Source organism: Amblyomma mixtum, chromosome 9 (genome assembly GCF_055824585.1).
Source record: "Amblyomma mixtum isolate Tamu chromosome 9, ASM5582458v1, whole genome shotgun sequence".
Taxonomy (NCBI): Eukaryota; Metazoa; Arthropoda; class Arachnida; order Ixodida; family Ixodidae; genus Amblyomma; species Amblyomma mixtum.
In genome coordinates, this window is record NC_143020.1 from 64,047,566 (window position 1) to 64,162,309 (window position 114,744).

General features: G+C 44.8%; 3 protein-coding genes, 2 long non-coding RNA genes and 1 pseudogene across 8 annotated transcripts; 5 read left to right on the forward strand and 1 right to left on the reverse strand.

Annotated features, from left to right (window-relative positions):
* Positions 1-22,465: 22,465 nt before the first annotated feature.
* On the forward strand, positions 22,466-88,879 carry LOC149329374 (uncharacterized). 3 transcript variants are annotated; one of them, XM_089560224.1, is made up of 6 exons: positions 22,466-22,623; positions 23,709-24,536; positions 24,643-24,781; positions 24,846-25,052; positions 85,522-85,575; positions 86,907-88,879. In XM_089560224.1, the coding sequence occupies exons 2-6, from the start codon at positions 23,733-23,735 to the stop codon at positions 87,626-87,628; spliced, it is 1,926 nt and encodes a 641-aa protein (XP_089416350.1). In that variant the 5' UTR covers positions 22,466-22,623; positions 23,709-23,732; the 3' UTR covers positions 87,629-88,879. The 3 variants fall into 3 exon arrangements, with proteins under 3 accessions (XP_089416350.1, XP_089416351.1, XP_089416352.1); XM_089560225.1 differs by lacking the exons at positions 85,522-85,575; positions 86,907-88,879 and adding exons at positions 33,493-33,546; positions 38,971-39,626; XM_089560226.1 differs by lacking the exons at positions 85,522-85,575; positions 86,907-88,879 and adding an exon at positions 38,971-39,626.
* LOC149329375 (uncharacterized) lies at positions 25,617-30,949 on the forward strand (annotated as a pseudogene).
* Positions 30,241-38,286, reverse strand: LOC149329376 (uncharacterized). Of its 2 annotated transcripts, XM_089560228.1 has the most exons (6): positions 34,041-38,286; positions 32,010-32,077; positions 31,731-31,935; positions 31,081-31,214; positions 30,859-30,923; positions 30,241-30,792 (listed from the first exon to the last, which is right to left on the reverse strand). In XM_089560228.1, exons 1-4 carry the CDS (start codon positions 34,147-34,149, stop codon positions 31,117-31,119), a joined length of 480 nt encoding a protein of 159 aa, XP_089416354.1. In that variant the 5' UTR covers positions 34,150-38,286; the 3' UTR covers positions 30,241-30,792; positions 30,859-30,923; positions 31,081-31,116. The 2 variants fall into 2 exon arrangements, with proteins under 2 accessions (XP_089416354.1, XP_089416353.1); XM_089560227.1 differs by lacking the exons at positions 30,241-30,792; positions 30,859-30,923; positions 31,081-31,214; positions 31,731-31,935 and having other exon boundaries at positions 32,033-32,077.
* LOC149329377 (uncharacterized) lies at positions 47,393-50,531 on the forward strand. Its single transcript, XR_016285565.1, has 2 exons — positions 47,393-47,688; positions 48,262-50,531. It is a non-coding gene; the product is annotated as an uncharacterized LOC149329377 (long non-coding RNA).
* LOC149329378 (uncharacterized) lies at positions 53,932-55,942 on the forward strand. The gene has a single exon (XM_089560231.1). The coding sequence runs from the start codon at positions 54,039-54,041 to the stop codon at positions 54,693-54,695; it is 657 nt and encodes a 218-aa protein (XP_089416357.1). The 5' UTR covers positions 53,932-54,038; the 3' UTR covers positions 54,696-55,942.
* Positions 88,880-101,735: 12,856 nt separating the features above from the next.
* LOC149329379 (uncharacterized) lies at positions 101,736-112,459 on the forward strand. Its single transcript, XR_016285564.1, has 3 exons — positions 101,736-109,462; positions 109,752-109,805; positions 112,403-112,459. It is a non-coding gene; the product is annotated as an uncharacterized LOC149329379 (long non-coding RNA).
* The last annotated feature ends 2,285 nt before the right edge of the window (positions 112,460-114,744 follow it).

Consider the following 114,744-nt stretch of genomic DNA (forward strand, 5'->3'; position numbering starts at 1 on the left):
TTCATGATAACACGCTGCACGGGTCATGGCTGCTGAAACAAAAAATACTGTGAATAGTGCCTTTGAAAAACATCTTAATCTTATAGTGTATTTTAAAGTTCGTAATTTAGGTCCATTGTGTGAAATTTCTTAGTTCCCATTAGTATCTTATTGAAGTTTCCATTACAAAATGTACATTCTGTGGATTGAAAGGTCGCACTACAATTTATACCGGCTGCTGCAGTCAATTTTCAATGCAGGCGAAATTCTAGAGGCCCAATGTCAGTACATGTTATGAAACACCAGGTGGTCAAAATTTCCAGAGCCCTTTAATACGCCGTCCCTCATAGCCCGAGTCTTTTGGGGACATTAAACCCTCATAAGCTAATCTAAACTAGCTACAAAGCCAAGTGTGTACACACACTGCCCTCTCCTTGATTGCATAAAAAGCAAATCAGGTGCTTCTGAGTTGTGCTAGCTCACGATTTCATGACATCCGAAAGGGCTCGTGAGGAGCGTCATTAAGGTGATGGTCCTCACTTACAGGGATCCCATTTGTTGTTTTAAATTGCTTGGACAAGTGAGGAATCGCTTCTGACTCTGCACAATGAACCAGTGGCTATTTTTCAGCCTACACACCACAACTTTGAGATGCTTCGTCATGATAGGTGATGCTGAGTGAGTGCTCACACGCATACCACTGCATCCCTTACACAGCAGGACCACAGGAGAGGGATCTCGCTGCTAGCCTCGAACCACCATGGTAGTTGGATGTGAGATATACTGCGGTGTAATAGTGCACAATGCTGGCACCTTAGTTTCGTTACCTGGTGTGCAACACCATGTTGTGGGACATGTTTTACCGTTGGTGCGAAGTCGACAACCAGGTGAGACATGAGAGCAGGCACAGTTTTGGAGTGGATGTGCATTGTTGTATGTTAACGTGACAGCAGTGTGACGAGGTGTACTCGTGCGTCAGAGTTCGTTGTTCGGCTGCACGGGCAGAAGCTGGCATTGCTCCGTCTAGTGCACTTCTGTGCAGTTCAGAGCTGTGTTGTTGCAGTGAATCATGGATCTGCTCACATGGACTGGAAGGCTTTGTGTTGGTTGATCGGGGCAATGCTGACAGACACAGAAAAGATAGTCATTGTTTTATATTACAGGTGTGGAAAAAGCACAATATCTGAGCAGATACAATGAATCAAGAAATCACTAAAGCAATAAATGTTAAGAACACACTACAAAGGTATTGTCTTTGAGTTATTTTTCATGCGGGCTGGTCACATTTTGACACTGGGAGGCTTGGACCTCCATTGCAGTTCTGTTGGTGTACCTTCTCACGTATCACATGTGATGAGAATAAGATCGCCTACCACCACTTTCGAGCAATAACAGCGCATAAGCCTGCAGTTTTTGTTTTATCCATAATGTGATGCATGCCTAACGCCCACAGCCACAGCACTCATCTCGTCGCCTTCGCAGCTCTTCTAGCATGAGCTCCGCAATCTCTTCGTGAATTAATACGCGAGAAAGCCCACTTGCTCACTTTCGCATGGGGTTTCAATCGGACGGGTGGGGGTGGGGGGGTGGGGGGGAGAGGAGGTGTCACTGGCAGTGCAAGCGATAGTGTAAAAATTCCACCTATTGCATTGCGCATTGTAGTCCATGCACATCTGATGTGCCTTCAGTGAAATAAGTAATGCTGATGATAGAAGGGTCATTGCTGCTAGCCCAAGAAATCACCTAGACATGTAGATTCTGTTTCTGAGCTTAACTGCTAGTCTGGCGATGTCAACTGGCTTGTCAAGGGTCACATCTTTTTTTTATACATATATGAGCAGTGTCACCCTTCCGATGCAAACTTGTGTTCCCCTCGTTTAAGTCCACTTTTTTCTTTCGGCACGCTGAAGCTGCTCGTCACATGCTGTTTGTTGTTTGGCAATGTACCTGCTCTTAACCTGTCACTGCATCACTGGCCGTGTTTGCTTACTTGTTTGAGGGCGGGGACGGCATTTCTTGCGTCGACATGCAGATAACTCAGCCAATTCTTCTGGTCTCTTGAAATACGAGTTATGAAGAATTTACTACCCGTCATGCTATTAATTAGTGGCCACTTATGTGTCAGTTTATGCATTTCAGTTTGTCACTCGTTTTCATGACTAACCGCAGTGGTGGCCTCGTCGTTTGAGCATCCACCTCGCATGTGGGAGGTGCAGAGTTCGATTGTCAGTGCCCCCGGGTACGCTGTCGTACAAAAATGTGCCTGCGATGTTGAATGGTAAGTGCTCTATGTGCGTGAGGCCTATAAAGCAGAGAAAAGGCTTCGAAAGGGAAACTCAAGACGCCATGCTTTATACTTTACTGAACAACAAACAAAAAGCGTACTACACCTACACCAAGATAACGCTACAGAAAACACCGCAGTCCTACCACACTAATGGTCTGGTCGTCATGCGTAAACCACAGAGTCACACTCATACAGGCTTGCTACCAAATGCGGGTGGTTAGCGTGCTATCTCGGAGACGGAGTACAGACAAAAACCCAGGTGGTACCTTGTTTCAAGAGCTGCCACTGTTTCTAGAGAGTAGTGTTGAAGAGGAACAGGTGAAGAGAGTCGGTGCGGCCACGTCACCTTAGCTGGATGTTGGCGCTGGAGCGTCCTCGTACCGGTGACGAGGTCTGGGAGGAAACAACAGACGCTGGCTGGGTCATCGTTCCTGAGGCATTGGCACAGCGCTTGTGTTACAAAGACTGGGTCAGCGTCATGATCCACGGGACTGGGCATCAGCCGGTGAGGACCATTCCTGGTCAGTAGGCTCACGATCGAACACCTCTTGCAGCAGCTGACGGCCTTGTGCTAACGTCCGCACCTATGAAGTTCCTCCTCCTGTCCATGTCACTACCCCTCCTTTTATACATTCACTTCATTTTCTTCTTCTTCGGCCTCGTATTCAGTTTCGTCGTCATCGTCTTCGCCGTCTCTTTCATAAATACCACTGCACTCTCTTTTCTTCCCTCTACTCTTTCCCTCAAGTTCCACATGCCAGTTAACGTGCCTTACCTTAAGCACAGTGTTTCACTCATCCCTCTTTCGCCTGGCAGTCTGCAAAAGTGCCTAGCAGTCTGCTAGATTTAGCTATCTCGCAAACTAATTCAAAGATGAATGCGTAAGTTTATTAGACCGTTGGCAGTTTTTTGTGTGTTTACTGCTGGCAATTGTGTTCCTGCACTGTGCCATGCGCTCTTCCAAACATATCCTATTGTAAATTTAAAAGAGAACAAAAACTGCCCAGCAACGCTCAGTTTCTTTTATAGAACGATGATCGGTATCATGAATAACGTATACTTGGAATGTTTCTTTGATGCATTGCTGCAATGCATCAGGGCCAAAATAACTGGTACATTGTAACAAACTCCTATTTATCACATATGCAGCTGATGTTGGCATCTACGGACTTCTGTATGCTGGATTGAAAAATTTCTGTATGCAAGATCATGAGCAAACATTACTTGCGAGGTAGCAAATTATGGCCTATGTTCGTTCAGAAATAATCATTCATTGGTGCTTGCCTGCAGTTTCTGTATTTAAGGAGAAACTCTTGTTGGCTGCGAGTACAGTTTTTGCAGATGCGAGCCAAGCATCTGATTCGACAGGCTGCCTCACCTGCCAGATGAAGAGGCAACCGAAATTCTTACTTGGTGGCTGGGAGAGTTTCATGTCTCTTTTGAAGGTTACTGTTAGGATTTTTGTTGTGTTTTAGTTGGGGGAGTGGTGGCTGTTTGGCTTTAATTTTAGCAAGAAAACTAAATGGCATCTTTGAAAAACTGCACAACTTGCCCACCTGCCGAGCCAAGCAATCACTTGCTTCTGCAGCTGGCAGTGGGGTGCAGTCCATTGCTTTGTCTGCTCAGACAGCCTTTCTAGGCTAAACTGTGCTCGAAGGGGGCACCAAATTTTCATCACTCGCAGAAAATCTAGATTAGTGCCCATATTCTGAATTTCTTTTTATAGAATGCAGGCCATAATGCTATCTTCTACGTACTTGACATTACCACACTATAACGCATTTTTAGAAAAAATAAACAGCGAATGAACATATATTACAAGAATATTTAGGAAACGAAAATGTGAGGAACACACAGCATTTTATGCCAATGGTTCAGAATCGGCATGCTGCTTTGGAAGTGCCGTGGTACAAAACAATTGGGAAAGAACAGTGCGGCTATCTCAGAATGCACCCATCTTTGCTGGAGAGTGTTATGCACAGCCTGTTGCTGTAGAGAAAATAGTAAACGATAACATTAAGAGCAGCATCGTTGCCATTGATTCTCTGGGCATACTCACCTCACTCCACTATGCACATGCAGTTAGACTACCAATTGGAGGCATCACACACTAGATAACAAGGGCCATAACACATGGACGTGACAAAATTTTTCTGGGTTTCTAGCGACGTCAGAATCAGTGGCAATGAGAAAGTAGGTCAATGACCTGCACATGCTCGGCACAAAGAAATCAAGAGTGAAAATTCCCTACAAATGGTACTGTATAAGCTCTATATATACTCTATATGCTTTCAACCATCATCGTTGAAATCGTTAGCCTGTGTAACATTTGTATGGCCCAAACTACAGTATGCATGAGCTATATTTAGACTCTAATCAAAATAATCTAGTGCACTAGAAGCAATTCAAAGCCTTACCACTAGGTTCATCTTCACTGCTTATTGTATCATAAAAGTGTCACCAAACAAAATGCAATGCTCATCTCACAAATTTACCTAACCGACGTCACATGGCAAGGCTGTGTCTCACTGACATCCACCTGAACACAGCCATGCGGCTACAAAGAAAAGCTATACAGCTTTCTCAGAAACTTCTTAGTTAAAGAGAAAATTCGTCCTGGTCTGGGTTTCGAACTTGGACCAGTGCTACACACACACACACAGAGGGAGAGAGAGAGAAAAAATAGGTTTGAAGATGCTTCAAGTAAGTCCTGAGGTAAAATAAGAACCATTTCATTTTCACTGAGCTGTGTGGCACTTTGATCAAGCAGAGGAAGAGAGCAAGGAATACAACTTCAATGTTGGACTTGAGTCATATGATATGGTTTCTCAGGCATCATAACCAAATAAAAGTAGAAATAATTTCCTTATTATCAAGTTTTATATCTATATATAGAATGATGCTCTCTTGGGTATGCGCTGGGGCGAGGGCTAAACCGCGTCTTCTGCCATTTCAGAGGATTTCGTTTATATTGTTGCTGAGACAATGTATTCGCCATTCTCGTTCACAGCCACAATTGCAAAGACATTCTTATGTTTGTATTCTGCCACATCTCCATAAAGTGTTCCAGCGCACTGTCCGTATTTTATTAACTAGGCTTTGGCTCGGGCTTGTCTTCTACTCTCATGGTGTTTGGGGTGCATGTTTTTGGGGAGTGGTTTGATTAGTTGGGCCATCCTATAGTCATGGGGCAAGTCTACTTTAGTGTCTTTATTCATAGGTTGAAAGTTAATATCAAGCCTGGTAAGAATACTCCTCCCAGTTCTATAATTGGCTAATCTCACATTTTGAGCCATTAAATGGGCTTCTTTCAGTTCATTGTAGGTGTTCTGTATTCATAACCTCATAAGCCGTTTAGTTGAGGCATTTGCTGGGAGTCCTAATGCAGCTTTGTAGGCCTGCCGTATCATGATATCCAATTTGTCCTTTTCTGCTTTCGCAAATTTGAGATAAGATGTCACACAGGGTATCCTGCTTAGCACAACAGCCTGCACTAGTCGGCATAAATCTCTTTCACTCACCCCTTGTCTTCGATCAGCTATGCGGTGGATTAATCGTGCCGTCGCTTCTATCGTGCGTTTTAGCTTAGTGAGTGTGTCATTATTCTTTCCATTTGTTTGTAAATACAACTCCAGTGTTCTGACGGTTTGTACCTATTTGACGGATCGTCCATTGACATAGTAATTTTTTTGCGGGGGGTAAGTCGTAGTTCTCCTACCTCTTCATTTATTAAATGATGTATCACCTGCTGGGAAACCCTGATATGACTGCAACCCCTTTTATGTTTGTTTGTATGTTTGTTCTTTTTATTGTTATGCATGTTCCCATCATCGCCGTTAGAAACCAATATGCCCCCCCTTATGTAATGCCTTCGGGCCTTTAAGGGATCAATAAATGAAATGAAATGTTGTATCACGAGGAGTTCAGATTTTTTCTCTGAACAAGTGAGGCCGAACTGCCATGCGTATGCCTCAATGATGTCCATTGCTTCTTGGAGTGTGTCTTCTATGTAGCCTTCGCATCCTTTGGTTACCCAAAGCGAGATGTCATCTGCACTGCATAGAACGTGTGATGTAGGTCTGCGATTTGGGCCAATTTGGGGGGAATTTTGATGAGGGAGAGGTTAAAAAAGAAAGGGGACAGGACAGAGCCCTGTGGTGTTCCTTTGCTTCCAAGTGTGATTGGGGCAGACTCTATTGTTCTCACCATTATCACTGTTGTTTTGTTAGTGAGGAAGGATCGGATTCCAGTTGTATGTCCTTTCTCTGGGGTCGATTTCTGACAAGTTTGTCGATATGGCTTTGCAGGTGATGTTGTAGAAAGCTTTTATAAAGTCTAAACCCAACATTTCTTTCGTTCCCGTTCCCTCGTCAGCTTCAATTATGTCCTTGTTAAGCTGCAAGAGTATGTCCTGGGTAGATAGTTGGGTCCTGAATCCTAATATTGCTTCAGGTAGGAGGTTCATGTCCTCCGCATAGTTTTGGATCCTGTTGAGGATGACATGCTCCATTAGTTTGCCTAGGCATAATATTAATGAAGTTGGGCGTAGATTCTCAGTGCTGAATTTCTCACCCGCTTTAGAAATAAAAGGGATTTTCACGTTTCCACTCTTGTAATATGTACCTGCATGCCAGTATTTGTTCATAAGGTCTATAACTGCTGCGATCGACGTTGTGTCTAAATTCCTGAGAGTCTTATTTGTTACTTTGTGTGGTCCTGCCGCAAATTTTGTCCGTCCGCGTCTTTAAGATCTGTGTCTGCATTTGGATTAGGAGTCCCCGGTAGTCTGGTTGTATGGTACCCTCATCTGTGTTTAGAGAGTGTTCTGCTAGCTCTTTGATTATGTCTTCAGTTGTACCCTCATATTTATGTATGAGTCTGTACATTTGACTTTGTTGCACGGTACGTGTTTGTTCTTGGTCAAGCAGGTGTCTTAGAAGATGCCATATGTCTTCTTTTTTGCGAGCTGTCCATTGATGCTTTCACATATTCGGTTCCATTGTTGTGTTTGGAGTAAATGTATGTTCCTCAATTCGCATCTCGATTCCAGCGATCTTTTTGCGGGGTCGCTTGTTGTGTTTTTGCCCCTTACAGAGTTTGTGCGGGCCTTTTTGTGCCTGCCACAGGTGTAAAAGTTTTGAGTCTGCATATCCGCTTTCTCAACTGGCACCACATCTCTAATGGAGCTGTCATCCTTATTCAGGCAGATAACCCATGCAGTCAAGGTTAGAGATATCTCCTTTGGAGCTATTTTGTTGCGAAGTTCCCTGAACATGTCCCAATCCGTGGTTCATAATTCTTTAGCTTTGTTTTTGAGTTTTCTCGTGGGGAAGGTGATGCTATGGAGGAAGTAATCGCTACCAAGATTTTTCCCGGTGTTACCCACTTTACGTCCTTGACGTTTTAAGAGAGGGATAAGTCAGGAGATGTGTCTACACATACACTGTTACCCATGCGCGTGTGGTCGCTCGGGTTGTTTAGCGTTGTGAGCCCCTAGTGATTGGATGATTTGCAACAGCAGGTTCCCTTTCGGGGTTGCTTTGGTATCCCAGGTGGAAATTTGCAAGTGGGACCACTTAAAGTGGGTCATTGGACAGGGACCACTTGGCAAATGGGACCACTTGAGCAAATTGGACCACTTGAGCAAACGGAACCATTAAAAAAAATTAGAAATTTTAAGTAGAACCATGAAATTCGATATTTCAGATGATTCCAACTGGGTTTTGAAATTGGTTCCAATTGTGCCTTTGCATATTATTAAGGAGCAAAAGGAAAACTGATTTGTGAGGACTGCAGGGCGGCGTTGAGCTTGGTGCCAACATTTTCACAGGAGAATTGAAACTGAGAATCGCATATACTGTCATGGAAATCAAGACACATACACAAGCATACATCGCACAGAAGAAAGACATACTATAGTCAGACATTAATAACACTGCCTTGTGTGTACACATCCCCGGAACACTTTTTCCTTCTATATATATATATATATACCCTCCTTGTGAGACTCTCATACTGGGGCCAGTGGCGCTTGCCAATTGAGCGCAGTTATTTCATATAATTTTGACCACAGTGATTAAGCAAATGAAGAATACAATTCAGTAGGTTAAGCTGCTGACCTCTCTATTTAAGAATCTCTTATAGTTCGGCCTTGTTTGTTTAATATGCAAATGTTCACATGGATCATGGTTGCACTTGATGCCCAGCTGTGGCCACTTTCAGTCTGGTGGTCGCACTTTGAAAACCACTTGCTTTTGAATGGCACCACTTGAAAGCAAATGAGACCATTTGTGAAAACCACTTGCTTTCAAATGGTGCCACTTGAAAGCAAGTGGGACCATTCGCAAAACCACCTGCTTTCATGTGGGACCGCTTGAATGCAAATGGGACCATTTGTAAAACCACTTGCTTTGAAGTCGTACCACTTGAATACAAGTAGGTCCATCTCAAATCCCACTTCATATTTTCACCTGGGATATCCCCAGGCTGACTGTTGAGAGTTGAAGTCTCCCATAATTATTAGTTAAGCTCTAGCAGCCAGCTTTATTGTGTTTATCAACAACTGTGGGAGTCCGGTGCCTTTGCTTCTGGGCGGATGAAAAGATTGGTGTCCCCTTTTTGCCTTGGTACTATCTCAAGTAGGGTGTGGTCTTCTCCCGATTCGTTTATAAAATGTTGAATCGCGGTGATATTTCTATGCACGAGCGTGGCTGTGAAGAAGCCGGCTACGTTACTAGTGTAATAATAGGGTGACAGTACCCTGGAAGTGTAGCCCAGCCGCTAGCTTCTTGCAATCACGTCTGGGGTTGTAACAGACGGTGTTTGTGGGATATGGAGCTGCAAGTGGGCCCGATTATGGTGGAAACCGCTGCAGTTTCATTCCCAAATTTCAAATTTTTGGCATAGGGCCATTCTGATATAAAATTAAAGCATTGCGCTAAAGTACGTATTACAAATGTGTCTGTGATGCAAATTATGCAGTGTTGACAATATATATTAAAACTGAGCAGTTCGAACTGTCATTGCAAAAATTGCAGCTAACAGTTATGCATTTACATTTGTTAGTGCTTGGCTAGGCATGACACTCGTGGAAATCTCGATTAGCGGCATGCTTATGCAGTGTTGACAATATATATAAAAACTGAGCAGTTATATTGCAACAGTTCCAACTGGTTTGGTTTCTGGGGTTTAACTTCCCAAAGCGACTAAGGCTATGAGAGACGCCGTAGTGGAGGGCTCCGGAAATTTCGACCACCTGGGGTTCTTTAATGTGCACTGACATACTGCACAGTACACGGACCTCGAATTTCTCCTCCAAAGAAATTCAGCCGCCGCGGCCGGGATCGAACCCGCGTCTTCCGGGCCAGCAGCCGAGCACCATAGCCACTGAGCCACCGCGGCGGCCTAACAGTTCCAACTGTCGTTGCAAAAATTGCAGCTAACAGTTTAAGCACATTCATTTACATTTGTTAGTGCTTGGCTAGGCATGACACTCGCGCAAATCTTCATTAGCGGCATGCGAATTTGTCGGCTTGCTATCCGTGTGAACCTGTGCACGAAATAAAATACTGCGATTGTGACTCAGTGCCCTGATGTTATTTTTTTTATAAGCGAACCATATGCGACCGACTTTTACGGATTTAAAAGTACAGAACGCACTATCACGCATATCGCAGAATACAAAGGCACTCATTGTAGCTGCGTGTGTTGTTCTCGCTTCGGCGAGCGCGGCTTCGGCCGCTTATCTGTTTTTTGAGCAGCGTCCGCTCTGGCCGACGCAGTTGTTGCTGCGACGCGCGTCTTTCCTTTCCTCTCTCTCCTTCCTCTGATCTTTTAACTCTCCTCTATCTGCACGTGGCAGCGGTGGTGGCTTGACTCGAGCCAGTAGCAGGCCCGTGCAATTTCCTTTTCATCCTTCTCTCAGTCACAACAACAACAGCGTCTGTCGTGATCCACACAACATGATACGATGAATGAGCCGGTAGGTCGGAAAACGGGACACAAACTGCTCCGTTTAAAGAAAGAACAGCGCGAAGAAACATGTACATACGAGAAAACGACACACACTCGTGTGTGTGTCATTTCTTCGTATGTCCGTGTTTCTTCGATCGCGCTGTTCTTTATTTAAAAGCATTATCAACTAGCCCGGAACCTTGCTCTTCTAAACTGCTCTGGCGGGATAGAAACGTTGACGCCTTGCTCCATTCCGTGTTTTCTCCCAGCTGTAAAAACGTCGACTGGAAGCGTAAAAACCACTGCAACAGAAGAATCCTACAAAAATAAAGAGATGCACATTCTGCGACCGAACAAATATCAATTTCGCCAGAAAGAGCCACAGAACCATTTTTTAGTTAGCGCGAAGGAGTTGCGTTAGAATCGGGGGTTAATTCAGCACTAATCCTTGACTCCTGCTGTTGTTATCTGCTGTCGTAACGCTTTCTGCATCTGTGAAAAAACAAAACGTGCTAGAATCCCCTCAGAAGGCATATTGCGGCCCGCTAACCAAAAAGCTTGCAGTAACGTGAAAAAATAAAAAAATACACGTCTCGAGCAAATATGTGTCTGAGTTAGCGTACTATGACCATCATGCATACACCGAAGTCATTACAAAGCAAACATTTGTATCGCAGGAAAATTTCTCAGAATGATAAAATAAACAACATGCATACATCTGCGGCTGTCTGCGAACTGGCACGGGTCATGCGTCCACTCGAAATTTCGTGCTGGTAAGCAGCTTTGTTTCTGAGAATGCGCATTGTAAAACCTGCTCAAGGCAGTAATTTCAACGAAAACGCTTGTGTAATCGGTCGTTTGTTTAGACGACAAAATAATCCGATAATTTTGTGGCAAGAATTAATTGCACAGCAGAGAGCTATTTAATTGCTTGTGCTGCTCAAAGCAGAGAAGCGAGGTTGTGAGAACACATTTGTGCTCATTCGAGCAAAATTCCGCTCTGTTAATACGAACAAAAAGAAATTGGTCAAAATTCATGTCATTCATGTTTATGTCATTCGGAGTATCAGGAGAGACCGCCAACAGTTTGAAGTAACCCTATAAAACGTATTAAAAGCGATAAAATGCGAGAATCAGCCTTCCCAACGGCCCTGTTACGTGCACTGGATAATGAACGAATTTCCAACATGGCGCCTCGCTTCTCCCTGCCTGCCGGACTATCGCCAACGGAAATCGCCTCTATTTTGGGCCACTTCCACCAATACCAACGAACGGTGCCCTCCGCCCTCTGTTGATTAATAAGATGCCTCGTACATGATATTGCCGTAACGTCTGGGATTCAGTCATCCACAGATGGCTAATTTAGCGCGTCACTTTATCTAAATATTGCTCGCTTTTTTTTTTTTTGTCATGCCGCGTCCGCCATGTTTGAAAATTCGACCAACGGCTGCCTCGTCGGCATGGAGGTAAAAAAACACAAGCGTTTGCGGGACGGCAGGCTGGAAACGCTGATTGGTCAAAAAAATATGACGTCATACGCGTGACGTCATATGTCACGTGATATTTAATGACGTCATGTCCGGTTGGGGACAGGCATGTTTTCCCTAGATTTTCCCCCGCCACCGCTCGTCAGCGGACGGGGCTGCTCGCGAGGAGCCGAGAGGCGAGGAGGCAGCGTGCACTGCAGCGTTGCCTCCTCGGCGTGTCCCCGTCATGTCTTTCGACCCGCCGCGGTGGCTCAGTGGCTATGGCGCTCGGCCGCTGATCCGAAAGACGCGGGTTCGATCCCGGTCGGGGTGGTCGAATTTCGATGGAGGCTAAATTCTAGAGGCCCGTGTACTGTGCGATGTCAGTGCACGTTAACTCTTTCGCTACCGCAGAAAAATGGACGATTTGGAGTGTACGGAAAGAAAAATTTTTTTCACAAGAACTAATACACCCAGCACATATTGCAATGCATGAAATTGTAGCTTATTAGTTACACTTCTGAGTGAAACAAACAGAAGAGTTGTGTGTGCGAAAGTAAATGAACATTTATTTGTGAAATTTGCTAAAAACACAAAAAAAGTATATAGCAAAAACAAAAATTACCGGCTGCACTAAGCCAGAACTTGATTGGAGGAAAACTGGAATATACAAACTGTTGCACATGTTTATAGCTGTCATTATTCACAGTTTCAGCTATGAGAAAAATTTGCTGCACTTTCCATGGCCTGTCAAGTCAGGGGTCCCGTCTGTGGTGCCACTGTGAACAGCAATCAGGGGTGAAGATGTGAAGCAGAGGTAGACTGACAGGTGCTTCACATAAGGTTTTATCTTTGTTCCTCCCTTGTTCTCTGATAGCCGAGCTTGCAGTTTCTTCTTTTTTTTTAATTTTTTTCGGTTGGTGTTGAATGGATTCTATGGGAGGATTGGGGGCGTGGACTTCATTTCCCTCATCATACCCGAAGATTTCTTGAATGAGCTGCTCCCTGATAGCCATCTGATAAAATTTGGCATTTTAGGCAAGCTCTAAAACATCAGAATCAATGAAATAAGTTTTAGCGATGTGGTTCGAAAGCCAGGACACTTTCCAAGTCTTGCCAATAGATGCTGCCGCCACTGAATCATCCGGGTCCGTTACGTGCAAAAAAACAAACAAAAAAAGCGAAAAACCAATTTTGAGAAATGATTTTTGATGGCAGAGGGCCAGAATAGATTATTCTGGTATTTCAGTAGAAATAAAGTCGCGGCAGGTCAACAATTCCATTGTATATGATGATTCCAATGAACATCAGCATCTCCAACAGATTCACGTCTTCCCATGAGCCGTCATGCCGAACTTGCCGAAAATCTTCCTCCATGCCTACTTATTAGTGTTTCCGCACACAGTCTTCATCATTTCCGCCGTGAAGAGCATCAAAAAAAAGTCGAGAAGTCGAGCTAATCTCCGAGCGCCGCTCCACCGCGATGTGCCGATATGGACACCTAGCTGTCGTCTTGGTTGAAAAACGCGACGCGACCTTGAGCATTTGGCAAACTGCCTTCGCCATACGTTGTCAAGACCCTGAAGCACAAAAATAAACCATTCCCATCAATTACAAACCGTATGAACCGCAAAAAACCCACAGCGAACGAAAACAGAACTTGCATGCAAGTATGCGCTGACGTTCCAGGCTCCCGAGGCGAAGTCTCGCTGTTGAAACCGAAATCCAACGTTTGTACATTGTTGCCCGACTAATAACCACTGCTTTCGTCGCAAAAAACGAAACCGAAACCGGCCGACGTACTCGGTGTCAGCTTTTGTTTTCGAGGAGCGCGCGGCGACGCGGACGCCATTTTCTCCGGCTGACGCCGCTGCGGCCGTTCAAAGTTTTATTTTTCACGGCGCCCCCTCGTGTCAAAACCCTGAAACCAAGGCTGCCATCGAAAGAGCAGTTGTAGAGCTTGCTAGCTAGATGGCGGAGCACGTTCACGACTCTCCAAAATGAGCTTTTTTGCGCGGGCGATTTGAATCGATCATATGCGATCGATGGCCTATGGCGCGGTAGCGAAAGAGTTAAAGAACCCCAGGTGGTCGAAATTTCCGAACCCCTTTCACTACGGCGTCCCTCATAGCCTGACTCGTTTTGCGACGTTAAAACCCCAATAAACCATAAACCCATGTTCTTCAGTGCGCGCGCGAGATTAAAAAGCGCACCTGTCGCGCTGCGCTGTCACACTGCATGCCTGCTTCCGTGCATTTCTTGCGGACTCCTTTCAGTCATACTTAGCTATACTTTGACCAAAAGGCTTCTTAAACAGTTATTTCAAGTTTTATTGCTATGTATAAAGAATATCTTTGTAGCAGGTGCGTGAGCCCGAACAAAAGAAAACTGTTTTTATTCCCCTTCAGTATTCCTGCTTATCGAGACTTGAGTATTTATATGTTGCAGTACATCTTTTTTCAGGCATCACAACTGATGTTTCGATGTGTTTGGTAATTGACTTCATTGTAGCTTCATACTTGCACCATTTAAACTCTGCACATAGCTCTTTTTTCACAAAAGGAAATGTGATTAGGTTTCTGAATAGAGCTGTGCACGGGTCGCAATTTCGAACCCGCGCCCGGCCCGGGACTTAACCTACCGACAGGAAGCCCGGCCCGACACTGAAGGACCCTGAGCACGCTCGTGCTCGGCCCGACCTGCAAAGCGGCGACGACACAAAAAGAGAATTTCAGGAAAATGAGTTTATTTCAATGACATTCAAATTTTGACCTCACATTCCAGATCACAGTTTGGGATTATACACAAGACACAACGCATAAAGGTATAGATTTATCACTCTAAATATGCAAGTTGTTCATTGATGATGGCTTGATCGAAACAAGAGCGGCGCTCTTTCATTACGAATCCTGCGGCGCTGAAATTTTTCTCGCTGCTTGAATTGGTGGCCGCAACGGCTAATACTTCCATAGCAAGAGAAACGCTTGAAGTATGAAGGGGAATGACAGACGTGGTGTCGTAAGCCATGGATGGCGTGCCACAACAGGAAGACTTTTTGACTTGTTAGAATAAGCGACAGGGCGGCGCTATACTGCGAATGCCGATGTGGCCGCGACGTCCCTGCTTGTACTATTCACGGGAAGGCACGGTGCTGTGTTCACTTTGCTGACAAGCGATTACGGCGAAACGCAGCACTGCGCCAGAATAGTACAAGCTGAGCCGTAGTGGAGGCGCCAGTGACATTCTTCTAATGCTTTTCATGTGGTGCCCCCCCCCCCCCCCCTCCTTCGCTCTCGCCCGCGACTATTGTCCGTCTCCCCGGCCGGAACCTGCCGGGTAGGCGGACAAGAGAGAAGGCTGCCGGCTCTGCGGTGCGCTGCGAGTGGCGAGTGGAAGAATTTAACCTTTTCCCGATGTGCTGCTGCAGCGCTACTCCGTGACCCCGCGACTTCGCGTGCGCCGTACGCAGCCCTGCCTCCGCTTCCCAGAACCATCCTTTCTTCTTACAAGGCGCCCAAAACTGGTTGCTTTGCCCCAACGTTGGTACTTGCTAGAACGAAAAATGCGTTTCTAGCCCCAGCTAGCTTTTTTTTTTTTTTTAGCGTTTGTACTATCTTCCCGTCCTTGTACATGCCCTCCTGGATGGTCTAGACACAAATCACTTCCTGCTGTGCATGCAAGACGCCCAGCGCACCACAGCCATATTCGCACTTCCACATATATGATACATGCTTTGCCCAACTTAGAGCCTTGGGCGTTTGGTTGTGAGTAACACCGTATGGCGCGTAATGCATTCCCATCAGGCAGAATTAAAATATGAGAAAATTCATCGCAAGATATATTTCCTTGTATTCTCCAAGTAAATTACTTCTATACTAACTCCTCCCTTCTGAAGTGACCAAAAGATAAACCAACTCAGCGTGTAAAAAAGGTGAATGCAAAAATACACTACTTTTGTGCAAAATTCACAGGAAGTGCACTTAAATTGCCACAAGTGCATGGCCAATTAAGGAAAAAAAAAACAAGGGCAAAGGACGGAGACGCACAACAGGAACACAGGACGACGCTGTGTTCTGTGTTCCTGTATTCTGTGTTCCGAGTTCTGTGTCCCCGTCTTTTGCGCTGGTTTTCTTTCTACAATCGTGAACCAATTAACTCGCCCAGCTCTCCACTCTACTGGACCAATAAGGCATCAAGCTTCACAGTGCATTAGTGTTATATCTTACGCTACATATTTTCGAATTGTTTTTGCTCGGCATACACGTCTTTCATTTGCTTAGGAAGAAAGCAGCGCAGTCAAGAAAGTTACTCCCTCCTGACAGCGAAAATTAAAAAAATGCGGTTTTTTCAGCGCCAGTATAAAATCTTTGCATGCTGACGGCATGTTGAAATTTTCGTTAATGCACCGTAATAATTATCTCATGAAGCCCCAGCTCTTGTGGTCCAGGACGAAGAGTACGATGATTTATGGCAATATTTGAGGTGCATTTATGAGCCAAGTTCTTAATGCTCTAACGTTCTCCTAAGCAAATAAAACTGAAAATTGTGATAATTTTGATAATGCTTTATGGAGCTAACACTACCAGGACGTGGTAAATAAACAAAAAATAAATTCTTTGATAAAGGCCTGTACGCTGCACTTGTGCTGCTCATTTATTTCATGCTGTCCATTTTCTCAGTGCAGTGTCTTCTTTGATATGCATATTTCTGGCTCATTACATACTTTGCTTCGGTTCACAATTCTTCTTTTAGCTATATTTCATCCACTTTCCTGCCATAATCTCTATTCAAACGTAATTTGTGTAATTTTGCTTTGTCCGGGCTCCTGCAATGTTCTTTTTATTTTTATTTTATTTAGAACATACTGCAGGCCTACAGTAGGCCCAAGCAGGAGGGGCGAATACATAATATATGCAAAAAAGAACAGGTTTAGCAAAATTGAAAAATGTTAAATACAAGTTGTAACACAAAATACAGCAATAAATACAAGGCTCAGATGCAAAAGTATATATGAATGATGTGAAGACCTGTTTCAAGCTGTTGCACTATAATTCAGTCTAACCTCCTCGATCACGATCACCTAAGCCTTTCCTTATCTGTTGCCATACTTTTTTATGGAAACACTTAAAAACAAAGCACCATGATCTATTTCAGTATTGTTTTATTTGCCGATCTAATTTTTTCGAAGATAACATGGGATACCAACTCCCCTTTAATGTCCCCGTTCTCGTCTCGAAGTCGCGAATTTTTAGATGTGCGCTCAGTATTCTCGTTAGTGCATTTGTGCTCACAAGGGACTATAACAGCCAACGCGGCTAATACGCTAGATTTAATCCTGACAAATCGATCTGACATAGTCTCACCTATTACATACCTGCCAGGCATCAGCGACCACTTGCTAATGCACTATGACATTAATCTAGCCACTCCGAACACTAACAAAAAGAAAAAAAATAATAATACGAGACTACAATGGAGCAAATTTTCAGGCGATAAATAATGAACTATTTTTTTTATCGATGCTTTCCCATAGCTTTGGTGTCCGCAGCATTCAAACCAACTGGAGCATGTTCACAGCTATAATCACCCAACTCACAGAACAATACACTCCTGAACGCACTGCTACCACCCACTCAATAGCTCCCTAGTGTAATAATCACATTAAACGTTTATCTAACAAAAAGAAAGCCTCTACCGCATCGCAAAGTTCTCGCCAACTAGTGAGCGATCGGACTTCGTATTCAGCGGCTTCCAACATGTATGTTCAGGCGCTCAAAAGCGCTAAAAGCACTTCCACTCACATGTAACCACCAATGTCAAAAATTCTGGCGGGTCATTAATCCTTCCACCGACGATAGTTTTGCGTTATCTGACCCGTTAGGCGACCTCATCCCTTCCGACGTTCGCGTCACGATTCTTAACCCCGTAATCACTGACAACTTTACACCCATATCTGATGTATACATATGCCTACAACTCACCACTTCAACTATGTTTTCATGCCACCTATAACTGTTGCTCCTACTGGTGTGAATAAGCTTATTGATGGACTCAGTGTTCATTCCGCTCCGGGTTATGACTGCGTTACTTAAAAAGCACTGCAGCTTATTCGCCCATTATACTAACCAAACTTTTCCAGCATTGACCAGTCAACGCTGCTACTGAGTGGAAGATCGGAAAGGTGGTTACAGTCTACAAATCCGGCAGCAAAGCATCCCCTATTAATTATCGTCCCATATCCCTTACCAATACTTGACCCAAAATGTTCAAACATATAATATTCACCAACCTTGTTAACTTCCTTTCATTGAACAACTTTTTATGTCAGCGCAACATTGTTTTCGAAAACTTTACTCTTGCGAAACACAGTTAATATAGTTTACACATGCATTGCACTGTATTCTAGACCTATCATCACTAACTGGCTGTATATTTCTGAATTTTTCAAAGGCTTTCGACGATGTATGTCACAACCTTTTGGCTCACAAACTAAAACATCTTAATATTGACTGTAACTTATTGAAATGGATTGAATGTCTACTTAATCGCTCACAATTAGTTATTGCTTACGGTTATAACACCTGTTTTACAGAGGTGTCTTCCGGAGTTCCACAAGGTTCAGTTCTTGGACCCTAGCTACTGTTCCTGATCTAACATTAATGATCCCCGCTCTCTTATGGATTCTCATATTCACCTATTCGCTGATGTTTGCGTCATTTTTAGAGAAATAACCAACACTAACAACCTTACATTACTTCAGTCAGTGGCGGTCACAGAGAGTGGTTTTAGGGGGAGCGGAGAGACTGCTGTATATAAAAAAAGAAAAAATAGAAACAACGATTTTTCATTTTATTTGCACAAAAATTTTTTTGCGCTTTGTTATTGAAAAATAAATGGCGAAAGGTATAGACGTTATACCATTACTCAATCTTTGAATGTTAACGCTTACGCGAGCAATATTCATTTCGATACCAGGCGAAACGAGTCGACGTCTGAGATAATTGCCACGACATGTCCACTAAGGTCAAAGCACCTGCCCGGACATTTCACCAGTGGGGTTAGCGGCCTTCATTTATCAGTTCTGGGAAGTGGCTTAATTTGTTCTGCCCTCAGTCCCCAAGGCGGCTGGTCGGCGCTCCTTGTCAAGCCAGAAAGGGATGGTCCCCTCGCTTGCGTCGCTGTGTCCCTGGTGGGATAAAGACATGAATGGGTGGCTCCCCCCCCCCCTCCCGCCGACGAGGTTGTTGGCCACCGCAACCGCAGGTAAATGGCACCGCCGTCGCCGCCGCGCCGGCGGCATGGCAAGACAACGGTGGCGGGAACTTGATTACTTTTGTATTTTGTAAATAGTGTACAAAGCTCTCCCCTGTCCTTTCTTGCTGTCGCTCCCCTCTATACTTCTCCTTACTATCCTCTCCCTTTCCCTGTCGTTTCCGCCGGCTGCAGCTCGGGTGCTTAAGATATTAGATAGCAATTGCCGCAGCCGGCAACACTCTTTTGCTTCCTTTTTTTTAAAAAAATAAACCACTACCACCAAGGCAGGAACACGATACCTATCAACGTGTAGAACGTGGAATTGTGTGAAATAAGACAGCCGCTAACAAGGTGAACGTACAAAGCAGGGGACTACTTGACGAGACCGCCACTGACTTCAGTGCGAAGAATGGTGAATGCAGCTATATATGAACAAATGCAAAGTCATGCGTGTATCTAGAAAAACTTCCGTCCCACCTCACTACTACATCGATAACATTTCGTTGGAATCAGCCTCATCATATAAGTGCATCGGCGTCCACATTACTTATTATCTTAACTGGTCTCTTCATACCGAGAACATAATTGAAAATGCTAATCGCATGCTTTGCTACTTACGTCGCAACTTCTTTAACGTTCCTTCCAATTTGAAACTACTGCTTTATCAAACACTAATACGATAAAGACTCGAGCATGCAACACGTGTATGGCACCCTGCTCATGACTTCATTAATGATCTTAAGCTGGTGCAAAATAACTCTGTGCGTTTAATCCTTGTTAACTACAACCGCACAGCTATGAAGTCTAATATCTGCCTCCCATAACTGACATCGCGTAGAAAAGTGTTTCGTATCACCCTGTTCCACAAGCTGTACCATCATCCCGCTCTTCGTGATCACCTCATCCCCCGTACAATTTCTGTATCCCGCCGCATTGATCATGATCACAAAGTTGGAAGTATGTCATGCAACAGAAAATGCTGCTCGCAGTCATTCCTGCCGCGAACCTCATGCGACTGGAACCACCTTACCGCAGAAGTTGCCGGCACTGAAAATTACGAGCAGTTCCGCGTAGCACTAGCTAACATTGTATATTCAGGCGCTGTTTAATGTTCATGTAATCAACTGTATTTTTCTCTCAGTTTTAGCATATTTACCATTCCCCCTGTGTAATGCCACTAGCCCGTTGTGCTCTAAGCGGTGCGGGCCGGGCTCTATTATTTTACTTTCCTTTTAGACAAGCCCACCCTAACATCTGTGTAATGCCACTGGCCTTGAGGGGTAAATAAATAAATAAACAGAGTAATATGCAAGCCTCTCACACAACATTCACTAATATTTCTTTCTTTCTGTAATAACAATTTGTAGACAGCCTAAAGGCTCATAATTCACTGACGTGAAGGTTCATTTTTCAGTCACAGTTCCATACTGTAGAGCGCAGGATAGCGCTTGTGCTGCATAGTTATTCTTCTGTGTGTGTCATTGTAGGCGCTATTGTTTGTTTTCTCAAGTACTATGCACCGTGTATCCCAAACTGAAGTTCTTCTAAATCTTCTTTGATATTAGCAGTTGCAAATTCAAGCCTTCTGCAGGATTTGAAGGAGGCCCAAGGAGACGAGGACTAATTTTATGCATATGCAAATGTAAACAGCTAATCTATCTGTACTATTGTAACTTGCATTCTTTTTTGCTTTATGTGCTGTTCTTATATTTCGTGCCATAATGCTGAATGTCGTGATTTTTGTATGTATTATAGTGTAAATTGATACTGTATGTCTGCTGTCAGTGTTTTCTTTTTCTTTACTGTAATGCGCGATTGTAATGTTTATCTCTTATATTGTTTGGTGTACTTTCCATGTTCTTTTAAAGTACCAACTTGTTTTTCCTACGTTCAAAACTGTCATCTAATGGTCCCCTGGGCCTTGTCAAGCTGTGTGCACAGCTTTTAGCCCAGGGTGACCAGCGAGATTTTTCTGGTAAATAAAGTGCATTGACTGATTTATTAATTCATTGATATGCAACTTACAAATGATTGGAAATGAGGGGAACATGTGCACAGGGCGGAAAGCGCGTGGTCTGCCAGGAAACACTGAGGTGGCCCCGAGAAGGGCCTTTAGTAAGGACGACATCCGTTTTGTGCCTCTTCACTAAGCAGCGACGACACGGCGTGCGCAGTCCTCGTTTTGCACGAGCTGTCGAAGCAATCCTTGGTAAAAAAAAAAAACACGAGGGAACAAAGTCGTGCTGTGTATGCAGATGCGATCGCCTCGTGGTTCCATTCACGGCGAACAACCATCCGGCAAGCCTGGCTCTTTCGACGGATTCAGGAAACGACTGAAAAGAACAAAAGTAAGGAGCGAAGAAAGGTGCACTGCTTACAGGTTAGAACACAAAAACAAAGCTAGGCGCTGCACTCGGTTAACCCATTCAACGAGGCGTGGCGTGAGCTTTAAATCCGATTTCGACAAGGCGTGAGAAGTCGCTAAAGAAGCAAAGGCACACTGCACTGAATGAATGATATAGATAGACTAAGCGCAAGTCATAACTTCTCTAAAGCCACACTGCACTCGTTTAACCCTGCAACGAGGCCTAGCGCGGGTTCTGATGTCTGGCGCCGATTTCGACAAAGAGAGGGAACACGGCCGCGAGATTGATGCCCGCAATCTTCCAGGAAGCAATGAAGCGGCCCTGAAAAGGGCCGTTTGGAGCAGCTCTTCAACGTCAACCTACAGCGGCGTGGCGGCGAGCAGTAGGCCCAGCGTCCGCGGCGAACAATGACATCGGCTTCCGAGAAGCATATCCAGGGAACGACGCTGCAAAAAAAAAAAAAGTTTCGTTACAAGCACCGCAATTTGGTGAGTCCTCAATGCACGAGAAAACTTGCGACAATGTAGTTCAGTCCTTACCTCAGGGTTGAGAATGCGCACCCCCGACAAGCGCGTCAGCGTAGCTGTCAAACGGCGGTCCTCAAAGCGCGCCTGATGCGGATCCTTGTAGTGCCGCGGCAAAAACTTTAAATACGAGCACGACACTAGCCACGTGCTCCTGGGGAAACGGCGAAAGCCGCAAGCAAAAACTGCACAGAAATTTCAGCTGGCTGTCGCCGCCGAGCGCACCACGCACGAACGCCATAGCTGCACACGCCTCGAAACGAGCGCGCCGAGGATCACGAAACGAATGCGGCATGCCCGCTCACCACGCACGCGCGGCGCGGCGGGTGCACCTAGCGATTCCCCAGGCGCTCTAGGGAGAGGTCGAGAAAGGCGCGTTGACGCCACGTCCGGTTGAGAACGAGGGCGAAGTCAAAAAACGTCACGGAGAAGCGCATCCCATCGACCAATCAGCGTTTCCAGCCTGCCGTCCCGCAAACGCTTCTAAAAAAACTCCTCCATGCTCGTCGGCCATTTTCCCTTGCTTCTCGCTCATCCGTTCTTCCGTTCTTCCTCCCTCCGCATCTCAGCGCCCGGCGCTGCGTCGACGTTGTGCGCTGCCATTGGTTGACAAAGCGCGGGAAACGAACGGCGGCTTTCTATTGGCGCTTGGCCGCACAGCGGGAGACCCCGTGGCTTCGTTTTCGTCAGTGCGGGACGATGTTCGTTGCGGCTGTCAGTGAGAGACGAGGACGCGAGTAGGACTGCCGTGCCTGCGGTGAGCCGCTGCAACGTGAATGACTAGTCCTGTATAGGTATGTATACTACTGTGTGACAGTACTTACATTGGAGAGGCCCGTTAACTTAGGACTGGTGTAATACGTTAATACGAGGGAGATTTAGGAATTCTGACAAATATTGGCTTGTGGCTGACCTCTGAATGTTCAGTGCTAGTCCGATATTTTTCTTTGTTAACGACGAGATTTCGAGTTGTCACTTGTTTGCATGTGGCTGATTTCTTAATGTTCAAGCAGTGCTCGTTTGGTTTTTTTCTTTGTTAACGACTTCAGTAGCTACATAGGCTGTGTAGGAGAGGTCTCAGGTTGCGTTGTGGTACTCTGTTGAGTGATTGTATGCGCACGACGTGGGTCGCTTGCTCTCGCCGCGCGTAGTCGCGTGCTGCGTTTTTTTTCTCCCCCATCCATGCTCAACGGCCTGATTTTCCGAGTCAGAACGAATAAACACAGCTTTGTGAACGAGCACTTTTTTGTGATGTGATACGCTTGAGCCATCTGACGAGAAAAAGCAATATCAACTTTGTTTCTCCGTGGCCTCCGTGATCGGCTCCGGCGGCGCGCCGCTGCTCTTTGCTCTATAGCGGGGGCCACGGTCCCACCGCTCCGTCCCAGCCTGTCGTATGAGACTCCACACAATGCAATTACGTAACGTCCTCTCGCTCGCATTTGTGTTTTTTTTTTTACTTTTATTTTTCCTAACTGCGGGCCCGAGAGGAAAGGCGGAAGGAGTGGTGAAAAGTCGTCCGCTTCTACGCAGCGCGTTTGAACTTGTTTACGTCAGTCTTGTTTACAAAATTGTCAGTGCAATGTTTCCAATGCTGCTACAGCCTTGCTGCGTCCGGAGCAAAATGCGTGCCCGCGCGCCTGTACAGACGCGTGTTCCGGAGCCGCTATTAATCGTTCTTGGCCGCCTAGACGCAGGCGCCTCGGGCGCGACCGCGAGCGCTGCTTTGTTTTAGAAGTTTCAATGATGGGCGAAATACGAAACTGAAAGAAAGCAAGCAAGTGCGCACTTATGCAGCCATTTTTTCTTCAACATGTTGGATTCTGTTTACTTCCAATGCGTTCGCGAATTTGCAGTGACTTTTTTTTTTTTTTTGCAGCCGCGGCGACGACCACGAACCGAGATGGGGTCTCAACAGTTCTGCCTCAAGTGGAACCACCACCAGTCGAACATGCTGGCCGTGTTCGAGCAGCTGTTATCAAACGAAGCGTTGGTGGATGTGACCCTAGCGTGCGAGGGTTTATCTCTGAAAGCTCACAAGATTGTCCTGTCCGCTTGCAGCCCTTTCTTTCAAACGCTGTTCGTCGAGAACCCCAGCAAGCACCCCATTGTGATAATGAAGGACATGCGCTACATGGACGTGAAAGCTATTGTCGAGTTCATGTACCGCGGCGAGGTCAACGTATCGCAAGACCAGCTGAGCGCGTTACTCAACACCGCGGAAACGTTGAAGGTGAAAGGTCTTGCCGAATTCACCGGTGAGAACAAGCAAGGCGCGCTCGTGAGTGTAGACGGTGCGGACGCTAAACCTGTGGGCACTCCTCGTGCCGAATCTCCGCCGCTAAGTAGTAAACGTAAGAGAAGCCGACCGCGGCGGCGGTCATCCAGCGACTCCGAAGATGCGCCGCCGGCAACGCGCATCAAGGAGAGTCCCGAAATTATTGAGGACGGTAGTTTGTCTAGCGACGGCGTGCCCGCCCCTCCGGCCGAGTCTCCTTCGAGTCGGACTTCTTCCACTGTGGCCGAGCCTTCTGCGGCCGAGCCTTCAGGCGCACTTCTCGGTTCCAGCGCCAAGGCCACAAACTCTCTGACCACCTCGCAGCATACTCAGCGGGACTCGGTTGGTGACGACCTGGGGGAGGGCGACGATGCAGACTTTGAGGTGGAGCCTTCGAACCTTGTGGAACAGTCTATGTCGACGGAGAACGTAGGTGCTCCCTTGCTGTTGTGCTCCTTTTAAGAGTCTGTGCGGTGGACTCCGTAAAGTTCCGTGTTTTTATTTCTAGTGCTTATGGTTGCTTGCCCTTTCGTAGGAGGAACCTGTGTTCGCGGACGTCGCCTCATCATCGCAAGCACTCGGGAACGAGTCACGGCACACAGGGTCCACATCAGCAGACAACTCGGCACTTGTTCCTGTTCAAGCCTCATTGCCTTCAGACATCTCGAGTCAAGGTAAGTTGTAATACGTGTGTGTTCAGCCATGAAGCCTAAGCCACCTTTGCTTTTCTGTTTTCAGTGGATATCAAGCCGTCGCCTTCTAGTTTAATACCCTATGTCGAGCAGGCGATATCGCCTGTCGTTGCCGCCCCTCCTGCCGCTGCGTCGTCCGGGGACGCCGCATCTGGCGCCATGGTGATGTACACGGACACTTCTGGTGTTCCTGCCATCGCCGGCCCGTCCAATTATCATCCGGACAAGCAGCAGCAGTCAACGCCGTCTCATGGTACGTTACCCCGTCCTCTCTCCTATCCCCTTCTCTTGCCCCACGACAGCCCTAGCCCCCGTCGTGCTCGGGGTTCAGCTTCGGCTGCAACGCTGGGTTAGTGCCGGTGCTACGGTTGTATCGGGCTCTATTCCAACGCTGGTCTCTGGTTCTGGCATTCAGGCATGTTACATGGAGATTTGGTCTCCACCTGAGGCCACCGTTCAATGCGTTCATGGTTAACTTGTCAGGGTTATGTAAGCTGTGCTGTATTCTCTGTATCGCCCTGCTTTGTACAATCGACTAAGTAAAATCGTCTTCCCTCGCTGCCTCGACCCCGGAGGCTTCTCAGAAGGCGCCCAGTCATTTGTCCCGTTTCTTGTGTCATTTTTATCTTCGGCGCTTTCGCGGTGCGAGTTTCCAAGTGGATTGGGGATGTTTTGGACCTTCGGAAGGTCTTCAGACCACCTCGTCCTGCCTGGCCACTGCGAGGATGACATCCAGCCTGCAGTCATCACGCGCTTTTTTTCGCGTCTCGTGCCATTGCGGTTTTTCGTTCCGACTTGCTGCAAGCTTCTACCAGCAATGGAGTCTCAGCTCTGGATGGTAAGTCACTTCTTAGCCCCGTCCCGCTCTTTCCCCTCCCTTTGACGTAACTTGTCAGGGCCTTAGGGGTTTCGCTTTGCGTTGTCACTGTAGTGATGCTTTGTATCTGTGTACCGCAAGGAAGTAAATTGCTGGTTTGGTTCTGGTGTCGGGTTCTTCTTTCTCGACATTGACACGGGGCGACAAGTGTTCAAAAAAAAAAAAACGGTTTGCGAGGATGGGCGATTGGAAGTATGCAAGTGTGGGGTTGTGTGTGGTGTGAGAATGGGTGACTGAGGAAGTATGAAAGTGGGTGTAAGGAGAGGTGCGAGAATGGGTGAGTGAAAGTTGTGCTGTTACACCGAATATTGTACACAATTTGCTCGTCGCGATACGTATTGCTACACTGGGCAACGGGTACGGAACCAAATTAAATGGCAGCTTCGCTAGTCATTGCGAGTTCCAACTTTGTTGCAGTGATTAGATAAAGCTGTCCGTGAGGCTGGTACGTGCTCGAAGGGGTTCGCCTGGGTGGGTTCGCTGTGCGTGCGTTCTTCGCAGGTGCCTCCTCCTCCTGGACTCCAACCGGACAAAGGTGAACCTGGTTATGATCGGATCTGCCTTCGCGAAATAGAAGTATCGAATAAAGATCTATTTCAATAGACTTGTCTAGTTGCTGTGCTTTGCTTTTGGAGGACTGCCAGTGTTCTGGTAAAGTCCCGAATATCGTGGAATTTGCATTGGGGGCGCGGTGGCCACGAGTACGGACCTGCGGCTTGTGGTATGGAAGAAGTAGGCTGGCAGCAACTGCTACGCTGGTAATGGCTGTCGAGGTGTAGGCATTCTGGGGCGCTCTTTCGTTCAAATTCGACTCTGGCTCGTGGAAACTACAAAGGAGTGCGCAATGAGGCGGTGAAAGCTACGCCAGTGGTTAGACTAATGCGGTGAGCGAATAGTTGCGCATCTATCCTAGGTGAGGAGTCCTATCGCTGGCCAGCATGGGGGGACGTCGGTGATATGCGGGAATGCAGGAGCTTTGAAACGCGGCGGAAGTTTCCCGTCGTCTCTGAGCAGCCGGTCTCGGTGCAGTCAGCATGGCGTCTCAGTCTGACGGCACCGAATCTCGCGCAAAAAAAAAAGGTGGTACCGTTTATTGCTGCGTCTATGGTTGCCACAATAGCTACAGAAATGTGGGAAAGCTCCCGAAAGTGAAGTTCTATGGCTGTCCATGGAAACACTACGAGAAAGCGACGGGAGCGCTGGATCAAAGCAGTACTACGAGCAAGGTAAACAAGTGCCCATTTCATATTTTTGACTGCTTTGGCCAACGTTACTACCGACTGTTGCGCAAATCGGAGAAAATCGTGAAGAAAAATTCTCTCGGCTTAACCGCGCGTTTGTTCGGGCTCAAAGGTTGCATTTAGTGGTCAGTTTTGTTTTATACTACATTTATGTGGGGTACTTGCCTGATTCGGGCAGAATTATTTGGAAATCCCCATCGTCTGTGGCGACGGAGAACCAAAATCGAAAGACTTTGCAGCAATGGTACGCGTGGCGCCATCTCGCAGCCATTGGAGAAACGAGCTCTCCACTTAGCACAGCTGGGTTTCGCCGGTGGGTGCGAGATGGCGCTACGGGTACCATTGCTGTAGGGTGCCTCGATGCCAGCACCCTACATTGCTGCGATGTCTTTCAGTTTTGGATCGTCGTCGCCACATACGATGGGGATTTCCAAAAAATTCTGACTGAATCAGGCAAGTACCCCACCTAAACGTAGTATAAAACAAAACTGACCACCAAATGCAACCTCTGTGCGAAATTTGATCCCAAACAAACGCGCGGTTAAGCCGAGAGAATTTTTTTTCGATTTTCTCTGATTTACGCAACACGCGATAGAATAAGCTTGTTTTGGCTTACTCCAGTGTTACAGTTGCAAGTAATACTGCGTTTTTTTTCTTTATTAGTGCGGACGGAGGTCAGTGGCATCTCATTAAGGGCCATACACGCATATGTAGCGAGAGAAGTTCTGTTGCCCACCATCCAGCCTACATCCCAACAATATTCCCGTCCTGCTACCGAAAAGACGATGGCGTTGGGCAACGAAGCTAGGGAGATACGAGCGGCAAGTTCTGATACGATACAGTGCTTTACATCGATGACGCGCTCCGAACAAACCCAAATCAAGTTGCGCAGTTTTCGGTTCTTTGGAACAATCATGCGTTCTTTGTCTTTGGTTTCAACGGCGCGTATCAGCGGGTGCGGCACAGACATCTGCCGATTCAGCCACTGTACCAGGCGTTCCGTGTCTCAGTGGTCAGGCCCTTGGTGCCGATGAGGGGCAATGTGAAGCGCCAGAAGAAATTGCGTTACATTTGCGTCCATGGTAAACCCTTCACATTTAGAATAACCTTAAATAATAACGCGCGCTGTACGTAGGGTGTTCTTATGCGCGGTGGCGTAATTCTACAGTATGCATTTTTAACGATCCTAAACTACTGGGGAAACGCACTGCTAAGAGGGGGATACAATAAAATTGCGCATTAGTCGTTCTAGTTTTCATTTCGGCTTCTACTTTACCTCCCTCCATGAATGAAAAGTAACTTGCGTGTGCAGTTTGCTGACCCTGGCTCTTCTGAGTGAACAGACTTGTTTAGCTTTGAAAAAGAAAATAGACAGGCACAGCTGGTGCGTCCTAAATAGTGCAGCTGTGCGCAACCATGGCAGTCCTGTCAGTAATGTTAACTTCCCCTGAGAGTATCTTAATGTGCTTGGTGTTATGCATATGTGTCCTCAACAGCACTCATATTCTGTTCTAACTAGTCATGGTAATTTCTTCATACAGCTTCACAACAAAATTATTTGTGCTGAATAACAAAAGGGTGCCTGTACATGTGTAATACCCGTGCCACACGGACAGATTTAATGCCATTAAGTGCTTACTGCCTTAAGTTTTAATGGCATTAGCCTTACTGCCATTCGCGACCTACTGAGTTCGCCACAACTCATTTGCCCGTGCATTGTGTACTCTCGTTCCCATTCCACACGCAGAAAAGCATGCAGCTTTGTTAGTAACAACTTCCTAACCAGTCAGAAATGGTTAATTCTTAAGTTTCAGTCAGATGAGGCGTCTATACCGCATTTTCGATGCGAAGAGCGCCATTTTAACCAGCCTTATTGACAGGTACTCTCGACTTGTGTTGTGACATGCGAGTTTATAGCTACTTTTCCGACTTGTAAAGCAGGAACAGCCGAATTTTCAGGAAAATCGTTTTTACATTGCATTTGAACAACATTCCCGATATATTGTGCTCATTAGGAATGTTTATATTTAGATGTAACCTTTGACTACCTTGCAAGCGTTATCGTCATCGTCACTTTCGATAATGGCATTAAATGTGGACGTGTAGCACAAACTCCGAAAATAATGGCATTAACAAACTTAAGGCCTTAAGCATTTACTGCCATTTGTGCAGCAGTGGCCGGAGGCCACTGCTGCATTTTTCTCTCGGTGACATCAAACAGTTCAGCCTCTGCACAAGTGTCACACACAAGCGCAACAAGCGTTGCTGTGCAGGCAGTTGCACCCACAAGGTCCACAACCACTGGAACAGATGAGAGAAGCTGTGTCTTTCTTGGCTATGATTCGCTGAATGAGAGACAAGATTCATTCAGAGAATTGTGCGGCGTCAGCACGAACGTCTTTGCATTGCTGACGTTTGCCCTTTCACCCATAGTCGTAAGGCGAATTGATGTGCCGACTCCTCAGAAACTTGTTATTTTTCTTATGAAACTTAAACTAGGAATCTCATTTGCTAGCCTTGCCGTTCTTTTTGGGCTTCACCGGACAGCAGTAAGCCGCATATTTTATTTTGTTTTAAGTAATTTGCTGGCTGCACTGAATGAATGGATTCCAGAGCCGTCGCTTGCCACCGTGCAGCGTGCAGGCATCCATGCCAGCATGTTTTCGGAAACACTATCCTCGCTGCCGTTACATAATAGACTGCACCGAGAGAAGAACTGAAGAGCCACCTACTGTTGAGCAAAGGAGGGCACTTTTTTCACACTACAAGGGCGGTTACACTTTGAAGTTCTTACTAGGAATTGTTCCTAATGGTGTCGTCACTTTTGTGTTGAAGGCCTACGGTGGTCGTGCATCGGACACACACATCACGCTCGTGTCTGGGTTCCTTGACAGGATTGAGCCAGGTGACATAGTGCTCGCTGACAAGGGCTTTCCAGGCATTAGAGCGCCCGCTGCAGAGCAGGAAGGCGTTGTTTTGCCCCCTTTTTCAAAAGGGAATGTACAGTTTACACATGAGGAACTCCAGGAGACATACAACATCGCCCAGGTGCGTATACACGTAGAAAGAGTCATTCAGCTTGTGAAGATGTTCAACATCCTGAACACAAGGATACCCATTGAACTGATTCCTCACATGAGTGATATTATGCGAATGTGGTGCATTTTGGCCAACCTGCAGCCACCAATCTTTGGTGCCCAAAAGCCTGACCATGTACAGGAGCGCTGAAATCTTAGCATAGCCAGTTCAGCAAAAACGAGCCCAAACAAGTGTTCAAATTCATATTTCCAGAACCTCATGTGAGACGGGGAACCAATTTTATTGACTTCCATGAACTGTATAAAATGCATGTTTGCAGTGCAATAAACCTTGTTCTTACTGTCAACATGGCCACTTTTTATTGCTCTCATTCTCAAAAACCCAGTACTTCAAAGACATACAGCACGAAATTAGGTGGACAGTGCGTTAAACCTGAACATTTCGCGACAGATTTGCCAGCCGTTACAATATACTTGAAATAGTACCCTTCTAGCTTAGGGATGTACTCGGAGAGGAATTTTTCATCCCTCTCGACAGTTATGCTGACGCTCTGCTTTTCTGAATATACAAAAAACAGCGCCTCATCAATATTTAAAACGTACAATATTACCATCACCTGCGTGAAATATGGGTGGCTTTTTCTTAAGAGTCAATTTTCCATTTACATAGTGAATATACTTAACATAGCTAACTTCCTGATCAGCATCGATAAGCTTTGAATCTTTAAGAGAAAAGGGGCGTTTAAACTCAACTACACGAGTTGTTCTGCCGGCTACAAAGATGCCATCAGGGCTGCAGCACAGCCAGTGTTGTTCTGGATGAATAACTAGTCCAACCTGCAAGAAAAAATATGGCAAGAAATAAGGAACATGACAGTCTTCCCGAACACACTGTATCATTACCTCATGAATTGGAACTCGCAGCAGCACTGAGAGCTCCTTCCTTGCCGCATCTTCTGTATTCTTGCCTGCAGAATGAGAGGTCACATTCATATTGGGCACCTTCGTAATGTGCACTGAATGATACACTTTATGGGACTGGCCTTTTTTTAACGAGTGAGGGCACTACAAGTTTGCTCATTCATATTTGCATGTTCTGTTTGAACGGGCTGTACTGCTGCTTACCGTAGGTTGTGGCAGCAGTTGAAAAGGCCCTTGGTGTCACCACTGCATCTGCAAGAGCTTCGAACTCTGCCTCTCTTGTCTTAATTCTGTGAGCAGTGGAGCTTGTGATCCGAAGATTCCTCTCTTGATGCCACCTGGTATCAAGAACATGCCATTACTGACAGGAAGAAAGTTAAGCGACATATGCAGACAAATAACAAACCTTTTTACTCTTCCTTGGCTCCTGGTCGTCTGTTCGATTTCGACTATTTCACTAATACTTTTTTGCACAAACTTTTCATAAAATGCTTTCTCCCTGTTTGACAGTGCAGACAACAGGTCACATCTTTTAATTCTGAGCGGCAGCGTACTCAGGATTTCCATTACGCCATGCGTGGCGCGCTCGTTTTTCACAATTGCTTTTACGAGCTCAGAAGCTGTCTGACTGGCTACCTGACCAACTGCACTGGGCCGCACAGCCTCGCATTCTTTGAATGTATCACCCTCATTGCCTTGTAGCAGATCTGTGAAGGCGCACCTAACGCCCGGAAATAGAAGGTGAACATCGGATGGGGACAGTGCCTTAAGCACTGGTACAGGCAAGGGGCGACCTGGGCGGACAATTGGAATAGGTTATACAAAGAACCTTGTCACACAATTCTTCTTCTTACCTGGGAAAAGTTCCTTAATTTGCTTTTTCGTGTCCAGGGTTGGACGCGCTGAAGGTTTGCGCCACGCGCAAGGCAGGTCTGTGCAGGACGTGTGCACGGAATTGTTCACGAACACAGCTAGTGCCGCCGCATGCTTGCACCATCCTCGGCATCCCGCCTTACACGTGCAGCTGGTTTCAACGATTTCCCTTGGGTTCGCAGACAACTGCACAAACACGATACACATTTTCACACGCATGCAAAGAATAAATATAACGCTGTTTCATGAAATGCGCTTACCGTCAATCGCACGTCGTAGTCCACACTCTTCATTTGCGCGATGCATTTTCCGACGATGTCGGAGGGTCCTGTCGCGCAGGAAACAGATTTTATTTCATGATGGTGGTATGTGCTTTGATTTGTCTTTGAGCTGGAAATTGTTTTATTATAATGCGAAGTCATTTAAAAATATTGGCTTATGTTTTTGTCAAGCTGTGTGCTCTTTTGCTATACACTATTGCACAATGCAGCACCAGTTTTACCAGATTTACTGAGCCGCAGTGTTGCTTTTTTAGTTTTGCCTGACTGGTTCCTTTGCATCAAAAGAACGTCCGTACAACGAGTGTAGTGTTGCTGTGATTTCTGCTCAAAGTAATGCAACAACTGATGACAAGTCACACCTTTACTCTCTCGCTGCATTCACTCTCCCTGCAATAGTGGCCTAGTCATTGGAGCGTGCATCTCGCATGTACGTTGTGCAGGGCTGGATTCTCTGTGCCACTGGGGACCCACCTGTGGTACGTTACGCAACCTTTCTCCCTGGCTTTTGCTGGATGGAATGCCTGGAAATGGGTGTTGGACCTACCCCCTTTGCGTTGACGAAGGCGCCTTATACCACTATGCTCTTTGACCAAAGCAGCTCTTGCGTCATAAAAATTCATCATTGTCATCACCGTCTTTTCCTCATTGGTTCTGATGAGCTCGCCTCATCATCATGTTTGCAGGGAAAGACTTCTTCCATGCAATCCATGGTGTTAGAAAAGTTGGTCACCTTAAACCTTTTTCAGAGCAGCGTATTGTGAAACTCGGTCACAATAGCTTCTTCCTTTTTCCAAAAACTCCCTTGCTTCTTGTCCCAATATTGGAGATGCGGGTACTACACGAGTAAATATGGTGTGCTTTAACTGCTCTTAGCACAATAGTGTGCAGTTTCGGATGTGCTTCTACTCGGTTAATTGCACTCTTGGAGACGGTTTTGGCAGAACATCATGTTGGGCATATTGGCAACACTCATTGGCAGTTTAACCCGAGTGTTTTCACCTGTAGTTATGCTTTGGAAGTTCTTTTCCTGTGTGCAGTACAACGACCATAGAAGGCTTAATAAACAAATGTCGGCGGTATCAATATTTTGGTTCATTAAGCATGAATGACACTCGTTAGTTCTTAAGCCTGTGTAGGCAGACTTGTGCTGTTCTTCCTTTGAAGCGAGAAATTATGCAAGTTCATTCTTCAATGCAATGGCTATTGGCACGATTCCAATAGGTCTATGAATTTGTAGGCAGTCGTCAGTTTTTTGTGAGCATAAGTAGAAGAATTAAAATTCGGGAATATATCCTTTGGAACTCACTACTTTTCAGGCTTGCCATACTGAATTTGCACAAGCTTGAAAAGCTGTTTTATGAGATTGTATTAAATTTTCACCATGTCATGCACATAACACCACATGAGCTGTTGCATGTATAATCTAGTGTCTTAATAGATGTAATATGGTTTTGACATGCAGGCTTGCGCTCCAGGGACCGCAAACATGGGGGACCTTCATCGCAGAACTCGTCAGGTTAGAATCTGCAGTTTGTCTCCATGTACGCTTTCCTGAAGGCAGTTTTTCAAAAAAGCAGCATGAAGGATACGGTAGCTGCAGTTTACAGAACTCTGCTAAGTGATGATATTTGCCTTCGATATTATAAAAAGTTCATTTCTTTGAAATATGAACTTTTGACCGAGCAGTCACCCTTGTGAGTTCTGTTCTGTGATGCAAAAACTTATACAAGGTTTGATGCCTCCTCAGGCTATTAGCCTTTAGCCTTGGCCCTCTCTTGGACATTGCCTGAGCAGCAAATAAAGGGGAAAAAATGGCGTTGTCCTGTGTGCTAAGCATAGCTCACTGCCATTCGTGTAGTGATTAAGCCCACATGGGTGGACTTAGGACAATGTCAGTCGTGTGACCCTCCCTAGTTAGTTACCTTAACTAACAAGAGAGGGTGCCTGCGTCACAGCGACATGAGTGCCACGGATTGCGTGACTGCTGCGCACAGGCGGGAGAGCACTCACTCTTGGGCTGGGCAGTTTGTCGTGTACGGTCGCTTCGACGCGGCGCTCCACTCTGCACCAGTGCAGGGAGGCTTTGTGGTGGGAACATTCTCCCACCAGCTCGTCCCATCTTGTTTCGGTGTTTCCCCCTTGCCCTGTGTGAGGATCTGTGTGAAGATTGCAGGTCTTATTTTCAACAAACACCAAAGTACAAACAATAAACGAGGCGGCTTTTAACGGAAAGGAAACCAATTACAATATGAGCGAGAAGAAAGTTTGTTTGTTTGTTTGTTTGTTTATGGGGTTTATCGTCCCAAAGCGACTAAGGCTATGAGAGACGCCGTAGTGAAGGGCTCCGGAAATTTCGACCACCTGGGGTTCTTTAACGTGCACTGACATCGCACAGTACACGGGCCTCGAATTTCTCCTCCAAAGAAATTCAACCGCCGCGGCCGGGATCGAACCCGCGTCTTTTGGGTCAGCAGCCGAGCACCATAGCCACTGAGCCACCGCAGCGGCAAGAGCGAGAAGAAAGGAAAGGAACATGAGAACAACGCAACAACACACGGAAAAAAAAAAAAAAAAAAACACACACGGTGGAACAGAACAAAGTGCTTACGGACAATACAGGGAAAAGAAAATCAAAGAGGAAAGTTCACACTACTTGTCTTATTTGAGCAAGGAGCGGAGAGGACTGGCTGGGTGAAGGGCAGTCAAGGAGTCTCTTGGCGTTCCGATGTTGATGCGACGCTACCGCAGCGTCAGCGTTCGTGGGCTCCCGGCACGGTTTCCAGGTCTGGTATCCCGGAAAAAGGTCACGTAGGCGCCCGAAGCGGCCTATGTAGAGCAGCTGACGGATGGACGGAGAAGAGTAGCGCCTGGGCCTGGTGGATGAGGCTCTCGACGATGGATGTCCAGGTCTGGTGGCCCGGACGTCTGCGGCTAAGGCCCAAGCCCGGAACTCGGGGAGCCAGCAGAACTCGTCCACGTCCGTCGCCCACCGCGCTCTTCTCTTCCCTCCCACGTAATCCTCTTCGACCTGCCCCGCGTTCCCCTCCGCACGCGCTCCTCGTGCTTTGTCTTCGCCTCACGAACGCCGCTGGGTGGCGCTATCTCCTTACAGAAGGCCCCCTCTTCGGAAGTTTTTTCCAAGGGAAAGAACTCGACTTCAGGAGAGCGACACCAGACGCGTTCGACGATCGCAACACAGAACACCGCACCACAGCGCGCACACTACACACCACACACAATACGACGGTCGTCAATGTTCGAAGCGTTCACAGACCTTCGCACACACAGCACAGAGAGCACATGGAAAGTCAACGTAAAGCGTCCATAGAGGGCGAAGAAACACGGAAAGCATAAAAAGTAGATAGCCGACACTCAAAAACAAACATGAACAAACAAAAACAATTCCAACAAGAACAGGTGTGGGCTACATTCTTCCGTATTCCATTGTTCACATCAAACCACTTCACCGTCGCGAGAACTTTTCCGGCTAGTACTTCCGTTTTCCTTTGTGAAACCGTTTTCTCCACACCGACCTCGGTTTCCACCATGATTTTACATGTTCCCGTCCTATGATGTTATTCACTCTGTTCTCCCTTGCCTTCGACACAGTCTGCTGACACATGTCACACGATCTGACATAACTCTTAATGTCAGCCTGTACACCGGGCCAGTAAAACTCACTGAGCACCCTAGCTATTGTTTGCCGTATTCCATGATGGCCGGATAATACACTCTTATGTGCCAACTTAAGAACTTGCGTGCGTAAGCCCTTCGGTACCACCGCTTGCTCAACGACCTGGCCGGGACACACTTGGTATGTCCGGAAGAGAACACCGTCATCAGTATCAAAGGAGTGGGCGGTCTGTCCCTTGCCATGAAATATTTGCCCCAACTTCCTGCGACACACCTCTAAGGTCGGGTCTTCTTCCTGTTTGAGGCGAAACTCCGGCCGTGACAAGTGGAGTGTGTTCAGAGTGAGACTTTTACTACTCTCTGAAACCTTTGCTGTCACCATAAGGGAAGGAACATCGACCGCACCCGTCATGGCAAGGGAAACTGCCTGATCAGTGAGAACTGGCGGGTCAACCGGGAATGGAGGTTTAGCCCCGGGGACATTGCCTATTATAATGTCGTATAAGGGTGTAGACAAGCAGCGCGCGATGGCCTTACCCGAGAAGTATGGAGAAGAAATCACCACCTCCGCTTCCGGAACTTCTACACGGGTCCCATTGGCCAAGAATAATGTAGCCTTTTTCCCTGTTAGTGCCGCTGGCGGTACAAGAGACTCACGCACAACAATACCGGTGCTGCCCGTATCCCGTAATACTGAACCATGCTGGCCGAACACCTCACCGTGCGCCACGGGCATAGCAGTTTCCACCGGGTTGGAAGGACAGACCATCTCCCCCAACTGGCCCTCTACGCGCGTTACCACTGCAGTGCTATCGGGATGTGAATATCGAGGTGTCATGCAACAGGCGGACTCCTCACGGTCTCCTGGCCTCTTAGCTTTGCACGACTGGGCATCATGTCCTACCTCGCGGCACCAGGTGCAATACAATTGCTTCGGCTTCGTCCGACAATCCGACGCCTTGTGCCCAGTCTTGTCACAAAGAAAACACCGAAGGCGAGACTGTGGACCTGAAATCTCGTCTTTGGCTTTAACTATCGTGTGCTCACCCTCCTCTTTAAAGAACAACAAGTTATTTTGCCGCCGTGCCTCGAGAAAATGATCGGCAGCCTCCGCCAGCTTAGAAACTGTCTTGCCCTCCCGCTCACGTAAGAAAAGGGCTAAACGAGAATGACAGTTGTTCAGAAATTGTTCGCTCACGACCATCTCGCGAACCACCTCAAAAGTGCGGCCTTCACCCCGCATCTCGACCCAACGGTCAAAGAAGCTAAACAACCTGGCAGCATATTGCGAGGCCGTTTCTCCATCCTGGGGCTTGCTCTGGCGAAACTTCTCTCGGTACCCTTCCGCGGTGAACCTAAACCTCTGAAGCAAGGCAAGCTTCGCTTTGTCATAATCCACGGAATCCTCAGGCGAGAGCCGACCGAAGACCCTAAGTGCTTCGCCGCCAAGGCACAAGCTCAACGCCGTTGCCCACTTTTCTTTTGGCCAACCCTGCCCCGTGGCCACATGCTCAAATCTCTTTAAGTAGGCATCGAGGTCATCCCGCGCTTCATTGAACTGTGGTATGAGGCTGTGCGGGTTAATGGAGCTGGTCGATGAGACGCTACGCTCTCCACGGTCACTCGGAGGATTTGCGCCACCCTCCATGAGCCTTATTTGTAGCTGCAAGTTCCGCGCCTCTAACTCCAATTTCTGTTTTCTCCGTCTCTAAATTCCGTGCCTCTAAATCCAATTTCTGCTTCGCAGCTTCACGCTCCGCCTCTAAATTCCGTGCCTCTAATTCCAATTTCTGCTTAGCAGCTTCACGCTCCGCCTCTAAATTCCGTGCCTCTAATTCCAATTTCTGCTTAGCAGCTTCACGCTCCGCGGCTCTCTCTTCCCGTGCCTTACGAAGCTCGTCCTCCACCCACGCTCGTAACTCCGCGCCGCACAAGCCCATGCGCTCGCCTAAAGCAACCAAATCTGAAGCGCTCATATTGTTCCTAAATTAACACAACAGGCAAATGAATAAAAACCGACCTTGTCCTGTCGTAGTGGACGCCAAATTTGTGAGGATCTGTGTGAAGATTGCAGGTCTTATTTTCAACAAACACCAAAGTACAAACAATAAACGAGGCGGCTTTTAACGGAAAGGAAACCAATTACAATATGAGCGAGAAGAAAGGAAAGGAACATGAGAACAACGCAACAACACACGGAAAAAAAAACACACGGTGGAACAGAACAAAGTGCTTACGGACAATACAGGGAAAAGAAAATCAAAGAGGAAAGTTCACACTACTTGTCTTATTTGAGCAACGAGCGGAGGGGACTGGCTGGGGGAAGGGCAGTCAAGGAGTCTCTTGGCGTTCCGATGTTGATGCGACGCTACCGCAGCGTCAGCGTTCGTGGGCTCCCGGCACGGTTTCCAGGTCTGGTATCCCGGAAAAAGGTCACGTAGGCGCCCGAAGCGGCCTATGTAGAGCAGCTGACGGATGGACGGAGAAGAGTAGCGCCTGGGCCTGGTGGATGAGGCTCTCGACGATGGATGTCCAGGTCTGGTGGCCCGGACGTCTGCGGCTAAGGCCCAAGCCCGGAACTCGGGGAGCCAGCAGAACTCGTCCACGTCCATCGCCCACCGCGCTCTTCTCTTCCCTCCCACGTAATCCTCTTCGACCTGCCCCGCGTTCCCCTCCGCACGCGCTCCTCGTGCTTTGTCTTCGCCTCACGAACGCCGCTGGGTGGCGCTATCTCCTTACACCCTGGCATTAGCAAACATTTGCTTGTAACTGTGTTGCTCAGTTGGACGTCCATGATTCCTTAGCGTATCTGGCTAGCCGGCATTATTGTTGTAGCATTGAATGCCTGTTTATTTCAGCCACAGTGTCGTTCCTTTGTTTCCCCAGAACAAGGCCCGCCGTGTTCGGCGTGCGCTCTGTAGCGTACGCTATCGCGGAATGGGATCTGGCGGTTTTGACCTGTGTCTGCAGCCGCGATTAAGAAGGGAGAACGTATTTTCACTCCTTATTAAAAGCCCCATACGTCGTGCCAGTAATGCCAATGCCAGGGCCAATGGCGGTGACTGGCATTGATCATATTTCTTGCCGGCTAAGTGTTTTGTTCACCTGCGTGCAGATTTCACTATAGGGATATCTTGTTTCAGTCCTGAATTCTTCGTAAGGCCAATCTGTTAAATAAAACTTTTTATAAACACCTACACCTGTTCGTGGGTGTGTCCTCTGCATTCATTTTTTATCCCTGACTCGTAGGGAACTGTGGATTTTAGGTTCTTGCATTTTGTTGAAAGTACTTTGTCCTAAAATGCAGGTTCAGTGTTCACGGAGACTGGACGTGACGGATCTCCTGTGCAAGACTCAACCAGTCAAAGGCAACCTGTGAGCCACTGCATGGAATCTACTCCTTCTGGCATGGGGAACCATCGGAGTAAAGCTGCAAGAAATAAGCTGCACAAATGCACCCACTGCAGCAAGGCATTCAAAAGAAGAGACCATCTAGTGCAGCATCTCCGAGTCCATACCGGCGACCGCCCATACCATTGTGACCATTGTGGTGACAGCTTTGCACAACTGGTCACCCTAAAGAGACACCAGCGCATCCACACAGGGGAGCGTCCTTATCGCTGTGACCATTGTGGCAACAGCTTTGCACTTGAGGTCACCCTAAAGAAACACCAGCGCACTCACACAGGTGAGTGGCCTTTCCGTTGTGACCACTGTGGTAGCAGCTTTGCAGAGAGCAGTTACCTGGTGACACACATCCGTACCCACACAGGTGAAAAGCCGTATCAGTGCCAGCTGTGCCCCATGGCCTTTGTAGTACATTCAAATCTTGCAAGGCATGTTAGATCCCATAAGGGCGAAAAGCCCTACCAATGTGACTTATGCAAAAAGAGATTTGCAAAGAGACATAATTTGAACCACCACAAGAGCGCTATTCACAAAAAATAGCAGTGGTCCATGATGCCCCTGGTATGAGTGTTTTGCCATTATTTTGTATGCAAGCTAATGAGATTCTAGCGAAAGGTGTTGGTAGCTAATCTGCATATTTAACTCCATTTGTAAGTTTTGTTCACTTAACCGAGCTTTGAGAAAACATTTGTTCCCTTAGGCAACACAGAGACAGTCACTCAGTCTTTCCTGAACACTGAGCGTGAGCCTGCTATGCTCGTAAACTTCTGTGAATGGAAATAAGCTTGTGGTCACACGTGGATGGCATCATTTCTTGTTGGAGAGTGACTTTCAAAAACATTGTGCCCAATATTCTTCACTAGCGCTAGTTGTCACCCTGCCGCAGCAGAAAAATTTCGGGGAGTAAAAGTGCACAAAACAACTCCTTTTATCTTTAAGCCTGGGTGGGCTAATTTTTGTGACAGTCAATATAAATTCACTCATTTATATCTCTGAACCTTGAAATGTATGTGTGAGAATAGCGAAAAACTTGTTCTTGTGTAAATCTTTGTTTATTCCATCAGTGTTTATGGCAGGAATGAGTGCGGACAAGTAGGTGTGCAGCCTCAAAATTATTTGTCTTGCGTTATTTTGGTGGTTTGAAGAGTTCTCTGTTGTTTGGAATGAGAACTAAGAAAAGTGTTCACTAACATGTGCTTTACCATTTCTCAGAGGACTGTTGGCACTAAATATAAATGGCGTATTTGAGGATCATTGTGTCTGCGTCATCAGTGGCTGCTTCTTTCTTGTGTTGGCGTGACTTGAAAAAGCCTTCTTTACTTACATGAAATGTTCTTGATAATACACTGCTAGGGTCATGGCTGCTGAAAAAAAATATTGTGATTAGTGCCTACGGAAAACACTGTAATGCTGTAGTGTATTGTAAGCTCGTAATTTGGGTCGGTTGTGTGAAATTGCTTAGTGCACATGAGTATTTTATTACAGATGCTGTTGCAAAATGTGGAATGCATTCTGGCTGTTTGTAAACTCACTTGGTTGACATATTGTGCATTGAAATTCAATTGCAGTGCAATTCTTCAAAAGAAAATCAAAATTGGTTTTTGAGGAAAGAACATGGTGCAGTAATTATCTCACATATGATGTTGGACACCAGAACTATATGTTGGTGGACATCGGAACCACGCCCTAAGGGAAGGGAGGGAGGGAGTGAAAGAAGAAAAAGAGAAAGAGGTGCTGTAGTGGAGGTCTCCAGAGTAATTTCGACCACCTGGGGATCTTTAACGTGCACTGACATCCCACAGCACATGAGTGCCTTTTTCGTTCCACCTCCATTGAAACATGGCCGCCCCAGTTGGGTTCGAACCTGGGTACTCTGGCTCAATAGCCGAGCGCCCTAACCACTAAGCCACCGCAGTGGGCTGTTCAAAAAGCTGCTGTTCCCCCTCCCCCCCTTTTTTTTCCGGATGCAAGGCACAATGATGTTTGTGGATGCTCGAAGTATAATGGTAAAAAAAATGGGAACAGCATCTTCAAAAAGCTGCTGTTCCCTTTTTTTGACCATTATACTTCGAGCATCTATACAGACATCGTGTGCCTTACATTCAGCAAAGAATATCTGTCCACACTTTCTTCAGCTGTCAGTGCTATTACCCAGAACAAGGCTATTCTCTGATGGTATTGCATTACAAGTGGCACAACAACGTGTGGTAGTTCACTTTTATTCATTGTATATGTTCAGAAATATCAGAGAGTCTTCTCTGGACACTAGTCTTGAAATCCAACCCCATCGAATACATTGTCTTACTGCAATAAAAAGAAATCATTTCTGTTCGTTATCATTAAGGAAATCACTGCACGTGATGAGAAATGCTATTTTAAAGTCTATGTCAAATGTCTAAAGATTTCTCACACGTAACAGGTTGTGAATCTGCTTAGTATTCTACATTGTAGGACAGCCTGAAATTTGGTGTTGAGAAAAATACTTCTGCCAATAAAGGGATGATTCTGATTTGGGATTGAAATAAGCTTTTTATATTCAAAATATTTTAATGTTTTTCAATATCTGTAGTTTTGGCATATTCAAGTTCAGCTGTGTACTCGAAGAATGTTTACCTTGTTTATCCAAAATTGCTTACAAAGCATGTCAAAGTTACAAAGCCACTGCTGCGGTGGCTCAGTGGTTATGGTGCTTGGCTGCTGACCCAAAAGACGCTTTCATCCTGTCCGCGGCGGTCAACTTTTGATGGAAATAAAATTCTAGAGGCCCGCGTACTGTTCTGGAGCCGTTTAATACGCCGTCCGTCACAGCCTAAGTCGCTTTGGGACGTTAAACCCGCATAAACTAGTTGCAAAGCCAACTCTGTATGTACAGCGCCCTCTCTTTGATTGTATAAAAAGCAACTCAGGTGCTTGTGATTTATGCTGGCTCATGATTTCATGACAAGAGAAAGGGCTCGTAAGCAGGGTCATTAAGGTCTTTGTTCTCACTTACAGGGACTCCATTTGTTGTTTTAAAATTACACTCACAAAAGAGGCATCGCTTCTGACTGCACAATGCATGAGCCATTTTTTTTCAGCGTACACACCACAACTTTGAAATGCTTCATCACCAGAGGTGACGTTAAGTGAGTGCTCACACGCATACCACCGCATCCTTTACACAGGAGAACCACAGGAGAGGGTTCTTCCTTTCAACCTTGAACCATCACGGTAGTTGCATGTGAAATATACTGCGGTGTAATAGCACACTGTGCTGGCACCCTAGTTTCGCCAGCAGGTGTGCAACACTATGTTGTGGGACAGGTTTGACCATCGGTGCGAAGTTAACAAGTAGATGAGATATGAGTAGAGATATGACAGTTTTGTAGTGGATGTGCTTTGTTGTATGTTAACGTGATGGCAGTGTGACGAGGTGCAGTCATGTGTCACAGTTCGTTGTTCGGCTCCATGGGCAGATGCTGGCTTTGTTCTGTCTAGTGCACTTCTGTGCAGTTCAGAACGGTATTGTTGCAGTGAATTGTGGAACTGCTGACATGGTCTGGAAGGCTTTCCGTTGGTTGATCGTGGCAATGCTGACAGACACAGGAAATACAGTCATTTTTTTATTATAAGTCCTCTTATGGGCCTATAGCAGTAGTAGTGCCAACGATAGAGGGGTCCTTGTTGCTAGGCTAAGGAATGGCCTAGACATCTAGATTCAGATTCTGAGCTTAACATCTAGCCCATGGCGATGCCAACTGGACGTCAGCTGGCTTCCAATGGGCACATAAACTCCCTTAGACATGCTGTGGATGTCCATGGGACGTCCAAGGGAGTTTTAGTGCTATTGGGTTGTCTTGTGTCATATTTTTTTTATAAGCAGTCTCTCCATTTTGATGCCAACATGTGTTCCTGTCAGTTCCGTCCGCTTTGTTCTTCCGGCACACCAAAGTTGCTTACTGAGTGTCTATGTTTATTGGGTTGTCATGGGTCATATCTATATATATATATATATATATATATATATATATATATATATAGAAAGGGTGTTAAAAGTTAGCCTTTAATAATTTTTTTTTAAAATGCAAAATCCGTATGCTAATGCCGCTTTTACTCCTTTGTAATGGGGCCAGGTGGCCCCATATATATATATACATATACATGAGCAGTCTCACCGTTCCAATGCAAACAAGTGTTCCCCTCGTTTATGTCGAGTTTGTTCTTCCGGCACCAAAGCTGCTCGTCATGTGCTGTTGGCTGTTTGGGTAATGGAGCTTCATCGTGAGCTCTCCCTGCATTTTTGACAGTTTTTATATTTTTTTAGGGGGGTGTATGGCAGTTGATGCATCGATCTTCGGATAATTCATGCATTTCTTCTGGTCCCTTGAAATACGCAATATTAAGGTCTTACTACCCTTCATGCTACTAATTAGTGGCCACTTATGTGCCAGTTCATGGATTTCTATTTGTCACTCATTTTGCATGACCAACCCCAGCGGTGGCCTTGTCGTTTGAGCATCTGCCTCAAATACGAGTGGTGCGGGGTTCGATCCCCAGTGCCGCCGGGTACACACCAGTGTTATAATGGGTACAAGCTTTCCCCTGCCTGGTGCTCGGCTTCTCTAGGGTGAAATGCTTGGGAAATGGGTCTTTGACCTCACTTTGAGTAGAAAGAAAAACATCGTGCCGTGGTGCTCTTTGGCCACAGATGCCCTCGCGTCATAAAAATTATTCATTGTCATCATCATATTGCGTGACCACATCTCAGGTTGTATACTGTTATGCTGACTAGTCAAGAAGTACACGCTTCTGTGCAAATCGTTTTTTTTGCTCGGTGCTGTTTCAATATAACTTTGTTTACTTGGGTTCCAAAGTCCATGCATTGTTTTGAAAATAATAAAGGCATTCAACAGATGTGAGAAAAAGTTTTTATGCAGAAAAATTTGTGCTTTGAAACGACTGAACGTTGAATGCATGAGAAGGAGTGCATACTCAGATGGTTAAGGTGAGGAGCACATGTGTAATATCTTGGATCAAATTTAAAGATGAATGATATGTACTGTAAGTAGCTCAAGCAAGCCTCCTAGGAATGCACATAAGTAACAACAGTTTGAAACTGAACGAGAGGTTTCCTTCAAGGAATTCTTACCGCAGCCAATGGGATCTAAACAGCTCATTCCGGGCATTTGTTTCCGGATTCTTGGTATATACCCTGAACTGAGCACACCAGCAGCGTAGTTGTGAAGATCAATATTGGGTGATTCACAAGAACTAAGTGCTGATTGCAGACACCTGCACTAGGAACTTTGTTTAATTCAAATGCACTTGGCAGCAGTTATACTGTCCTCTGAAATCACCTGGGTATCACTGGTCAGGCTACTCAGTTAAACACAGCTTCAAGCATCTAGTGCATGTTGCTGCAGTTGTGTACTTTAAGCTGTACTAATGTCTGACTCATATTCATACATAAATTTTAATTTCTTGAATGAAGTATTTGCTTGTTAAAAACGTGGCAGACAACTCAAAATACAGTCAATGTTAGCAGACCTTGAAATGAGTGGTATGCATTTCCAGGCATGAGGTAAGGAAAGAAACCTTCTCAAATACCAATGATGCACTTCTAGCCTATAAATACTTCCTTTTATCACAGGATATTCCTAGCACATCTGTAACTTGCTCTGAAAAATGTAGCTGCCCAAAATGAGAAAAGTGCCCAGCAGTCTGCTAGATTTAGATATCTTGCAACCTAATTCAAAGATGAATGCGTAAGTTTATCAGACCGCTGGCTGTTTTTTGTGTGTTTACGGCTGGTAATTGTGCTCTTCCATTGTGCCGTGCGATCTTCCGAATGCATCCTATTGTAAAATAAAAAAAGAATGAATACTGCGCAGCTGCACTGAGTTTTTGTAATAAAACGGTGGTCAATGCAATGAATGACGCTTGCTTGGAATGTGTCTGTAAAGAATTTACGGGGGTCCCAACAGAGCACCAGAACAAGAGGTCCAGCGTGGCTGGATTCTCAAACCGAATAGCTCGTGCCGTCTTTGCGCGCCGATTGCACGCTGTTCAACGTAATTTTTTTCTTTCACCTGCTGGGAACGCCCATCTTAGCGCCTCCGCTTTACAGCATCGCTATGTGCTACATGTCTTTAACAAATTACTGCAATGCATCGGAGCCAAGATAACTGGTGCATTGCAACAAACTCCTATTTAACACATATGCAGCAGACGTCGCTGTCTACAGAGACTTCTATATGCTGGATTGAAAAGTTCCTGTATGGAAGGTGCTGATGTAATCTTAGGCAAACATTGCTCACAAGGTCGGAAATTATGGTCTATGATCTTTGAGAAATAATCACCAATGGTGCTTACCTGCAGTTTCTGGAATTAAGAAGAAACTGCTGTTGTTTGCGAGTAAAGTTTTTGCAGGTGCGAGCCAAGCTTTTGATCCAACAGGATGCCTCACCTGCCAGGCAAAGAAGCAACCGAAATTCTCACTTGGTGGCTGGGCGAGTTGCGTGTCTGTTTTGAAGGTTTACTGTTAGGATTTTTGTCATCTTTTAGTTGGAGGAGTGGTGGCTCTTCCTTTGGCTTTAATTTTAGCAAGAAACGAAATGGCATCTTCGAGGAACCACACAACTTGCCCACCTGCCGAGCCAAGCAATCGCTTGCTTCTCCGACTGGCAGTGGGGCACAGGCCATTGCTTTGGCTGCCTTTCTGGATACTGTACGTGTGTGCGGCACGATTTTTTCATCAGTTATAAAAATCCAGCCTGGTGCCGATGTTTTAAATTGCTTCTTAAAGAATGAAGACCATAATGCGATCTTTTACATACTTCACATTACCACACATTAGCACATTTTGAGAAAAATAATCAGCGAATGAACATATCAAGTTTTCAGGTTGAAAGCTGTCGAAGTTTGTTTTGAAAGTTGATCAGTCAAGAAAACTGTGTAAAAGATGTACTGAATCCAATTAAATGTGAAGCCTGGAAGAAAATACTATCAGCTAGATGAACCTGTGCTCACTGCAAAAAGGATGCAGACTGCCAATAGCCCATTGTGGAAGAATTTAAATGCCTAGATTACAGTACAAATCAATGATAATTAAATCTACATGTTCAGAACAATGCTTGCAAAGTTTCAAATCAGGTCACTTATTGAGCAGAACAGAATTCTTGGTATTGCACTCGTTCTGTATATATACGCGGATGAAATGACATGAATGCCTGACAAGCAGTCATTGATTGAAGTCATTTTATGTTGTCTTTGCATATGGGACGCACACACACCACACTGTTTTATTCTTTCAAAAGAAAAGACATCAACATGCGAGTAGTGCGGAGAAGTGGTCACCATAAATCATATTTTATATTCATGCCCAAAGCTGCACAAAGTGAGGGAAATTCCAGATAAAAACTGAAGTGCCTGGATGTTGGGGAAGAGAACAGGGAGCTCGCAGGACAGGGTAATACCTCCTCTACTCCACGACGAATGCACCGATATCCATTACAACTGCCGAAGGAAAACGTTAGCACCTGCAATCGCAACGAAGCACACAAGGATCTTGCAGCGTCACCTGATCGCGTTTTCTGAAAACAAGCCTATACAGGAGCTGTATTTTAAAACTCTACGCATGATCAGGTCCTTGCAACAAAGGCCCTGGTCATGCAAAGAGTTCAGGGTACGCGTGACATGCGTTGCGCGTGGCGGCATCGAGCTGGATGTACAGCGCATTCAGCAAATAAAAAACCGGCCTCAACGAGTCGTTGGAGCGTAGCTTCAATACAGTGGAGAAGTATCACCACTTATGGTTCCTTTTCGCGCAGTACGCAGTGGCGACTAGCAAACCATCGCGTATACAAGTTGAGCCACGGATACAAAATTTGGATGTAAAATTCAAGCATTGCGCTAAATATGCGATATCGAAACCAAGAGTGTCGAAACTCGGTTTTGCTTTCGGTCACGCTTACAGTGTAGTCACGCTTGAACATCATAACTGACAGCCAATGTTCAATTATATCTTGTGCACACATCAAACTTTTCTGCGTCATTATTATTATTTAATTCTGATTCTTTACATGTTCCTAAATTGCTTTCTTTTATATTTATTTTAGACGTGCCCTGCCATCGCGAACTTTTGCCGTTTTTTAAGCGAGGCTTGTTTAATCTCCTTTTTATAACTTTCTTTTCCTTTTCATTATGCCTAATGGCAAACAACTCGAATAAAAAAAAAACCATGCAGGAAACACGTATGATGGCGCAAGCTGCATCGCGGGCGGCATCAATTATCGCACACAATTCGTGTGTTGTCGGTTTGGCCCAGTTCCCTAATCTGTTGCTTTGCGTGTCCGGTTTTGTGTGTTGTCAGTCCGTGAGAAGAAGAAGCTTTGCAGAAGGAAATCTGTGGGCCTACAGACAGAGAAAGGATAACTCCGTGCGACCCGGTGAACATCACTTTTTGCAGCGTGCGCTTGTGAAGACGTGGTCCGTCTTTGTGCGCGCGTGCCAAATGTCATCGCGCAATCACGTAAAATTCGGGCTTATTAACGCCTTTACCAGTAACATGAAAGCTGCAGAGGTGTATAACCGCAATAACAGACAAATCTACTTCAATGAAAGCTGCCGGAGTTATTAGGTGAGTGTCTTCAGCCGTGGCCTTCTCACTGACTCGGCCGTCAGTGAGCTTTCCACGCCTTATTTTTCTTGTAGCAGGCTTTAGCAAAGACAGCACGTCCGTGGAGATCGCGCCGTTCGCATTTCTTCTCGGATGTCTGCGTTCTTCAGTGTTCCTAATCGCATAGCAAATGCAACAATTTGTTATCTTGCTGTCTAAAGCTTTGCGGTAAAAAGGGTGATGATTTATGAATTCTGTGGCGTTATGTGTGAAAACCGTTCATGGTGCGTTATGGTGACTTGTGGAGGCTGGTGAACCATATCCCGGTGGCGGTACCTGTAACCAGCCGTTTACGCCGAAACTGGTACAAACAGCTTCATGGCATATCACCAGTCTTTCCTGCAAGTATAAAATCTCTTTTCCGCGTCCTAATATAGCCGCTTCACAGGAATGAAAAAATGCATGGCACCCTACAGTTCCACTAAATGGTCTACATTAAAAAGCAGGACTACATCCCATAGCAGTATTGAACAATGCTGGTGTCGTTCTTTTGTGTGTCTGCCGGGCCTTTTTTGTATGTTCTCAGTTTTTCAGATATTGGCGGACCACCCGTAGCCAGGAGAAGAAGATTCCAGCGGAACTGCTGCCAGCCTATGCCAATCCATAGTTTGATGCTCCTATCCTGTAAAATATGTATTGAAGGACGTGTCTTTGTACCACGCACGAAGAGATGTCCCCTAGATAAATAGATAACTGTTGGCATCCCCTTTGTATCAGGCCTGTGGCGATCGTGTCACCTCGCCTAGAAAGTTAAAGTGGTTCTTTGTTTTTTTACTTGCTTTTCCTTTTCCTAAGCTTTAATTAATCTTGATACATTTATTTTTTTCCCATTGAAGGCTATTATTTTATTCTGTGCTGTATTTCTTCGATTTCTGTGATGTGTCGTGCAATTCTTTCATTCTGATGTTTCTTGGAGTCTGATGGCACATTTCCCATTGTGTGTTTCTGTAAGAGTTCCTTGCAAGTTACGCACTAGTTTTTCCAGGCTCATAAATTGTCCTGCCTTTCTTAGTTGTGATAATGCCTCTACTTCTAGCCATCGTTTTATTTATTTCATATCTGCTTTTTTGTCTGTTTTTTGGCATAATATTTTTGCTAGGAAGTTTCAGGTGAAGAGATTACACAAAAAAAAAAAGATTACATAACAGTCATAGCTGCATTGCGGTTGGCTATTCAGCTTGAAATTGCAACTGAAACATTCTTTTTCTGGTTGGTTGTAACTTATGAATGTTACCATATTTTTATGCTTAATCCTGCCTTCAAGAGGTCAGTAGAGGACATCTCATCCGCATCTACGTAGAGTGTTGGCACATGTCACGACAGCGACCATTACTCAACAGCCAGAAACGAAGTCATGTGGCATCAGGAGTGAAAATCTTTCTGTGGCAAAGCAGAGGATCGCATTATAAGCTGGCAGTCTGTCGATGCAATGTAAGAAAACCCCAATGTTGGATGCACTGCATCCCTGACGTCCCTTCAGCCACATATGTGGCCAGATATCTTGACCAGTTTCTCATCTTCTTATCTCCTGACTGCTCAGTAATCTGGTCATACTTTTCGGGCGCGCATATGTTTGCATATAGAGGTCCGAATTAAGGCTCACGGACGTATGTTTTTGATCTGACGCTGTTTGGGTTAAGTTTATACCAAAAGTGAACAGCTTATCTGCGTGTCACAAATGTTGTGCTGATTGCAAATCTTTCTACTAATATGAACTCTCAGCAGCATGGAGGGACTGGAACAAAGCTACCGGCTCATTACTGCACCTGCACAAACTAGCAATGGGGATGGGACAAAATACTGTCTTCCTTGCTTCCGCAGAATCCCCTTCTTCAGTCGGCCGCAGACGTCGCCAGCCAGCCTCGCCCTCAGGTGTCCTTGGTCGCGGCAGTTAATCATTCCTGCTCTCCACTGTTATTAAACAAGGAGGCAAAAAAATCAAAGCGGGCACCGTTGTTGCGAAAACACAGATCATAATATGAGACTAATCCGGACTCGCTCAGGACTCGCGTCACGATCTGAATTTGAGTCCGGATCTAACTTGCTCACCACTCAGATAATTCTCAAGCTCTCAATATAAGCCTGAGTTGGTCTACTCATGACTCACTCCATTGATCTAGGACTGCATTATACATATTCGATACACAAAGCATATGAACAATGTTGTTTTAGCTTTGGAGACTTCTCCTTAATCTGCTACACAATGTTTCGAATTGCAGGCATGAGGAGCAGTAATTGGACGACACAGAGTACATGCCTGATGATGCACCTTTGAGTGCAACCTACTGCTACATATGCAGAACTTTACCTTCATTTGTATGCATGTGCAAAATTAGGTGCATGAGAATCCATTTGTCTGTGCTAAGAGAACTTTCCAGATCAGCTATGCTGAAAATATGGCAAGTGGCATCGTATTTAAGCTGGTAGAAAACATCAGTTTCAAAAATTTGTACTTACAGTTTACTGTACATTGCCATTGCTCTTCTTATTCCCTGTCCATATCCTTTCACATTTTGTGCCCGCAGAACCAAGAAGATAGCTGAATGTGTAGTCAGACGTGGATTTTGTGCATTCTTACTTCTTTGTACATTGCCATTTGCTCAAAAGCACACAGGCCGCGTTGCTTGTGGCATTTGTGTTTGTTTTGTAGTGACACTCATTTGTTCTCCGTTACTTTGCAGGCCATTATCGATAAGCCAATGTGTGCAAGGTTCCAGAGCAAGAAACCCTCAGTACCACGCCTGCCAGCCTTCCATGACTCCATTGCTTGATGGTCATAAGCTATAAAATTGCATTTGCAGTGATCTCAGTGCATTGTGTCTATGTACAGTCTTTGTCAAAATTAACCAGGCTGCATGGTTTGATTCTCACTCGTATAACAGGGCCCTCACGGCTTTCCTAAAGGTCAAAAAGTTCTTTGAAGGTGAGAAGAGGGGTTCTTCTTACCATACAGAGATTTAGAGCTTGAGGGCGGGCATAATAGCTTTAATATACAACCGAGAAGCAAAACGTGCAGCCTGGTTACTTTTGACAAAGACTGTACAAAGTTAGAGGGAAGTTTTTTGAATGATTTTTCTTGAATTACAAGGATGTAAATAATAAGGAAAATGAGGACTGCCCTCGAAACAAATTTTTTTTTAGTGAACTCATTTTGTAAACAGTAAGATTCTTTCCACACGAATGACATCAGGCTTGGAATGGAGAGGGTACGAGGGAGTAGCGAGATTAAAAAAAGGCAACAAGTTCTTTCTTCTTTGCTCAAGGGTCGTGTAACAGCACTCATTGGCGTGCAATGGTTGAACAGCTTAAATTAAGCTCTCAATGGGATTCCCATTTCAGTCACGGTACTAACAGGACACCTGACCGCATAGAGCAATTGAGTAAAGCCTGCAACATGTGTACTCTCGTGGTGGGCAATTAGTAGTAGTAGAATCACATTATTTGGTCACTGAGAGGCTGAATGACCGTGGGGCATTGTTTTTTTTTCATCTATGCAATATTCTTTCATTTTTCAGTAAAAGAAGAAAAATAAAGGTGATAATTGTGTGCATTGAAATTATTCACCTTTTGTGCATCTGTGTTTTACACTTCAACCGTTATCCTTAATCTTGTGTGTATGAGCTCGAATCTGCGGATGTTTGCTTATGTAATTCGATGTAACTCTACCACTTCGCACTTCTGCTTTGTCTCCTGGTTGGGGCTTTGTGATGCCTGTAGCTGTAAAAAACCTGTGCTGTATTGTGTGGTGAATTTTATATCCTATTGTATTTGCCACTGTTTACTGGTTTATGGGCATCCTTTTGGCTTTGCTGAAGAGTACACTGTGATTAGTGTACTCTTAGCATTAGTGACTTTCCAAACTATATTCATTGCTGTGTTCATTTTGCCTGCATTCTGAGATCTTCAATTTTGTTTTGAGGCCTTTTTTAGAGCAGGTTACATTTGGCTGTATGTACTGTACTTTGACAATGTTTTTTTTTAGTTTTCTAACAATACTGAATGTATATCTGCACATCTGGAATTCATCGTGTACGGATTTCATTTCATGGTGGTGTTATGGTCTTTGATTCGTTTTTGAACTGGTAATTGTTTTATAATGATGCGAAGCAATTTAAAAAAAACTGACCTATGTCTTCTTAACCTAAGTGTTTTTAAGCTGTCTTTTTACGCTATTACACAGTGCAGTGCCAGTTTTACCAGATTTACTGACCCACAGTGTTCGTTTTTTAGTTTCGCGTGTCTGGTTCCCTTGTATCACAAAATGTTCGTAAAACGAATGTAGTGCTGCTATGATTTCAGCTCAGAATAATGCAACATCTGATGACAAGTCGCACCTTTATTCGCTGTTTCTTGCCACATTCACTCTCCCTGCAATGGTGGCCTAGTCATTGGAGCATGCATCTCGCATGTGGGGTGTGCTGGGTTGGATTCCCTGTGCCACTGGGTACCCACCTGTGGTACGATACGCAAGCTTTCCTTCTGGCTCCTGCTTTAGTGAGTGCCTGGAAATGGGTATTAGATCCCCCCTGTGTTAACGAAAGTGCCTTATACCACGATGCTCTTTGACCAATGTTGTTGCCCTTGCTTAAAAAATTCATCACTGTCATCATCAGCTGTTATTAGTTCCAATGAGCTCACCTCATCATCATGTTCACAGAAATGGGGTTCCGTGCCGTCCATGGTGTTAGAAAAGCTGGTCACCTGAAACCTTTTTCAGAGCAGTGCATTGAAAAACTCGGTCACGATAGTTTCTTTCTTCCCCCCTCCTGGTTTCTTGTCCCAAAATTGGAGGTGAGGGTACTACACGAGTAAATCTGGTATGCTCTAATTGCATTTAGGACAGAATAGTGTACAATTTCAGATTTGATTCTACTCGATTAATTGCACTCTTGGAGACTGTGGAGGTGGAACATCGCGTTAGGCATATAGCCACATTCGTGGGCAGCTGTAATCTGGGAGTTTTCTTCAGTATTTATGCTTTGAAGGTTGTTTCCCTGTGTGCAGTATAACAAACATAGAGGACTTAATAAACAAATGACGGCTGTTTCAATATTTTGGTTCATTAAACATGAATGACACTCGTTACTTCTTACGCCATTATAGGCAGACTTGTGCTGTCCTTCCCTTGAAGCGAGAAATTGTGCGTGTTCATTCTTCAATGAAATGGCTGTTAGCTCCATTCCATTAGGTCTATGAATTTGTACGCAGTCGTCAGTTTTTTGTGAGCATAAGTACAGTAGTCATCTCCATGGAGAATTTAAAGTGCGGAATATTTCTTTTTTAACTCACTACTTTTCAAGCTTGCCCTACTAAATTTACACAACCGGGAAAAGCCGTTTTATGAGATTTTATTCCATTTTCGCCATGTCATGCACATAACACCACATGAGCTAAGTGTCTTAGTGGATGTAATCTGGTTTTCACATGCAGGTTTGCGCTCCAGGGACCACAAACATGCTGTACCTTCTGGACATAGCTCACCAGATTAGAATTGGCAGTTTTTCTCCTTATATGCTTTCGTGAAGGTTGTCTCTCAAAGAGCAGTTTGTAGGATACGGAAGCTTTAGTTTACTGGACTGTGGTGAATGATGGTGATATGGGCGTTCCATATTCTGAAAAGTTGTTCTGTGGTAAGTGAACTATACTCACCGAACTGTCTCCGCTGTGAGTTCTGTTCATTGATGCAAGAAATTGTACAGGAGACCAAGGGCTCATCTGGCTTATAGCCTTAGCCGTTTTCTCCTATTAGACACTAAGGAGGAAATAAAAGGAAGAAAATGGCTTCCTGCATTGGGCTAAGCATACCTGACTGCCACTTGTTTAGCCATTAAGCCCACCTGTGGGGACTTTGGACAGTGTTCGTCATGATTCCAGTAATGTAAGCACTAGGGTCCAATGCAGCAACTTAGGTAGGAAACCGATTATGATTCCGGTTAAGCTCCCTGCCTTTCCTCTTCTACCTCCTCCTCCTTTGGATGGATTGCAAAACCTGCCCAATTTTTTGGCAGTGGCAACATTTCTTGCAGCCTAAATATTTTTTTGCCCGCGTGCAGAAATGACTATAGAGACGCGTTGTTTGAGGCCTGAGTTCTAAGGCTGACCTGTTGAATGAAATTGTTGACAGACATCCACAGCTTTTGATGAGTGTGACCACTGCATTCAATATTTATTCCTAGTTCCAAATGAGCTGTGGATTGTTTGTTCCTGCAGTTTTTTTTAAAGTTCTCCGCCTGTGCAACACAGGTTCAGTCGTGACACAGAGCGGCCAGGGCGCACCTGCTGTGGAAGATTCAACCAGTGAAAGGTGCCCTATGGGCCACTGCATGGAATCTACTCCTTCTGGCATGGGGAACCACCGCAGTAAAGCTGCAAGAATTAAGCTGCACAAATGCACCCACTGCAGCAAGGGATTCAAAAGCAGATGCCATCTAGTGCGGCATCTCCGAGTCCATACAGGCGACCGCCCATACCATTGTAACGACTGTGGAGATAGCTTTGCAAGAAAGTTCACCCTAGAGCAACACCAGCGCATTCACACAGGCGACCGCCCATACCACTGTGACCATTGCGGTAGCAGCTTTGCACAAAGGGCGAATCTGGAGAGACACCAGCGCACTCATACAAGCGACCGCCCATACCATTGTGACCATTGTGGTAGCGGCTTTACACAAAAGATCCATCTGGTGATACACCAGCGCACCCATACAGGCGAACGTCCTTACCAATGCGGCCACTGTGGTAGCAGTTTTGCACAGAGAAACAACCTGGTGACACACACCCGTAGCCACACGGGTGAAAAGCCATTTCAGTGCCAGCTGTGCCCTATGACATTTGTGGCACGTTCGGGCCTTGTGTCCCATGTTAGATCCCATAAGGGTGAAAAGCCCTACCAATGTGACTTGTGCGAAAAGAGATTTACTCAGAGTCATAATTTGAACTACCACAAGAAGGCTGTTCACAAAAACTAGCAGTGGTCCGTGATGCCCCTGGTATAAATGTTTGGCTAATTCCGAATTTGTCTACAAGCTAAGATGATTCTAGCTGACTACCCTATGAAAGGTGCCGGTAGCTAACCTACATCAATAATTACATTTTAAGCTTTGTTTATTTCGACAAACTTGTCAGGAAATGACAGTTTTTATGCCTTTAGACTACGCACACACTCTCTCTGAGTCATTCCTGAAGATGGAAAGGGAGCCTGCTATTCTTGTAAACTTGCATGAACGGAAATCAAATCACTGTCACACATGAGTAGCATCACTTCTTGTTGGACCGAGACTTTCAAAAACATTGTACTCAGTATTATTCTCTGGCGCTAGTTGTCACCCTGCCTCAGTAAAGAGATTTGGGGGAGTGAAAGGTTGCACAATAATTCATTTTATTCGTGCAGTCTGAGTGGGATAATTTTTGGGACACTAATTAGAAATTCACTTAATAATATCACTGAACCTATAAATATTTGTATGACAATAAAGGAAAACTTGTTCTTGTGTAAACCTTTTTGTTTATTCCAGCACTGTTAGTGGCAGGAATGAGTGAGGACTAGTAGGTGTCCAGCATCAAAATGACGTGTCTTGCGTTAGTTTGAAGAGTTCTCTGTTGTTTGGAGCGAGAACTAACAAATGAGTTCACTAACATCTGCTTTAGCATTTCTCAGTGCACTGTCTGTGCTGAATATAAATGGCATAATATTTGTGGAGCATTGTTTCCACGCCATGTTTAATCTATTTTGTCTGTCAGAATAGCAACTGTCCGTGACCATTTCACATTCTGCTAGCTTCCATGTTGTGTTGGTGTTATTTGAAAAATCCTTCTTGATTTACATAAGGTGTCCATGATAACACGCTACAAGGGTCGTGGCTGGTAAATACCATGATTAGTGCCGACGATAAACATTGTATTGTAAAGCTCGTAATTTGGGTCCATTGTTTGAAATCGATTAGTGCACATCGGTATCAATCAAAAAATCAGTCAAGCAATAAATGTTAGAAAAACAGTACAAAATCATTTGTTTCGCATTATTTATCATGTGGGCTGGTCACATTTTGATGCTGAGAGGCTTGGACCTCCTGCGCAGTTCTGTTACTGTACCTTCCCACATGCGACGAGAATAAGATGGCCAAATGCCCCTTTCGAACAATCACAGAATGACAGCCTGCAGTTTTTATTTTCATCCATAATGCGATATACGCTTAACGCCCACAGCCATAGCAGTTGTCTCATCCCCGTCACAGATTTTCTAGCACGAGCTCCGCTAGCTCTTGATAAAGTGAGGTACGCAGGGAAGCCCACTTCCCCGACGGAGGGTTGGCGTTGAATTGAGGTGTCAACGGCAGTGCAAATGATAGTGCAAAAATCCCGCCTATTACATGCTGCATTATAGACCATGCATTTCTTATGTGCCTATAGCAGAAGTAGTGCCGACAATTTTAGGAGAATTTTTGTTCTTTGTTGCTAGGCTAAGGAATAGTGTAGACATGTAGATTATGTTCCTGAGCTTAACTGTGCTAGCCTGTGGCAACATGGTCAAGTCTGATATCTTTTTGAAAACACTACGACTGCTAATATATATATATATATATATATATATATATATCAGAGTTGACAAGCCAGTTGACGTTGCCACAGGTTAGTAGTTAAGCTCAGAAACATAATCTACATGTCTACACTATTCCTTAGCCTAGCAACAAAGATTCTCCTAAAATTGTCGGCACTACTTCTGCTATAGGCACATAAGAAGTCCATGGTCTGTAATGCAGCATGCAATAGGCGGGATTTTTGCACTATCACTTGCACTGCCGGTGACACCTCGATTCAACCCCACCCCTCCGTCGGGGAAGTGGGCTTCCCTGCATAACTCAGTTTATCAAGAGATAGCGGAGCTCATGCTAGAAAAGCTGTGACACAAACTTGTGTTCCTCTCGTTTATGTCCACTTTTTTCTTCCGGCATGCCGAAGCTGCTCGTCACATGCTGTTTGTTGTTTGGGCAACGGAGCCTCCTCGTAAGCTGTCACCGCATTTTTGGTAGTTTTTATTTTTATTGTTTTGAGGGTGGGGCTGGCATTCCATGTGTCAACCTTCAAATAAATCGGGCATTTCTTCTGGTCTCTTGAAATACGAGTTATGAAGATTTTACTACCCGTCATGCTATTAATTAGTGGCAACTTATGTGTCAGTTCATGAAATTCAGTTTGTCACTCGTTTTGCATGACCAACCGCAGCGGTGGCCCAGTCGTTTGAGCTTCTGCCTCACATGTGGCAGGTGCGGGGTTTGGTCCTTAGTGCCGCCGGGTACACTCTGGGGATACAATGGGTACAAGCTTTAACCTTCCTGGTGCTCAGCTTCTGTCGGGTTAAGTGCTTATTAAATGCATCTTTGAGCCCACCTTGAGTAAAAGAAAAAACTTTGTGCCAGGGAGCTCTTTGGCCACAGATGCCCTTGCATCATAAAAATTCATCTTCATCATTTTGCGTGACCACATTTCAGGTTGTATACTGTTTATCCTGCATAATCAACAAGTGCACACTTCTGTGCACATTATGTTTTTTTTTTTGCTTGGTGCTGTGTCGTTATAACTTTGTTTACTTGCGTTCCAAAGTCTGTTCTGAATATAATAAAGGTTGCCCGTTAATCTTCTTGTGAAAATACTTTTAGCGTGAACAGATATGCGATATTCGGTGCGATATTCAAAGACATTATTTCTGTGCACTTGTGTTCAATTCGTGTTCCAAAATTTTAATATTTTCACGGGCCAAGCCACTCTGTACTGTCAATCATTCCAGTGAACCTGCCGTATTGCCATGCGGTTTAATACTCGCCAGCTCTGAACAACGGCTTTCTGTGCCAGTTGCCTCGCTCGCTGACAACGCTTCCCGTCCAAGTAGACGCCGCGACCTGACCTAATCTCAGTTCCTGGCCATGATCAACAAATCCCTACCCATTGGCGACCGTAGGATATTGGTGGCCATTCTTCTGAAGCATGCAGGCGTGTTTGTCTGCGCTTGCGACCAACCACCGATGATTCCAGCTTCCCATACCCATCACATGATAAATACTGGATCTGTACAACCCATTAGACCGAAGCCATACCACGTCTTGCCTTCAGAACGTCAAATCATTCATGAAGAAGTCCGTGACGTGTTGTACCAACGCATTATTCAGGAATCCTCAAGCCTGTGGGCCACTCCAGTGATCCTCGTCAGGAAAGATGACACACAGCGATTTTATGTCAACTATTTCCGCCTTACAGTGTCACAAAGAAGGGTGTTTACCCACTCCCACGCGTTGATGCCATCGACTGCCTCCACTCAGCCTCCCACTTTCCCTCTGCTGACTTACTTTCCAGATACTGGCAGATCCCGATGCAGTCGAAAGACAAAGAGAAGACAGTGTTCCAGATGCCTGATGAGTCTTATGAATTTAATGTGATGCCATTCAGCCTTTGAACGCTCTTGCCACTTTTGAATGATTCATAGGTACGCTTTTATGCGGCCTGAAGTGACAAGTTTGCATGTGTGATCTAGATGATGTTGTTATTTTTGGAAGGACCTTCTCCGAACATAACAGCCGCTTTGCAGTTGTCCTGGACTGCATAGAGAGAGCGGGCCTCGTGCTGAGCTCAAAGAAGTGTCACTTCGGTGAACGCCAAAATCCAATAGCTTCTTCCTCTATCTCCGCTTATTGCTCGTATGGTTGGCAAGGATGGTGACAGGCCCGACCCGCAGAAGATTGAAGCTGTAAGCAGTGCCAAAGAGCCCAATTCTGTGAAAAATCTCAGGAGTTTCTTAAGACTTCTTAGGAGTTTCTGAGGAACTTGGGCATATTTTGAGCGCTTCGTTCTCAAGTTTTCTAACTTAGCCCACCCGCTTACAAGTCTATTGCAGAAAGACATTCCTTTCCAGTGGACTCCCGAATGCAACACTGTGCTTCGCCAGCTCAAGCTTCTCCTTACCTCCCAGCCAATATTGCGTCATTCCTGCCCGAGAAGTGCCCACTGAACTCCACAGTGACGCCAACAGCATCGACATGGGTGCCGTGGTCGTCCAACGTCATGAGGGCAGTCAACACGTCGCTTATGACAGTTGCACCCTCAGCAAGTCTGGACATAATTGCACTGTGACTGAGCAAGAGCGTCTCATTGTTGTTTTTGGTGTACAATGGTTTCATTCGTACTTTTGGGGACATGCTTTCACAGTGATCACAGACCATCATTCTCTGTGCTGGCTCGTGATTCTGAGCGACCCCTGGTGGGCATTACACCTTATGCCCGTTTCACATGATGCGATTCTTGCCACAGTGCACTGCGATTTCAGCTGCACTGCGACAGAAGGGCACGCCGCTCTTGTCGCAGAGCGGCTGCGGCAGGCTTCCCACTAGTTGGTCGCACGCCGCACAGTCGCAGCGATCGTTGCGAACGAAGCGGTCGTCAGCCAATAGAATTCAGAGGTGTGACATCGCAGGAAACGACGTAGCAGAAGCCATCGAAACTGCACCAGAGGTATTTTCACTTTAGCGCTGCCGGGTCTGTTGATTTCTCAACATGTTACGTGCATTATTTAACGAGCTGCTCATCGCAGTTGCGTGCAAAAGCAAAAACTTAAGAATACCTTATTTGCATAACGTACTTGATATTTTAATAAAAATACATTATTTCAATAAAAAAAATGACTTAAGCGTGTTCTACGTTTATTATTGGTAAATTATGCCGGTGCTGCTCGTGCCGCACCAACAGAAATCGCAGGTGCCGCAAGCATGTGAAAGGGCTGTCGCGACTGGCGCCGCTGCGACACTGTGACTGGTCCGAAGTTTTTCGTGCGCGCCGCATCATGTGAAACGGCCATTATAGAGTTCCACTTGAGAGTGCCTTACTAAAGTGGCCACCAACACACTGACGCACAATGCCGCTCGCGGCTACTACTTCCTATGATGAAAACTATGACGACTATCTTGCTGCCATTTCCCCAGAGTTTCTGGATCTTGCCACTTTCAAGACCAAACAATGCAAGGATGAGCACTTGACGCCGCTTTTTGCCAAAGCTCATCACCCGACATGTGCGAGCCCTTTCTGCATTCGCGACGCTACTCTAAGAATGAATTGCTCGTCTGGAGGTGCGTTCTTTCTCCTCGTCATTCCGGCTACTCTGTATTCCTGTGTTCTACACGCAACGTACAATGACGTCATGGCTGGGCACTTGTGGGTTGCCAGGACCCTTAACCATGCCAAAGAATGTTTTTAATGGCTAAAAATGCGTCACACGGTTCAACATTACATAGCTACATGTGTGCAGTGTCAGCGGTTTAACATTCCCACAACTTCTCTGCTGGAACGCTTGCATCCTTGAACAAGTGGGTCTCGACCTGCTCGGCCTGTTTCCCCGCTCTTCCAACAGTAACCGATCGGTCATCATGCGCGTTGATCTCCTACCCTTTAATGCGAAACTGCTGCTCTACTTCCACCACCGCTGCTGAAATCTCTGTCTTTATTCTTCATGCTGTCATCCTCTGGCATGGACCTCCTCTTTTGCTTGCGCACTTCTTCATTGTTCCTTCAGAGTCCATAGGTAGCACGTGACAATATTACTGCTGTTCGTACAGAGTGCAACATCATCATCATTAGCCGGACTTATCGGTACTCACCTATGGGGCGGGAACGTGGAGGCTAACAAAGAGGGTTCAGCTTAAGTTACGGACAACGCAGCGAGCTATGGAATGAAAAATGATAGGTGTGACATTAAGAGACCAGAAGCAGGCGCTGTGTGTGAGAGAACAAATGTGGGTTAATGGCATTCTAGTGTAAATTAAGAGGATGAAATGAGCTTGGGCAGGGTGCAGGGTATGTAATGCGTAGGCAAGATAACCGCTGGTCCTTAAGGACAACGGAGTGGAATCCAAGAGAAGGCAAGCGATGCAGGGGGCGACAGAAAGCTAGGTGGGCTAATGAGATTAGAAAGTTTGTGTGGATAGTGTGGCCGCAGCTTGCAAAACACAGGGTTAATTGGAGAGACATGGGAGAGGCCTTTGCCCTGCAGTGTGCATAGTCAGGTTGATGGTGATGATAAGTTCTGTAGGTAGCTCAAGCCAGTCTCCAAAAATGCACATCAGTAGCAACAATTTGAAACTGAGCTAAAAACAGGCTCTCCTTTCCTTCAAGGAATTCTTCACCACAGCCAATGGGATGCAAACTGCATTCGGAGTATTTTTTTTCGGATTCCTAGTATACACCCTGAACCGAGAACACATGCAGCGTAGTTGTGAAGTTCAGTATGGGGGGATTCGCAAGAACTAAGTTCTCATTATAGACTCCCATACGAGGAAAGCGTTAAATTCAGATGTACTCGGCAGCAGTTATACTCTCCTCTGAAATCACATGAGTATCACCTATCAGGCTACTCTGTTAAACATACCTTCATGCATCTAGCGCAGGTTGCTAGAATTGTATACTTTAATATGTGCTCACGCCTGACTCGTATTTAGATATACATTTTAATTTTTTGACCAAAGTATTTGTTTGAGAGAAACCTGGCAGACAACTTGAAATACAGTAAACGTTTGGAAGGCTTGGAATGTGGTATGCATTTCCATGCATGAGGTAAAGAGAGAAACCTTCTCACACACTTATAGCCTACTAAAACTTCCCTCTATCATAGAGTATATTCCTATCACATCTATAGCTTCCTCTGAATAAAGTAGCTGAAGAAAATGAGTAAAGTACCCAGTAGTCTGCCAAATTTCGCTATCCTGCAAACTAATTTAAAGATGGCCGCATAAGTTTAGTAGACTGTCAATAGTTTTTCGCATGTTCACTGCTAGCAATTGTGTTCCACAACTGTGCGATCCCATCTTCTTAACGTATGCTATTTTAAATTAAAGAAAGAACGAAAACTGCAGAGCAGCGCTGAGTTTTCCTAATAAAAGTTCATTGCAATTAATAACGTTCACTCTTATGCGTCTTTGATGAATCTCTTTAATGCATCAGAGCCAAGGTAACGAGTACATTATAACAAACTCCTATTTATCACCTATGCTACTGACGTCGGCGTCTGCAGAGACGTGTAGTTATATGCTGGATTGAAAAGTTCCTGTATGTAAGCTACTCACCTAATCATGAGCAAATATTGCTCACTAAGTAGCAAACTTTGGTTTATGTTCTTTGAGATATAACTAACCACTGGTAATTGCCTGTATTTTCAAGAACTAAGAAGAAACTCCTGTTGGCTGCGCGTACAGTTTCCGCATATGTGAGCCAGTTAAACATCTGATCCGATTTTTGTGGTGTTTTAGTCACAGGAACGATGGCTCTTCCTGTGGCTTAAGGGGGGGTGGTGTTTAAAAAAATTTCTGCTAATAAAGTCATAATTATGGAATCTTCTTGAAAGATGTATTTTTTGTATGCTGATTTCAAAAATGTAATTTAATCTTGTGTAAAAGGTTCTTGTACACTGCGTAACTTTTTTTGCTGAGAGCTTTCAAGAAATTTTTCTGTAGAGAGATTCTGTAGAGAGATGCATGCTATTTTCTTCTCTTGACATCAAGATCTGCAGTAAGGGTAAAATTATTATCCTGCTTATCGTAGAAGCTGAGTTACAAAGTTTTGAATTTGCCACTTCATAGATGGGAAGAGAAATATGTATTCCTGTTTCTGAAGTGTGAACTTCAAAATGCTGTGACTCAGCTTCTGTGACAGGCAGGACGATGATTGCACCCTTATTGTATAGCTTGATGTCAAGAGAAACCAATGGCTTGTGTTCTATCAAGTTCCTCTCAGCAATATTCTATAAAACACGCTGCAAAACTTGACCTAAAATGTTGCATAACTTCAGAAGGACTCATTGTATGTAAAATTCAATGAACACTTGACGTCAGCATGCAAAAGTACGTGTTTCCTGAAGAGTTTATAATTGTGACTTCATTTATAAAATTTTTCGAAAGCTGCAAGAAAATTAAACAGCATCTTCGAGGAACCACTCAACTTCTCTACCTACCGAGCCAAGCCTTCGGTTGCTTCACCGACTGGTACTGGGGCACAGCCCATTCTTGTGGCTGCTCAGACAGCCTTTCTGGAAAATGTATATGCGACCGGCACCACCCAGTGGGCAATAAACTCCATTGGATGTCCTGTGGACGTTTTGGATGTCCATGGGACGTCCAAGTGAGTTTCGATGAGCATTGGGCAGTTTGTCATCATTTGCAGAAAATCCAGGCTAGTGCTGATGTTTTAAATTGCTTCTTATAGAACGTAGATTGTTATGCTATCTTGTACATACTTCACATTACCACACATTAACACATTTTTAGAAAAAAATAAACTGTGAATGAGCATAGTATACAAGAATATTTAGGAAACAAGAAATATGAGGAATACGCAGCATCTTGTGCTAATTGTTAAAAATCAGCAGACTATGTGCTGGAAGTGCCATTGTACAAAACAATTGGGAAAGAACAGTACGGCTATCTCAGAGTGCATCCATCTTTTCTGCAGTGTGTTACGCTGTCTCTGTGGCTGTAGAAAAAATAGTAAAGGATAACATCGAGAACAGCATCATTTTGACTGATTCTCTGAGCATACTCTCCTCACTTCACTATGTGAATGCAGTTACACCACTAATTGGAGGCATCATACACAATGTAAGAAGAGCCACAATAGATGGACATAAGAAAATTTTGCTGTCTTCCGAGCAACATCGGAGTCAGTGGCAATGAGAAAGTGGATCATTGTGCTGCACAAGCTCGGCACAAAGAAATCAAGTGTGAATATTCCCTATAAATGGTACTCTATAAGGTCTATACTCTATAAGCTTTCAACCATCATCGTTGAAATCAATAGCCTATGTAACATTTGTATGGTCCAAACTGGAGTATGCATGCACTATTTGGGACGCTGATTGAAATAATGTAATAAACTAGAAGCAATACAATATCACACCACTAGGCTCATCTTCTCTGCTTATTAGTATCACGAAAGTGTCGTCAATCTAAAATGCAATGCTCATCGCTAACCGACATCACATTGCAAGACTATGTCTATATCATCAATTGGATTATCATGTTCTGCACGAGTCTTTAATCATTCCTCCCTACTGCACCTTCAGCCACAAGAACCATGAAAAGACCACCTTTCCTCTGCACGCCCACACATCTGCACATCTGTCTTCAATTTTTGTGTGCGCTGCGAAAAACAGGAATGACTTGCCTGGCCATGTCATGCTCCATACTGACCGATTGATCACTATTCAAGTCTTCAACTGAAGCAATGTTATGCTCTTTAACCCATTCCCGCATGTAATACCCTTTCAAAGGGTCTTTAAGGTAATAAAAAATAAATCAAAATGTTGAAATGAAATATTGAAGTAAATCTTAAGATACACTTATTAAGACCTATTATAGCAGAATTGAGGTCATGATCACTCCAAAAACGATCCACTGAAGTCACTTATATGGATATACATAGAAAAAAATAGGTTTAAAGGTCCTTCAAGTAAGTGCTAAGGGGAAATAAGACCCACTCCATTTTCACTGAATAGTATGGCATTTTGACCAAGCACAGAGAGAGTGAGAGCAAGGATTAGAACTGCAATGCGGCGCTTGGGTCACATGATTACTTGGGTATCATAAAGAAATAAAGGCTGAAATGATTTGCTTATTATTAAATTTTCAGGTTGAAAGCTGTTGAAGTTTGTTATAAAAGTTAATGAATCAGGAAAACTGTAAAAAAATGCATCAAATCCCATGAAATGTGTAGCCTGGAGGAATATACTATCAGATGAACCGGTGCTCACTGCAAAAATGATGCAGTGCCAATAGCCCACCTATAGAAGAATTTAAATGCCTAGATTACAGTAAAAATCGATCATAAATCAACATGTTCAGGGCAATGCTCGCCAAGTTTCAAATCAGGTCACTTATTTTACAGAACAAAAGGCATGAATGCCTGACGAGCAGCGCTTAGCTCTTTCCTATATATATGTCATTAATTAAAGTCATTTTATGTTGTCTTTGCATATATATTATCGTATGCACACACTGCACAGTTTTATTCCTGCAAAAGAGGAGTCATCAGCATGCGAGCTGTGCGGAGAAGAGGTCACCGTAAATCACGTACTTTATGTTCATGCGCAAAAGTGGACCAAGTGAGGAAAAAATATTTTCAGCTGTTTTATTCTGAATGTTTGCCGGTCTTTTCACCCTTGTTTGCTCATTGGAAAAAATGCACTTGTGGAAGTATGTCACGTTAAACTGAGATTTTATAAGAAGCCCATAGGTTTCTCAAAAGCAGACAAATTATATCCTTTGGTGGGCGCATGGTAGTCGTAGTCGCATACGCGCCGTAAAACTCAACGCGAAGACAAACACGTACGCGATATATCTTGTTGAGCGATATATATCTGCTTTTCAAATTTGCTTCCAGGAATATTTTTTGTCAAAATCCGGCAGATAAATATGGAAGTCTCTGTATGTTGTGGAAAAGGGAACAGGGAGCTCACATACCAGGGTAATACCTCCTCTACTCCGCAACGAATACGCTAAAATCATTGTGCCTCCAAAGATCTGGTTGCATAGCGTCACCTTATCGCATTTCCTGAAAATAAGCACGGACAGGAGCTCTATTTTAAAACTCTACACATGATCGGGTTCTCGTAACAGGCGTTTAGGATAGGCGTGACAAGCGTTGTGCGTGGCGGCATCAAGCTGGACGCGTTCTGGTGCTGCGCATTCAACGCGTCGGCGGAGTGCAATCGCCGCATATGGTTTCTATTCGGGCAGTAAGCAGTGGCGACGAGCAAACCATCACACGTGCAAGTTAAGCGGGATATAAAATTCGGATACAAAATTGAAGCATTGCGCTACAGCGGGTGCGATATCGAAACCAACAGTTTTGCTTTCGATCACGCTGGAAGGTCACAGCTGACAGCCAGTTTTCAAACAACTATATTGCAGTGGAGAAGTACCCCCACATATGGTTTCTATTCGCGCCGTTCGCAGTGGCGCTCAGTAAACCGTTGCACGTACAAGTTAAGCCGCGGATATAAAATTCAGATAAAAAATTCAAGCATTGCGCCCCATCAGGTGCGATATCGAAACCAACAGTGTCGAATTTCGGTTGTGCTTTCGACCGTTTTTGGAAGGTCAGAACTGAATGTCAGTTTTCAATCAACTATACCTTGGGCAGAGATCAAACTTTCTTTCGTCGTTAATACTTAATTGAGGTTGTACACATGGTCCTGATAATGTTTTCTTTTATACATCTATTCAAACGTGCCTACGCCAACCATGAGAGATTTATGATGGCGCAAGTTGCATCGCGGGTGCCATCAATAATCGCACACACTTCGTTTCTCGGGGCCCTAGGGCCCTACTTTTCGTGTGCATTCGTGTGTTGCCGTTGTGACAGTTCCTCCAGGTTCCTCTACCTGTTGCTTTACATATTCTAATTTGTGCGTTGTCGGTCTGAAAGAAGAAGACGGAAGGAGTTCGCTGACGTATCCTTGCGGGATGCTGCTGTTTCTGTGCTTCTCCTGGTGGTTCCGGCTTGTTCATCATTGGTGAGGCCGTTCTATGTTGGGGGGTTTTGGCCAAGGCTTAGGTTAAGACGCAGTTCAAGTGAACCTGAGGGGGCGTTTGGTTGAGAGATGTCTTTGACCTCCCCAGGTGGACGGTTGGCAGCTTGGTTTGCCAGCCCAAAGCCTGGGGCTTGAGTCCTTCCAAAAAATGGCATTGATGCAATTCCTGTGGCTCTCGTCCCAATCGGTGAGGGTGCGATCAAAATGAAAACCCCCCGACTAATTCAACGGGAGCTAAGATCATTGACAGCCCACTATCTGCAGATCTCTGAAGTGCGTCCATTTGGCCGTCGAGGCATTGTCTGCAAGTCCTCAGACAACGCTTGTGTAGCAGACTTGCTCCAGTGCCAAATTTTCAGCTCATTCCCGGTGAAAGCATTCATTCCCGAACAGCTTGCATGTGTCAGTGGTATTGTACGCGGTGTGAATGCAGCATCATCCCCGCAGGAAATGCTGTTTCAGGATGCAGGAGTTGGAGTCCTTTCAGTCTGTCGATGCAGTAGAGATGTCAATGGCTCGCGTGTGGCTACTGAGTGTGATAACAACTTTTGCCGACTCTTCCTGCACTGATGAACTAAAAATCTGGCCGATTGTATACCGTGTGGACACTCTGCAACCGCGCCCTCTGCAAAGCACCAACTGTTGGTGGTTTGGGCATTGCGGTAAAGCATGCAAGTCAGAGACCTGCTGCCGTTTTGTTGTAGAAGGTCATGCTGCTGATAACTGCACCTCAGATCAGCCTCATTGCTGCCTCTGCAGCAATAACGACCGAGCAGATAACCACCCAGACACATTATTGTTACTATACAAAGTCTTTGTAAGACCTGTACTTTAACTTGGTTGCATTTTCTTCTCTGGTAGCACAAACTACAAGATGCAACCCTTAATCTTACTGGGAAGACGAGCTCTGCGTCTCTGCCTTGGTCTCTCAAAATCAGTTTCAAACCCTCTGCTTTATCTCGAAGCCAGTATCCCTGATCTATTTTCCCGCTTTCAAGTCCTCGCGGTGCAAACTTTCCTCAGGTCGTTGGACCCGATGACTGATGTCAGGCTGTGTGACATATCAATGACGTGGCTGCGATGCAGGATTCCCAGTTTAAATTTATATCTATGCGTATGTGGGTGGTCACCAACACACCTATGTGACTCATGTGGCCACGTTGAATCTGTGGACCATTTCCTTCTCTACTGTCCAGAGTTCGCACTCCAGAGAAAGATGTTCCTGGAGGTCCCTCTCTCCAGGTTAGGGCTCCCGTTATCTCTGCCAGTGTTGTTATAGTTCGGTGTGAGTGCCAAAGGATTTGTATTGGGATCAATTTGTGGGATTATCCGTGATTACATAATCGCAACTGGTAGGTTGATTCGCTAACTCTAAAATTCTTGGGAGTTTTTATTTTGTTTTTCACTGCAATGTTCTTTGTTATTTAACTTTAAATATTATTCTGTCGTTTTTCATTGACACATTATTGAAAATTCATGCTTGGCTCCGATATTTTGTCGTAATTCCTGATGGAAATTTCCTTGTTTATGCCACTACACCTTTGGCCAACGTGCTATTCTTAAGAGAAAGAAGAAGAAGAAATCTATGCACATACAAAGCAAGGATAACTTTATTCGACCCGGTAACTTCACTTTTGCAGCGTGTGCTTGTGAAGACATGCTCAGTCTTTGTGCGCGCGTTCCCAAATGTCATTGCGCAGTCACGAAAGAGATTCGGGCTTGTTGACGCTTTTTCCAGTAGCATGAAAGCTATAGAAGTGTGCAACCGCAATACCAGACAAATCTGCTTCAGTGAAATCTGCTGGAATTATTCCTTTAAACCTGCGAGAAGCCAACAGCCACAGAAACCAAGGGGTGCAGGGGATTTTTTTTATTTTTTTATTTATTTTGTGCTGTTGTTCGAGTTTGATTATTACTGAATATGTTATCGTTTAAAGCTAATCCATTAGAAAAGCAGAAGAAAAAACACCCACATGCCCCCGGTGGGATCCGAACCCACGACCTCCGAATTACGTGTCCGGTGCTCTACCGCTGAGCTACGGCGACGGCTGTCAAATCTACTGCTTTCAGGTGTATTTATGTTTACAAATAACCTAACCTTGAGAGTGTACATCAGCACCACCCACGTTCTTAAGCGGCGGACGTCGCACGTCCTGAGATACCGCTGATGTGACGTAGAACGTCATCGAACGGCGAGGGTGGAAGCTGTGTCAGAACCCTCTTATGCTTCCTATGGCGTCAAGGCTGCCAGAGCCGAGACCCTCGCTAAACAATTAAGCAAACAAGGGAAGGGGAATGAGGGGCTCGTTATAAATATGCGAGAAGCCAACAGCCACAGAAACCAAGGGGCGCAGGGGATTTTTTAAATTTTTTTTATTTATTTTGTGCTGTTGTTTGAGTTTGATTATTACTGAATGTGTTGTCGTTTAAAGCTAATTCATTAGAAAAGCAGAAGAAAAAAAAAGAAGAAGAATGTGGTTGTTTTTTCTTCTGCTTTTCTAATGAATTCGCTTTAAACGATAACATATTCAGTAATAATCAAACTCGAACAACAGCACGAAATAAATAAAAAAAAATAAACAAAATCCCCTGCTCCCCTTTGGTTTCTGTGGCTGTTGGCTTCTCGCATATTTATAATGAGCCCCTCATTCCCCTTCCCTTGTTTGCTTAATTCCTTTAAACCTGGTACTTCAACACTTGCATCAGTGGGCAAGTAGATACAATAGGCTGCAAAGATGTATTTGGCGTTAATTTATGAAAATTTGTATGGGGTGAGTTTTCAGCCATGATCACCTCACTGACTCGGTCACCAGTGCAATTTTCATGTCTTGTTCCTTTTGTAGCAGGCTTTAGCAAAGACAGCATGTTTTTGGAGATCACGCCGTTCGCATTTCTTGTCGGATGTCTGCGTTCTTATGTATTCGTACTCACATAGCAAATGCAGCAATTAGTTCTTTTGGAGTATAGAGCTTTGTGGTAAAAAAGCTGATGATTTATGAATTCTGTGCCGTTATGTGTGAAAACACATAAAACACAAAAGCTGGTGAACCATATCCCGATGGCGGTACCTGTAACCAGCCGTTTACGGTGAAAACTGGTACAAACAGCTTCCAGTTACGGGATATCACCAGTATTTTTTTTTTGTATGCTGAAGTATAAAACCGCTTTTCCGCATCCTAATATTGCTGCTACGCATAAATGAAAAAATCCCCTTGGCATGCAAGTATAAAACCCCTTTTCCGCGTCCTAATATTGCTGCTATGCATAAATGAAATATGCTTAGCACCCTTCAGTTCCACTAAGTATTCTACATTAAACAGCACGGCTACATCCCATAGCTGCATTGAACAATGCTGGTGTCGTTTTTTGTGTCTGCTGGGCCTTTTTTGTGTGTGCTCAGTTTTGCAGGCTTTGGAGGAGCACCAGTAGTCAGGGGAAGAAGATTCCAACGGAAGAACTGCCAGTCTATGCCAAACCGTAGCGTGATGCTCCTGTCCTCTAAAATATGTATTGTGGGACCTGTCTTTGTAGCACACACCAAGATATCTACTCTAGATACATAGTGTAAGGAGATAGCGCCACCCAGCGGCGTTCGTGAGGAGAAGAAGACAAAGCACGAGGAGCGCGTGCGGAGGGGTACGCCGGGACAGGTAGAAGAGGATTACGTGGCAGAGGAGAGAAGAGCGCGGTGGGCGACGGACGTGGACGAGTTCTGCTGGCTCCCCGAGTTCCGGGCTTGGGCCTCAGCCGCAGACGTCCGGGCCACCAGACCCGGACATCCGTCGTTGAGAGCCTCAACCACCAGGCCCAGGCGCCACTCTTCTCCGTCCATCCGTCAGCTGCTCCACACAGGCCGCCTCTGGCGCCTACGTGGCGCACCCGGGCTACCAGACCTGGGAACCGTGCTGGGAGCCCACAGACGCTGACGCTGCGGCAGCGTTCAAGGCCAACGTGGGAAACGCCGGCAACAGTGCATCGACACTGGAACCCCCAAAGACTGCCTGACTGCCCGACACCCAGCCAGTCCTCCCCGCTCCATGCTCGTATGAGAGACAAGTAGTGTGCCTTTCCTTTATGACTTTCTTTTTCCTGTATTTTTCGCGAGGATTTTGTTCTGTTCTCCCGTGTGTTTTTCCGTGTGTTGTTGGGTTGCTCTCTTGTCTCTTTCCTCTTTTCACGCCCATACCGAAATTAGTTTCCTTTCCTATAAAAGCCGCCTCGTTTATTGCTTATACCTTTAGTGTTTGTGTAAATTCAACCTGCAATCTTCCACTTCCTCACAAATTTGGCGTCCGCGACAGGACGAGGTCGGTTTTTATTTCTTTGCCTGTTGTGTTAATTTAGGCACAGTATGAGCGCTTCGGAGTTGGTTGCTTTAGGCAAGCGCATGGGCTTGCGCGGCGCGTAGTTGCGAGCGTGGGTGGAGGACGAGCTTCGTAACTCACGGGAAGAGAGAAACGCTGAGCGTGAAGCTACGAAGCAGAGATTGGAGTTAGAAGCACGGAATTTAGAGACGGAGCGTGAAGATGCGAAGGAGAAATTGGAGTTAGAGGCGCGGAACTTGCAGCTCCATTAACCCGCACGCACTCATACCACTGTATAATGAAGCGCGGGATGACTTCGATGCCTACTTGAAGAGGTTTGAGCATGTGGCCACGGGGCAGGGTTGGCCAAAAGAAAAGTGGGCAATGGCTTTGAGCTTGTGCCTTGGCGGCGAAGCACTTAGGGTCTTCGGTCGGCTCTTGCCTGAGGATTCCGTGGACTATGACAAAGCGAAGCTTACCTTGCTTCAGAGGTTTAGGTTCACCGCGGAAGGGTACCGGGAAAAGTTTCGCCAGAGCAAGCCCCAGGATATGGCGAAACGGCCTCGCAATATGCTGCCAGGTTGTTTAGCTTCTTTGACCGTTGGGTCGAGATGCGGGGAGAATGCCGCACTTTTGAGGTGGTTCGCGAGATGGTCGTGAGCGAGCAATTCCTGAACAACTGTCATTCCCGTTTAGCCCTTTTCTTACGTGAGCGGGAGGGCAAGACAGTTTGCAAGCTGGCGGAGGCTGCTGATCATTTTCTCGAAGCACAGCGGCAAAATAACTTGTTCCTTAAAGAGCAGGGGGAGCATACGTTAAATAAGGCCAAGGACGAGGTTTCAGGTTCACAATCCCGCCTTCGGTGTTTTCTTTGCGAGAAGACTGGACACAAGGCGTCGGATTGTTGGACGAAGCCGAAGCAATTGTATTGCACCTGGTGCCGTGAGGTAGGACATGATGCCCACTCATGCAAAGCTAAGAGACCAGGAGACCGTGAGGAGTCCGCCTGTTGCATGACACCTCGATATTCACATCCCGATAACCCTGCAGAGGTAACGCGCGTAGAGGGCCAGTTGGGGGAGATGATCTGTCCTTCCAACCCGATGGAAACTGCTATGCCCGTGGGGCACGGTGAGGTGTTCGGCCAGCCTGGTTCGGTATTACGGGATACGGGCAACACCGGCATTGTTGTGCGTGAGTCCCTTGTACCGGCAGCGGCACTTACAGGGAAACAGGCTACATTATTCTTGGCCAATGGGACCCGTGTAGAAGTTCCGGAAGCAGAGGTGGTGATTTCTTCACCATACTTTTCGGGTAAGGCCATCGCGCGGTGCTTGTCTACACCCCTGTACGGCATCATAATAGGCAATGGCCCTGGCGCTAAAGCTCCATTCTCGGTCGACCCGCCAGTTCTAACTAATCAGGCAGTTTCCCTTGCCATGACGAGTTCGGTCGATGTTCCTTCCCTTTCGGTGACAGCGAAAGTTTCAGAGAGTAGTAAAAGCCCCACTCTGAACACACTCCACTTGTCACGGCCGGAGTTTCGCCTCAAACAGGAAGAAGACCCGACCTTAGAGGTGTGTCGCAAAAAGTTGGGGCAAACATTTCGTGGCAAGGGACAGACAGCCCATACTTTTCATACAGATGACGGGGTTCTTTTCCGAACATACCAAGTATGTCCCGGCCGAGGCGTTGAGCAAGCGGTGGTACCAAAGTGCTTATGCACGCAAGTCCTCATGTCGGCGCATGAGAGCGCATTATCCGGTCATCAAGGGATACGCAAAACGATAGCTAAGGTGCTCAGTGAGTTTTATTGGCCCGGTGTACAGGCTGACATTAAGAGTTATGTCAGATCGTGTGATACGTGTCAACGGACTGTGTCGAAGGCAAGGGAGAACAGAGTAAATAACATCGTAGGACGGGAACATGTAAAATCATGGTGGAGACCGAGGTCGGTCTGGAGAAACCGGTTTCACAAAGGAAAACGGAAGTACTAGCTGAAAGAGTTCTCGAGATGATGAAGTGGTTTGATGTGAAGAATGGAATACAGAAGAATTTAGCCCACACCTGTTCTTGTATTGTCTGTGTTTGTTTTTGAGTTTCCGCTGCCTACTTTTTATGCCTTCCGTGCTTCTTCGCTCCTCTATGGACGCTTTCCGTTGACTTTTCATATACTCTCTGTGCTGTGTGTGCGAATGTCTGTGTGCGCTTCGAACATTGACGACCGTCGTATTGTGTGTGGTGTGTAGTGTGCGCGCAGTGGTGTTCTGTGGTGCGATCGTCGAACATGTCTGGGGTCGCTCTCCTGGAGTTGAGTTCTTTCGCTGTGTGTGCGAATGTCTGTGTGCGCTTCGAACATTGACGACCGTCGTATTGTGTGTGGTGTGTAGTGTGCGCGCAGTGGTGTTCTGTGGTGCAATCGTCGAACATGTCTGGGGTCGCTCTCCTGCAGTTGAGTTCTTTTCCTTGGAAAAAACTTCCGAAGAGGGGGCCTTCTGCAATAAGATAGCGCCACCCAGCGTCGATTGTGAGGCAGAAGACGAAAAAGCACGAGGAGCGCGTGCGGAGGGGTACGCCGGGAGAGGTGGAAGAGGATTACGTGGCAGAGGAGAGAAGAGCGTGGTGGGCGACGGACGTGAACGAGTTCTGCTGGCTCCTCGAGTTCCGGGCTTGGGCCTCAGCCGCAGACGTCCGGGCCACCAGACCCGGACATCCGTCGTCGAGAGCCTCAACCACCAGGCCCAGGCGCCACTCTTCTCCGTCCATCCGTCAGCTGCTCCACACAGGCCGCCTCTGGCGCCTACGTGGCGCACTCGGGCTACCAGACCTGGGAACCGTGCTGGGAGCCCACAGACGCTGACGCTGCGGCAGCGTTCAAGGCCAACGTGGGAAACGCCGGCAACAGTGCATCGACACTGGAACCCCCAAAGACTGCCTGACTGCCCGACAACCAGCCAGTCCTCCCCGCTCGATGCTCCTATGAGAGACAAGTAGTGTGCCTTTCCTTTTTGACTTTCTTTTTCCTGTATTTTTCGCGAGGATTTTGTTCTGTTCTCCTGTGTGTTATTGGGTTGCTCTCTTGTCTCTTTCCTCTTTTCACGCCCATACTGAAATTAGTTTCCTTTCCTATAAAAGCCGCCTCGTTTATTGCTTATACCTTTAGTGTTTGTGTAAATTCAACCTGCAATCTTCCACTTCCTCACACATAGATAACTGTTGGCATCGCCTTTGTATCAGTCGTGTGGCGAGTGCCATCTTATCTAATGAGATAAAGTGGTCCATTGTTTTATTTTTCTACTGCCCCTTGCTATTTGTAAGCTTTTAATCCTGTTATTTGTAAGCTTTCTATCCTATTCTGTTTATATTTTTTTTCATTCAGGGCTATTTTTAGTATTCCATGCTATATTCCTTCGATTTCTATGACGTGTTGTGTAATTTTTTTGTTCTACGTTTTCTTGGAGTCTGATGGCTCATTAGCCATTGTGTGTTTTTGTAAGAGTTCCTTGCAAGCTACACACTAGCCCTTCCAGGTTCTCAAAATGTCCTGCATTTCTTAGTTGTGGTAATGCCTCTTCTTCTAGCCATCATTTTATTTATTTAATATCTGCTTTTTTGTCTGCTTTTTGGCGTAATATTTTTGCTAGGGAGTTTCAGGTGAAAAGATTACATAAAAGTAAGGCAGGAGTCATTTCTGCATTGCAGTTGCATATCCAGTTTGAAATCAAAACTGAAGCATTCTTTTTCTGGCTGAGCAAATCCTATGTTACGTATTTCTCACGTCCTGAATTGAAAATACTGTATTGAACTTCTATTGGCTGGCTGTAATGCATCAATGTAGCCATATTTCTATGTTTAATCGTATTTTCAAAGGGTCAGTGGAGGAGATCTCATCCTGACCTACATAGAGTGTTGTCACATATCATGACAGCTACCATTAGGCCACAGCCACAAATGTAGTCATGTGGCATTAGAAGTAAAACTTTTTTTTTTGGCAAGGCATACGGTCACATTGTAAGCTGACAGTCGGTTGATGCCATGGCGAAAAAAACCCCAATGTTGGATGTGCTGCATTATCTTTGATGTCCGTACAGTCGAATATGTGGCCAGAAAGCATGACCACTTTTTGAGCTTCTTATCTCCTGCCTCCTTGGTAATCTGGTCATACTTTTCGTCCACGCATATGTTTGCATATAGAGGTCCGAATTAAGGCTCATGAACTCATGTTTTTTGTCTAACACTGTTTGGGTTACTTGGGCACTGTTTGGGCACTTGGATGCAAAAGTGGACAGCTTATGTACGTGTCACAATTATTATGCTGATTGCAAATCATTGTACTAATATGAACTCTCAGCAGCATGGAGGGACTGGAACAAAGCTACCGGCTCATTACTGCACCTGCACAAACTAGCAATGGGGATGAGACAAAATACCGTCTTCCTTGCTTCAGTTTAATCGTCTTCTTCGGTCGGCCACACACGTTGCCAAACTGCCTCACCCTCAAACATCCTTAATAGCGGCAATGAATCATTCCTCATCTCCGCTCTTATTAAACAAGGAGGCATAGAAACCTAAGTGTGCACCGTGGGTGCAAAAGCACAGATTGTAATATGTAATATGGTTGTAATATGAGCCTGTGCTTGGACTCCGGATCCGGCTCGATCACCACTCAGATGATCATCTGTATATGAGCCTGAGTGAGTCTGCTCATGAGTCAGTCTGCTGATCTAGGAGTGCATTGTACGTATTCAGTACTCAAAGCATGTAAACAATGCTGTTGTGGCCTTGGAGACTTCTCCTTATGCTACTATGCTCTGTTTCAAATTGAAGGCATAAATTATTAGGAGGACACAGAGTACATGCTCGAGGAAGAACTTCTGAATTCAGTCTACTGCTACGAACATATGGAGCACCTTACCTTCACTTGTGTGCATGTGCAAAGTTAGGTGAATGAGAATCCATCTGGCTGTGCTAAGGGAACTATCCAGAACAGGTGTGATAAAAATATCACACGTGACATCGCATTTTTGCTGGTAGGGAACATCAGTTTCAAAAATTTGTACTTGCAGTTTACACTACATTGCCATTGCACTTTTTTCCCTATCCATATGCTTTCTCATTTTGTGCCTGCAGAACAAAGATGACAGAATGTGTAGTCAGACGTGTATTTTGTGCCTTCTCATTTCTTTGTGCATTGCCATTTACACCACAGACCCCGCTGCTTGTGGCATTTGTGTTTGTTTTGTTGTGACACTTGCTTTTTCTCCGTTATTTTGCAGGCCGTTAGTGATAAGCCAATGTGCAAAAAGTTCCAGATGAAGAAACCTTCAGTACCATGCCTGCCAGCCTTCCATGACTCCATTGCGTGATGCTCATAACCTGGAAAATTGCATGTGCAATGACGCCAGTGCACTGTGTTTGCGTACAAAATGAGATTGAAGTGTTTTTAATAACTTTGCTTGAATTACAGGTATTTAAATAATAAGGAAAATGGGGACTGCCCTCAAAAGAAGAATTTTTTTTGTAAACTCATTTCGGAAATGATTATTTTCACAGGAATGGTAGTAGACTTGGGATGGAGATTGAAGGAGGAACTTACGGGAATAAAAATAGGCACGAAGTTCTTTCTTCTTCTTTGCTCCTGAATCTTGTGGCAGAAATCACTGGTGGGTAATGGTCGAACAGTTTAAATGGACACTGAGGAGAGCTCTATTAATATTTTTTTTATAGCAAAATCCGATAGTTCGGCATTTCATGGCTTTGTTGCCACTTGCCCGACAGCGAAAGATGCATTTATTTCTAAGAAATTTGGATTCGAAGTTGAAATAGTTTTTCCTGCCGCTCTGATTCAAACTTGGGATTCTGCTATGACGACACAGAACTAAGTGACGTGAAACATGACATTCACATGACGTAACGCAGACTCCGTGATTTCTGGCGGCCAGCAGTGCGGCCCAGCAGCAGCCGAAAAGAAAGCTACCGCCGGCCGCACGTTGAAGGCATCTATCGGCTATTGCGGCCTTCGCTTCGTTTACATTTGCACCGGCGTTTTGCCAGCGTTACAATGGATCCCGTTCTCGAAGTCGTCAACGAAGTTCTCGCAAATAGACGCCTTTAGCATACCGTGTACCTTGTTACCGTTAGCGGAATACCGGGAGCCCCCATACCGCTGAGAGCAAGCGCTGATTGGTCCCGGCGCTGCAGGAGCGCGCGTAGCTATCGGGTACGTGGCGCCATCTGGCGACGTCAAGGAGATTTGCGCATGCATTTGCTGCGCCTCAGTGATTCGTAGCTTCTCGTGTCCTAGTGTTGCTAGAACTATTGGTTCTAGCAACACTGTTTTGTCCTATGACGCCATGAAGCTTGTACTTGCGAGTTTGGCCTGTGGCGGCGATACCTGTATTTTGGTTCTTGCTCTTTTCTATGTTACAGGAGCTTTGTTGTCAGTATGAATGGCGTTTTTGTAATCAGGAGCTGGTATTCTGTCGATGCAAGTCAACTTAAATTTCTCCTCAGTGTCCCTTTAAATTGAGCTCTCAGTGGGATTCCCATATCAGCCGGGCTACTAACGGAACACCTGACCATTTACAGCAATGAGGGGAAGCCTGCAACGTGTGTACTCTTGCGGTGGGCAATTAGTAGCAGTAGCAGAATCACATTATTTGGTCACTCAGAGGCTGAATGGCCATGGGGCATTCCAGAAAACAATGGGTCAGATTGGTGCATGTTTTAGGGCAGTTACAACATTCAGGAGATGTTGCATATTTTTGTAATAATAGTCTGGGCCGGTTTCAGTAGGACATCACATCACATGTCACATGTCACTTGGTAACTTTGGGACACGGAGAATTGAAAAAAAAAAATAAAGTAAGCATCTGGTGTACACCTTTAACAAAGGAGGCCCATTGGCTCCAAAATATTATGCTCAATAAAAAAATACAAATGACAGAAAATGATGCCTCTATTTTTGGCGAAAAATTAGGTGAATGAGGTCCCATCCTGTTATTAAGAGATCAAAGCAAGATCACCTCTGAGGTGATGGTCATTGCGAAAACCATCTTGTGTGACATCGTATGAAAGCACAAAAGCATGCTGTTACTTGTGTGATTGTTCTGTTATGTGGATGAATTGATTTCTTCATTTATGCAATATTCTTTCGTTTTTGAATCAAAGCAGGAACATCAAAGATGAGGATTGCACGCGTCGGAACTTGTAGCGATTCGTGGCTCAGCGTTTGATGCCTCAATCTTTATCCTGATTCTTGTGCCTTATGAGATCGAATCTGTGAATGCTTGCTTATGTAATTCTTTGTAACTCCGCCACTTTTTACACGTGGTTGGGGCTTTGTGATGACTGTAGCTCTGCAAAACCTGTGCTGTATCTGTAGTGAATTTTGTATTCTATTCTATTTACCTCTGTTTACTGATTTTTGGGCATCCTTTTGGCTTTGCTGAAGAGTACACTATGATTCCTTGTGGTTTTTCATAAGTGAGTGGCGTCATTTTGTCATTACTGACTCTGTCCAAACTATATCCATTGCTGTGTTCATATAGCCCGCGTTTTGACATCGTCCATTTTGTTTTGAGGCTTTTTTAAGAGCAGGTTACAGTTGGCTGTATGGAGTACACTGTTACAATGTTTATTTTTGTTTTCTAGCAATACTTAAAATTGACCTACACATCTGCAATTCATTGTTTATGTATTTCATGTCATGATGATGGTAAGGGCTTTGATTTGTCTTTGCGGTGGAAATTGTTTTATTGTAGTGAGAAGGAATTTAAAAAAATTGGCCTGTGCTTTTTTTTAAGCTGTGTGCTCTAAAGATGCTATACACTGTTGCTTAGTGCAGGACCAGTTTTATCATTCAGACCCGCAGTGTTTGTTGTTTAGTTTTGCCCGATTGGTTCCCTTCCATCACAAAATGACCTTAAAATGAGTATAGTCTGCTATGATACAATTCATCATTGTCATCATCAGCTCTTGTGCTCGTTGCTGTTCGATGATTGCACCTCATCACCATGTTCCCAGGGATGGACTTCTTCACTGCCGTCCATGGTGTTAGAAAACCCGGTCACCATAAACCATATTTAGAGCAGCGCATTGAGAAACTCGTTCACAATAGTTTCTTCCCCTTTACCCCCCTGGTTTGTTGTCCCCCCAAAATTGGAGATGTCGGTGTTGCACGAGTAAATGTGGTATGCTCTAACTGCACTTAAGACAGTGTAGTGTGCAGTTTCGGATGTGCTTCTACTCAATGAATTGCACTCTTGGAGTTGGTGAAGGTGGAAAATCATGTTGGGCATATTGGCAACATTCAGGGGCAGCCGTAACCTGGGCGTTTTTACCAGTAGGTATGCTCTGAAAGTCTTTTTTTTTTCCTGGGTGCAGTATAAAGGGTATAAAAGGTTTATTAAAAAATTGAGTGCTCTGTCAATGTGTTGTGTCATTAGGAATAACTGCCACTCACTAGTTCTTAAGCCTGTGTAGGCAGACTTTTACTGTCCTTCCCTTGAAGCCTGAAATTGTGCAAGTTCATTCATCAATGCAATGGCTGTTGGCATGGTTCCAGTAGGTCGATAAATTTGTAGCCAATTCTCAATTTTTCAGGAGCGTAAATATCGTAATCATCTGCATGAAGAATTAAAAGTGAATAAAGTTTGCTCTGGAACTCGCTTCTTTCCAAGCTTGCCATATTCAGTTTACACAACCTGGGAAAACTTTTACGAGATTGTATTCCATATTCATTGTCTCATGCACGTAATGCCACATGAGCTGTTGCACATGTAATCTTTTCTCTTAGTGGATGTAATGTGGTTTTCGTATGCAGGCTTGAGCTCCAGGGACCACAAACATGGTGTACCTTCCCGGAATTTGTTATGGGTGGTTGTAATGCGTGAATATTGCCATATTTTAAGTTTGATCGTGCCTTCAAAGAGTCGCTGGAGGACATCTCATCGTGGCCTACATACTGTTGCCACATATCATGACAGCCGTCTTCCTAGCTTCAATGGAATCCCCTTCTTCAGTCGCCCGCAGACGTTACCAGACTGCCTCACCCTCAAACGTCCTTGATAGCTGCAGTAAATCATTCCTCTTCTCCGCTGTTAATAAACAAGGAGGCATGAAAATCTAAGCATGCACCGTCATTGCAAAAACACAGATCGTAATATGAGCGTGTGCTCTGACTCTGTTACAACTCTGACCATAATCTGAATGTGAATCCGGATCCGACTCACTCATCACTCAGATGATCTTCTGAATATGAGCCTGAGTGAGTCTCCTCATGAGTCAATCCACTGATCTAGAACTGCATTATAGGTATTCAATACACAAAGCATGTAAACAATGCTGATATGGCCTTTGGAGACTTATCCTTATGCTACGCGTTGTTTCAAATTGGAGGCATGAGGAGCAGTATTAGGATGACAGAGTACAGGCTCGAGGAAGAACCTAGTGCTACGAACATATGCAGAACTTTACCTTCACTAATAAGGGAGTAATAACTCATTGACGTCCACCCGAGCGCAGCCATACGGCTACAAAGCCATACGGCTTTGTAATTACTAATTACTCCCTTATTAGAAATCTACTCCACCTTGGGGGATTCCCCTAAACATTTGGTCAACACTGTTCCCACTTCGAGTTACTGATCAATTCGCTGTCGCCCTACCATGAGCTTGCCGTCCCGGTTAGCTCAGTTGGTAGAGCGACTGCTCCGGTGTAGCGGTGGTCCCGGGTTCGAACTCCGGACCAGGACGAATTTTTCTTTAACTACGAAGTTTCTGAGAAAGCTGTATAGCTTTTCTTTGTAGCCGTATGGCTGCGCTCGGGTGGACATCAATGAGTAATTACTCCCTTATTACAAATCTACTCCACCTTGGGGGATTCCCCTAAACATTTGGTCAACACTGTTCCCACTTTGAGTTATTGATCAATTCACTCTCGCCCTACCATAAGCTTGCCGTCCCGGTTAGCTTAGTTGGTAGAGCGACTGCTCCGGTGAAGCGGTGGTCAGAGGCTCGAACCCCGGACCAGGACGGATTTTTCTTTAACTACGAAGTTTCTCAAAGGCACACAGACCCCGCAGCTTGTGGCATTTGTGTTTGTTTTATAGTGACGCTCATTTGTTCTCCGTTACTTTTCAGGCCATTGTCGATAAGCCAATGTGTACAAGGTGCCAGAGGAAGATACCTACAATACCACACCTGACAACCTTGCATGACTCCATTGCATGATCCTCATAACCTGGAAAATTGCATGTGCAATGACCTCAGTGCACTGTGTCTACGTACAAAATTTGATGGAAGTGTTTTAATGGTTTTTCTTGAACTGTAGTGTTTTTATTGATTTTGCTTGAATTACAGGGATTTAAATGATTATGAAAATGGGGACCGTCCTGAAAACAAATTTTTTTAGTGAACTCGTTTTGAAAATATAATTCTTTCCCCAGGAATGACATTAGGCTTAGATGGAGAGGCAAAGAGGGAATAACGGCAATAAATATAGGCACCAAGTTCTTTTCTTCTTCTAAGCTCAGGGGTCATGTAGCAGGACTCACTGGCATGCAACGGTTGAACCGTATAAATTAAGCTTTCAATAGGAATCCCATTTTAGTCGCGGTACTAACAGAACACCCGACCACGTAGAGTTATGTGGTGAAGCCTGCAGTGTGTGTGCTCTTGTGGGCAATTAGTAGTCAAGGGCGTCCGCAGAATTTTTTGCAGGGGGGGGCCCCATTGGTTGTCGGCGCCGGAGTGGGGGGGGGGGGTATGTTCGTAGCATAAAGACACTATTTGCGGATTAAATTTATTTATTTATATATAACTAAAAAATAAGTGAAATACACACATGAAAAAAATACAAACAGCAAATTAAAGCACGTACGTAGAAAACCAGCGAAAAGGACGCATTCACAAGGAGGAGAAGTACACAGGACAACGCTGGAAACACAACTGAAAATTCTTTACTTGGTGGATTGCCAACATTAAAGCGTGGCTAGGAGAGATACATTGCTGTTTATCAACGAAGAAACATTTAAAATTAATAAAAAAATGCAAAAAGATACGATTACTTCGTGGAGAAGAGTGCTCAGTCTTGCTGCATGCATACGGGTTCTCGACTCACCCGGATTGATGACCAGCACACAGCACAATATGTTCACAAACACGCAACTACAGTCACTCAGTCAGTCTTCCTTGAACAGCAACTGTAGGCGCCTCGGATTTTTCTGGGCGAATTGCGTGATTACACGGGTGGTAAATTCATTTCTGTGCTTCATTACACGCTCTCGGTGCACACTCATCATACACATATTGATTGGAAAAACGGTTGAACGCGTGCGTTGAAAACAAAAGGTGACTATATATACAACGAAAACTTATTTACAAGATAAATGCACGCTCGCAGCTTCATACACCTCGCTCCATCTTGCGCTCGCGCATCCGCACAGTCGAGCAACCGCACGCACACTGCTCGCCGCTCGTCGTTTTCTCGTCCGCTGTCTTGGTTGTTCTCACCTTCGTTGACAACCGGCCACTAAAAGCACAGGCGCGCACACGTGCATGGCTTACTTGCCGCAATATCCCCGAATGCACACTTTGGGGGTGAAAGGAACGCCGCGCGACTTCCGAGGGGAATTGACACTCGCCACTCCGGTCGGAAAATTTGTTTTTGTGTTTTTATGGGTTTCAGAGCCCCTAAACGACTCAGGCTATTAGGGACGAAGTAGTACAGAGTTCCGGATAATGTCGACCACCTGGGTCTCTTTACCATCTGACATCGCACAGTACATGGGCGCTGTTGTGATTTGAGGCCCAGCCAGAGGTGACAGGCGAGCCATGCAGGCGCCATCGGGCTGCCTTGACCAAAGGCGCTGGTTTTCGGAGAAGACGCAAGGAACGCTGGTGTGGGGGCGCCTCTGGAGACTGCGTCGCCGTGAACAAAAGCAGATAATCATCTTTGCCGAAGATTTTGAAAGCGGCGCTTCTACCGAACTGCGCTCTCCCGTGGATCGGAGGAGACAGCGAGCGGCGGCGGCGCCAACTCATCGCCCGCTTGCCCCTGCGCAGCCCGACAAAGCGGGGGTGGACACGGCTGATTTGTCTTTCCCTCCTGAAGAATTCATCGGTGGCCGGCGTACGAACGTATCCTGATTATAGCGAGCGACGAAGGCGAAAACAAGGTGCACTGTCTGCCTCCCTGTCTTTCTCTCTCTAGAGATCAAAGAAACAGACACCCATCTCAAGACTACTCGAAACACATGCTCGCCGGTGCCGCTGTACTTCTGCAACAGGTCGCCCTTTAGTAGAGCTAACGATGGCGTGGTTTGAAAACGGCGGAACGACGCGCGCCCGTACGCGGCGCGTTTCGCAGATGTGACCCAAAGCGTGGAAGAGGGGCTGCTTTTACCCTTTTGGCTGAGCGCACCACCGCCCCTGGCGTGCGGCCATCACTCACGGTTCGAGTGAGTGATTTTCCAGGGGGGTGCAGCCGCCCACCCTTGCCCCCCCCCTCCGGACGCCCATGTTAGTAGTACTCATAGAATCATTAGTTGGTCACTCAGAGGCTGAATGGCCGTGGGGCATTCTAGAAGACAATGATTCAGATTGGAATATGTTTTAGGGCAGTTATAACATTCAGGAGATGTTGCATATTTTTGTAGGGAAGTCTGTGCAGGTGTCAGTAGGACATTGCATGTCACTTCGTCAAGTAACTTTGTGACACGGAGAATTGAAAAAAAAAAAGTAAGCATCTGGTGCGCACCTTTAATAAAGGAGGCCCATTGGTTCCAAAATATTATTTTCAATCAAAAATACAAAAGGCAGAAAATGATGCCATTCTTATTGGTGAGAAATGTGTTGAATCCTATCCCATCATGTTATTCTGAAATCAAAGCAAAGTCGTCTCTGAGGTGATGATCATTGTGAAAAACTTTGTGTGTGACATTGCGTGAAAGCACGAAATGCAGTTATGCCGGTACCTGCGTGATTGCTCTGTTATGTGCACGAATTAATTTTTTAATTTATACAAAAATCTTTTGCAATTGAAGCAGCAATATAAATGATCAAAACTGCATATATCGGAACTGTTAGCCTTTCATGCTTCTGTGTGTGACACATCAATCTTTATCCTGATTTTTGTGCTATATGAAATCGAATCTGTGAATGCTTGCTTACATAATTCGATATAACTCCACCATTTTGCACTACTGGTTGGGGCTTTGTGAAGACTGCAGCTTTACAATACCTGTGCTGTATTGTGTGGTGAATTTTATATTTTATTGTATTCGCTCTTTTCTGGTTTATGAACACCTTTTTGACTTTGCTGAAGAGTACACTATGATCAGTGTACTCTTAGCATTAGTGACTTTCCAGACTATAATCAATGCTGTGTTCATTTAGCGTGCATTTAACATCTTTCATTTCATTTTGAGGCCTTTTTAAGAGCAGGTTACATTTATCTGTATAGAGTATACTGTGACAATGTTTGTTTTAGTTTGCTAGCAAAACTGAATGTTGATCTGCACCTCTGGAATTCATCGTGTGTGGATTTGATGTTATGGTGTTGGTATGGGCTTTGATTTGTTTTTGAGCTGGAAATTGTGTTATTATAATGCAAAGCAATTTAAAAAAATTGGCCTTTGTTTTTGTTAAGCTTTGTGCTCTTGTGATGCTATACACTATTGCACAATGCAGTGCCAGTTTTACCATATTTACTGATCCGCAGTGTTTGTTTTTTAGTTTTCCCTGACTGGTTCCCTTGCATCACGAAATGTCTGTAAAATGAGTGTAGCGCTAGCTGTGATTTCTGCTCAGAATATTGCAATAACTGATCACAAGTCGCACTTTTATTCGCTGTTTCTCGCCACATTCACTCTCCCTGCAACGATGGTCTAGTCATTGGAGCATGCATCTCACATGTTGGATGTGCAGGGTTGGATTCCCTGCGCCACTGGGTACCCACCTGTGGTACAATACGCAAGCTTTCCTTCTGGCTTCTGTTGGGTGGAATGCTTGGAAATAAGCCTTTGAGTTCCCCTTGTGTTGACGAAAGTTCCTTGTGCCACGGTGCTCTTTGACCAAAGCCGCCCTTGCGTCATAAAATTTCATCGCTGTCATCATCAGCTCTCACTCTCGTTGCTGTCCAGTGAGCTCACCTCATCATCATGTTTGCAGGGATGGACTTCTTCACTGCCTTCCATGGTGTTAGAAAACCCGGTCACCTTAAACCTCATTTAGAGCAGTGCATTGAGAAACTCGTTCACGATAGTTCCTTCCTCTTTACCCCCCTGGTTTGTTGTCCCAAAATTGGAGATGTGGGTGTTGCACAAGTAAATGTGGTATGCTCTGACTGCACATAAGACAGAGTACAGTGTCAGATGTGCTTCTGCTCTATTAATTGCACTCTTATAGACAGTGGAGGCGGAACATCCTGTTGGGCATATTTTCAACACTCATGGGCAGCTTTAAACTGGGCGTTTTTACCAGTAGCCATTTTGTGGAAGTTTTTTTCTGCACAATACAGTTACCACAAATGGTTTGATAAAGAAATAGTGGCTGTATCAGTGTTTTTATCATTAAGCATGAATTAATTACACTCGTTACTTCTTAAGCCTGCGTAGGGAGACTTTTGCTGTCCTTCCTATGAAGCGAAAAATGGTGCAAGTTCATTCTTCAATGCAATGGCTGTTGGCTCGTTTCCAGTAGGCCTATAAATTTTTAGGCAGTTGTCAGGTTTCTGTGAGCATAAGTATTGTAGTTGTCTTCATGCAGAACTAAAACAAATGTTTGCTTTTCAACACACTTCTTTTCAAGCCGGACCTACACTACCTGGAAAATCTTTTTTGTTCCATTGTGTTCCATATTCACCGTGTCATGCATATAACACCACATCAGCTTAGTGTCTTAGTGGATGTAATCTGGTCTTCACATGCAGGCTTGCGCTCCAGGGACCACAAACGTGCTGTACCTTCTGGACATGACTCACCAGGTTAGAATCTACACTTTTTCTCCATATATGCTCTCCTGAAGGTTGTTTCTCAAAGAGCAGTTTGTAGGATACGGAAGGTTCAGTTTACGTAACTGTGGTGAATGATGGTGATATATGCCTTCGATTTTCTGGAAAGTATTTTTCTGTGATATTTTAACTCTAATCACTGAACTGTCACTGCTGTGAGTTCTGTTCATTGATGCAAGAAATTGCACAGGGGACCAAGGCTTCCTTAGGCTTTTGGCTTCTAGCCTTGGCCTACCTACACAGACCAAATGAAAGAAAAAAATGCCAGTGGGCTAAGCTTAGGCGACAGCTACTTGTTTAGCTATTGACCCTTTCTGGTCTAGTGTATTTTTTCCTGTGACTACTACACTGGTCAGCATTCTTTTGGGCCTTCTAGTGCACCGCAAAGAAAGTGACTGCCACATCAAGATTTGGTTATAGACACATATTTAAAGCATTATTGTTCAGCTTTGGTCGGGTTTCACCCGTACTTGTTTAGAGCGTGGTACCTCACAGGTGGAGGCCAGGCTTCCTCTTGCCAATCATAAAAAAAAACACCCTCTCTCGTCTGCCTCCTTTTACCATTCTCTCACTGCATACAGCTCACAATTCTTGTCGCAGGGGGCACATAGTTTTCTTTGTCACTAAAGACACCTTCTTTTCTACAAACTCATTTGACAACTGTCAATAACATTCGCCTACTGGAATGGAAGTCATGCAATGATTTTCTGGCACCATTTGTTGCCTTTAAAACCATGTCATCAATAAAATAATTTTGCGTCAGTGTGGGGAGCTATCCTCGCAAGGAAAGCCAAATAGTTAATTTGTGGGCTACAATAATTCTAACCAAACGGCGCGAAATTTTCCCTACAGAAACAGCAGGCAAAACTGTGTGTCAAGCCATGGCCTGAACTGACCAGACGTAAAATTTTCCGCAGTTGGGCACAGTGCGGCAGATGACTGGAAGGGTCAAGCCCACTTGGGTGGGCTTTGGGCGGTGTCTGTCACGATGCCAGTTTATGTAAGCGTAAGGGTCAAATGCAGCAACTTTGGATAGAGTACAACGGCTGCCGTATTTTTTTTAGCAGTGATGACATTTCTTGCAGCCTAAATGTTTTTTGCCTGAATGCAGAATTGACTGTAGAGACATGTTGTTTCAGGCATGAGTTCTCTTTGAGGCTGATCTGTTGAATGAAACTTTCGATAGACATCAACATCTTTTGATGAGTGTGTCTGCTGCGTTCAACATTTATTCCTAGTTCCAAGAGAACTGTGAATTGTTGGTTCTCTCAGTTTGTTTAAATTACTCTGCCTGTGCAACACAGGTTCAGTCGTCACGCAGAGCGACCATGACGCACCTGCTGTGGAAGATTCAACCAGTGAAAGGCACCCTGTGAGCCACTGCATGGAATCTACTCCTGGTATCGGTAACCGCCAGGGCAATCCCACAGGAAATAAGGTTCACAAATGCACCCACTGCAGCAAGGCATTCAAAAGAAGATACCATCTAGTTCAGCATCTCAGAGTCCATACAGGCGACCGCCCATACCATTGTAAGAACTGTGGAAAGAGCTTTGCACTAAGTTCCACCTTAAAGGCACATGAGCGCACTCACACAGGTGACCGCCCATACCACTGTGATGACTGTGGGAACAGCTTTGCAGTGAAGAATCACCTGGTAGTACACCAGCGCACTCACACAGGCGAACGTCCTTACCGTTGCGACCACTGTGGTAGCAGCTTTGCACAAAGGGCGAGTCTGGGGGTACATCAGCGCACTCATACAGGCGAACGTCCTTACCGTTGTGACCACTGTGGTAGCAGCTTTGCACACAGCAACAGCCTGGTGGCACACATCCGTACCCACACGGGTGAAAAGCCCTTTCAGTGCCAACTGTGCCCCATGGCCTTTGTAGTACATTCACGCCTTGTGACTCACGTTAGAACCCATAAGGGTGAAAAGCCCTACCAGTGTGACTTGTGCCAAAAGAGATTCAGTAAGAGGCAAAATTTGAACCACCACATGAAGGCTCTTCACCAAAAATAGCAGTTGTCCATAATGCCCCTGGTATATATGTTTTGCTAACTACCAATTTGCGCAGAAGCTAACAAGAATCTAGCTGACTACTCTGTGAATGTCAGTTTTGTTCCTTTTGGCAAACTTGTCTGAAAATGACATTTGTTGTTCCCTTAGATGAGACAGACGCTCGCTCCGAGTATTTCCTGATCACGGAGGGTGAGCCTGCAGTGCACGTAAACTTGCATAAATGGAAATAAGATCATGTTCATATCTGAATGGCATCACTTCGTTCTTAGGGGATTACATTCAAAAACCGTGTACCCAATATTATTCACTGGTGCTAGTTGTCACTCTGCCTCAATGAAGAGATGTGGGGGACTGGAAGGTCGCACAATAATTCATTTTATGCGTGCAGTCTGACTGGGATAATTTTTGGGAGCTTAATTATAATTTAGCTCATTAGTATCACTCTGTCTGGAACTGTTTTCATGATAACACAGGAAAACCTGCTCCTGTGAAAATTTTTGTTCGTTTATTCAAGCGGTGTTAGTGGTAGTGGTTGTCCAGCCTCAAAATGATGTGCCTTGCTTAAATTTACAGGTTTAACAGTAATTTGTTCTTTGTAATGAAAGCCAACAAAAGAGTTCACTAACATATGCATCACCATTTCTCAGACCACTGTCTCCGCTGAATATAAATGGCATAATATTTGTGGAGCATTTTTTCTGCACCATCTTTAATCTGTGTCGTCTGTCAGAATACCACCTGTTTGTGACCACTTCACATTGTGCTAGCTTCTTTGTTGTGTTGATGTTACTTGAAAAAGCCTTATCATTTTAAATAGGTGTTCATGATAACATGCTGCAAGGGTCATGGCTGCTGAAACAAAAAATACTGTGATTAGTGTCTGCGACAAACATTGCAATCTTGTACTGTATTGTAAACCTCGTAATTTGGGTCCATTGTGTGAAATTCCTTAGTGCACCTTAGTATTTTATTACAGTTGCCGTTACAAAATCTTCAATACATTCTGGCTCTTTGTGAAGCTCACTTGCTTGACATATTGTGCATTAAAATTGAAGAGCAGTGCAGTTCTTAAAAAGGGTTTTTTTTAATCTTATACTTCGAGCATCCTTGGAAGCCTTTGTGCCTTGCATCCCGGAAAGAATTGCTATCATCACTCTCTCTAGCACTCAGTGCTGTTCCCCACAACAAGGCAATTTTGTCTGATGGAATTGCATTGCCAGTGATGCATTATCGTGTGCTTGTTTTTTTAGTTGCTTTGAATAAAAGTTTAAACTTCTCATTTTACAACCACTGTGTATTCAGTACATAGACATGCCGTTGCACACAATCATTCTAATAAATATCGATGAGCAACCTTTTAAGTGAACTCAAAATGAATATTGCCTGTTCCTCTCTGTTGCACGTTGTGGAGTCTTCCCCATACAGGACACCGCTTTTATGTGGAGTAACTGAAAGCTTATTTAGCAAAAACTTGCGCCTGCTAGCATCGGTCCGAGAGAGTCTTAACTTTTCATGTGCAAAGATTGTATTGAGTTCGTTCACTCTTATGCGTTGTATGTTTTGAGAGAGACCAGACAGCCTTCTCTGGACACCAGTTTTGAAATTCATCCCCATCGAATACGTTGCAATTTTGCTATAAAAACTAACCATTTCTGTCCATTGTTATAAGCAATCCATCACCTGTAATGAGAAATGTGATTTTAAAGTCCATGTCAAATGTTTAAAGGTTTGCCACCCGTAACAAGCAGCGAATTTGCCTATTATATCCTGTATTGTAGGACGACTTGAAAATTGGTGTTGGAAAAATATTTCTGCCAATGAAAGGATGATTCTGATTTGGAGTTGAAGTCATCACCATCATCAGCCTGACTATGGCCACTGCAGGGCAAAGGCCTTTCTCATGTCTCTCCAATTAACCCTGTCCTTTGCCAGTTGCGGCCACCCTATCCCCGCAAACAAGATCTCATCGGCCCACCTAACATTCTGCCACCTTTGCTATGCCTGCCTTCTCTTGGTATCCACTGCGTTACCCTTAAGGACCAGCAGTTATCCTGCCTTCGCATTGCATGCCCTTCCCAAGCCCACTTCTTCCTCTTGATTTCAACTAGGATGTCATTAACCCGCGTTTGTTCCCTCACCCACTCCGCCCACTTCCGATCTCTTAACTTTACACCTATCATTTTTCTTTCCATAGCTTGCTCAGTTGTCCTTAAATTAAGCGGAACCCTCTTCATTAGCCTCCACGTTCCTGCCCCATAGGTGAGTACCAGTAAGATACAGCTGTTGTATACTTTCCTCCAGAGGCATATTGATAAATTGCCATTCATGATGTGAGAGAACCTGCCGTATGCGCTCCACTATATTTATATTCTTCTAGTTATTTCCCTCTCATGATCTGGATCAGCGGTCACTGCGAGCCCTTAATAGACATATTCTCTTACTACTTCCAGTACCTTGCTACCAATTGTGCTATTTCCTTGCTAGACTGTTCAACATTACTTTGATTTTCTTCATGTTAATTTTTAGCCCCACCTTCTGCTCTGCCTGTCTAACTCATTTATTATGCTTTGCAGTTCTTGTCCTGAGTGTCAGCAGCGAATCGCAGATTACTTAGGCATTCACCATTAACACTTATCCCCAACTGTTCCCATTTCAGGCCTCGGAATACCTCCTCTGAACAGGCGGTGAATAGGATTGCTGAGATCATGTCTCCCTGCCTGACATCTTTGCTTATTGGAATTTTATCATTGACTTTTTGAAGGACTATGGTAGCTGTACAATCGTCATAAATATCTTCCAATATTTTCACATAACACTCTTCTACACCCTGATTCCACAATGCCTGCATGACAGCTGAGGTTTCCACTGAGTCAAATGCTTTCTCGTAATCAGTGAAGACTATACATAAGGGTTGGTTATATTCTGCACATTTCTCTGTCACCTGATTGATAGCGTGAGTATGGTCTGTTGTCGAGTATCCTTTACAAAAGCATGCCTGATCATTTGGTTGATTGAAGTCTATGGTTGTCGTCACCTATTGGCGATTACCTTAGTAAATACCTTGTAGGCACCTGACAGTAAACCAATCGGTCTGTAATTCTTCAAGTCCTTGACATCTCCTTTCTTACGCATTAAGATAATCTTAGCGTTTGGTACGGTAGCACTTGGTACGGTAGAGGTCACAAGGCGTTGTGTATACAGGGTTGCTAGTTTTTCTAGCACAATCTCTCCTCCATCCTTCGACAAATCTGCCGTTACCTGATCCTCACCAGCTGCTTTCCCCCTTTGCATTATTCCTAAGGTTTCCTCCTTCGTTACTGGCGGGATGTCTCATTGCTGTGCTCTGCTGCCCCTCAGTAATGTTCCAATTACATCTGCTACTGTATAGATTTGTGTAGAACTCTTTGGCTTCTTTAACTATCTTATCCATATTGCTAATGACATTGCCCTCTTTGTCTCTTAGACATACACCTGGTTTTTACCTGTGCCTAGTTTTCTCTTTACTGCTTTTAGGCTACCTGCGCTCTTTAGAGCATGCTTGATTTTCCCCATTTTATACTTCGTAATGTATGCTACCTTGCGCTTATTTATTAAGGGGGTCGCAACAAAGATGCGATATGCTTAGGATGCTAAAGTACGCACCGTCACAAATGTCCTCCAGCAAAATTTTTTTTATACGTTTTTTGGAAGCCGAGTTATTTGTAGTCAAAATTTAAATTCCCGCGCCTTTGCGCCTTTCCGTCTCCTCTCGTCACTTTTTGCACGCTGAAATGTCGGTCGGTCGACCGCCGATGTGTGTGGGAATCTCCCAGGGAGCGGAGGCAATGCTTGCTAAACTGGTTTGGCATTGACGGCGCTGGCACGGCGAACCAATGATGGCATTTTGCTACTGACGTAAAGAGGGCTACATGACTCAATGCGCGGGGATTCAAGCGAAAGCTCGGCATCTCTGGTCGCCTCAAGGCACGGAAGGGGGAGTTCTTGGAATTGTATTCTAAATTATTGGCTCGCTTTTGAGGTCTTGTACGCGGCATGAACGGTCGATGGCTTGTACTGTATGTAATGCAAGCATTTTATAGCCAACCTCAAACACCATTTTCAAGGGCCCTTTAATGCACACAAAAGTGCCACACAGAATTCTTTTTTTTTTTCGGAGGAAGGGTTGTATCTCTATCTGAACTGGAAATGGCGATATCCAGCCGGCAAAGCCACTTTCACGTGTGTGTGGTGTTTGATTTTCCAATTCTCTGACGAGACATGATAGGAGAGTTGAAATCGGGGTTAGTTCGTACATACTTATGAAAAACCAGCCAAAAAGACAAGGACAAAGGAGAGACGAGGCACACACAACGACTGCCGTTGTGTGTGCCTCGTCGCTCCTTTGTTCCCGTCTTTTTGGCTGGTTTTTCATAAGCATGAGACATGATCACCGATATTGTCCCCAACATTGCAGAACTAACACCACTCAATGTGTTTGTCATTCCTTTGCAAATTTCAGCTGGACTCTTCAAGCTCGATTTCATATTTTGAGGAAAGTATACTTGCCACTGTTCTATTTTGAATGTCTCCCGGTCTTTTCACTCTGTTTGCTCATTGGAGAAAGTGTGCTTGTTTACGTGTCTCGTGTTCTTATATTAAAAAAAAAAACATGGTTATCAAACTGAGATTTTATCAGTATCTCAGAGGTTTCTTAATAGCGAACAAATTCGATCCTTTGGTTGGTGCATGCTAGTTGTAGTCGGTTATGTGTCATAAAACTCAATGCAAGAGAAATGTACGCTATCTTGTGAGCGATATTTGGTCTCTTAATATTTGCGCCAACGAATATTTAAAAAAAAATTCGGAAGTCTCTGTATGTTGCGGAAAAGGGACCAGGGAGCTCGCACACTAGGGTAATACCTCCTCTACTCCACAACAAATGTGCCGAAATCTATTACAACTGCCGCAGTAGAACGTTCTACAATTGCAATTAACGAAGTGCACCTCCAAAGGATCTCATTGATTAGCGTCACGTAATCACATTTTCTGAAAATAAGCCCGGAGAGGAGCGGTATTTTAAAACTCTACTCATGATCAGGTTCTTGTAACAAATTTAAGGCCCTGGTTATGCAATGAGTTCAGCTAGGTATGCGTGACATGCATTGCGCATGGCGGCATCGAGCTGGTTGCTTTCTAGTGCTGTGCATTTTACGCGTCGGCAGATTGTAGTTTCAATACAGTGGAGAGGAATCGCCACATATAGTTTCTATTCGGGCAGTACGCAGTGACGACGAGCAAACTGTTGCACGTACAAGTTAAGCCGGATATAAAATTCAAGCGTTGTGCTCCATCGGGTGCGATATCGAAACCAACAGTGTCAAAATTCGACTTTGCTTTCGATCACACTGGAAGGTCACAAGCATAGAGCTATACCAACTCAACTCGCCACTCACAACCCACAGAGTTTTTAATAAACTATAATACCTTGTGCACAAATCAAACTTGTCTTCGTCAATGATACCTAATTGAGGTTGACTATATGGTCCTGATAATCTCTTTTATTACATATATTTAACCGTGCCCACGCCAACCGTGAGAGAAGATATGTAATGGCGCAAGCTGCATCGCGAGTGGCATCAACATGTGTACACTTTTCATGTGTTGCCAGTTGTGCTAGTTCTTCTGTCTGTTGCTTTACATATTCGAAAGCGGAAACAGTCCTTTACCGCTGCCAACATGCCCCAAGAAAGTGAGCTTCAGAACATAAAGGCATGTTTGTGGTTGAGCTTGAGTCCCACTTGGGACAGGTGCTTGAGAACAGCACGAAGGCTGGTCAGGTGCTCCTGTTGGGTGCTGCCATGGACAATGATGTCGTCGATGTAGAAGAGGACAACCTTGCACCCTTTTAGACTCAAGTGCATTATCTTCTGAAAAGCTGAAGGTGCCGAAGCAAGGCCAAAACAAACTCGCTTGAAGCGGAAGAGGCCATTATGGGTAATGAATGCGGTCAATTCCCGACTCTCAGGGCTGAGCGGTACTTGATGGTAAGCTGAGGTGAGGGCCAACATCAAAAAATACTGTGACCCAGCCAGGCTATGTAGAAGCTCTTCCCTTTGAGGCAAGCGAAAGCTGTCAACCACAATAGTCTTGTTCGGCTCACGCACATTCGGATGGAGCCATCCTTTTTCTGAGCAACGATGATGGGAGAAATCAACTTGGAAGCGTTGACCTGTTCAATGATGTCCTGAGCTTCAAGCTTCTGGAGTTCCTCGGGCACTTGCTGTCGAATGGCAAACGGCAACCGTCGGAGCTTGCAAGCAACAGGAGAAACGGAATCCTGCACTCTGACTTTGTGCACGGAGCCAATTTCGAGTTCCTTGGAGAAGAGATGTTCGAAGTGTGGACGTAGCTCAGGAGGTAGGAGAGGCGTATCAGGTGTTATAGAACGACATTCCAACGATGCACCTTTGATCTTCATTTGTAGGGCTGCAATGGAATCCAGACCCAGCAGTGTTGTTCCTCCTGAGACAATGTACAAAAGGATGCAGGCGATACGGTCGTGGAACTTTGCTGTGGCAACAAAACACCCTTGGACTATAATCCGAGACATAGAATAGTCCAAGAGTTGAACTGCGGTTGATTTAAGCGGGAAAGTATCAGCAAAAATTGGTGGTACAGGTCTTCAGAAAATATACACGGATTAGCTGGTGTCAGTCAGGAAGCGGATGGACTTGCCTACAAACAAGACCAAGGCAAAAATTCCGTTTTTTTTTTACCTTCAACCTTGAGAATGGATGCCCTGCTGGAGCCATCCGGCATCGACGGTGTGTCAGCACTATCTGCGACTTCCTGAACTCAACTGGACGCTCGAACGACTTCCAAGAAACTCTAAATGGCCCATCTTGCCGCACCAATGACACTTGCGGCTGCGGGCTCAGCATGGGGGGTGTTCGCCAGGTGGGCCGTAGAACCGCAATGGTAGCACATTCGCTCTGGTATTGCAGAAGAAGGTTGCGATGGGTGACATTGGCACTTGCAGCAATGGGCCTGAGGTGGTGCTTGCCCCGATCCGCACTCGCATCCAACACGCTGTACTGGGGCGACCTCCTCAGCCAATTCCCTGGCTTCACGGGAAGCTTGTTCGCACTGTCGAGCAAGGAGCATGTACGGTGCACGACAGCGCCAAGGAGGAGCCTTCAATCTCGCGCAAATAGCAACTCATGGTCTTCTCCACCAGCTGGTCCCTGATCATATCATCCGCCATGTTCCCAAACCCCAGCAGTCGCCGACAAGGCTGTGAAGGATAGTGATGTACTCATAGGTTGTCTTTCCTGGAGCCTGGACTTGATGGCGAAAGAGAAACGGTCGAGCCGATCTGTATTCTCTCTACTTCCTCCTCTTCTCTCATGCACGCTAGTGCGTGCAGCGGACCTACCACACTTCGCTGTAATGCTATCACAATTACAGCGACGTTACCCGAATCACCCTTCTCTACCCCAGTGCGCCAGCTCGTCTTCAACGCCACCGGCAGGGGCAGGAGTACGATGGCCTCTTCAATCAAACAGTGGCTACGAGGAATGTTGTTCAGAGTGCCCTCGCGACCAACCAGTTTGTTACCGATGTGGTCTGGTCGGTCACATCTCCAGAATTTGCCGGGGACATATTTTCCGCTACCAGCCCCAGTGGTCGAACCCCCGCCTGAGTTCCAATGCACCTCTTCGTGACCTTATCTTGACATCTCCTCAGCTCCTCCTCAGAAATCACATGAGTATCACCTATCAGGGTACTCTGTTGAACATAGCTTCATGCATCTAGCGCAGGTTGCTGCAATTGTATACTTTAGTATGTACTCATGCCTGACTCATATTTAGACATACATTTTAATTTCTTGACGAAATTATTTGTTTGACAGAAGCCTGGCAGACAACTCGAAATACAGTCAACATTTGGAAGGCTTGGAATGTGGTATGCATTTCCATGCATGAGGTAAGGAAAGAAACCTTCTCACACACTTCTAGACTACTTAGACTTCTCTTTATCATAGAGTATATTCCTAGCACATCTATAGCTTGCTCTGAATAATGTAGCTGAAGAAAATAGGAAAAGTACCCAGTAGTCTGCCAAATTTATCTATCTTGCAAACTAATTTAAAGATGACCGCATAAGATTAGTAGACCGTCGAGCTTTTCGCATGTTTACTGCTAGTAATTGCTTTCCTCCACTGTGCCGTCCCATCTTCTGAATGTATGTCATTGATAATTAAAGAAAGAGCGAAAACTGCAGAGCTGCGCTGAGTTTTAATAATAAAACAGCGATCATTGCAATGAATAACATTCACTTCTATAATGTGTCATTGATGAATCTCTGTATTGCATCAGAGCCAAGGTATCCGGTACGTCATAACAAACTCCTATTTATGCCTCGAGGGTTCACTTGATGATTTTATGCATCTTGCCGACAATGGTGCTACCGTCGACAAATTATGGGCCTATTTTTCAAACACGGTGGAACATTGTATTACGAACTTTATTCCAAAGCTTTCAAAATGTACAGGGAAGAAGAATCCCTGGATCACAAGAGAAATCATACACATGAAACGGAAATTAAAAAGAAAACGGAGGGCAAACAGGATTAAGTCTGTTCCTGGCGATAGCAGTGCAATTAGCCAAATGAGTAAGCAACTCAAGCATCTTGTCAAGGTGGCTAAGGACAAGTTCTATAATGTAACACTAAAAAAATTTTTAATAGAGGCACCTACTAAATTTTGGCACTATGTTATTCCTGCAAAGCCTAAAAAGAATGGAGACAAAATTAGTGCAGAAAGAGCTGAAAACCTGAACTCGTTCTTTTCATCCGTCTTCACTTCTGACGACGGCTTGTCACCAGAAGTAGCAGACGCTCCTGGCTGCCCTCCAGTTCAAGACTTAGAAGTCTCAGAGCAAGGAGTGCTTAACTTGCTGCTTCAATTGCCTGTAAAGAAAAGCCCTGGCCCTGATGGAATCCCCAATGAATTCCTGCTTAGATATGCAGAGTGGGTTACCAAATACCTAACAAAAATTTTTCAAATATCCATTACCTCGTGTTCTTTCCCGTCCGCTTGGAAATATGCCAAAGCTATTCCGGTCCATAAGAGTGGCTCTACATCGGTTGTCAATAATTTCCGACCAATTTCTCTCCTTTGTACATGTTCTAAGTTGCTTGAGCATATTGTATTTAAACACCTTATGGAATATCTTGAAAATAATAACATACTTCATCCTTCTCAACATGGGTTCCGAAAAGGCCTTTCTACAATTACCCAGCTCATAGAAACCATTCACGATCTTTCCGAGGGAATAAACAGCCGTGGTCAAACTGACATATTATTCTTGGACTTTTCAAAAGCATTCGATAAGGTATCCCATCCAAAGTTGCTGCTAAAGATTAATGCTATATTCAGGAACTCCAAAATAACACACTGGTTTTCTTCCTACCTCACCTCCCGTGAACAGTTTGTACACCTCGAAGGTTTTCAATCGTCTTCTTCCCCTGTGGTTTCAGGTGTTCCACAGGGAAGTGTCTTGGGCCCCCTTTTATTTTTAGTCTTCATAAATGACCTCCCAAAAGCTATCACAGTCCCAATCAGACTTTTCGCTGATGACTGTGTCGTATACAAAACAATTAGGACCCCAACTGATCAAGAAGAACTGAACGCTAATCTCCATGCAATAGAACATTGGTGCGCTAAGTGGCAGATGGTGCTTAACTCTGATAAATCCGTAATTATGTCTGTTACTAGAAAGAAAAATATAATGATATACCCTTACTCCATTGCAGGTAAACCAGTTAATAGAGTACATCAGCATAAGTATCTCGGCTTAACCTTCACTTCTGACCTTTCCTGGAATACTCACATAAATAATATATGCTCTAAGGCACGCAAAACAATTTGGGCACTAAGACGCAAAATCCGTAACGCAGCTCCCGATGTAAAAACACTCACTTATAACACCCTTGTAAAACCTGTAATTGAATATGGTAAAATTGTTTGGGATCCTTACACTGCGTCTAACAAATTAAAAATTGAGAAAGTTCAGAAACTTGCTTCCCGTTTTATTTTCAATAAATATCGCCGAACTGATTCACCGACCGAATTATGTAAATTAGCAAACCTTAAAAGTTTAGAATACCGCACTAAGGTAGATAGGCTGAAATTTCTTTACCTTTTAATCCATGGCCACTTGAATATCAACACATCACCATATTTTACAATACACCCTAATGAAACATCAAGACATCACCATTCCATGTATATTCCTGTGCCGCGTTCTTATAACGATTGTTTTAAGTACAGTTTTTTCCTCGTGTTATTAAAGAATGGAACATGCTGCCAGAGTCCATTGTAAATATTAACTCCCTCGACGCCTTTATAGAATGCCTAAAATCTTGCCTGGACCGTAGTACACCAATGTAATAGTTTTGCCTCAGCACGTGCATGCGTTATTCTTATCTACTGTTTGATTTTTCCTTTGTTTTTGTGTCGATATCGCAGTTGTGAAATGTACCTTGTTTTGAATGTGAATTTATTAGGTTTTCCACTCCTGTAATAGCCTGAGAAAGGCTGACAGTATCAATAAATGAAATGAAATGAAATGAAATCACCTATGCAACTGTCGTGGCGTCTGCAGAGGCCTGTGTAGTTATATGTTGGTTTGAAAAATTCCTGTATATAAGCTACTGACCTAATCATGAGCAAATATCGCTCACTAAGTAGCAAATTTTGGTTTATGTTCTTTGAGATTTAACTAAACACTGGTAATTGCCTGTATATTTCTAGAATTAAGAAGAAACTCCTGTTGGCTGCGCATGCAGTTTCCGCAGATGTGAGCCAGTTAAGCATCTGATCCGATTTTTGTGGTGTTTTAGAGGAGGGGTGGCTCTTCTTTTGGCTTCAGGGGGGAAGTGGTCTTTAAAAAAATTTCTGCTAATCAAGTCATAATTATGGAATCTTCATGGAAGATGCATTTTTGAATGCTGATTCCAAATATGTAATTTAATTTTATGCAAAATGTTCTTGTACACTTTGCGTAACTTTTTTGCCGAGAGCTTTCAAGAAATTTTTTTATAGAAAACTTGCTAGAATGCATGGTATTGGCTTCTCTTGACATCAAGCTCTGCAATAAGGGTAAAATTATTATCCTGCATGTTGTAGGATCTGAGTTATAAAGTTTTGAATTTTCCACTTCATTCATAAACAGGAAGAGAAATATATATTCCTGTTTCTGAAAGGTGAACTTCAAAATCCTGTGACTCAACTTCTATGACAGGCAGGATGATAACTGCACCCTTCTTGTAATAGCTTAATTGATGTCAAGAGAAACCAATGGCTTGTGTTCTATCAAGTTCCTCTCAGCAAAGTTTCTATAAAACACGCAGCAAAATGTAACATAAAATATTGCTTAACTTCAGAAGGACTTATTGTACATAAAATGAAATGAACGCTTGGCATCAGCATGCAAAAGTACGTGTTCCTTGAAGAGTTTATAATTGTGACTTCATTTATAACATTTTTTTTTGAAAACCGCACTTCTCTTCATTTTTGCAAGAAAATTAAACGGCATCTTCGAGGAACTCCTCAACTTGCCCACCCACTGAGCCAAGCCTTCGGTTGCTTCACCGACTGGCAGTGGGGAGCAGCCCATTCTTATGGCTGCTCAGACAGCGTTTTGGGAAATTGCATAAGCGAGCGGCACCACCCAGTGGGCAATAAACTCCCTTGGATGTCATGTGGACGTTTTGGATGTCCATGGGACGTCCAAGAGAGTTTTGATGGCCATTGGGCAATTTTTCATCAGTTACAGAAAATCCAGGCTAGCGCTGATGTTTTATATAACTTCTTAAACAATACAGACCATAATGCTATCTTGTACATACTTCACATTACCACATATTAACAACATTTTTAGAACAAATAAACTGTGAATGAATATATATTACAAGAATGTTTAGGAAACAAAAAATATGAAGAATGCGCAGCATCTTATGCTAATGGTTCAAAATCAGCACGCTACGTTGGAAGTGCTGTAGTACAAAACAATTGGGAAAGAAGAGTACGGCTATCTCAGAGTGTGTCCATCTTTCCTGCAGAGTGTTACGCTGCGTCTGTGGCTGTAGAAAAAACAGTAAATGATAACATCGAGAACAGCATCATTTCCACAGATTCTCTGAGCTTACTCGCCTCACTTCACTATGAGAATGCAGCCGCACCACTAGTCAGAGGCACCATACACAACGTAACAAGAGAGCACAATAAATAGACATGAGAAAATATTGCTGTGGTCCGACCAACATCGGAATCAGTGGCAATGAGAAAGCAGATCATTGTGCTGCGCAGGCTCGGTACAAAGAAATCAAGAGTGAATATTTCCTATAAATGATACTCTGTAAGCTCTATAGACTATAAGCTTTCAACCACCATCGTTGAAATAATTAGCCTATGTAACATTTGTATGGCCCAAACTGGAGTATGCATGTGCTATTTGAGACCGTAATCAAAATGATCTAATGAACTAGAAGCGATACAATATCACATCGCTAGGCTCATCTTCTCTTATTAGTATCAGACAGGTGTCGCCAGACTAAAATGCAATGCTCATCTCACAGACTTAACTGACCGACGTCACATTGCAAAACTATGTCTATATCACCAATTCGATTATCATGTTCCGTTCGAGTCTGTTACCATATTTTCATTCCTCTCTACTGCACCTCCAGCTGCACGAACCAAGAAAAGACCACCTTTCTTCCGCATGCCCGCACATCTGTCTTCATTTTTTGTGAGCACTGCGAAAGACAGGAATGACTTGCCTGGCCACGTCATGCTCCATACTGACTGATTGATCACTATTCAAGTCATCAACTGAGGCATTGTTGTATGCTCTGTAACCCACCCCTATATGTAATTCCCCTTCAAAGGGCCTTTCAGGTAGTAAGAAACAAATAAATAAAAATTCTGAAATGAAACACTGAAGTAAATCTTAAGATACACCTAGTAAAAGCTTTTATAGCAGAATTGATGTCATGGTCACTTAAATGAATATACATAGAAAAAAGTTGGTTTAAAGATCCTTCAGGTAAGTGCTAAGGTAAAGTAAGACCCACTCCATTTTCACAGAAAAGTATGGCATTTTGATCAAGCAGAGAGAGGGAGCAAGGATTAGAACTGCAATGCGGGACTTGGGTTATATGATTACTTGGACAGCATAAAAAATAAAAGCTGAAATAATTTGCTTGTTATTAAGTTTTCAGGTTGACAGCTGTTGAAGTTTGTTATCAATGTTGATCAGTCAAGAAAACTGTGTAAAAAATGTATCGAATCCCGTTAAATGTGAAGCCTGCAGGAATGTACTATCAGATGAGTCTGTGCTCACTGCAAAAATAATGCAGGCAACACAGTAAGTGCCATTAGCCCCGTACAGAAGAATTTAAATGCCTAGATTGCAGTACAAATCAATCATAAATCAGCACGTTCAGAACAATGCTCGCAAAGTTTTAAATCAGGTCACATATTAAGCAGAACAAAAGGCATGAATGCCTGACAAGCAACGCCCCTAGCTCTCTCCTATATATATATATATATGTGTCATTAATTGGTCATTTTATGTTGTTTCTGCATATATTGGACGAGCACACTACACAGCTGCTTGCAAAAGAGGAGTCATCAGCATGCGAGTTGTGCGGAGAAGTGGTCACCATAATCGCGTATTTCATGTTCATGCGCAAAGCTGGACAGAGTGGGGAAAAGATATTTTCAGATGTTTTATTCTGAATGCCTGCCAGTCTTACACCCTTGTTTGCTCATTGGAGAAAGTGCGCTTGTGGAAATGTCTCGTTTTTATATATCTAAAAAAAAAGCAAGCTTATCAAACTATCAGATTTAATAAAGCGTCCCAGAGGTTTCTCAAAAGCAAACAAATTCTATCCTTTGGTGGGCGCATGGTGGTCGCAGTCGCGTACGCGCCATAAAACTCAACGCGAAGACAAACACGTACGTACGCGATATATCTTGTTGATCGATATATATCTGCTTTTGAAATTTGCTACCAGGAATATTTTTTGTCAAAATCTGTCAGATAAATATGGAAGTCTCTGTATGTTGTGGAAAAGGCAACAGGCAGCTCACATACCAGGGTAACCTCCTCTACTCCGCAACGAATGCGCTAAAATCCATTACAACTGCCGGAGTAGAACGTTATTTATACCATCGACAATCGCAATTAGCGAAGTGTCCCTCCAAAGGATCTCGTTGCATAGAGTCACCTTATCGCATTTTCTGAAAGTATGCACGGACAGCAGCTGTATTTTAAAACTGTACACATGATCAGGTCCTCGTAACAGGCGTTTAGGATAGGCGTGACATGCGTAATGTGCGTGGCGGCATCGAGCTGGACGTGTTCTAGTGCTGCGCATTCAACGCGTCGGCAGAGTGTGGGAGAGGAATCGCCGCATATGGTTTCTATTCGGGCAGTAAGCAGTGGCGACGAGCAAACCATCGCACGTGCAAGTTAAGCGGGATATAAAATTCGGATACAAAATTGAAGCATTGCGCTACAGCGGGTGCGATATCGAAACCAACAGTTTTGCTTTCGATCACGCTGGAAGGTCACAGCTGACAGCCAGTTTTCAAACAACTATATTGCAGTGGAGAAGTACCCCCACATATGGTTTCTATTCGCGCCGTTCGCAGTGGCGCTCAGTAAACCGTTGCACGTAGAAGTTAAGCCGCGGATATAAAATTCAGATAAAAAATTCAAGCATTGCGCCCCATCAGGTGCGATATCGAAACCAACAGTGTCGAATTTCGGTTTTGCTTTTGATCGCTTTGGAAGGTCAGAACTGAATGTCAGTTTTCAATCAACTATACCTTGGGCACAGCTCAAACTTTCCTTCGTCGTTAATACTTAATTAAGGTTGTACACATGGTCCTGATGTTTTCTTTTATACATCTATTCAAACGTGCCTACGCCAACATTGAGAGCAGATGTATGATGGCGCAAGCTGCATCGCGGGTGGCATCAATAATCGCACACTTTTCGTTCCTCTGGGCCCTACTTTTCGTGTGTTGCCGGTTGTGACCGTTCCTCCAGTTTCCTCTAGTTGTTGCATTACATAATTTGTGTGTTGTCGGTCTGTAGGAACAATAAGATAGAAGGAGTGCGCTGACGTATCCTTGCGGGCTGCTGCTGTTTCTGTGCTTCTCCTGGTGGTTCCGGCTTGTTCATCATTGGTGAGGCCGTTCTGTGTTGGGGGGTTTTGGCCAAGGCTTAGGTTAAGACGCAGTTCATGCATGTGAACATGAGGGGCCGTTTCGCTGAGAGATGTCTTTGACTTCCCCAGGTGGAGGGTTGGCAGCTTGGTTTGCCAGCTTGCCTGCCCGAAGCCTGCGGCTTGAGTCCTTCCAAAAAGTGGCATTGATGAAATTCCTGTGCCTCTCGTCCCAATCGGTGAGGGGGCGATCAAAATGAAAACCCCCGAACTAATTCAACGGGAGCTAAGATCATTTACAGCCCACTATCTGCAGATCTCTGAAGTGCGTCCATTTGGCCGTCGAGGCATTGTTTGCAAGTCCTCAGACAGCGCTTGTGTAGCAGACTTGCTCCAGTGCCAAATTTTCAGCTCATTCCCGGTGAAAGCATTCATTCCCGAACAGCTTGCATGTGTCGAAGGTATTGTGCGCGGTGTCGACCCAGCATCACCCCCGCAGGAAATAGTGTTTCAGGATGCAGGAGTTGGAGTCCTTTCAGTCTGTCGATGCAGTAGAGATGTCAATGGCTCGCGTGTGCCTACTGAGTCTGTGATAAAAACTTTTGCCGGCTCTTCCTGCTCTGATGGACTAAAGCTCAGGTCGATTGTAAATCGTGTGGACACTCAGCAACCGCGCCCTCTGCAAAGCACCAACTGTTGGTGGTTCGGGCATAGCGGCAAAGCATGCAAGTCAGAGACCTGCTGCCGTTTCGTTGGAGAAGGTCGTGCTGCTGATAACTGCACCCCAGATCAGCCTCATTGCTGCCTCTGCAGCAACAACCACTCAGCAGATGATGCCGAGTGTGCAAAACGCTGTGAAGAGCGTAGCTTGTTAGACATCACCAAAGAGAAGTGGTGCTCCAGAGCTGATGCTTGCGCTCTTCTTAACAGGAAAAAAGATTCATATGCTATTCGTGTGCATGCTTCTTTTGGGGACACTGAGTCCAAATTGACTGCCTCCATTGTCACCACTGTAGAAAAAGCCCTTAAAAATGTGTCTGAGTGAATGCTAAACACATTTTATGAGGTGTTGGCTCAGTTCATTGTGGTTCAATCTGCGTCACCATCAACATCCGTTTTGGCAGCAAAGTCTGCATCTGTGTCAGCTTGTGCAGCTAGTGCTAGCTGCTCAACATCACCTGCTGATGCTTCCAAGGTCCCACCTCACATCTCTGTTCCTAGCAGTGCATGTCGCCCCGACATATATGCACAACAGATGTCGAAATGTCCTGTCCTCCGCAGAAGTGTCGTGCTTCCTCGTCACGATCTAAATCTAGTTCTCCCCTGATGAAAGCTAAAAGGCCCACCAAAACTTCCTTCACATGTTGATATCCTCAAATAAGCGGTTTCTGCCTCTTCAATTGGTCAATAATCAGGGCAGGTATCAGTGTTACAATGGAATTGCCACTCCATACTCTCTTCTCTTCTAGATTTAGAACTACTTATTCACAAGCATAACCCTGATATCGTACTTTTACAAGAAAGGTGGTTATCACGTTATAAATCATTTTCAATTAGAAACTTTACAGTTTTCGGATCAGCTCGAAATACTGGTAGGGGAAGCGGATTGGTAACCATGCTATCTAAACATATATGTCATTAGGCATGTATCTCTGAGAAAATTCTTCTCCCTGACTGCGAGCTTTTAGCGATCAAAATTTCATTTCCGCAGTGTGCCGATATTACAACTGTTAATGTCTATTTTCCTTTAGGTGTACACAGGACAGACTGTTTAGACTGCTTGGTGGTTGATGAAAGCAGTGTAGTCATTGCAGGAGATTTTAATTCCCACCATAGTGATTGGGGAAGTTGCACTGATTCCTGCGGCCAGCTTCTCTGGTCGTGGCTGTCTACAAATGCTGTACGCTGTTGCAATTCAAGTGGAATAAGTTTTATGCGAGGTGTTGCTCGCTCAGCCATTGACTTAACATTATCAGCAGGCAGGCTATAACTGATTGGTCGACAGAAGATTCGGGTACATCTAGTGACCACTTTCCTATAACTTTCACTCTCCGGTTATCTCCGCTCAAAAATAGTTATGTAGCCCATAAGTCTGTCAACCACAGTATTTATAAAAATTTGATGTCCGCCTCACTTGCCTCTATAGTCAGTACTAGCCGGGATGACAGAGCTCAGCAGACGGTTTCATTTTTGCAATGTTCAGTAGACCACTCAATATTCACTGTGCACGCAGCAGCCTCTACTACTCAGCTGTCTCCCTGGTGGACACAAGAATGTGAGAAGGCATATCTTTGCAGAAAAGCGGCCTGGAAGAGGCCATCCTGCAACCAGAGTTCATCAAATTGGTTAAATTACAAATTTTTCTCTGCATCTTTCAAAAGAACAATTGCAGAAGCCAAGGAGGAGTATATCCAAAATTTAAACGCTTATCTTTCAAATCCTCGTAATCGAAAGGCTCTGCATAGATTCTTGGAACGCAACACGAGTTCTTCAGTCCCTCAGCTCACTTCTTCAACAGTGTTATCACCACAAAAGGCTCAGGAAACCATGAAGAGTATTGCTCGGGCACTGGCGTTACATTTCCAGACGCAGAGAAACGTCCCTTTGTGCCAGCCTCACCCTCTTCGGATTATACCGAGGTTGACGCATCAGAGCTCCTCAGTCCTGGCAATGTTGCATCCTGCAGCTCTAGGAGAAGATGGTGCCGGTATTGGTACGATTAAAATTTTAGCTCAGGATTTCACAAGCAACCTCTTAGATATTGTCAGTGCTTGATTGAAAAATGCATGGAGTCCAAGCATTTAGAAGATAGCGAAAATTATTTTATTGATGAAAGATGCAGGGAAAGGATATGTCTGAGATAATATTTGGCCAATTGCACTAACTTCAAATTTAGTCAAATTAATAGAAAGAATAGTGCGTAGTCGTCTCACAAAACATGTTCAAGATGTTAATGGCATTAGCTCAGTACAGGTTGGCTTTCGTCACGGATGCTCTATATATTCTGCGCATGTGGATCTAGAGAGTAGAGTCAGGCTCTCAATATGTAGAAGGGAAGCTTCAGCTTTGGTGGCTCTTGATGTAGCAAAGGCCTATGATAGTGTAGAACATACTTATTTACTTAACAGACTTGCACAGTTACATCCTCCAACCTACATTTATGCGTGGATCTCTGAATTTCTGAAGGACAGATACTTTTACTGCACAGAGGGAACCCTATGTTCTAATACTTATTATCAATCAAGAGGAGTGCCGCAAGGTTCGGTGCTATCCCTGCTGCTTTTTAATACTTTGGTCAGTGACATCTCCATTCGTCCTGATATAACAGATTTTTTGTATGCAGATGACATAGCTTTTTTCGCTTTGGCCTGGGATATCCATTCCCTTTTACCAGATTCTGCAGGGATATTTTGATGCTGTTGGAGTTTGGTTGCACCATATTAATTCATCCCTGAAAGTTAACAAATGTGGCATACCGGTATTTCCTCCAGACACGCCTTTGCACATTTCATTAGTCCATCGCTCTAACCAGATTCCACAAGCGGAATCCATTCAATATCTGGGTGTTACTTATCACCCAACATTAGATCGGAGCCTTCATATAATGAACAATGTGTTTAAAGGAGAACACGCTCTAGGCCGGCTGAGACGAATCGCCAATAAAAAGTTTGGGATGCGCCGCGACACATTATTGTTACTATACAAAGCCTATCTACGACCTGTACTTGAATCTGGCTACATTCTGTTCTCTGGTAGCGCAAACTATGAGATATAACTCTTAATTTTACTGGAAAGACAAGCTCTACGTCTCTGCCTTGGTCTCCCAAAATCAGTTTCAAACCCTCTGCTTTATCTCGAAGCCAGTATCCCTGATCTAATTTCCCGCTTTCAACTACTCACAGCGCGAACTTTCCTCAGGTCGTTGGACCCGATGACTGATGTCAGGCATTGTGACGTATCAATGACGCGGCTGCGATGCAGGATTTCCAGTTTAAATTTATATCTATGCGGATGTGGGTGGTCACCAACAAACCTATGTGACTCATGCGGGCACGTTGAATCTGTGGACCATTTCCTTGTCACTGTCCAAATTTCTCACTTCAGAGAAAGATTTACCTGGAGGTCCCTCTCCAGGCTAGGGCTTCCGTTATCTCTGCCAGTGTTGTTATCCTTCAGTGTGAGCGCCAAAGGATTTGCATTGGGTTCAGTTTGTGGTATTCTTCGTGATTACATAATTGCAACTGGGAGGTTGATTCCCTAACTCTTGTAAAATTCTTGGAGTTTTTCTTTTTTTTTCACTGCAGTGTTCTTTGTTATTTAACTTAAAATATTCTGTCGTTTATCATTGACACATTTTTCAAAATTTATTACGCTTGGCTGCAATATTTTGTCGTAATCGCTGATGGAAATTTCCTTGTTTATGTCGCTACACCTTGGCCAATCCCCCCACGTGGGTATGCGCCATTCTTAAGGGTATGAAGAAGAAATCTATGTGCATACAAAGCAAGGATAACATTATTCGACCGCATTCGTGGCCCAGTGGTTTGAGCGCCCATCTCGGCTGCTGGAGGTGGGTGGTTCGAAACCCACCGCCGGGCGCCCACCGGTACAAAAGGGTACAAGCGTCCCCCGGCCTGGTGCTCGGCTTTCGTTAGGGGTGTACGTTTGGGAGAAGTAAAAAAGGGCCACAAGTCGGGCTTCTACCGCACGAGGCAGATTTAAGGTTGCTTGACAGGGGAACTTATCACTCATCTGTCAAGGCAACTGTTTGGTCTAAGACCCTTTTCCCAAGCATCTCTCCCTATAGAGAGCCGAGCACCAGGCCAGGGGAAATCTTGTACCCATTAAAGAAACCGGTGGGTACCCGGCGGCACTGGGGATCGAACCCAGCACCTCCCGAATGCGAGGCGGATGCTCTACCACAAGGCCACGCTAGGCCACCGCAGTCGTGGCCTAGAGGCTTGGTTGTCCGCTTCGGCTGCGGGAGGTGGTTGGTTCGAAACCCACCGTCGGACACCCACCGGTACAAAAGGGTACAAGCGTCCCCCAGCCCGGCGCCCAGCTTCTTCAGGGATGTGCGCTTGGAAGAGGCTCTGCAAACCCCTCTGTGTCCTTTCGGGGGCAAAATCAGTTTCGAACACCATCAGCCTGCAAAGGTGGTTCGTGATTCAGTTCAGAGTTCACAGTTTCGACGAAGTTTGAAGAGTTCAATGAAGTTTAAACGAGCTCGCTCTAACGTGAGTTCAGTGGTACTGCACCAACTTGAGCAAAAAGCTGCACCTTACAGAAGAAAAAAAAGGGCCACAAGTTGGGCTTCTGCCGCACGAGGCGGGCTTATGGTTGCTTGACAGTGGAACTTATCGCTGATCCGTCAAGGCAACTATTTGGTCGAAACCCTTTTCCCAAGCATCTCACCCTATAGAGAGCCGAGCACCAGGCCAGGGGAAATCTTGTACCCATTGTATCACCGGTGGGTACCCGGCGGCACTGGGGATCAAACCCAGCACCTCCCGAATGCGAGGCGGATGCTCTACCACAAGGCCACGCTTCGGTCGCGTACGGCAGCATACGCTTGTGAAGATATGCTCCGTCTTTGTACGTGCGTGCCCAAATGTCATCGTGCAGTCATGAAAGAGATTTGGGCTTATTGACGCTTTTTTTAGTAACATGAAAGCCGCAGAACTGTATGACCGCAATACCAGACAAATTTTCTTCTGGAAAATTTGCTGGAATTATTCCTTTAAACCTGCTACTTCAACACTTGCATCAGTTGGCAAGTAGATAAAATAGGCTGCAAAGCTGCATTTGTCGTTAATTTATGAACACTCATATGGGGTGTGTTTTTGGTCGTGACCATCTCATTGACTCGGTTACCAGTGAACTTTCCACACCTTATTTCTCATGTAGCAGGCTTTAGCAAAGACAGCACGTTCGTGGAGATTGCGCCGTTCGCATTTCTTCTCGGATACCTACGTTCTCTTGTGTTTGTAATCGCATAGCAAATGCAACAATTAGTTCTTTTGCAGTATAGAGCTTTGCGGTAAAAAGGGTGATTATTTATGAATTCTGTGCCGTTATGTGTGAAAACCGTTCATGGTGCGTTACGGTGACTTGTGTAAGCTGGTTAACCATATCCCGATGACGGTACCTTTAACCAGGAGTTTATGCCGAAAACTGGTACAAACAGCTTCAACGCATGTCACCAGTGTTTTTTTTTTATACTGAAGTAGTCTCCTTGGCATGCAAGTATAAAATTCTTTTTCCACATCCTAATATAGCCGCTTCACTGGAATGAAAAATGCATTATACCCTTCAGATCCACTAAATGGTCTATTTTAAAAAGCAGGACTACATCCCATAGCCATATTGAACAATGCCTGTGTATTTTTTGTGTGTGTGCTGTGCCTTTTTTGTGTGTTCTCGATTTTGCAGCTAGTGAAGGAGCACCAGTTGCCAGGGGAAGAACATTCCAGAGGAAGAACTGCAGCCAGTCTATGCTGACCCGTAGCTTGATGCCCCTGTCCTGTAAAATATGTATTGTGGGACATGTCTTTTGTTGGCCTCTGTTGGCAGACTTGAACTGACCTTCCCATGAAACCAGAAAATATGCAGGTTTGTCAATGCAGTGGCTGTTGGCTAGGTTCTAATAGGTCTGTAAATTTATAGGCAATTGTCTCTTTTTCGTGGGCGTAGGTATAGTAATCTGCATGCAGAATTAAAAGCCAATGGTGTTGCTTTGGAACTCGCTTCTTCTCAGTCTCGTCCTACTGAATTTGCACAACCTGGTAAAGCTGTTTTACGAGTGTATTCTGTATTCATTGTGTCATCCACATGACACCACGTGAGCTGTTGCACATGTAATCTTTTGTCTTAGTGAATGTTGTCTGGTTTTCACATGCAGGCTTGAGCTCCGGGGATCACAAACATGGTGTACCTTCTGGACAGAACTCATCAGGTTGGTGTCTACAGTTTTTCTCTTTTTCTCCATATATGCTTTCGTGAAGGTTGTCTTTTGACAGTCAGCGTGAAGGATATGGAAGCTTCAGTTTGCAGAACTCTGCTAAGTGACAATATTGGCCTTCGATATCCTGGAAAGTTGTGTTCTTTGAAATATCAACTCTTTACCAAACTGTCACCCCTGTGAGTTCTGTGCGATGATGTTAAAACTTCACAGGGTTTGACTCCTCCTGCGGCTGTTAGCCTTTAGCCTTGGCCCTCTCTTCAACACTGTCTGAGAGGCAAATAAAGCAAAAGAAATGGCATTGTCCTATGTGCTAAGCGTCACTAATTGCCATTCATCTAGCTATTAAGTGCACCTGGGTGGATTTTGGACAGTGCCTGTCGTGTGTCGGTACGTTGCCCACGCCTTCCCCTGTGGTTTCCGTTCCTGCGATGCACCCTCCCATGGCCGGTCTCAAGGAGGGGAGTGCCATGTGACCCTCCCTAGTTAGTTACCTTAACTAACAAGAGAGGGTGACTGCATTGCACCGACATGAGCACCACAGATTGCATGGTTGCTGCGCACATGCAGGAGAGCACTCTCTCTTGGGCTAAGCAATTTGTCGCGAATGTTCGTTTCGACGCGGCGATCCACTCTCCACTAGTGCAGGGAGGCCTTGTGGTGGAAACATTCTCCCGCCAGCTCGTTCCGTCTTGTTTCGGAACTTTTCTCATTCGGATTCGGTAATTTCGGAATTTTTTCACTTATGCAATATTCTTTCATTTCTCAATCAAAGCAGAAACATCAAGGATGAAAATTGCACGAAAATTGCTCTTGGCGTTTCGTGCCTCTGTGTTTGACACACCACATTTATCCTGAATCTTGTGCTGTATGACCTCGAATCTGCAAATGCTTGCTTACGTAATTCGATGTAACTCCAGCACTTCACACTCTTCCTTTGTCTCCTGGTTGGCGCTGTGTGAAGACTGTAGCTCTGTTAAACCTGTCCTGTATTGTGGGGTGAATTTTACATTCTATTGTATTTGATGCTGTTTACTTGTTTTTGGGTTTCCTTTTGGCTTTGCTGAAGAGTACACTATGATTCCTTGTGGTTTGTCATAAGTGACTGACCTCATTTTGTCATTCTACCAAGCATTATTGACTCTGTCAAAACTATATTCATTGCTGTGTATATCTGCACATCTGGAATTCATTATGTACAGATTTCATTTCATGATGGTGGTATGAGCTTTGATTTGTTATTGAGCTGGAAATTGTTTTATTATAATGCGAAGCCATTTAAAAAGTTGGCCTATGTTTTTGTTAAGCTGTGTGCTCTTTTGCTATACACTATTGCACAATGCAGCGCCAGTTTTACCAGATTTACTGACCTGCAGTGTTCGCTTTTTAGTTTTGCCTGACTGGTTCCCTTGCATCAAAAGAATGTCCGTAAAACGAGTGTAGTGTTGCTGTGATTTCTGCTCAGAATAATTCAACTGATGACACGCCGCACCTTTACTCGTTGTTTCTTGCCACATTCACTCTCCCTGCAACGGTGGCCTAGTCATTGGAGCGTGCATCTCGCACGTAGGATGTGCGGGGTTGGATTTCCTGTGCCACTGGGTACCCACCTGTGTTACGATACGCAAGCTTTCCCCCTGGATTCTGCTGAATGGAGTGCCTGGAAATGGGTATTCAACCCCCCCCCCCCCCGCCTCTTGTTGATGAAAGTACCACAATGCTCTCTAACCAAAGCTGCCCTTGCGTCATAAGAATTAATCACTGTCGTCACCAGCTCTCACTCCCGTTGCTGTCCAGTGAGCTCACCTCATCACCATGTTCTCAGGGATGGACTTTTTCAGTGCCATCCATGGTGTTGGAAAAGCTGGTCACCTTAAACAATTTTCAGAGCAGAGCATTGTGAATCTTGGTCACAACAGTTTCTTCCTTTTTTCAAAAACCCCCTGGTTTCTTGTCAAAATTGGAGATTCGGGTGCCAAACTTGTAAATATGGTATGCTCGCACTGCACTTAAGACAGAGTAGTGTGCAGTTTTATATGTGCTTCTACTCCATTAATTGCACTCTTGAGACGCTGGAGGCGGACCAGCATGTTGGGCAAATTCGCAGCATTTGTGGGCAGCTGTAGCCAGGGTGTTTTTACCAGTAATCATCCACCGAAAGTTCTTTTACTGTGCATAGTAGAACTGCCATAAAGTTTTAATAAAAAAATGATGGCTGTACCAATGTTTTTTGTCATTAACAGTGAATGACACTCGTTAATTCTTAAGCCTGTGTAGGCAGATTTTTGCTGCCCATCCCATGAAGCCAGAAATGATGCAAGTTCATTCTTCAATGCAATGGTTGCTGGCTCGGTACCAGTAGGCCTATAAATTTGTAGGCAATTATCAGTTTTTCTAGAGCATAAGTATTGTAGTTATCTTCATGCAGAACTAAAACGAATGTTTGCTTTTCAACACACTTCTTTTCCAGCTCGACCTACACAACCTGGAAAAGCTGTTCAACGGGATTGTAATCCATATTCACCGTGTCATGCACAGAACACCACATGAGCTTAGTGTCTTAGTATATGTAATGTGGTTTTCACATGCAGGCTTGTGCTCCGGGGACCACAAACATGCTGCACCTTCTGGACATCACTCACCAGGTTAGAATCTACACTTTTTATCCATATATGCTTTCCTGAAGGTTGTCTTTCAAAGAACAGTTTCTAGGATACGGAAGCTTTAGTTTACTGAACTGTGGTGAAGTATGGTGATATGTGTCTTCGATATTCTGTAAATTTGTTTTCTGTGATATGTGAACTATACTCACCGAACTAGGACCTATATGGGTTCTGTTCATTGATGCAAGAAATTGTACGGGGCACCAAGGCTTCCTTAGGCCTCTAGCCTTGACCTACCTACACAGACTAAAAAAAAAAAAATGTCATTGGGCTAAGGTAAGCTTAGAGCTACTTATTTAGCTATTGACCCTTTCCAGTCGAGTGTATTTTTTCCAGTGAATACTGCACCAGTCAGCATTATGGTCTTTCTAGCCCATAGCAAAGAAAGTGACTGCCTTACCTAGATTTGGTTATAGGCACATATTTAAACCATTTTTGTTCAGCTTTGGTCGGGTCTCACCTTTACTTGTTTAGAGTGTGGTACCTCGCAGGTGGAGGCCAGGCTTCCTCTCGCCAATCTTAAAAAAAAAGCACCGTTTGCCTCCTTTTATCGTTCTCTCACTGCATACAGCTCGCAATCCTTGAAGCAGGGTGCACATAGTTTTCTTTGTCAGGAAAGTCACATTCTTTTCTACAAACTTATTCCACAACTGTCAATAACATTCACCTACTGGAATGGAAGTCATGCCATTATTTTTTGGCAGCATTTATTGGCCTTTAAATCCATGTCATGAATGAAATAATTTTGCATCAGTGTGGGGAGCTATCCTCAGAAGGAAAGCCAAATAGTTAATTTGCAGGCTACAATAATTATAACCAAATGGTGCAAAATTTTTTGTACGGAAATAGCTGGCAAAACTGTGTGTCAAGCCATGGCCTGAACTGACCGGATATGCAATTTTCCGCTGTCGGGCACAGTGCGGCAAATGACTGGAAAGGGTTAAGCCCACTTGGGTGGACTTTGGGCAGTGTCGGTTACGATGCCAGTTTATGTAAGCGCAAGGGTCAAATGCAGCAACTTTGGATGGATTACAATGGCTGCCATATTTTTTTTTTAGCAGTGACAACATTTCTTGCAGTTTAAATGTTTTTTTTTTTTTGCCTGCGTGCAGAATTGACTGTAGAGACATCTTGTTTCCGGTCTGAGTTAACTCTTCAAGGCTGATCTGTTGAATAAAACTTTTGATAGACATCAACAGCTTTTGATGAATGTGTCTGCTGCATTCAACATTTCTTCCTAACTCCAAGTGAACTGTGGATTGTTGGTTCTCGCTGTTTTTTTAAATTACTCTGCCTGTGTAACACAGGTTCAGTCGTGACACAGAGCGACCATGGCGCACCTGCTGTGGAAGATTCAACCAGTGAAAGGCACCCTGTGAGCCACTGCATGGAATCTACTCCTAGTATGGGTAACCGCCGGGGTAATCCCACAGGAAATAAGCTGCACAAATGCACCCACTGCAGCAAGGGATTCAAAAGAAGAGACCATCTAGTGCGGCATCTCAGAGTCCATACAGGTGACCGCCCATACCGCTGTAACAACTGTGGAAAGAGCTTTTCACTAAATTTCACCTTAAAGGTACACGAGCGCACTCACACAGGTGACCGCCCATACCATTGTGACCACTGTGGTAGCAGCTTTGCACAGAGAAACAGCCTGGTGGGACACATCCGTACCGACACGGGTGAAAAGCCGTTTCAGTGCCAGCTGTGCCCCATGGCTTTTGCAGTACGTTCAGACCTTGCAAGGCATATTAGATCCCATAAGGGCATAAAGCCCTTCCAATGTGACTTGTGCCAAAAAAGATTCACTCAGAGCCATAATTTGAACCTCCACAAGAACACTATTCACAAAAAATAGCAATGGTCCGTGATTCCCCTGGTACAAATGTTTTGCTAACTGCCAGTTTGTGTACAAGCTAACAATATTCTAGCTGACTACCACATGAAAGGTGCTGGTAGCTATCCCTCATCATTAATTACATTTGTAAGCTTTGTTCGTTTTGACAAACTTCTCAGAAAATGACATTTTTTCTGTCATTAGACTACACACCCGCTCTGAGTCATTCCTTAAGACAGTTAGGAAGCCTGCTATTCTTGTAAACTTGCATGAACGGAAATCAAATCACTGTCACACATGAGTAGCATCACTTCTTGTTGGACCGAGACTTTCAAAAACATTGTACTCAGTATTATTCACTGGCGCTAGTTGTCACCCTGCCTCAATAAAGAGATTTGGGGGAGTGAAAGGTCGCATAACAATTCATTTT

Excerpts from the sequence above, each read along its gene's own strand:
- LOC149329378 (XM_089560231.1), top strand. The coding sequence starts at position 54,039 with ATGGGCCACTGCATGGAATCTACTCCTTCTGGCATGGGGAACCACCGC.
- LOC149329376 (XM_089560227.1), bottom strand. The coding sequence starts at position 37,311 with ATGGAGGGTGGCGCAAATCCTCCGAGTGACCGTGGAGAGCGTAGCGTC.
- LOC149329374 (XM_089560224.1), top strand. The coding sequence starts at position 23,733 with ATGGGGTCTCAACAGTTCTGCCTCAAGTGGAACCACCACCAGTCGAAC. Across the intron at positions 25,053-85,521 it reads GCAGTCAACGCCGTCTCATG|GCTTGCGCTCCAGGGACCAC; the intron begins GTACGTTACCCC and ends CTTCACATGCAG. Across the intron at positions 85,576-86,906 it reads TTCTGGACATGACTCACCAG|GTTCAGTCGTCACGCAGAGC; the intron begins GTTAGAATCTAC and ends TGTGCAACACAG.